This window comes from Oncorhynchus clarkii, chromosome 18 (assembly GCF_045791955.1).
Source record: "Oncorhynchus clarkii lewisi isolate Uvic-CL-2024 chromosome 18, UVic_Ocla_1.0, whole genome shotgun sequence".
Lineage (NCBI taxonomy): Eukaryota > Metazoa > Chordata > Actinopteri > Salmoniformes > Salmonidae > Oncorhynchus > Oncorhynchus clarkii.
Genome location: NC_092164.1, coordinates 32,592,916 through 32,737,094, shown reverse-complemented (window position 1 = coordinate 32,737,094; position 144,179 = coordinate 32,592,916). Strand labels below are relative to the sequence as shown.

The 144,179-nt window shown below is 41.5% G+C and overlaps 2 protein-coding genes across 4 annotated transcripts; both read left to right on the top strand.

Moving 5' to 3' along the window:
• Positions 1-36,799: 36,799 nt before the first annotated feature.
• LOC139373347 (low density lipoprotein receptor-related protein 12) lies at positions 36,800-73,892 on the top strand. Of its 2 annotated transcripts, XM_071113760.1 has the most exons (11): positions 36,800-38,055; positions 48,141-48,197; positions 56,720-56,855; positions 56,942-57,150; positions 61,633-61,835; positions 64,314-64,492; positions 68,545-68,775; positions 68,987-69,208; positions 70,046-70,515; positions 70,854-70,986; positions 71,882-73,892. In XM_071113760.1, the coding sequence occupies exons 4-11, from the start codon at positions 57,077-57,079 to the stop codon at positions 72,827-72,829; spliced, it is 2,460 nt and encodes an 819-aa protein (XP_070969861.1). In that variant the 5' UTR covers positions 36,800-38,055; positions 48,141-48,197; positions 56,720-56,855; positions 56,942-57,076; the 3' UTR covers positions 72,830-73,892. The 2 variants fall into 2 exon arrangements, with proteins under 2 accessions (XP_070969861.1, XP_070969860.1); XM_071113759.1 differs by lacking the exon at positions 56,942-57,150 and having other exon boundaries at positions 36,849-38,055.
• A 16,220-nt stretch (positions 73,893-90,112) lies between these two features.
• On the top strand, positions 90,113-125,989 carry LOC139373346 (vacuolar protein sorting 72 homolog a). 2 transcript variants are annotated; one of them, XM_071113757.1, is made up of 6 exons: positions 90,113-90,361; positions 103,947-104,099; positions 105,516-105,630; positions 110,425-110,601; positions 111,192-111,336; positions 123,061-125,989. In XM_071113757.1, exons 1-6 carry the CDS (start codon positions 90,245-90,247, stop codon positions 123,452-123,454), a joined length of 1,101 nt encoding a protein of 366 aa, XP_070969858.1. In that variant the 5' UTR covers positions 90,113-90,244; the 3' UTR covers positions 123,455-125,989. The 2 variants fall into 2 exon arrangements, with proteins under 2 accessions (XP_070969858.1, XP_070969859.1); XM_071113758.1 differs by lacking the exon at positions 90,113-90,361 and adding an exon at positions 93,320-93,520 and having other exon boundaries at positions 123,061-124,976.
• Positions 125,990-144,179: the final 18,190 nt, after the last annotated feature.

Here is a 144,179-nt window from a genome sequence, read left to right as displayed (position 1 = left end):
GTTTCTAATATGTCTAAATAAGGTATTGAAAAAATAAAGGTGGAATTCCACAAAAAAAATTATCCACAGGACCTTATCATCAATCAATATTTAGGCTATAAAGGATTTGCATTTCTAAACCACTAATTTTATGAGAAACATAGTTTTGTGTTTTCAATGCTGCATTTTACATGTACTTATACCCTCAGAGTGTTTTCACCACACTCTCAAAAACACCAATATTCAGGTTGATGAACCACTTTGGGTGTTTCAGAGTACTTCATTTCTGTTTTAAAACACTTACATTGGGTTTACATTCAAACAGCCTCCAAACACCAGATCTCAGCTTAGGTGCACTACTTTTCATGATTTCATTACACAATCATGGTGTTTTTGAAACTTGGTATTTTGAAAGTGTGTCAGTTTGCGACAAGATCTGCACCCACCAAAAAACTGTAGTCTTCTGATCTGGAAGCTTAAGGAAAATGCATGTCTTTTGGAACTTTTCTTGGTGATATCATGGTTTTTATTGTGATGTTAAAGCAGTTTGTATTTGGGTAGGAAATTAAGAAGAAGAAGAAGAAATGCCAGTTATTGTCCTTGTGAGACATTGATTGGAGACTGTCATTCTCTCTCTCTCTCTCTGCTTCTCCATTCCCTCTACCCTATTATTTGTCTGTGATAGGAATCACATACATGTATGAAATGCTCATATAATCTAATTGACAGTTTTGACTAGGACAAAAGTCTGACAGATAAATATTAGACAAGCAAAATTAAAGAATTGCTAGGTGAGTTAATTTGATCTCTCTCTCTCCTCCCACCCTCTCTCTCCTCTCTCTCTCTTTCACTCCCTCTTTCAATTCAAAGGGCTTTATTGGAATGGGAAACATATGTTTACTCTCTCTCTCTTTTTCATAATTTCCACATGCATACTTTAATTGTGTCTTTGAAATTCCATAGTGCCATATGTGCAAGGTTCAGGTCTTCTAATCTGCATAAATCTGAATCCACTGCCAATATTTCTATGCAGGAGATATATGCTCGCAGCGCCTGCCATGAAACAGCCATGGTACAGCAGAATTAAGTGGGACTACTTTTAATTGCTAATTTGTTGAATGAGAAAAGGCATCTGCACAGATGGCTGTCAAAATATGCGACTTGTCCGTAAAGATTGGCATCTCTGTGTTCATTTGCATGGTACTCTTCTCTGTGATGTTTCTCGATCCCCCCTCGAAACTGTCTGGGTAAAAGCTAAAAGACATCTGGAAATATGCATTCCCAAATAGCTGTTCCAACCAGCGGAGTCCACACCTGTCACTCAACCACTTAAATTTTACAGTAGAGGTGATGTTTATATCTCTCTCACATTGGAATCTATGGGGCTATGTTCAGCTGAGTAACACTAAATTAGTAAAACTAAATAACCATGTCATAATATGTCAACAGCAGATATAACTTGTCATACATAACCTGTCATAACACGGTCAAAACACTGTCGTGACACATATATTTAGACCTGTTGTGAAATATATTGCATTTTTTTATGAGTGGTTATGACACCTACATAAGAGTGTCATAACCCACAAAACCTACCACGGTAGTTATTTTATGGCTGGTTATGACATCAACATAAGAGTGTCAAAACCCACAAAACCTATCACACCAGGCAAAACATTCCATAACGCGATAATCTACTTGTCAAACATATTTTGTTATATTGTATAAGGATCCGCCCATTCAATTTTCGCCTAAAATGGCATACCGAAATCTAACTGCCTGTAGCTCAGGCCCTGAAGCAAGGCTATGCATATTCTTGGTACCATTTGAAAGGAAACAATTTGAATGTTGTGGAAATGTGAAAGGAATGTAGGAGAATTTAACACAATAGGTCAAGAACAATCGTTCTTTTGTATTTTTTTGTACCATCATCTTTGAAATGCAAGAGAAAGGCCATAATGTATTATTCCAGCCCAGGTGAAATGTATACTTTGGCCACTGGATGGCAGCAGTGTATGTGCAAATGTTATACTGATCCAGTGAACCATTGCATTTCTGTTCAAAATTTTGTGCCACATTTGTTTATTAGTAACTTTTCATGTTCAAAATTGTGCACTCTCCTCAAACAATAGCATGGTATACTTTCACTGTAATAGCTACTGTAAATTGGACAATGCAGTTAGATTAACAAGAATGTAAGCTTTCTGTCAATATCAGATATGTCTATGTCCTGGGAAATGTTCTTGTTACTTACAACCTCATGATAATCGCATTAGCCTACGTTAGCTCAACCGTCCCATGGAAGGGACACCGATCCCGAAGAAGCTGTCATTTTCTGAAATGGACCATATTGAATTATCATTGTAATTGCTCACACATTGATGTCAGACATGTACCTACCCCATTTCTCTGTTGCTGATGACTGGAATGAATGCGGGAGCAGATTTCAGGAGTAGGACAAGACCCTCTCTTTTTGACTGATGACTGACATAATGTCATGTACTGTACGTGATAGGCCTATCTGGCTTAAATAACGCTGATGATCATAACACTTCATTACAGTGCTTCTACACCTGCATTGCTTGCTGTTTGTGGTTTTAGGCTGGGTTTCTGTACAGCACTTTGAGATATCAGCTGATGTACGAAGGGCTATATAAATAAATTTGATTTGATTTGATTTGATTTGATAAAGTGTATTTTCTTAGTCCATGTAAAGTGACACAGGATGGTCATAGTGTTTCTTGACAGTGTCATAATGTGGAAAAATATGACTTTAAAGAATTCATTACAACAACAACGAAGGCTTTAAGAAACATATTTCAAACGAAAGAAAACTTATTGGAAAGGAAAACATACATTTGAATAAATGTGGGTTTTGACACTTATGTAGGTGTCATAATCAACCATAAAATAACATGTCACAACAGGTTTAAATATTTAGGTTGTGACAGGTTATGTCAGCTGTTATGACATTTATGACATGGTTATGACCATATCATAATGTGATATGACGCTAGGCGAGGTGTCAAGTAAAGTGTTACCACATTAATATTACTGCAGTGTTGTTTTTCCACAATGGTTTGTATCACTTTTTCCGTCATTGTCAGGTGTATAAAACACCATATGAAAATTACCATGTTATCTCTTTTTTTTGCATTCGCTATTACCTTACTAAGATAGATTGATAGTATAGTATACCCCTGTCAATATATCTATCTAACTAACCTGATTCACACTATATTTTCCCGTCATTTGAGAACAACAACCCCCTTCTGCATTATGTTCACTTAGGGCTCATCCAAGTCAAATTTCCATCCAAATCTGAGGGCAAATTGCAATCCTTTCACGCAGAACTCTCCACCAAAGCTCTGAGGTATGAATATGACAATATGTTGACATTTTAAAATGTCAGTGGTAAGGGTGCTTTGTAAAAAGCGGGAGAAGTACCACATTTCTTATAAGCAGTCCTGTATGAGTTGATGTTTAATGGGGCTTATTACACAATGATTTGTGCTGAACTATGAGAGACTGCACATGTTGGGTGTGATGTGTGTTTTAAATTCAGCGAAATTGTATCAGGACTAGCCTCGGCCACCCAGGCTTCGCTCAATGTGAGGTGAAAGCCTTTGACAGAAGCTATATCAGGCAGACATGATAAACTGTACTCTTGGAGGGAGTCTCATTCACTTGCCATGTTGCAAGTAAGGAGATTGTAGCTATCTACTTCAATCAGATTCCTCTTCTTTCTGAAGATCGTAGAATGACCAACGAGTTTACCAAAGATACATGAACAGGAGACAGTAAGCTATTCTTTCACAAAACCACTGCTATGTAATGTATAGATTTCTCCATTTTGACTTGATCTTTTTCCATTCTCCTCTTAGATACAAGAGCATGTTGACATTTGAGAACCGGTGATTGTGATGGTTGTCTTGTGAAAGTCTGTTTTCAACATTATCTGGAAACTTTGAGCACTGTAAATGTCCTCGCTGATGAGAGGGAGATAAGAACAAATAGTATTCTGCCTGTCTCTGTCAGGTGACTATTGTGACTCTTGAGATCTGTCAAGGATCTACAGATATACCCTTTATAAATCTCATCCTCTTATCTCTCAATTAATAAAAGGTCTCATTTGAAGGGGGAGACTGATAGTTTGCTAATGATGGTAGAACAGAGGCAAGAAACTTGACATTTTAGTCAATGCTGCCATCTAGTGTAATGGTAGCTACATTATTGTCATTCCGTTTCTCTAGGGGTCTCTGCAAGACACAATAAAGCACTATTGAATGAGCAAAGTAAACCATCGAAAAGCTTCCAATCCGGACTGGGAATTCTTAGATATGACATACGATATTTGTGTAAAACTGTAATTATTTGAAAGTCAAAGAGTTTACATTACTCATGGATAAAATAACTGCAGGTGAAGGTGTTGTGTATTGATATTCTAGTTTTGTCCCTTTAGGGCACCTGTAACCCCCCTTGCTTACTCCGTTAAAAGTAAGTACAAAAGTAATACAGTGTGCTATACAACAAAACTGGCGACGAGGAAGAAATGTTCTCACATTTGTGCTCATTATCTTTGGCAGAAAGTTAGAGTTAAATTTGTTATTTTAAAAGAAAACAAGGTTCTGGGAGTAAGGGACCGTCTGAAAAGTGTGGGAATGAAATATAAACCGAAAATGTCTGCATTGGTTGCAAATTTCGGAACATTTGATGAATCTGGGGAACAATGGAGTTCTTCCACAGAACGTTTTGAGTACTTTGTGTTGGCAAATGGAATTAATGCAGAAGTTGTTGTGCCAACATTTTTGACTGTTATGGGAGGAAAAACATTCAATGTACTGCTCAGCCTAGTAACACCTAAAAAACCTGGTGATAAATCATATGATGAAATTGTAGCTACCTTAAAAGGACATTATTCTCCCAAACCACTGATAATCGCAGAGAGATTCAGGTTTCATAAGAGAAATCAAGAGGAGGGGAATCAATCTCACAGTTTGTGGCTGTATTGAAACGGTTATCTGAACGCTGTGAATTTGGGCAATCAATGAGTGACACTATACGTGATAGGTTAGTGTGTGGCATGCGCAGCGATGCAATTCAGAAATGCCTTTTGGCTGAGAGTAACTTAGCATTGCAGAGAGCAATAGAAGTGAGTACGTCAATGGAAATGGCAAATAAAGACGCACAACAGCTAAGTGCATCGACACAAGTGCATAAGGTGTCTACGGAGTTTTAAAAAAAACAGGTAGGACGTGGCAAGCCATACTATCGCTGTGGAAAGCCAGATCACCAAGCAAAGGAGTGTTGGTGCAATTACTTAGACTGCTGAAAAAAGGGTCACATCGAACGTGCATGTAAAAACAAAAAGAGACAATCAAACAAAGTACTGAACAAAGGAAAAAAGACTTCGGGGAGTACAAAAAGAAAGTGCATAAAATGGAGCACACAGAGGATGAACAAAGTGATACCCTGTCTGAAGGGGAAGAATCTTTGCATGTTTTGTCCATTTCAGGCAATGGATACGGGTGACGCTGCTACAGGATGGAAACGCAGTACGGATGCAAGTGGACACTGGAGCAGCCATATCTTTGCTGTCTGAGGCTGTATACAAGGAGAAACTACATAACCTCACCCTAAAGCCCACAAAGATGACACTGAAAACATACACCTGTGAGATTGTTCCAGTGAGAGGAAGCATGATCGTTACAGAAGGTAAAGCTACCACTCTACATTGTGAAAGGCAACCATCCAGCATTGCTAGGACGCACATGGCTGGAAAAGAACAAACTAAACTGTCAGGAAGTTCACATGGTTGCAAAAGAGGACACAAACCTACAAAGGATATTGAGGAAAGACGCGGATGTGTTCAAAGGAGAACTTGGCAGTATGAAGGACATAACAGTTAAACTGACCGTGAAACCAGACAGCAAGCCAAAATGTTTTAAAGCTAAACCTGTCCCATACGCCATAAAACCAAAAGTTGAAATTGAGCTAAAGAGACTAGTGGAGAGTGGAGTATTGGATCCAGTGAATATTAGCTAAACAGACTAGTGGAGAGTGGAGTATTGGATCCAGTGAATGTTAGTGAAACAGACTAGTGGAGAGTGGAGTATTGGATCCAGTGAATGTTAGTGAAGCAGACTAGTGGAGAGTGGAGTATTGGATCCATTGAATATTAGTGAAGCAGACTAGTGGAGAGTAGAGTGTTGGATACAATGAATGTTAGTGAAACAGACTTGTCGAGAGTGGAGTATTGGATCCAGTGAATGTTAGCGAAGCATACTAGTGGAGAGTGGAGTATTGGATCCAGTGAATGTTAGTGAAGCAGACTAGTGGAGAGTGGAGTATTGGATCCAGTGAATATTAGTGAAACAGACTAGTGGAGAGTGGAGTATTGGATCCAGTGAATGTTAGTGAAACAGACTAGTCGAGAGTGAAGTGTTGGATCCAGTGAATGTTAGTGAAGCAGACTAGTGGAGAGTGGAGTATTGGATCCAGCTAATGTTAGTGAAGCAGACTAGTGGAGAGTGGAGTATTGGATCCAGTGAATGTTAGTGAAAAAGACTAGTGGAGAGTGGAGTATTGGATCCAGTGAATGTTAGTGAAAAAGACTAGTGGAGAGTGGAGTATTGGATCCAGTGAATATTAGTGAAACAGACTAGTGGAGAGTGGAGTATTGGATCCAGTGAATGTTAGCGAAGCATACTAGTGGAGAGTGGAGTATTGGATCCAGTGAATGTTAGTGAAGCAGACTAGTGGAGAGTGGAGTATTGGATCCAGTGAATATTAGTGAAACAGACTAGTGGAGAGGGGAGTGTTGGATCAAGTGAATGTTATTGAAACAGACTTGTCGAGAGTGGAGTATTGGATCCAGCTAATGTTAGTGAAGCAGACTAGTGGAGAGTGGAGTATTGGATCCAGTGAATGTTAGTGACACAGACTAGTGGAGAGTGGAGTATTGGATCCAGTGAATGTTAGTGAAACACACTAGTGGAGAGTGGAGTATTGGATCCAGTGAATATTAGTGAAACAGACTAGTGGAGAGTGGAGTATTGGATCCAGTGAATGTTAGTGAAACAGACTAGTGGAGAGTGGAGTATTGGATCCAGTGAATGTTAGTGAAACAGACTAGTGGAGAGTGGAGTATTGGATCCAGTGAATGTTAGTGAAACAGACTAGTGGAGAGTGGAGTATTGGATCCAGTGAATGTTAGTGAAACAGACTAGTGGAGAGTGGAGTATTCAATCCTGTGAATGTTACTGAAACAGACTAGTGGAGAGTGGAGTATTGGATCCAGTGAATGTTAGTGAAGCAGACTAGTGGAGAGTGGAGTATTGGATCCAGTGAATGTTAGTGAAACAGACTAGTGGAGAGTGGAGTTGTTAGAGGAATTCTAAATTCCTATATGTTTTGTAGCTAAAACCAAATTCGCACTCTCTCTATTTCATTAATGAGTTGTAAATTCATTAATTATGCATGAAATAGATCGAGACCAGTCTTAAAAGTCAGGTAATAGCGTTTAATTCAAGAGAGTACTGGTTTCATACACATTGGTCCACAGGTTATAAACTGAAAATGACGTCATCAGTTTCTCACACTCTCTCCGATCCACACAATAGCGCAGTGTCTTCAGGTCTGGAGATGTCTTCTACTCCCCTCATAAAACAAACATTCCAATCTGTCTAAAAGATAAACTTTTCTCCACTAATGGAACATCAAACAAACATTCTTATCTGTCTGAAAAGATATATGCCCTCCTTCTCCCTTTCCCACAAGGTACAGACAATTAATTTGTTTTACTTACATTTTCAGTAACAGCTTAATCAAGAACCCATACATTTCATACCATAACATAATAGTATTAAAATAGATGGTTCTAATTTAAATGTATACATAATTAATAATTTCAACCATAATTTCCTCCAACAATCCTCCCTTTGATCAAATATTATACATTCAAATCTACATCTAATTTTATCAAACATAAAAAATAAAAATATGAACAAACTTATAACTAACCTTATTAAAAAGGTTTATCAGATTTATCATACGAATAGACTTATAATTAACCTTATTATAAAGGTTTATCAGATTATCATATGAATAGACACATAACCAGCGTTTCCTAAATGTTCTATCTCTTCATGACACCAGTAGAGAGGCCCTATAGTTCTCGAGCCTTTCCTCCTCTCCTAAAGCCAAGGTCAGTCACTGTAAATCAGCATTCTAGACAGTCTGGAGATAGTTCGTCCCTGCCATCTGGAGATAGTTCATTCATTTGTACAAAGGAACAGACATCATTGTTACTAAACTCCTGACTATATTATATACAATTGGGAATGGGAGCAAGAGAGAATTCATATATGTACAGTACATAATGGCATTTGGACTAGTCAGTCCTGATTGAAATGTATACATAATTAGTCATCATTGATAAAAATTCCCTTAACAGGAGTATTGGATCCAGTGAATGTTAGTGAAACAGACTAGTGGAGAGTGGAGTATTGGATCCAGTGAATGTTAGTGAAGCAGACTAGTGGAGAGTGGAGTATTGGATCCAGTGAATGTTAGTGAAACAGACTAGTGGAGTATTGGATCCAGTGAATATTAGTGAAACAGACTAGTGGAGAGTGGAGTATTGGATCCAGTGAATGTTAGTGAAACAGACTAGTGGAGAGTGGAGTATTGGATCCAGGGAATGTTAGTGAAGCAGACTAGTGGAGAGTGGAGTATTGGATCCAGTGAATGTTAGTGAAACAGACTAGTGGAGTATTGGATCCAGTGAATATTAGTGAAACAGACTAGTGGAGAGTGGAGTATTGGATCCAGTGAATGTTAGTGAAACAGACTAGTGGAGAGTGGAGTATTGGATCCAGTGAATGTTAGTGAAGCAGACTAGTGGAGAGTGCAGTATTGGATCCAGTGAATGTTAGTGAAGCAGACTAGTGGAGAGTGGAGTATTGGATCCAGGGAATGTTAGTGAAGCAGACTAGTGGAGAGTGGAATATTGGATCCAGTGAATGGGCTACATTCAGTCATAAAAAAGATGGATCACTCAAGACTCTGTGGTGATTTCAAAGTCACCATTAACCCAGTCTTGACTGCTGAAAAATATCCACTACCCCTCATTGACGACCTCTTTTCTGGTTTAGCTGGAGGACAAAAATTCAGTAAGATAGGCCTGATATAAGTCTATCTACAGATGCATGTGGACCAAGAGTCACAAGAAATGTTGACCATAGTGACTCACAAAGGACTGTACAGGTACCGGAGGCTTCCTTTTGGAATCACCTCAGCTCCGACCTTGTTTTAGAGAGCTATGGACCAGATACTGAGCGGGCTCACTGGGGTCCAATGTTACCCCGATGACCTACTCATCACCGGCAAAGACGAGCAGGAGCACCTGAGAATCCTGAACACTACAGTACAGAGATTGGAGGAGTACGGTCTGAAGGTCCGGAATGACAAATGCAAGTTTTTCCCGGCCCTCTGTTGAGTACCTGGGCCACGTCATCGACAGTTCGGGCTCCACAAGGCGCCATCGAAGGTGAAGGCCGTTGCGGAAGATCCATCCCCACAGAACGTGAGTCCGCTGAGTTCATTCTTAGGACTACTCACATACTATGCAAAGTTTGTGCCAAACCTAGCTAACATGTTAAAGCCCCTGCATGAACTGTTGAACAAAACCAAATACTGGATGTGGATAGACAGATGTGAGGAGGCCTTCAAGAAAGTGAAAACAGCCTTAGCTCAGTCAGTCAACCCCAACTTGCCATTACAGTTGGCATGTGATGCATCGCCTTATGCCGTTGGTGTGGTTGTCTCACACATCATGCCATCAGGTGATGAAAGGCCAATTGTTTCCGCATCACAGACCTTAAGTAAAGCCGAGAGCAATTATGCACAGTGTGAAGCACTCACCATTGTGTTTGGAGTTAAGACATTTCATCAGTTTCTGTTTGGCCGACGATTCACACTGCTGACGGACCATAGACCCCTCACCTCCATCTTTGGTCCCCACACCGGCATTCCGTCGCTTGCAGCCAGCCGCATGCAGCGATGGGCGTTATTGTTGTCTGCTCACCAGTACGATATCAGGTGCAGAAGGTCTGAGCAGCACTGCAATGCAGACAGTCTTTCAAGGCTTCCCTTACCTGTCACACACACTGAGCACTTCCAGGCTGAAATCTTATACTTCAAGGAAGTGACGAACGCCCCAGTTACATCTGTCCAAGTGAAAAAGTTCACCCACACTGATCCAGTTATGTCTGAGGTCGTTGATATTGTCACTCGTGGAGAAGAAGGAGAGATGTTGGACAGCCTACAACCTTACCTAGTGAGGAGAAACGAGCTCACAGTTCAGTTTGGATGCTTGCTATGGGGTTTTCGAGTCATCATACCGCCGCCACTGAGAAAGCAGGTGCTTGAAGAACTCCATTCAGGGCACTGTGGCATGGTGTGAATGAAGGAGATTGCACACAGCTACTTTTGGTGGCCAGGTCTGGACGCAGCTATTGAAGACAAGGTCAAGTCATGTTCTGCATGCCAAAAGATGAGGAACATGCCTCAGCTAGCGCCACTACACCCATGGGACTTCCCAGAGGAACCTTGGCAGCGAGTCCACATAGACTATGCAGGCCCACTGGAGGATCGTATGTTCTTAGTCGTAGTTGACGCACACAGCAAATGGCAGGAGATCACAATGAAGAACAGCACCTCATTGGAGAGAACCATCGAAGAGCTACGGTCAATCTTCAGTCGCTTCGGCTTGCCAATGCAACTCGTTAGTTATAATTGCCCCCAACTGGTGTCTGAAGAGTTGCAGTTATTCGTGGAAGCAAATTGAATTGAACACATAAAGTCAGCGCCGTATCACCCTGCAACGAACGGCCTCGCTGAAAGGTTTGTCCAAACAATGAAGCAAGCTTTAAAATCATCACAAGGGAACGGCTCCCTCAATAACACCTAAACACCTTCCTGTTAACCTACAGAAACACTCACGCTACAATGAACAATGAAGCAAGCTTTAAAATCATCACAAGGGAATGGCTCCCTCAATAGCACCTAAACACCTTCCTGTTAACCTGCAGAAACACCCACACTACAACCAAAGTGGCACCCGCGTCAGCCATGGTGAAAAGACTGCTTTGCACGCGACTCGACCTCCTGAGACAGGTTGTACAGACACAACAGAGAGCACAGGTGGAGAGACGGAGCAAAGCAAGAGACAGAAGCTTCATAGCTGGAGAGAGAGTTCTTGCTCGAAAGTGGATACCAGCCACAGTGGTTGCACGAACAGGGCCTGTGTCCTACACAGTTCACACACCAGAAAACATAATCTGGAGGAGACACATGGATCAACTGTTGCCATGAACCAACCTCAGAGAAGACTCCTGTCAAGTGACAAACCAAGATCAGCTACTGGAGACCTACCATGACTACGAGCCATCACCTGAACATCCACTGCAGCAACCTACAAATGTGGAAAGTGCTCCAGACTCACCTGAACCAGCCAGAGTGCCTACTCAGGGTACTGTTGCACCCCAGTCTGGGCATACACCATCACCACTCAGACTCAAAGACAATGTGACTGTAAACTCACCTGAACGTCGTCATTACCCTGCAAGAGAAAGACGACCCCCTGACAGGTTGACTATTTAGTTCAGACTAACTTCCGACATTGGGGCAGAATACACCCCAGTTAAGTCTGGCAACTGAGGCAGTCTACCCTCTTTCCATAGTTTAGAAAATGAATATTCTGAAAACAATGGGCAAAACAGTGAATATTTACTTTTTCCTTATGAGTCATCAAAGGTAAAGGGGGAGGAATATGTTGTGTATTTATATTCTAGTTGTGTCCCTTTAGGGCACCTGTAACTGAATGTTCTTCCTGTGAAACGCATTACACAATGCCCACGTTAATTTCTACTCCCGTCTCATGTCCTGTCCTTATATTAGTTGTATAAGTAATACAGTGTGCTATACAACAGTAGGTATATGGAATTATGTTCTATCAGGGTGGCTTCTCAACTAAGGTGAACGTGTCCCGGTTTAAACAAAGATGGTTGCTGTTCTCTTTTGCGTTCTGTATCTGGACATGGTGTACTCAATCCCTCTCACCCCAGTACTTTCAGTGGTCTCCAAGACAACCAGCTATTTATTCCTGCTGTGGTGCTTGGTGAGAGATAGACCCTTAGAATATCACACATTTGGATGCAGGCTCATGACAAAGATATACTGTTATTATTGCAACATCTGCATCTGCTTTTTCAAAGCTGGAAGTTGCAGGGGCCCCAGAGAGGACTGCATTTGAGACTATATTGTATGTGACATTTATATACTATATTTATTGTAAAATGTTATTGATCTCTTAATGTGACAAATATTCCAATATTCTTCTAAAATAGACATGTGTGTCTTTAACTAGAAATACACACAAATTACATATAAATTACTTCAGAACAAAATATAGAATACAGCTTACTGATTTTTTTTTTAGAGAAGATTCGAATTTCAGTTCTCAAGCCTTAAAATGCAGTAGGATCACTATGAGAATCTTATTTCATGTCCATTGTAATTGATCCTACAGTTGTCCCATTCCAAAGGATTAAAAGGGAAAAACAATCAAACCCCTCCCCATATTTGTACAATAACTATTCTTCAGTAAGCATCATCTATATGTTAAATCAAACAGGCAAGTGGCATAACAAAAATGGATTCATTTTGGAAGAGTTGCTAAATCAAAAGACATCAAATCTATTCATTTCTACATAACACAACCATTAATTATTTATCCTACTACCAATGATCAAATAATGTAACTATACTGAAACAAATGCTTGATTATTTTCTTTGCTTGCATCATTTAATAGGTATTATGCAGCTTTCAAACCATTTTAGAAAACATTGCAATAAAAACAAGTCAAAGAAGGATAAGGTATGTTGGTGTTGTTGAAGTTGTTCTTTTTTTAGGCCACTGAATCTGCTTCTAATCTGTTGTATGTTCTTAAACAGTGGCTTTGATACAAGCTCCCCGCATTACATAAGGAAAACAAAGTCCCTTGCATTAGAATCATTATCTGCCACCAAATCAAATCCCAAATTAGATGGATATCCCAAAATCGAGAGAGGACGTTTGACTTTAGCATCACTGGTAAACTGAATACAATCCCTTGTGTTCATTCCCCTCCCTGATATTCAGCACTGGATTTAGAGAGAGCATCATCCTATGCAGAGGCGGACTTACCATTAGGCAGAAGAAGCAATTGCCTAAGGCCTCACATCCTCACCTCATGAGGTTGGCATAATTCATATTTTTTTTAAATATAATTTCTCAGCACTACAAACGACCCGCTATCGTGGTCATCGCTCTCATTCTGTCTTGGTTCAGCAGCAGCAAAATCTGCAGTAAGAGTCAAAGTTTCAAAGGAAATGGGTAGGGAGGGGAGTTTGCCTTTTCTCATAATAGTATAAACAGATGTCATTAACTAATAATGGACTTTCACCCTGACAGTTCCTGTGCATTGTTTCACACAATATGATCACAAACATGACTTTCATTGGAATTAAGTACCAGCAATGACCTGCTTTCAGAGCGGGGTAGAGAAAAGAAAAATAATGGAAGAAGATTTAATTTTAACAGAAAAATTACCAAAGTTATCGCATTTCTTTAGGAAAAACACAGGTGCTGTTGATAATTCTGCCATCATCGAGGCACCTTCCTCTAGCCATCATCATTGGTAGCTCCATGGTGAGGCACATCTTGGTTCCTCGAGCAAAAACCCTGTGCTACCCAGGGGCTATGGTGAAGGGTAAATCAGAGCTAATAAAACAGGATTTTATTGAGGTGATCAATACCCTGAAAGGCTCTGAAAAGCACCCGACTATCTTTGGTCCAGTGCCATCGCTGGGTCACGGCAAATAACGGTTCAACAAGCTCTTAGCTCTTCATATCTGGCTTAAAGATTTCTGCCACTGTTGGCATGACTTTTATTGACAACTTCAACACTTTTTGGAAACAAAATATGCTCTATAGAGATTATGGACTCCACCTAAACTATCTAGGAGCCTGCACCCTCTCTTCACACTTCAAGGCCGCGTTAAGATATTGACTCAGAGACATAACAAGACCCGCTCAGGTATTACACATTCAATCTTTTCTAAGGATTATCTTTGTACTGTTGACTGTACTGTCAGGTGTGTTGTCAGTTGTAATCGTGTACCCATTCATTTGAACTCGACTCTTAGACCTCTTAGACCTGCTATTGTTAGCTCAAAAGAGAAGCCCACTGTGGTCTGCTCGCCCAGTTCTTTTAGTTAAAATGTGAATTACATAAACTTGAATAACCCCTTGGTTTTCAAATCACGTAGAGGGCTTGGGCTGTTGCACAATAGCAACCACAGCCCATGTAAGTCAGTTTTTAACATTCCATCATTGGTAACTCTGCGAGTTCCCCATATTGACCGGCTGCGGCCTCAGGTCCTATCGTGCTAATCTTGGAAAAATAATTCACATTTCTACTCCTTCCTCTATTACTAATAGGGATAGACCAAATGGTTCAGTTCTATGCAATCTTATAGACATAACAACTATATCAATATCAATGTTACGTGCCTCTTAAGAGGAGGGAGAGTCAGGAGCAGGAGAGCAAGGAAGTCCCAGTAGCACAATCGTTTATTAGAAGTCCCAACTCAACAACAACAGGTGGAGGAACACGCCCAAACGAAGTCGACCACACACACAGGGAATAAAGGCAACACATGGAGGAGACACCTCTACTCCTAATTACAGTCCAAAACGGTACAACGACCATGAGAAAGAAAACGCTGTGGCGCAGACACGCACCCCTAACTTATCAACAACAGAAAATAATCCCTCACACAGAATAGCAGGCAGCGGAGGTTAATAAACTCACCGAAATTAACTAATAGGACACAGGTGTAAAGAAAAAACAGACAGACACAAACGAAAAGGAAAAATGGATCGGTGGCAGCTAGTAGGCCGGCGACGACGACCGCCGAGCACCGCCCGAACAGGGAGAGGAGCCACCTTCGGTGGAAGTCGTGACAATCAACCATAAGACAGGGCCTGCAACTGCCTATTCAATGTAGCTTGTTTAAGTTGGAGACTACATGTAAGGACTTGGGTTGATGCAGCTTACTTCCTAAATTGGATTACATCAAGATCTGGGCTATGCAGACAAATTTAGCAAGCTAGGTTGCAATGGAGCCTGCTTTGAATGGAATAGCTAACAAACATTTCTAGTGCTGTAGAAGCTGTTTATTGTGCTCTTGTCCGGGACAATAGTGACAATCTGAACTTCCAATGCAGCAATTGTTTGCTAGCAGAGGATTACAAGAATGAGGTGGCTATGGTGAGCAAAGAAATCTCAATTCTGCGCGAATTTATGAGGAAAATGCAAATTGGAACTTTCTCGTTCTCAACTCCTATGGCTGGACACCACTCGGGCCTGATGGATGTTTTCCCACCTTGTCATCTGTCCCTATCCGAATTACCTGTACTTCTTGGAACTTGCCTGCCAAGGAAGTCGTCTCCATCTGCTTCTCGTCCTCCATCCTGTATTGAAGTAGACGGAGAACAGCAAGAAGAAAGTTCCAATCAGTGCTGATCCCATGTCACAAGTCGTGGAGACCGAAGGCAGCGGCATGCTGCTAAATGAATGGGAGTGACTGCGAGAGTTTCTTAGCAGATTGACATGAGGAATAGCTTCGCTGCACGGTGCCTGATCTACCTGTGCCTTCATCACTGGGATTGAATGTGTCTGCGACAGCAGTGCTGACATAAACTACGTTGACTCCAGCAGCAGCTTTGTCGTCGAGTTCAGCTCCAATCCCTCTCTCTGGATCTGACGTGCTGTGGGAAGTCTGGACCTATCGCCGGGAGCAGCGGGAGTATGCTATCCTGCTTCTCATGTGCCCTTGAAAGGATCAACTAATTGTGTGAGGGGTAGGATTTGGCAGATATTCCCATTTCCTTCTCCAGCCGTTGAGGAGTTCAATGGTGAGAAATGTCTCAGACCCTAGACCAAAAACGTTGTGCTATGCAGGAGCACGAGTACATGACATCAATAAGCTGCTGACAAACAGTTTAAACCAGCATCAGGAAATTAAGTCTATATTGGTTCATGTGTGATTCAATGACATTATGAAGGCCAGCTCAGAACAGCTGAAGAAGGACTACTTGACACCAACAATCACCCCATAATATATGGCCCTCCCTAAATGGTGGCATTGAACGGTTCAGCAGACTTTGAGCCCTCCATAACCTCCATAACCTCCCTCCATAACAAGACTATTGCAGCACTGTGGCTGGATGGGATCCACCCAAATCATTGGATTCCTGGATCCTTTCACAGAATTATAAGGCTACGTTGAGACAATGACCTATCAATGACCCAAGCCCAGCTCAGTTTATGCCAAACGTTATGTTGCTGAGTTTTCATAATGCTTCAGCAAATGTATATTATCCCAGGGCCATTGGAATATACAATGTAAGTAACATATTGTATGTCCCTCTTACTGCCCTGAATGCCTCTGCTGATCTCACAGCTGTTGTGGAGGTGGAGGTGTTGCCATTTATATTCATAACCACATTCCTGTAAAGCTAAGAGAGGATCTCATGTTAAATAAGTAATAAGGCTACAGGTTCATCTGCCTCTCCTAAAGCCCATTCTGGTGCGAATCTGCTATAGACTCCCAAGTGCGAACAGTCAGTATCTGGATAACATATGTGAAATGCTTGATAATGTATGTGATATCAACAGAGAGGTATATTTTCTGGGTGATTTAAATATTGAATCTGCCCACTCAAGAGAAAGCTTCGAACTGTGACCAGTGCCTGCAACCGTGTTTAGGTTGTCAGTCAAGCTACCGGGGTAGTTACAAACAGCATTGAAAATTTGAATTCCTTAAAGTGTGTTTGGAAGAGGTGAAAAAAATATTGTTGTCTATCAACAATGACAAGCTATCGGAGTCTAACAACTTCAAATGAAAATTACTGAGGATAATAGTTGTAACGATTCTCATCCTCCTCTTCTGAGGAGGAGTAGTAAGAAGGATCGGAGGACCAATGCGCAGCGTGGTAAGTGTCCATATTGTATATATTATATGAACAAAAAACAACGAGAACGAAACAATCCTGAATGGTGAAATACAAAACATAGAACAGAAAATAATCACCCATGAAACACAGGTGAAAAAAGGCTACCTAAGTATGATTCTCAATCAGAGACAACTAACGACACCTGCCTCTGATTGAGAACCATACCAGGCCAAAAGCAAAATACAACATAGAAAAACAAACATAGACTGCCCATCCCAACTTACGCCCTGACCATACTAAAACAAAGACAAACAAAGGAACTAAGGTCAGAACGTGACAATAGTGGACGATATTGCCACACTTATTTGCTATATCTTCAATTTAGGCCCATTAGAAAGTGTTCCCTCAGACCTGGAGTGAAGCAAAAGTCATTCATTCCGCTACCTAAGAATAGTAAAGCCCCCTTTACTGGCTCAAATAGCCGACCAATCAGCCTATTACCAACCCTTAGTAAACTTTAAGAACAAATTGTGTTTGACCAGATACAATGCTATTTTACAGTAAACAAATTGAACACAGACGTTCAGTACGCTTATAGGGATGGACATTCAACAAGCACAGCACTTACAGAAATGATTTTGAGGGGCTGTTTTGTTAGACTAGTGCGGCGTTTGACATTATTGATCTGATGCTGGAAAAACATGTGTTATGGCTTTACAACCCCTGCTATATTGTGGATAAAGAGTTTCCTGTCTAACAGAACACAGAGGGTGATCTTTAATGGAAGCCTCTCCAACATAATCCAGGTAGAATCAGGAATTCCCCAGGGCAACTGTCTAGGCCCTTTTACTAAGGACATGCCACTGGCTTTGACTAAAGCGGATGACTCAACACTATACACGTCAGATACTATAGCGACTGAAATAACTGAAACACTTAACAAAGAGCTGCAGTTAGTTTCAAAATGGGTGGCAAGGAATATGTTAGTCCTAAATATTTCAAAAGCTAAAATCATTGTACTTGGGACAAATCATTCACTAAACCCTAAACCTCAACTAAATCTTGTAGTGAATAATGTGGAAATTGAGAAAGTAGCGGTGACTAAACTACTTGGAGTAAACTGTCATGGTCAAAACATATTGATACAACTGTAGCTAAGATGGGGAGAAGTCTGTCCGTAATAAAGCGCTGCTCTTCCTTCTTAGCAAAACTATCAACATGACAGGTCCTACAGGCCCTGGTTTTGTCACACCTGGACTACTGTTCAGACGTGTGGTCAGGTGCCACAAAGAGGGACTTTGGAAAATTGCAATTAGCAAGGAGCAGGGCAACACGGCTGGCCCTTGGGAGTACACAGAGATCTATTATTAATAATATGCATGTCAATCTCTCCTGGATCAATATGGAGGAGAGATTGACTTCATCACTACTTGTATTTGTGAGAGTTATTGACATGTTGAATGCACCAAGCTGTCTGTTTGAACTACTGGTGCACAGCTTGGACACCCATGCATACCCCACAAGACATGCCACCAGAGGTCTCATCACAGTTCCCAAGTCCAGAACAGACTATGGGAGGCGCACAGTACTACATAGAGCCATGACTACATGGAACTCTATTCCACATCAAGTAACTGATGCATGCAGTAAAATTTGATTTAGTAAACAAATAAAAATCTACCTTATGGAACAGCGGGGACTGTGAAGAGACACAAACACAGGCATAGAAACATGCATACACACATGATAACATGTGCTCTATACACAAAGGTACACATGTATTTTGTGTTGTTAATATGTGGTAATAGAGTAGTGGCCTGAGAGTACACACTTAATGTATTGAGAAATCTGTTGTGAATGTTTTGTAATGTTTAACATTTTTTATAACTGCCTTAATTTTGCTTGGCCCCAGGAAGAGTAGCTCCTGCCTTGGCAGCAGCTAATGGGGATTGTAGGTTTTGAACAAATAGAGTAAAACTCACGGACAACTAGCCAAAGCTCAAACCAGGTTTATTCACCCACTAGGTCAAACAGCTCCAGAAGACAAAGACATGTTTACACAAGCACCTATATTTATACCCTCCTTCTAGGCGGAGTCTCCTCATTGCACCTCTAGACAGCCAATACATCTCTGTTGCTAGGCAGGAACTTAAGTGATGACTGTTCCTTCTCATTTCATCTGACCTGACCTCGGCCCACATTTCTCACTCCTCCATAATCCACCGGCAATCCAACCTTATCAGTGACTGAAGCAAGACTGTTACTCTTTGCCTCTCTCCATAGGATACATGATATTTGACAATAACATGTTCTAACAGAAAGTCAACTTTCTGCACTCTCCCTTATCCACCCTCCATTGACCCCAATATATATATATAAATTGTACATGTAAAGCAGTGAACATGAATAACTATATTCCAAGCTAGAATCCAACAGTCCACCCTTTTAACAGTAACTCCATACTGGTCAAAATTACATAAACTTGGAAATTACTTAGAAATTCATAAAAACCTGATTAACATTCACAGTTGATTTGTATATTTACATCTCCGAGACATAAGGCCTCTGATTTATAATCACACTATGCACACTCTTATTCCCCCCTCTCGTCATATAACTGATAATGACACTTCAACTGGAGCTTTTATACTTTCTCCATTTCCTCCTTCGGGTTCCTAAGAGAGTGATAGCACTTGAAAAGCAAAAAGAAACACAAAACATAATTATATATGCAAAGAAAAACCAAAGTTTGAAAACATGATGATTCCCACTCTCTCTTAGCCTGACTATGCCTTCTGGATGCTGTTATGCTGGGGTCCACAGAAATGAAGGCCCTAAAAAAACCTCCTCATGCTTTCACCCACTCTTCCCTCGTTCGGCCACAGGTTACAAAAGGTGTTCCCACGCCACATAATCACTTCAGCCCCTATCTCCTTCATCCTCCTTGGCCTCCATACACGTGCGGTGGCCTTAATCAATTTTACCTCATCTTGAGGTAAATCATCATTGTACATACGTTTCAACATCAATGCCCTCAGCAATGCTACGAAGGTAACCCCTGCTACCACTAACATTGCCCATGATGCATACTTCAAGATACCCCTCATTTGCGCCGTAGTCCAGTTCCATGCTGTTACTATAGCATCCTTCCCCACTAATACTGCTCCTTCAGTTGCTGTCCCTACAGCGACTGCAGTGAGAATAGCTTTTGCATTGAGTCTGTCTCCTCCTCCTGACCTCCTATTGCCTTTGTGGTTTACTGATAGATCTAGGACGGAATCTTTCAGATACTCCCTACCTGTCTCCCAAATCCTACCCGATTTTCTAGCCACCAACATCTCCAATGACATCTTATGTTCTGCTACTGTCAGTATCTGTGCATAATGCTTCCCTATGCTCTAGTTACACATCTCTCATCCCAAGTCCAATCTACACCCCACCCCTTTGTGAACACGCTCGTTACAGTGTAAACTTTGGGTCCCAACGGTTGATAAGCAGCAACCTTCTGACACTTTCCTGTTACCATCACTCGGGTCCACTGCTGGCGTAGGAATGAGGGCGAGATTAGTGGTGTTGGAAGAGTATCCAACCTTACAAAAGTCTGAGTCACATGGTTCTTAATCACACTTTGCAGGAGATGTGCTGCTATTATTACATCAAACAACCCCTCACTGAACATTGACAATAGTGTCTCAAATGACAACACTATCTCTTCTACTCCCACCATGATCCAGGTATGCGTGTCGTTCAATTTATCCTCATAGTAGTCTCTATATTGTGCACGGTTAACTGTCCTTCCTCTACTTCAAGCTATCCCCTTTATCATTATACACTGAGGAGTGATATCATTCCCCAGGGACTCTATTATTACCCACTTCCTTAATTTATGAACCACACAGATCTCCGCACCAGTCACATTCCATTCTGCTTTCCCTATTCCCTGTAAAGTTAACGCCTTAGTTTTTGGGACTGTCTCAAACATAGGCCTCCTATGTACTTTGCCTCCGGCCTCAAATACATTTGCACATACACTACCTTTCAAAAGTTTTGGCTCACTTAGAAATGTCCTCCTTTTTTTATCCATTACAATAACATCAAATTGATCAGAAATGCAGTTTAGACATTGTTTATGTTTATGATATAGCTTTTTCTTTGAAACGTTTTTTTGCCTCTTCACCGTTGACGTGAGACAGGTGTTTTGCGGGTACTATTTAATGAAGCTGCCAGTTGAAGCTGCCAGTGAGGCATCTGTTTCTCAAACTAGACACTCTAATGTACTTGTCCTCTTGCTCAGTTGTGCACCGGGGCCTCCCACTCTTTCTATTCTGGTTAGAGCCAATTTGTGCTGTTCTGTGAAGGGAGTGGTAAACAGCGTTGTATGAGATCTTCCGTTTCTTGCAATTTCTCACATGGAATAGCCTTAATTTCTAAGAACAAGAATAGACTGACGAGTTTCATACGAAAGTTATTTGTTTCTTGCCATTCTGAGCCTATAGTCGAACCTACAAATGCTGATGCTCCAGAGACTCAACTAGTCTAAAGAAGGCCAGTTTTATTGCTTCTTTAATCAGCTCAACAGTTTTCAGCTGTGCTAACATAATGGCAAAGGGTTTTCTAATGATCAATTAGCCTTTAAAGATGATAAACTTGGATTAGCAACACAACATGCCATTGGAACACAGGAGTGTTGTTTGCTGATAATGGGGCTCTGTACGCCTATGGAGATATTCCATTTAAAAAATCAGCCGTTTCCCGCTACGATAGTCATTTACAACATTAACAATGTCTACACTGTATTTCTGATCAATTTGATATTCTTTTAATGGACACCATTTTTTGCTTTTCTTTCAAAAACAAGGACATTTCGAAGTGACCCCAAACATTTGAACAGTAGTGTACATCAAGGACTCCCTAACTGCAGGTTGTATCTGTCCTTCTTCTTCCCCCACCGGTGCAGGGTTCCTCTTTGCAAAAACCCTGCGCCCATGCATCGACTACCGGGGCCTCAATGGCATTACGGTGAAGAACCACTACCACTCATCACCTCAGCCTTCGAGTCGCTCCAGGGGCCACAATGTTCTCCAAGTTGGACCTGCCGGATACGGGAGGGGGACAAGTGGAAGACTGCCTTCAACATGGCCAGCGGTCATTACAAATGTCTGGTGATGCCATTTGGCCTCACCAACACCCCAGAAGTTTTCTAGGTCCTGGTCAATGACGTTCTCCACGACATGTTGAACCAGTTCGTCTTTGTCTACCTCAACGATATCCTCTTCCTCTCACTCAGCCCAAGAATACGTGCTCCACGTCCGACAGGTCCTCCAGCGCCTCCTGTAGAACCCACCTTTTGTGAAAGTGGAGAAAAACAAATTCCATCGCTCCACCATCCCCTTCCTTGTTTACATCATCGCTGCAGGGAATGTACAGATGGATCCCGGGAAGGTGAGAGAGGTGGTGGATTGGCCTATGTCAAAAGTGCACCTGTAACGTTTCCTGGGATTTTCCAACTTTTATCTCTGCTTTATCCGGGGCTATGGCACCCTGGCTTCCCCCTGTCTGCACTCACCTCTCCCAAGGTTCTGTTCACATGGTCCACAGCTGTTGACCGGCCATTCCGGGACCTCCGGCACCGCTTCACCACAGCTCCCATTTTGGTTCATCCTGACCCGTCTCGTAAGTTCGTGGTGGAGGACGATGCTTCGGATGTCGGAGTGGGGGCTTTCCAGTCCCAGCGTTCTGCCCTGGACCTCAAGTTACATCCCTGCGCCTTCTTCTCCCATTGCCTCAACGTCAAGGAGTGGAGACACTGGTTGAAGGGGGCGGAAAATCTGTTCATTGTGTGGACTGATCACAAGAACCTGGAATATCTCCGCACCACCAAGCGTCTCAATTCCAGGCAAGCTAGGTGGGCCCTGCTTTTCACCCGGTTTAACTTCTCCCTCTCCTAACGACCGGGATCCAAGAATATCAAGCCGGATGCGCTTTCACGCCGCTATAGCCCCACAGCTACACCCTCGGACCCCGAGACCACCCTTCCCACCTCGTGCCTGCCGATGGCACTCAGCTGGGGAATACGAAAGCAGGTCCATAAGGTGCAGCCAAATAACCGGATGTTAACCGGATGTTTGTTCCTGACACTGTCCGCTCTTCAGTCCTGGAGTGGACCCACTCCTCCAGGCTTGCCTGCCACCCGGACTCCCGTCGGACCCTGGCCTTTGTGCTGCACTGCTTTTGTTTGCCTACCATGGTCCTGGACGTCTCCGCATTCATCGCCGCCTGCAAGGCCTGTGCGCAGAGCACGGCTCCTCGGCAAGCTAAGGCTGATCTCCTTCAACCACTGCCTGGTCTCACATATACCTGGACTTTGTCACAGGTCTTCCCCTGTCTTCCCCTGACAGTAGTTTTCCTGGTTCTGGAAGGCACTCTGTACGCTCATTGGGTCGTCGGCCAGCTTGTCCTCTGGGTTCCACCCTCAGTCCAATGGCCAGTCGAAGCGAGCCAATCAAGACCTGGAAACGACTCTTCGCTGCCTTGTCTCCACCAACCCCACCACCTGGAACCAGCAACTCGTGTGGGTTGAATACACCAGCAACACATTCCCCTGCTCTGCCACTGGGCTCTCGCCTTTCGAGTGTTCTCTGGGTTATCAGCACCCGTAGCAAGAGGAAGAGGTCAGCATACCCTCAGCCCAGATGTTTGTCTGCCGCTGTCGCTGTACTTGGAAGAGAGCCCGGTCGACTCTTCTCAAGACCACCTGCAGGTATCGACCCCAAGCGGACCACCACCAGAACCTGGCACCCCGATATAGTCTCGGGTAAAGGGTATGGCTGTTCACTCGAGACCTGCCCCTCCAGTTGGAGTCTCGCAAACTTTCCCCCCGTTTTATAGGCCCTCGTCTTCTGTTGCCCCGTACCCTCCATATACATCCTGCTTTCCATGTGTCAAGGATTAAACCTATGTCTCACAGCCCTTTGACACCTGTTTCTAGGCCCACCTCTCTTCCCTGTCTCATCAATGGCCAACCGGCGTACACTTTGAGGTGCCTCCTGAAGTTTCGACCGTTGGGCAGGGGATTCCAGTACCTGGTTGACTGGGAGGGTTATGGCCCAGAGGAGAGGTGCTGGGTCCCCGCTAGGGACATCCTGGACCCAGGCCTCATCGCTGAGTTCCAATGCCGGCACCCCAGTCAACCAGGTATGCACCCAGGTAGGATGACAGGAGGGGGGGTACTGGCTCACCCTGATCTGTTCCACCTGTCTTTGTGCTTGTCTCCACCCCCCCCCCCCCCCCCCTCCCCCAGTGTCACCCATCCCCCTCATTATCCCCAGTGTTTCTATACCTGTGTTCTCTGTTTGTCTGTTGCCAGTTTGTTTTGTTTCGTCAAGCCTTCTAGCATTTTTTTCCCTTGTTCCTTTTGTCTCTAGTTCCTGTTTTCTAGCTTTCCCGTTTTTGACGCAAGCCTTTTCCTTTTGGACAAAAATGGCAAGAATATGGAGAGTTATGAAATTATGAAAACTGGATGTTTTGCAAATGTTGAACTTACAATATGGCTACAAATACTGGAAAAGCTAAATCAAAGTCCAAGTATATAGATTTGACGATATTCTTGCAGAAAAATGGAATGTCAATGTAAATGCATCCTTCACGATTTGCCCAAATGTACCTGGGTGACTTCACACTAAATGTTATGTAGCTTGCTCATACTTCAAGTTATGTCTGAAACTTTTCACATATGCTGCTGCCCTCTTGTGGACACGATCGGAATTACAACCAGAGTGATGGCTAAATAAGGGACCTTTCTGTTGCCTGAGCTACAGGCAGTTAGATTTGGGTATGTCATTTCAGGAAAACATTTTTTTTTAAATATAAAAAAATATCACTAAGAAGTACCAGGTTTCCATCCAACCTTTTTACGTGAGTAATGTAGCCTACATGTCTGATAAATATGACACCACATCATGGGAAAGCATTTAGTTTATTAGGTTACAGATTAAATAAGTTATGATGAACTTCACAGGGTCGTGAAAGTGCATGGTGATGAGGTTGATGCTCCTTTCGATAAATATCGAGGGTCTTATACTGGTGACATGATGATCGATGCTTGAATGCCATTTGACAAATAAAAATAATCTTGCACTTTTGTCCATAATATTCTCATCATGTAGTAGGCTCTACCTGCACTGTATCTGCAAGCCAATGCGCACATTCACTATACAACCACAACATTTTTTGTGACAAAACCATCAGTGAGTTGAAAATGAGAGTTGAAAATGTGATTGAAACCCATTTAATTTGTATTTTTTATTCGGTACATAGGAATTTAACCTCTTATGTACATGTACACTACCACAGACTTTTATCTGCAACAAGTCAATTTGATAAAAACACAACTCTGACGGGGAAATGTTCCAGGGTTTCCCTTAACTAGTAATTGCTGTAATTTAGCCGATTAAAATTTTTAAAGCATATAAATAAAATTGTAGCTGCCCAAATTGTCCAGGAGAGGCTGTCTCTCGTAGCCTGCACCTGGAATTCGCGCTTCAGCACCATTATTATAATTATTATTATTGTATATCATTGTTAAGCTTATTTATTAATTCTGTTGACATTTTCAATGACTAAATTAAATTTGATCTGTCTTTTTAATTGTGTGCTCAGTATTTAATTTAAGATAGGTTATAAGTAGGTCTGTTGTAAAATAAATAACATGAGCCTATTTCTGTCATTTGTTGGGTATGGTAGGTATTTGCCTTTGTTGGTAATTGCTTCAATATAGCCTGTTCATTAACTTTGTTAAGGTTTAAATCAGTTCGGAAGTGTTTAGTGTCATTCTGTTGAGCCGTTTTCTTTGGTCAAATTAAGTTCCAACTGTAATGCTGCGTTTGACGCAGTATAATAAATAACCTGCTCGCATTTTCCCTATTGTCACGACTTCTACCGAAGTCGTTGCCTCTCCCTGTTTGGGCGGTGGTCTACGTCACCGGTCTTCTAGCCATCATTGATCCATTTTTCATTTACCATTGGTTTTGTCTTGTCTTCCCACACACCTGTTTTCAATCCCATTCATTACCTGTTGTGTATTTAACCCTCTGTTTCCCCTCATGTCTTTGTCAGAGATTGTTTATTGTCAGTGTTGTGTTTATTGTATAGGTGCGTGACGGGTCCTCGTACCCATGTTTATTTATATTTTATTCTTATTAGTGTTATGGAGCATGCTACGTGGACATTCATTAAAAGACTCAATTTTACACGCCGTTTGACTCTCCTGCGCCTGACTGCCACCTATACACACGACTCTGACACCTATAAACAATGGCTTGACTTACTTTTGATATTACATGAATAAAGTTTAGAAACTTTTGTGAAGGTTTGTTGTGGCTATCATTAAGCTTTAGCTATTGCAAGCCTATGATATGAATGCAGGCTCTTTCCAAGTAATTCTGGCAGTTGATTTTGAGGTGAGGAAGAATGTTTCAGGGCTACCAGAGTTAATCCTATAATCTAACAATATAATGCTTATCTTTATTTGATTTATTTTTTATTTTACCTTTGTTTAACCAGGTAGGCAAGTTGAGAACAAGTTCTCATTTACAACTGCGACATGGCCAAGATAAATTTTATACAAAATATTCTGATAAATTATTGAAATAGCCTCATTCTGTTCCTAATACAGTATAAACTGTATGTATAGCATAAAGCAACACATGTTGGTATCGTAGCAAGCTTCTGGCATATCTCCCTGGGGCAAGGCCTGAGCTTCTCTTCCTTTACATAGGCTTATACAGTGCATTTGGAAAGTATTCAGACCCCTTAACTTTTTTCCCAAAAAGTTTACGTTACAGCCTTATTGTAATAATAAATAAAAAAAATCCCCTCATCAAGCTTCAAGCTACACAAGCTACGCCCATAATGACAAAGCAAAAACAGGTTTTTAGAAATGATGAAATTTATATAAGAATGCAGACCCTTCACTCAGTTTCTCCTATTATTCTCTGAACATTCTCTCAAGCTCTGTCAGGTTTGAGGGGGAGCATCGCTGCACAGCTATTTTCAGGTCTCTCCGGAGATGTTCGTTCGGGTTCTAGCTGGGCCACTCAAGGACATTCGGAGACTTGTCCGAAAGCCACTCCTGCATTCTCTTGGCTGTGTGCTTAGGGTCGTTGTCCAGTTGGAAGGGGAACCTTCGGCCCAGTCTGAGGTCCTGAGCAGGTTTTCATCAAGGATCTCTCTGTACTTTGCTCCGTTCATCTTTGCCTACATCCTGACAAGTCTCCCAGTATCTGCTGCTGAAACACATCCCCACCACCATGCTTTACCGTAGGGATGATGCCATGTTTCCTCCAGATGTTGGATTGGCATTCAGGCCAAGAGTTCAATCTTGGTTTCATCAGACCAGAGAATCTTGTTTCTCATGGTCTGAGAGTCCTTTAGGCGCCCTTTGGCAAACTCCAAGGGAGCTGTCATGTGCATTTTACTGAGGAGTGGCTTCCATCTGGCCACTCTACAATAAAGGCCTGATTGGTGGTGCTGCAGAGATGGTTGTCCTTCTGGAAGGTTCTCCCATCTCCACAGAGGAACTCTGGAGCTCTTTCAGAGTGACCATCGGGTTCTTGGTCACCTCCCTGACTAAGGCCGTTCTCCCCCGATTACTCAGTTTGGCCGGGTGGCCAGCTATAGGAAGAGTCTTGGTGGTCCCAAACTTCTTCCATTCAAGAAGGATGGAGGCCACTGTGTTCTTGGGGACCTTCAAGGCTACAGACATGTTTTGGGTCCCTTCCCCAGATCTGTGCCTCGACACAATCCTGTCTTGGAGCTATATGGACAATTCCTTCAACCTTATGGCTTGGTCTTTTCTCTGACATGCACTGTCAATTGTGGAACCTTATATAGACATGTGTGTACCTATCCAAATCATGCCCAATCAATTGAATTTACCACAGGTGGACTCCAATTAAGTTGTAAAAACATCTCAAGGATGATTAATTTCGAGTCTCATAGCAAAGGGACTGAATACTTATGTAAATAAGGTATTTCTGTTGTTAATTTTTAATACATATGCAAACATTTCTAAAAACCTGTTGTTTCTTTGTCATTATGGGGTATTGTGTGTAGATTGAGGGAAAACAGTTATTTTATCAATTTTAGAATAAGGTTGTAATGTAACAAAATGTGGAAAAAGGGAAGGGGTCTGAATACTTTCTGAATGCACTATATATATTTTTTATATTAATATCATTCGTTCGACACCTAAGTCTATAGGCCTATGCATGCAATGCACTGATGCATTTAGTGATAAAATCCCGGACATTTGATCCGTTAGGTGGACAATTACTGTTTTAGGAAAGTAGCCTAAAAAACTATTTTAAAAGTGGTCTATACGGTTTTGCAAATTCTACACGATGAAACACAAGGAATAGTGTTTTTGTAATTTGTTAAAAGCTGTTTTTAATCCTTAAGAGTCTATTTACCTACCCGTGCTTCAATCTAAGTAACATAATAAAAAAATCTCCATCAAAATCCTTGTTTAAGCTCGAGATTTCTGTTTTTTGCATGGGCTGTGTCTCAATCCACCACATCCAACAGGCCTTCCACATCTGCAGTGGAAGGTGGCCAAGCTACAGCAGTGTTTGTCAGATCATGAGACATCCCAAAAATCGGTCTTCTCACGGAAATGTCTGTAACATCCCAACGGTTTGGCCTACAAAAATAACATGACCACTCTATGGAAAGGGGAGACTTTCACAGAACTCGGTAACCCATACAAATAAATGGAAGTATGGGGGTAGTTTTGTGACAACAAAAATAAGGGGTTAAATACACTGCTCAAAAAAATTAAGGGAACACTTAAACAACACAATGTAACTCCAAGTCAATCACACTTCTGTGAAATCAAACTGTCCACCTAGGAAGCAACACTGATTGACAATAAATTTCACATGCTGTTGTGCAAATGGAATAGACAACAGGTAGAAATGATAGGCAATTAGCAAGACACCCCCAATAAAGGAGTGGTTCTGCAGGTGGTAACCACAGACCACTTCTCAGTACCTATGCTTCCTGGCTGATGTTTTGGTCACTTTTGAATGCTGGCGGTGCTTTCACTCTAGTGGTAGCATGAGACAGAGTCTACAACCCACACAAGTGGCTCAGGTAGTGCAGCTCATCCAGGATGGTACATTAATGCGAGCTGTGGCAAGAAGGTTTGCTGTGTCTGTCAGCGTTGTGTCCAGAGCATGGAGGCGCTACCAGGAGACAGGCCAGTGCATCAGGAGACGTGGAGGAGGCCGTAGGAGGGCAACAACCCAGCAGTAGGACCGCTACCTCCGCCTTTGTGCAAGGAGGAGCACTGCCAGAGCCCTGCAAAATGACCTCCAGCAGTCCACAAATGTGCATGTGTCTGCTCAAACGGTCAGAAACAGACTCCATGAGGGTGGTAATGAGAGCCCGATGTCCACAGGTGGTGGTTGTGCTTACAGCCCAACACCGTGCAGGACGTTTGGCATTTGCCAGAGAACACCAATATTGGCAAATTTGCCACTGGCACCCTGTGCTCTTCACAGATGAAAGCAGGTTCCCACTGAGCACATGACAGACGTGACAGAGTCTGGAGACGCCGTGGAGAACGTTCTGCTGCCTGCAACATCCTCCAGCATGACCGGTTTGGCGGTGGGTCAGTCATGGTGTGGGGTGGCATTTCCTCCATGTGCTCGCCAGAGGTAGCCTGACTGGGATTAGGTACCGAGATGAGATCCTCAGACCCCTTGTGAGACCATATGCTGGTGCGGTTGGCCCTGGGTTCCTCCTAATGGACTGGCCCGCCCGTTCCCCAGACCTGAATCCAATTGAGCACATCTGGGACATCATGTCTCACTCCATCCACCAACGCCACGTTGCACCACAGACTGTCCAGGAGTTGGCGGATGCTTTAGTCCAGGTCTGGGAGGAGATCCCTCAGGAGACCATCCGCCACCTCATCAGGAGCATGCCCAGGCATTGTAGGGAGGTCATACAGGCATGTGGAGGCCACACACACTACTGAGCCTCATTTTGACTTGTTTTAAGGACATTACATCAAGTTGGATCAGCCTGTAGTGTGGTTTTCCACTTTAATTTTGAGTGTGACTCCATATCCAGACCTCCATGGGTTGATAAATTTGATTTCCATTGATATTTTTTGTGTGATTTTGTTGTCAGCACATTCAACTATGCAAAGAAAAAAGTAGTTAATAAGAATATTTCATTCATTCAGATCTAGAATGTGTTATTTTAGTGTATGTCTTGAGCAGTGTATGTCTAAATATAGACACATTTAAAAAATATTTCCTGAGCTTTCTTATATCTCCTAGATATAGGACAGACACTTCAAAACCTTATTCCTGAAAAAGGAATAAGGTTATTCCTTATTTATGAATGTTCTACTCAATGAGTTTCTATGGGCTATAGTAATAAAGGTCAAATTGTTATATACTTTAAGGGGTCCGAAACCTCTAAATCAAATGGCTAAATGATCCATGGTATGACCATCTTAAAGCAATTCCATATAATAGCTTAGAACACCCCCACCCCAAACATCTAAAGAATAAGGTACAGACTATGGTTGAATATCTTCCTGGTATTTGACAAATGTTCCATCCTGAGGATAATCACTTTCCTTCCGGTTTCCTTCCCACCCACCCGGAAGTGTCCTTCTAAACTATATAAAGCATATAAATGTGTCTGGATTTGATTAGAGCTTTGATCATCATGAAAATTCAAGTATGATGCTACCTGAGTCTGATGAGCCATACATTAAATACCCTAGGCTAGCAAACATTACCTATGACAGAAAAACATAAAAGCCCATAGATGTAGCTATATTAAAAAATAATGTGACCACCAAAAGCCAGATGGAGATGTGTAAATTAGACTTGCATTCAGTCCTTATATCACTGTAGCATTTGCTGAAGCAAATGTAGGCACCACAATGGAAATGAGGCGACAAGTGAGTCGGTTAACCCTGAGCCTATGCAACTAGGCAGAGCTGGACTATCGCCTAAGGAACGTTCCCGCAGGCTGAGAGCCAACTGTGGTCTGTACAGTGGGGCTGCCCGTTCAGCCACCTGCCCCTTCAGGTGGAATCCCGCAAACTTTCCCCCCGTTTCATTGGCCCTTTTCCCATCTCTAGAGTCCTTAGTTCCGCTGCTGTTCGTCTTTTGTTACCCCGTACCCTCCGTATTCACCCTAGATTCCATGTGTCTTGGATTAAGCCCGTGTCTAACAGCCCTTTGTCTTCTGTTTCCAGGCCCAATTCTCCTCCCCGTGTCATCGATGGCTATCCGGCGTACACGGTGAGCCGCCTTCTGAGTATTCGACCGCGGGACAGTGGATTCCAGTACCTGGTTGACAGGGAGAACACCCCCACCCCAGAGGAGAAGTGCTGGGTTCCCGCTAGAGACATCCTGGACCCAGCCCTCATCGCCGACTTCCACCGGCACCCCGGTCAACCAGGTATGCACCCATCCTCCTGGTTTTGACCCTTGCCTGTCCTGACTCTGAGCCCACCTGCCTGACCACTCTGCCTGCCCGTTTTGGACTCTGCCCTGGCTATGAACGCTTGCCTATCCCTGACCTGTCTTTTGGCTGTCCACTGGATTATAATAAATATCAGAGCTCAAACCATCTGCCTCCTGTGTCTGCATCTGGGTCTCACCTTGTGTCGTGATAGTAATATGTCATGTTTCGTGTTTTGTGTGGACCACAGAAGAGTAACTGCTGCTTTTGCATCAGCTAATGGTGATCCTAATAAAATACCAAAATACCAAAAAATGTATTAAGGAACATGATAACGCCCTGATTTTAAGGGACGTTACCAGCAGCCTGGAAACATGCCATGGTGGTGCCAATTGTGAATACAGACCCATAGCGTTGACCTATGTACTGTGTAAAGTAATGGAAGGAATGGTCACAGACTGATTAGTACATACTGTATGTTTGCGAGTAAACGTCTCTTTTCCCTGTACCAGAGCAGATTTAGGTTATGACGGTGTACCATGGACTCAGTGCTAGCACTGGACTGTGATATAAAGAAGGTACTGGCCAACAAGGAGGGAGTGATGGCGGTGTTTCTGGACGTTGAAAAGGCATATGCTCTGGAAAGGGGCACTGCTGCTGAACTTGTATGCTGCTGGGGTGCGGGGTCGCCTGTTTAATTGGATCCAGGAATTCTTGAAGAACCGTGCGATCCAGGTCTGAGTTGGTGGGGCCTATTTTGAGTCAGTGGGGACAGAGAATGGGACATGGCAGGGAAGTGTAGTTAGTCCAATTTTGTTTAATATAATGATGAATGACATGTTCCAGGATGTCGGGCCTGGTTTTGGCCTCTCCCTGTTTGCCGATGATGGGGTGCTCTGGAAAAGAGGAAGGAATATTCCGTTTGTGGTCCAGAAGGTGCAGGAGGCATTGGGAAAGCTGTTGGACTGAAAATATAGGTGGGGGTTGAGACCAATATAAAAAAAAAAGAATGTGGAGCAAGGGCTTGAAATGTATGATACACTGCTGGAACGGGTCAAGACGTTCAAATTCCTGTGGGTTTGGTTGGAAGAGAAAATGTCCTGGAGCAGTGGTTCCCAAACATTTTATAGTCCCGTACGCCTTCAAACATTCAATCTCCAGCTGTGTACCCCTTCTAGCACCGGGTTCAGCGCACTCTCAAATGTTGACATTTATTAAACTTAAGAATGAGTGTGAGTTTTTGTCGCAACCCGGCTTGTGGGAAGTGACAAAGAGCTCTTATAGGACCAGGGCACAAATAATAAAATCATAATAATCAATAACTGTGCTCTTTATTTAGCCATCTTACATATAAAACCTTATTTGTTCATCAAAAATTGTGAATAACTCACCACAAAAATCATACAATGATGGAAAAACCTGTGTGTTGTCCTTGTTAATGCAGACAGAGAAGAGCTGATCATAGCCTCAATTTTGTCCCGCACGTTGAATATAGTTGCAGAGAGTCCCTGCAATCCTAGATTCAGATCATTCAGGAGAGAAAAACAGACAAGTGTAAATTATGGTCAGTAAAGAAAACGTTAACCTCGTCTCTCAATTTAAAAAAATGTGTACTTTGCCCCTTGATAACCAGCGCACTTCTGTGTGTTGTAAAATTGTTACATGGTTGCTGTCCATATCATTGCATAGTGCAGGAAATACACGAGAGTTCAGGGGCCTTGCTTTAACAAAGTTATTAACCATTTTTCACTGTAGTGTCCAAAACGTTGTTCAAGCTGTCAGGCATTCCCTTGGCAGCAAGAGCCTCTCGGTGGATGCTGCAGTGTACCCAAGTAGCATCGGGAGCAACTGCTTACACACGTGTTACCACTCCACTATGTCTCCCTGTCATGGTTTTTGCGCCATCAGTCCAGATACAGATACCAACACATCTTGATCACTAAAGTCCGTTTGATGTCACAAAGCTGTCCAGTATTGAAAAATATCCTCTCATGTTATCCTGGTTTTCTGAAGAGGATGTCTTCCTTAATTGACCCCCCATAAATGTAACAGACATATACCATGAGCTATATATCCTGCCATGTCACTGATGTGTCGTGAAACAGTGCAGGTGTAGTATTTCTGGTTGTAGCAGTACTCTACTAGTAGAGCTGGTATGTGTCTCTATTGACACGGACCTTACTTTTTTTCTTTTTTTTTTTACAATTTATCAATATTCTAGCAAACGGAATGAGCAGCAGCTAGTTTTGGCTACATATGACACCATTAGTGGAATTCTTGCGAAAGAGTAACAGTTAACGTGATTGGTTGTTCACGATTTGACTAGGCTACCTGTATTTGACATTGGGTTGTTATTTCGCAAAACACTACATGGTTTAATTTTATTTTTGACAGTGAAATGAGGCTACTCAGGCAAGAGAAAAAATGTACCCAAATGTATAGCCCCGTTGGAAAATATAAATGGACTGTTTGAAAATATGAATCACAGGCCTCCCGTCCTGTACTGCAGCGCCAGCTGTGCCATCAGAGTCCTGGGTTCGCGCCCAGGCTCTGTCGTAACCGGAAGCGACCGGGAGGTCTGTGGGGCGACGCACAATTGGCCTAGCGTCGCCCGGGTTAGGGAGGGCTTGGTCGGTAGGGGTGTCCTTGTCTCATCGCGCACCAGCGACTCCTGTGGCGGGCTGGGCGCAGTGTACGCTAGCCAAGGTGGCCAGGTGCACGGTGTTTCCTCCGGCGCATTGGTGCGGCTGGCTTCCGGGTTGGATGTGCGCTGTGTTAAAGAAGCAGCGGCTTGGTTGGTTGTGTATCGGAGGACGCATGACTTTCAACCTTCGTCTCTCCCGAGCCCGTACGGGAGTTGTAGCGATGAGACAAGATAGTAGCTACTACAACAATTGGATACCACGAAATTGGGGAGAAAAAGGGTTAAAAAAAAAAAATAATAATAATAATATGAATCACATTTTTATTTGGCGTACCCCTGACGGCATTGCCCCAGTCTAGGAATAGCCGTCCTAGAGGATGATCCGCGTTGATCCGCTTGGTGCTGGAATATGGCCAAATGGCATTTGGATCGGCGGCAGCTACAACACTGTGGATGTTGGATGTGGTGCTAAGGTTGTGTTGTGGGGCATTTCGAACTACCCCTATCCCTGTGTTGTTGGTTGTAATTGGGGAGGTTCGTTGAGGCTGAGACGAGCTATGTACGGGGAATGACTCAACTCCCCTCGCAAGGTGTCTGTAGGGAGAGGCGTGGGAATGGGGAGGTGAGGGAAATGGAGTGAGAAGTGACCCAAGTGCAGGAATGGTGGGAGGAGTTAAGAATGGGAGGTCTGGAAGTGGGGGTCCCTGTCTGCTGGCCATAAGTTCCTCAGTGGTTCTTTGATGAAGGTTCAGTCTTCTCTGCTGAAATGATAGCACTAGTTTCGGCGTTGGGATGGGTGGAAGAAATGGGTCCTAAAGGGTTTTGTGTTCAGACTCGGCTGCTAGACTGGTCAAAGGGAATTCAAAGGCATGACCAGACCTGATAAGGTGAGTCAGAAATGGTGTAAGGTAGTTTTCTGTGGATCCCAACTCATGTAGTGGTAGGGGAAATGAGGCAGCTCTGAAGAGGGAGGAGGTAGATGTGGTGGTCCCATTAGGGGGGATGGAATTTCGGAGCATCACAGTAGAGGGGTTGACCCAGGAGTGGTAACATCAGTGAGAGAGAGAGAGGAGCGGGGAAGGCAGTTTTTCTCTATCCAGAATTCTGTGAGGAAGGTCAGTAGGAATCAGGGGCCTCTTTTATAAATGTTGCGTATGCACAAAATATGCCCCAAAACATGCATGTGCCAGTTTTCACATAAAATTGGGAAATTATAAAAAATGCATTTGACCTGAGAATGTGCTTATCCTTATTGCATTGCAAGAGGCAAAACTAGGCCGTCATTGTAAATAAGAATTTGTTCTTAACTGACTTGCCTAGTTAAATAAAAAAATATAAAAAAAGTAGCCTATTTAGTAGACTTGTGCAGGAATATTCATATAGCTTAATATAATAGCAATCATTTGCTGTTAGTGAGAAGAGTGCATTCTAAAATAATTAGAAATAGGCATCTATTTCCTATTATTTCTTTAATTTCCACGATCCTTGTACAGTAAATGCCTCACCTTTTCTAACTGTGATGGTTTCATATTTGCAAAATAGCCTATAGGCCTACTGTAATGGTTGTCATCTGGAGATAGAGAGGAGGACCAAGGTGCAGCGTGGTAAGTGTTCATGTCTTTTTAATAAACAAACTGAACACTGGAACAAAACAATACAGTACCGTGTGGCCCAAACACTCACACAGAAACAAACACCCACAAACCAAAAGTGAAACCCAGGCTACCTAAGTATGATTCTCAATCAGGGACAACAATTGACAGCTGCCTCTGATTGAGAACCATACTAGGCCGAACTCAAAAACCAACATAGAAAAACAAAGAGACTGCCCACCCCAACTCACGCCCTGACCATACTAAAACAAAGACAAAAACAAAGGAACTAAGTTCAGAACGTGACACCTACAACATCGTTGTCTCTGATTGAGAACCATACTTAGGTAGCCTGTTCCCACCTGTGTTTGTGGGTAGTTGTTTTCTGTTTTTGTGTCTGCACGCATGTATAAACACCATGGGACCACGCAGCCGTCATAGCACTTAGGAAGGAGACGCATTCTGTCTCCTAGAGCTGAACATACTTTGGTGCGAAAAGTGCAAATCAATCCCAGAACAACAGCAAAGTACTTTGTGAAGATTCTGGAGGAAACAGGTACAAAAGCATCTACATCCACAGTAAAACGAGTCCTATATCAACATAACCTGAAAGGCCGACCAACATGGAAGAAGCCACTGCTCCAAAACCACCATAAAAAAAGCCAGACTACGGTTTGCAACTGCACACGGGGACAAATATAGTGGGGAAACACACAGATGGGAAATGTGAGGTCAGGAAATGTGAGGATTGTGGGGAGGTAGAGACTGTGAAGCATGTCATGTTATATTGTAGTTGGTATGCTAAGCATAGGAAGACATTTTCTGTGAGCTGGCTGAGTCGGGTGTAACCACATTTAAGCTTGTAACAATTGTGTACTCAAAACGACATGCAGAGAAAAATGGCAAGGAAGCTGTTGTCGTTTCCCTATTCCACCGGCCTGCACCTACGGGTGACGTTTTTAAAAAAATATTTAAATGTGTAATTCGCACTCCGACCTGAGAAAGGCAGCAATACAGCACAAGAAGACGAAGCAGAAGGGGACGATGATTATACTGATACCACCGATACCCCGGCTGTAACAACATTCAGCCGATTCATAGCTAGTTGTGGCTACAACGGGGTGTACTGTTACATACAGTTTAGGGCCCGGAGTTTTAGGGGGTTGATGCTTTATAACATTTTCAATGATGGTGAAACTCTAAATAAACATTTTAGACACCACTAGAAGAAGACAGTGAAGTGGCATTTCAAGGATACCTCTAAGAAATATTTTCGTTCCGTTCTGCCATTGCTTTGGAAACTAGCTTACGTTAGCATGCTAGCTTATAGCTAGCATTTGTGAGGTTGTGGAGGCGTAAACGAGAGAAGGGGGATTGCAAACGCTCTTTTGTTTTTTAGTTCACAGTTATCTTTCGGTTATATTGTATTTATTTTTCTAGTTTACATTCAGTGACATTTATGTGCGATTTCAATGTTGGTAATGAAACGTCATTTTGCTAACCCAGCTAGCTATCTTTGTTAACGATAGCTAACGTTTGCGTTGAACACTAACATTAGCTAGCTAGCTAACACAAAGGGGAATTCTAGTAGCTAACGTGAGCTAGTTAACGGTGGAGTTGACTGTATTGCTAGCAATGCCTTTGTATTTTCCTCTGTTCTGGAACAATGCATAACACAAAGGTTAATATCATACTAGGATATGGGGTGGCACGTATATCTACACATGTAATGTGACGATGGATTAATATTGGCTAGGAATAGATAGATAGCTTACATTAGAGTAATCGTTAGCTAGCAGTTAGCTAAACATTCAATGTCGCTATTTTGTTGTTATGCTAACTAACTAGCCAGCCAGTTACAACGCACTGTTGCGTTCAACGGTCTGATTGCAGTATTTTGTCAAGACGGCTATATTATTGTTTCTTCATTGTCATCTAGCTAGCAAGATAACTTTATAAGATCTGTATTGGCTGTATAATTGATTGTCAATCACTGTAGGTTGTCTGGCCAGACAGGAATTGGCAAACGTTAGTTAAAATAACTTTAAATCCGTAGTAATCTCATTTGTTGCTTTTGTTTTTGTCACTACCTAAATATTTTTGGGACACCAAAGAAGAGAGCTTGCCTAGTTACATTTTTGGGAACATTGTAACAAGTAATAAAGTAGTAACAAATATAATTAGGCCTAGTTCATTAGCTATAATGGCCTACTACACTTTGAGCTCAAATGGGATTTCATCTTCATCGTGGATCTCTCTACACATGGTCCTCCTCATATTCACTGGTAAGTATTTAATAGCTAAATATTTGTTACCACTCTCATACAATCTATACCACAGCAACTCAAACACACTCAAGCACACAGCAGGATATGGTCATTTCCATCTAAAAGGACCCATGAGCACTGACGTAGCTCAGTTGGTAGAGATAAGACAGGGTTGTGGGTTCGATTCCCATGGTGAACCAGAATGAAAATGTATGCTCTAGGTCGCGTGTGCTAAATGACTAAAATGTAACATGAAGTTTTTAGGAGCATATAACTTTTGGTGTCAAATAGAATCTAAGAGTGTATAATTTTGGGAGATTCACACAATGCTATATTTATTGTGATTCGATACTGGGATTTTCTTGCGATTTGATGTTCCAATCATATTGCTCACTACAGTGCATTCGGAAAGTATTCAGACCCCTTGACTTTTTCCACAATTTTTAACTTTACAGCCTTATTCTAAAATGGATTAACTATTTTTTCCCATCACCAATCTTCACAGAATACCACATAATGACAAAGCAAAAACAGGTTTTTAGACATTTTTGCAAATGTATTAAAATTAATAACAGAAATGTCATATTTGCATAAGTATTCAGACCCTTTGCTATGAGACTCATTGAGCTCAGGTGCATCATGTTTCCATTGATCATCCTTGAGATGTTTCTACAACTTGATTTGATTCCCCCTGTGATAAATTCAATTCATTGGACATGATTTGGAAAGGCACACACCTCTCTATATACAGTCCCACAGTTGACAGTGCATGTCAGAGCAAAAACCAACCCATGGGTTCGAAGGAATTGTCCGTAGAGCTCAGAGACAGAATTGTATCAATGCACAAATCTGGGGAAGGGTACCAAAACATGTCTGCAGCATTGACGGTCCCCAAGAACACAGTGGCCTCCATCATTCTTGAATGGAAGAAGTTAGGAACCACCAAGACTCTGGCTGCCTGGCCAAACTGAGCAATCGGTGGAGAAGGGCCTTAGTAAGGGAGGTGACCAAGAACCAGATAGTCACTCTGACAGCGTTCCTCTGTGGAGATGGGAGAAGCTTCCAGAAGGACAACCATCTCTGCAGCACTCCACCAATCAGGCCTTTGTTGTAGAGTGGCCAGACAGAAGCCACTCCTTAGTAAAAGGCACATGACAGCCTGCTTGGAGTTTGCTAAAAGGGCACCTAAAGGATTCAGACAGTGTTAAACAAGATTCTCTGTTCTGATGAAACCAAGATTGAACTCTTTGACATGAATGCTAATCGTCATGTCTGGAGGAAACCTGGCACCATCCCTACGGTGAAGCATGGTGGAGGCAGCATCATGCTGTGGGGATGTTTTTCAGCGGCTGGAACTGGGAGACTAGTCAGGATCGAGACAAGGATGAACAGAGCAAAGTTCAGAGAGAACCTTGATGAAAACCTGCTCCAGAGCGCTCAGGACCTCAGACTGGGGCAAAGGTTCACCTTCCAACAGTACAACAACCCTAAGAACACAGCCAAGACAACGCAGGTGTGGCTTTGGGACAAGTCTCTGAATGTCCTTGAGTGGCTCAACCAGAGCCTGGACTTGAATCCTATCGAACATCTCTGGAGAGACCTGAAAGTAGCTGTGCACCGATTCTCCCCATCCAACCTGACAGAGCTTGAGAGAATCTGCAGAGAAGAATGGGAGAAACTCCCCAAATACAGGTGTGCCAAGATTGTAGCGTCATATCCAATAAGCCTCAAGGCTGCAATCACTGCAAAAGGTGTTTCAACAAGGTACTGAGTAAAGGGTCTGAATCCTTATGTAAATGTGATATTTCTGTTTTTTTTTATAGATTTGCAAAAATGTCTAAACCTGTTTTTGCTTTGTCGTTATGGGGTATTGTGTGTAGATTGATGGAAAAAATAACATTTAATCAATTTTAGAATAAGGCTGTAACGTAACAAAATGTGGAAAGTCAAGGGGTCTGAATAATTTCCCGAATGCACTGTATATGTCTGCTGCAGAGACACAAGAAAATGAGTTTTGATCAGTCATGGAAATAAGTGCTGAAAACATGTTGGCACACTATTTAAAAAACTGTAGAATAAGTTATAGGATGAAAAATACCTGAATTTCGGCGCAGGTACAGCCGACTAGTGCTAGCTAACGCTACCTGGCATTTTCTTTTTTTACAAATCTATATTTGAGTCTTGGTATCGATAAAATCTTGTCCAAATTATATCGCCGTTTGTAACTGCCGATTACCTCCCCACCATCACTTTCCAAATCCCCACATATCTTAATGACATTTTGTTATTTCTCTCCGGCATGAGGGAGAATTATGAAAGTTCACAGAAGTAATAAGTATAGGTAGACCTACCGGTTAGTTTGTGTTTTTACTGATAACAATGTTGTCTATGAATCGGTAACAGTGACTGAAAAATCTGCAACAAAATTATTGCAATTGAATTGGCCACAATGGGGAAATCATAGTAATCCCAAACCACAGTTGCAGTAGAGTATTGTACAGTAGAGTACAAATGAGTAGGATACAGTATAATGTAATATACTGTACTGAACTCTACTTTTCTGTACTCTACTGAATTGTACTCTACTGTAACAGGGGTCGCATTAACACAGAATTCTGCGTATTTCAAATTAAAGATACAGATAAAACACTAAATAAATATATTTCTGTGTTGTGTAAGCACAAATCTAAAATGCTTCTTATTGTAATATCTGCTCGACTTTAAAAAAATGTTGTGCTTCAGTTGCACTTTTCCGCTCGGATGAGAAATCTGTGCTCTCGTTGTCAGACTAAGCAAATTCACGTATTCACGAACGGGCATTCTATCAGCAGACAGCACTCCGATGTGCTAATTTTCTGTGTGTACTTTTATCCGGTAAAATGCAAGATTAACTTCAAGCAAAGCATTAGGATATGTAGATGGTTACAATCATTCTATGATAAACATTATAAATGTGATGCACATGCTTCGTTTTGCAAAAAATACCTTGCTTTTTCATTGTAAGCTAATTTATTTGTGTGGCTGCTAGCCAAATAGCATTACACTTCTAACGGATGAAAATGGAGCTATTTTCTGCCAAATGTTTGGCATTAATTTATTTTGTGTGATGAAAATCTTTAGTTGCATGTCCATGATCACGGTTGACTTTTAATATAAAACACTGATTTTTTTTGATGGTCTGCTGTGCTAATGAGGTCGGCCCCCAAACAAGATCAAATTTGGTTGGTTCAGAACAGACTTAATATCTACCAATCTTAGACATGACTATGTTCAACAAGTTTGGACATCACAGTATAGCACAGTAGAATACAGCAGACTATGGACATCACAGTATAGCACAGTAGAATACAGCAGACTATGGACATCACTGTATAGCACAGTAGAATACAGCAGACTATGGACATCACAGTAGAATACAGCAGACTATGGACATCACAGTATAGCACAGTCGAATACAGCAGACTATGGACATCACTGTATAGCACAGTAGAATACAGCAGTATTCTACTGTGCTATACTGTGATGTCCAAACTTGTTTAACATAGTCACGTCTAAGATTGGTAGATATTAAGTCCGTTCTGAACCAACCAAATTTGATTCTGTTTGGGGTCTGACCTCATTAGAATAATAGCCTGTGTGTAGAATAATACCCAAACATGCAATGGAGGATATTACATTTTTCTACCTTTGTACATCACCATGAAGAGAATGACATTCATGGGTCTTTCTATAAATAATAGGGCCAATGTGTCACATTGGGATCAACATTTTAAATGGGGAAAAAAAAGATTTTCATGCAGTTCCACATGTGTACTTAGAAGAATAAAAGTGAATATGCAAATTGTCCCATAACTCCACCTATATAACAACATAGGGCTAGGATTTCAATGTTATACAATGGTATAATTCGTATAATTGTACATATATGGCCTAATATAGAACCCCCGCACCTCTCCCAGCATACAAAAAGTAGCCATGGTCACGTGTCATTCTGAAAATTCCTTCCTGGATCAGATGATGTGTGAAAATGTCACGGTGTAACTATTTTGCATAATTAAGAAAGAACCACCTTAATGAAAATATAGATTTAAGTTTTAAGTATCAAGGTAAGGTGACTCGGTTAGAAACATTCAATTTTGCAATTTCATACATCATTTGGAATTTGTGTGCCCATGAAAACTTTTTCACCTGTAACAACACAAGGAGATACAAAATGTTACGTAGTTACACTGCATTTATGGGATCTCTATACAAAAAAACTGTCCACCAGCTGTATCCAGGATTCTTACAGGGTTCAACTTCAATGTCAAATTTAACTGCTTAAAATGTATGACAATAATTTACACTGTCATAAATGCAAGGACAAAAAAGTCATGTTTTATGTCACACGATTTTGGACAATCCGTCAAGACAACCATGATAAAGGCTTAAACAGGTTTTAAATCAACTCTTGAATTTGGTTGAATATAGCTATGATCCCCCTTATATCTTCATGTAATGAATGACGTGAAGAAAAAAAAACGGCACATTGACTTGTCAACAGCTGAAACAAGTTGTCCAGTGTAGGAAATCCTCACTGGTACCCTAGTTAATAGAAAGGACCTCATAATTATGCATATCTGTATAGTACAGATCAAGGACCCATGATGTCATTATTTTACCATAAATATGTTACCGGGTGTTGATCCACTTCACTTTACTGAAGTTCAATAGCCAAAAATGTCCTGAACAAAATATAAACGCAAAATGAAACAATTTAAAAGATTTTACTGAGTTACCGTTCATATAAGGAAATCAGTCAATTTAAATAAATAAATTAGGCCCTAATCTATGTATTTCACCTAACTGGGAATACAGATATGCATCTTTTGATGCAGATATAAAAAAAGAAAGGTCATGATTAAAAAAAAACAGTATCTGGTGTGACCACCATTTGTCTAATGCAGCGCGACACATCTCCTTCGCATAAAGTTGATCAGGCTGTTGATTGTGGCCTGTGGAATGTTGTCCCACTCCTCTTCAATGGCTCTGTGAAGTTGCTGGATATTGTCGGGAACTGGAACACAACTGTCGTACACGTCAATCCAGAGCATCCCAAACATGCTCAGTGGGTGACGTCTGCAGAGTATGCCGGCCATAATAGAACTGGGAAATGTTCAGCTTCCAGAAATAGTGTACATTATCATACTGAAACAAGAGTTGATGGCAATGGATAAATGGCACGACAATGAGCCTAAGGATCTCGTGTTCGTTGTCCGTAGCTTATGCCTGCCCATACCATAACCAAACAGCCACCATGGGGCTCTCTGTTCACAACGTTGGCATCAGCAAACCGCTCACCCACACAACGCCATACACGTGGTCTGCAATTGTGAGGCCGGTTGAACGTACTACCACATTCTCTAAAACGACATTGGATGCGGCGTACGGTAAATAAATTAACATTACATTCTCTGGGAACAGCTCTGGTGGACTTTCCTGTAGTCAGCTTGCCAATTGCACACTCCCTCAACTTGAGACGTCTGTGGCATTATGTTGTGTGACAAAACTGCACATTTTAGTGGCCTTTTATTGTCCCCAGCACAATGTGCACCTGTGTAAGGATCATGCGGTTTAATCAACTTCTTGATATGCCACACCTGTCAGGTGATGGTGCTCACAAACAGGGATGTAAACAAATTTGTGCACAAAATTTGAAAGAAATAAGCATTTTGTGCATATAGAACATTTCTGGGATCTTTTATTTCAGCTCATGAAACATGGGACCAACACTTAACATGTTGCGTTTTATATTTGTGTTCAGTATACCGTCAATAAGCTACAATAAAATAACAAAGGCCAAGTCGTTTATTTTGTATTTACATCCCTGTTAGTGTGCATTTAATCCGTCCATCTGACAGATGTGTCATATCAAGAAGCTGATTAAACAGCATGATTTCCCTGAACAACAAAATAAAGGGAATATGATCCATCACATCTTCCAAAAACGTTTTCAACATGCATCTGTAAAATGATAGTCTAGTAACTAAAGCTTTGGTTGTCTGTAACACCTCCCTCTGCAACTGGATCCTGGACTTCCTGACTGGCCACCCCCAGGTGGTAAGGGTAGGCAACAACACATCTGCCACACTGATCCTCAACACTGGGGCCCCTCAGGGGTGTGTACTTAGTCCCGTCCCATGTAGTCCCTGTTCACCCACGACTGCATGGCCAAATACGACTCCAACATCATCATTAAGTTTGCTGACAAGACAACAATGGTAGGCCTGATCACCGACAACGATGAGACAGCATATAGGGAGGAGGTCAGAGAACTGGCAGTGTGGTGCCAGGACAACAACCTCTCCCTCAATGTGAGCAAGATAAAGGAGCTGATTGTGGACTACAGGAAAAGGCGGGCTGAACAGGCCCCAATTAACATCAATGGGGCTGTAGTGGAGCCAGTCGAGAGTTTCAAGTTCCTTGGTGTCCACATCACCAACTAAATATCATGGTCCAAGCACAACAAGACAGTCGTGAAGTGGGCACGACAACACCTTTTCCCCTTCAGGAGACCCATTTGGCATGGGTCCCCAGATCCTCAATTCTTTACAGCTGCATCATCGAGAGCATCCTGACCGGTTGCATCACCACCTGGTATGGCAATTGCTCGGCATCTGACCATAAGGCTCTACAGAGGTTAGTGCGTATGGCCCAGTACATGACTGGTGCTAAGCGTCCTGCCATCCAGGACCTATATAATAGGCGGTGTCAGAGGAAAGCCCATCAAATTGTCCAGTCACCCAAGTCGTAGACTGGTTTCTCTGCTACCACACGGCAGGCAGCACTGGAGCACCAAGTCTAGGACCAAAAGACTCCTTAACAACTTCTACCCCCAAGCCTTAGGACTGCTGAACAATTAATCAAAACTTGCTGTTTATCTATGCATTCGCTTCACCCCTACCTACATGAACAAATGACCTTAACTAACCTGTACCCCCGCACACTGACTCGGTACCGGTACACCCTGCATATAGCCTTGTTATTGTTATGTTATTGTGTCACTTTTGATTATTTTTTACTTTAGTTTATTTGGTAAATATTTTCTTACCTCTTCTTGGACTGTTGGGGCTTGTAAGTAAGCATTTCATGGTAAGGTCTACACTTGTATTCGGCGCATGTGACAAAGTTTTGGATTTGATTTGAAGGCACTTGATTCTATGTATCATGCAACTCTTAGGTTTATTACCAACCAAAAGCATCTGACACATCACTGTGATCTCTGTAGTTCTGTTGGCTGGTCTTCGTAGACTCTACACTTAAACATTGGTATACTATGGTCTATAACCTTTTTGGGAAAACAGATGCTTTATCCCTCTTAATAGATAAGGCCAGAAAAACAATAGCAGTTACGGTCTTACTTAGTTTTAATGGTTCCTAAAATCAGAACGGATCATGTCAAAAATGGTTTTAGTTACTCCTTCTCCTTGGGCTCGCAGTTCTCTCCAGACCAGCTTGAAACTCCAGGATCTTGGTTCTTTGGAGGAGGTTAAATGTCTGGTTCACTCACGTGACTGAGGAATGTGATTGTCATTAGGATGTTTATCTATGATGCTTCTATGTTTCTGTCATTTTAATGTACTGTATATGCTTATACATTTTATAGTGTGTCTGTCTTTAAGTTATGTCTGATCTTAGTCTTAAACATTGTTCCACCCTGTTGCTGTCTTGGTTGGACCAGGTCTATCTTGAAAAATAGATTTTTATCTTAATGAGACTAACCTGGGTAACAAAAAAAACCACTGCGTCGTTTGGAAGGGTACCTAAGCAAGCATTTCACGGTAAAGTCTGCGCACGTTGTATTTGGGCGCATGTGACATAATATTTGATTTGATTGTCATTGGATGGGTTACCTTTAAATATTAATCAGCAGCACCAGGGCTCTGTGGGGGTTGTCACCTTTCTAATTATGTTATTTCAGCCCATGTGAAAGGCAGCTATTAAATTTATATCCACATTTGTTAACTGGGTCGTTCCATGTCATTTCAGCAAGCCGTAACACCTGTCATCTCAGATTGTTCTGGAATCATTTCTGTATTTAGAAACATAAGATAAACATTCCAGAAACATTTTTTTGTTGAAATATCATTTGATCTTATGCTGATTGATAGCACCAAAATTGGCATTTTAATTTATAGGATTAATATAATATTCAATAATTATAGTACCTAACATCCAATTTGGACCGAACTTTTGTTTCTAACAATGAGTTAGACATGAGGAATCCAAAGGAGTGTTGAAAAGCCATCTACGGACTCCCCCACATCCCACCCCAGCAACAAGTGTATATGGTATCAGTTCTCTATGGCTGAAAAGTAGTATGAAGATATGGCTCGGAATATTGCTTCTTCATCCTATGAAATGTAATGTTTCTTCCCCCCTCAGAGAAATTAGTAATTGAAGTTGTTGGTTTTCTGCCCCATTTAAATAATCTCCACCATTGTTAAAGGGATAGTTCACCCAAATTACATAGCATGTGCTGCTGTCATACCAGGTCAATGGACTCTTTACAGGTTAAGAAAACCAATATGTAATTTGTGTGAATTATCACTTTTGACAAAAAGGGGGTGGGTTCTTTAAAGAATCACCTAATAGGAGGAACAGCACCATTATAGTGGTCAGAACCGGGTAATATCAGGATGTAGGATGGGACATAAACCCAACATCTTAATTTACTAATTTCTCTGAACTGGGGGAAAACAACATCACCAAATTTACTGAGAACACATGACATAGGATGAAGAACCGATACTCAGAGCCGCAGCTCCATACTACTTGTGAAACATAAAGAACTGATACTATATACTCGTTGTTGGGGTGGAGATTGGTGTGGAGGGTCCGTGGGTGGCTTTTGACCATTCAAATCAGATGTTAGGTACTATTATATCTGAATCCTATAAAATGGCCAAATTGGGTGCAATCAATTAGCTTAATTTCTCTGAGCCAAAATTATATTTCAACAAAATTATGTTGCAGGAATGCTAATCTTAACGGTTTCTAACAACAGAAGCGATTTCATAACAATCTGAGATGGGGGGTGTCAACCCTCTTTCTTGTGCTTTTTGAGGTGGAACTACCCAACTAACAAATGAATGCAATATGCATACTGAGGTGTTTCCCCCCCCCCCCCCACTACCATCCATAATGGGCATGTAGGCGTAGCGGCTAGCCTTAGTTCAAAGAGTTGATTGAGGCATGAGCGATGAAGTTTTCAGAATAATATGTCATAGGTTAGTACTTCTAATTAGTTTGTGTAGTCAAATGATTCAGTCCTACAAAAACCTTGTCTTATTTACGTTTAGTCAGTTCCTAGGCTACCCCAGGGAAGGAGCAGTGGTTCTGTAGTCAAACTAGTCGTTTAACAACATTGTTTCCTTTGTTAGGACATGTTGGAGGGTTTGTCTGAAGATTATTGATGCTCTGTTCTATTGCTCACTCACAGCACCACACACCCGACATTGCCTAAATGCCCTCAGCTCACAGCTTGGCTAATAACATGGCATAAGCCTAGGGCCAGGCAGCCAAGTACTTCAAGTCTTCCATTAGCCAAGTCTTCCATGAGCCGATATATTTCTATAGGCATGTAGAATTCATTCTTTCAGTCATACATTTTTTCTTCATTTTCTATGATACTCATAACCTGCAAGATTGTTAAGCCTAGTTAGTTTTTCACTTTCCACTATTTTCCACTCAGTTGTTGACCAATGTTTACATGTGACACTTTGGGCAAGTGTAATCGTCCTCTCTAACTGCCAGTTGTTCCCATACACATTAGCCTACACACTGTCTCAAAGCTTATCAAATTCTCCTGCTGCAAGACTACAGATGTAATTTCAGTTGCCTGTTAATCGACGTGTTGTTTGTAGCCTATGTCTAAAGTCAGTCTTGGGTTTCATTGATTCAATAGGTCAATATTTGCATTTGCCCTAGAACCAGTGGACTTGCCTCAGAAGGGCCAAAGTTATGAATAAGCCCCGTTTACACAAAAGATGAGTCCAAAGCTCATGATCACACAATCATTCATTAGAAAATAACATTTTTTTTGTTTGTTTCATCTTTTCTAGGAATTGCAGTTTGCTCCCAGCACAACGAGAACGTTTATGTATCGGGGATTTCTAATGGTAAGTTCATTTAGCCTAGATCACATGATTATCTCTGAGCTTGTAGGCTGTAGGCAGTAACTTACAACTCAGCCTTTGTTTTTGTCTGCGAATAACCAAACACTACAATTGTTGCCCACAGCAGACTTTCAGAATAGCCTTTTTGCATGAACAGAACAGAACAACCAGAGTTGGACTGCAGATTGAAGGAAAAGCTCCCAAAAAGTCAAGTGCTCAGCATATTTGGGAATTCCTTCAAGACTTGGAAAAGCATTCCTTGTGAAGCTGGTTGAGAGAATGCAAAGCTCTCAAGGCAAAGGGTGGCTACTTTGAAGAATCTAAAATATATTTTGATTTGTTTAACAAATTTTTTGGTTACTTTATGATTCCATTTGTGTTATTTCATAGTTTTGATGTCTTAACTATTATTATATAAAGTAAAAAATAGTAGAAATAAAGAAAAAGCCTTGAGTAGGTGTGTCCAAACTTTTGACTTGTACTGTATAGGCCCTCAGAAGCAAACAGCTTTTTCACTCATGAGACTCCCAGTTACACAACAAATGTTCCTTTTGTTCCATAAAGATTATTTTTATATCCAAAATACCTCCGTTTGTTTGTCGTGTTATGTTCAGAAATCCACAGGAAAGAGCGGTCACGACAACGCAGACGAAAATTCCAAATAGTTTCCATAATGTCCACAGAAACATGTCAAACGATTTTTATAATCAATCCTCAGGTTGTTTTTAAAATATATAATCGATAATATATCAACCGCAAATGTCTTTCACAGTAGGAGAGGGAAAAGCAATACCTATCCAAACTCTGTTGCGTGAGCAAAACTCATGTGACCACTTGACGCGATGTTATCGTTCTGGCTAATTTTTCAAAATAAAAGCCTGAAACTATGTCTGAAGACTGTTGACACCTTGAGGAAGCGATAGGAAAAGGAATCTGGTTCATATCTCTTTAAATCCAGCAAAGGGAGGCTATGGAACATGGAGATTTCAAAATAGAAGCCACTTCCTGTTTTGATTTTCCTCAGGGTTTCGCCTGCAATATCAGTTCTGTTATACTCACAGACAATATTTTGACAGTTTTGGAAACTTTAGAGTGTTTTCTATCCAATTCTAATAATAATATGCATATATTAGCAACTGAGACTGAGGAGCTGGCCGTTTACAATGGGCACCTTTTCATCCAAGCTACTCAATACTGCCCCTGCAGCTATAAAAAGTTAAACTACTAGCACACAGCTCAGACACCCATCCATACCCCACAAGACATGCCACCAGAGGTCTCTTCACGGCCACCTAGTCCAGAACAGACTATGGGAGGCGCACAGTACTACATAGAGCTTTGACTACATGGAACTCTATTCCACATCAGGTAACTGATGAAAGCAGTAGAATCAAATTTAAAAAGCAGGTAAAAATGCAACTTGGAACAGCGGGGAACAGCGGGGACTGTGAAGTAACACACGCATGATAACGCACTATACACACACATGTACACATGGATTTTGTGTTGTAGATATGTGGTTGTGGAGTATGCGCCTGAGGGCACGCACTTAGTGTGTTGTGAATTCTGTAATGTTTTTAAATGTGTATAACTGCATTAATTCTGCCGGACCCCAGGAAGAGTAGCTTCTGCCTTTACATCAGCTAATGGGGATCCATAGTAAATAGAAATACAAATCACTCGGAGTTCCAATTGTTTGCTTGCCGAGGATTATAGGATTGAAGTGGTTTCCTTGATCAAAGAAATTCCAAACCTACGTAAGAAACTGGGGGAAACGCAGATTGGAATGTTTACCTTTTCTACGCCGGTGGCTGGACGGTGTTCGCACTTTTTGGATGCATCTCTGCCTTGCTGTTTGTTGTTGTCCGACTGGCCCGTGTTGCCCAGAGTTCGCTCTCCAGGGGAGCCATCTTCTTCCTCTCCTCCCCCATCTGATAGTAGAGTCGAAGGAGCACAGCAGGAGGAGCATGCAAATCCAATGATGGTCGCATGTTACGAGCCATGGAAGCTGAAGACAGCGGCCTGCCGCAAAGCAGGCTACACTCCCTACGACAGGCCTGGAGCAGATCCAAACAACTGATAGTTTAGTCGCCCTAGAGCCTGATCTTCCTGCACCTTCGTCGCTGGGGGTACCTGTGTCCCGGCCGCCGTGACTACTCCTACCCCTATGATTTCGATGTCGGTGTCAGCAACCTTCCATCCCTGCTCTGGATCGAGCGGGCCTGCACCAGGCACCGGGAGCAACTGACTTAAGATATCCTGCCTCTCGCCCATCCTTAAAGGGTTCTCCGAATCCTGTGAAGCGTTGGAGTGGGAGAATTTCCTCGTCCTTCTCGCCAGCCATGATTTTGGCAGCTCCATAAGAAATATGACTGTTCCTGGTGCAAATAAACAACATTACTAAGCTGCTCCCGAATGTACTACGTCAGGACATGGACATCGATTCTACTGTAGTCCATGTGGGTTTTAATGACATTATGAAGTCAGCTCTGACCAGTTGAAACTGGATGTCAAAGAGCTGATGGATTCTCTGCTAGACACTAATAAAATACCCATCATATCTGGCCCTGTGCCCTCTTTGAATCGTGTCATTGAATGCTTTAGCCGGATTCTTTCTCTTCACAACTGGCTACGTGATTATTGCAGCTCATTATTGCAGCTTTTTGGTAAACAAAACACGTTTTATAAGGAAGATGGATAATAGATCATACCTTTTGATACAGTGGTAGCAATACATACATTTGACATTTTAGTCATTTAGCAGATGCTCTTATCCAGAGCCACTTACAGTAGTGAGTTCATGCATTTTCTGGTACTGGTCCCCCGTGGGAATCAAGCGCCAAGCTCTACCAACTGAGCCACATGGTTATAACATCAACAGAAAAGACAGAAATCCCAATGTATGTATTTCTACCACTGTTGCTGTTTATATTCAGAACTACATTCCTGTAAAGCTCAGAGGATCTCATGTTAAATTATGTTGGAAGTAATATGGCTACAAGTTCATCTGCCTCACCTGAAGCCCTTTCTTGTGGGAAGCTGCTATAGACCAAGTGCTAGCAGTCAGTATCTGGATAACGTGTGAAGTGCTTGATAAATGTATGTAATATCAACAGAGAGGTATATTTTCTGTGTGATTGTAATATTGACTGGCTTTCATCAAGCTGCCCACTCAAGAAGAAGCTTCAAACTGTAACCAGTGCCTGAAACCTGGTTCAGGTTATCAGTCAACCTACTGAACAGGGGTAGTTACAAACAGCACAGGAATGAAATCATCAACATGCATACAGTTGAAGTCGTACGTTTACATACGTTTACATACACTTAGGTTATCAGTCAACCTACCAGGGTATTAACAAACAGCACAGGAATGAAATCATCAACATGTATTGATCACATCTTTACTAATGCTGCAGAAATGTGCTTGACAGCAGTATCCAAATCCATCGGATGTGGTGATCACAATGTAGTAATAATATCTAGGAAAACCAAAGTCACACGAGGTCATACAAGAAGTTTGGTAGTGATTCCTATGTTGGTATAAACAATATTTGTATGCCTGTGGTGTGTAATGAGGAGCTACCACACGCTGCACTTGACACATTTATGAAATTGCTTAATCCAGTTACTAATAAGCATGCACCCATTTAAGAAAATGACGGTAAAGACTGTTAAATCCCAGTGGATTGATGAAGAATATACAAATTGTATGGTTGAGAGAGCTGAGGCAAATAAGTCTGGCTGCACAACTGATTGGCAAAAGTACTGCAAATTGAGAAATCGTGACTAAACTAAATAAGAAGAAGAAATTATACTATGAAAAAAAGCTCCTGGCTTTTTACAATTGGCTCAGAACAGGGCAGCACAGCTTGGCCTTGAATTTACACAGAGAGCTAAAAATTAATAATATGCATGTCAATCTCTTGTGGCTTGTGGAGGAGAGATTGACATCACTACTTGTTTTTTGTAAGAAGTGTTGACATGCTGAATGTACAGAGCTGTCTGTTTAAACTACTAGCACACAACTCAGACACCCAAATCCACATCGGGTAACAGATGCAAGCATTTGAATCAGATTTCTTCTTTTTTTTTAAATAAAAATACACCCTATGGAACAGCATGGACTGTGAAGAGAACATCTGTAATTTTAGTCCCATTCAAATCTGCCATGTCAGTCATTTTTACTTGGCAGGAAGGTTATTATCCCAGCCCTAAAAACCTACTGTTTTTCAGCAAACTTCCAGCTCTTCAGATAATAATTATCCTGTGCAAATTGTAACGCCTCTGTTTTTAGGGATATTACAGAGTTGAACAGGTGCTGCACCCAGTTTGGGTAAGAACATCTGGACAATTTGATGCTTAAAACAAAGTACTATGCATATAGCCTTCAGATTAGAGGTCGACCGATTAATCGGAATGGCCGATTTAATTAGGGCCGATTTCAAGTTTTCATAACAATCAGAAATCTGTATTTTTGGAGACCATTTTGGCTGATTTTTTTACCTTGTCAGCTCGGGGATTCAATCTTGCAACCTTACAGTTAACTAGTCCAACGCTCTCTAACCACCTGATTACATTGCATAAATAAGCAAGCATTCATTCAAACAGCATATTCGTGCGTTTTGCCAGCAGCTTGTCGCTGTGCTTCAAGCATTGAGCTGTTTAAGACTTCAAGCCTATCAACTCCCGAGATTAGGCTGGTGTAACCGATGTGAAATGGCTAGCTAGTTAGCAGGGTGCTCGCTAATAGCGTTTCAAACGTCACTCGCTCTGAGACTTGGAGTGGTTGTTTCCCTTGCCCTGCAAGGGCCACGGTTTTTGGAGCGATGGGTAGCGCTGCTTCGAGGGTGGCTGTTGTCGATGTGTTCCTGGTTCGAGCCCAGGTAGGGGCGAGGAGAGGGACGGAAGCTAATCTGTTACACTGGCAATACTAAAGTGCCTATAAGAACATCCAATAGTTAAAGGTATATGAAATACAAATCGTATAGAGAGAAATTGTCCTATAATTCCTATTTTAACTTCAACCTAAAACTTCTTACCTGGGAATATTGAACACTCCTGTTAAAAGGAACCACCAGCTTTCATATGTTCTCATGTTCTGAGCAAGGAACTTAAACTTTAGCTTTTTTACATGGCACATATTGCACTTTTACTTTCTTCTCCAACACTTTGTTTTTAATTTATTTAAACCAAATTGAACGTTTCATTTTATTTGAGGCTAAATTGATTTTATTGATGTATTATATTAAGTTCAAATAAGTGTTCATTCAGTTTTGTTGTTATTGTCATTATTACAAATACATTTTCTTTCTTAAATCTTCCAATTAATCGGTATTGGCTTTTTTTGGTCCTTCAGATTCATTGTTTTGTTATATATCAACTTTCCTAGTGCCATACTTCTCTTTTTAAAAGATGAAGTGGACGATATTGTGCCAATGAATTACTAAATTTCCGTACACGTCAGCATGTCTGGATAGGTTACAGTTCATGGTTCTTAATAATATGCATAATTATTTTGACTTTCTCTCAACTGTAGGCTAATATTAGGCTATCCTTAGATATTTGAATTATCTTCACGCCAGGAGAGCCAATGAATGAGGGAAAAAAAAGAATTGCAGCGGCAGTTTGGTAAAACCAATTCCGTCCGAATCGTCCACTAAAAAAATGGACATGCTGGGCTAATAACTACTGACATTCTCTAGTAGGATTAGTCCCATGCGAATAGGGCTTAAATCATGGAAAGGAAAGAGCAGGTGTTCCTAATGTTTTGTACATTCTGTGTAGAAAATCTATGGCAAGACTTGAAAATGGCTGTCTAGCAATTATCAACAACCAACTTGGCAGAGCTTGAAGAATAAAAAAATAAAATAATGGGCAAATATTGTACAATCCAGGTGTGCAAAAATCTTAGCTGTTTCTAACATTACCTATCTACTAATATAGATTGTTGACCACAAATTAAAATTAAATACATTTTATTCCCACTTTTAACACAACAAAATTTGGAAGAAGTCAAGGGGTGTGAATACATTCTGAAGGTCCTCAGATGTTATTATATTTTGCCCTAGTCTTTTCCGACCATGCCACAAAGTGTGATAGAAAATCAGTAGCTTACAGCAACCTAGCATGATGGACAATGTTTATTGGCAGGTGGAATCATGCCCAATTAGGTTGCAAGTTAAAAATGTTAGGCGGGATCAGGTCAGCCCAGTATTGTCCAATGAGGTTGCATAGTGGATCCAAGCACATCTGTTTAATTTACTCTCTTTGTGCACAGTGCAGGGTTCGAGAACAATGACATGATACACATACAGTTGAAGTCGGAAGTTTACATACACCTTAGCCAAACTCAGTTTTTCACAATTCCTGACATTTAATCCATGTAAAAATTCCCTGTCTTAGGTCAGTTAGGATCGGCACTTAATTTTAAGAATGTGAAATGTCAGAATAATAGAGACAATGATTTATTTCAGCTTTTATTTCTTTCATCATATTCCCAGTGGGTCATACGTTTACATACACTCAATTAGTATTTGGTAGCATTGCCTTTAAATTGTTTAACTTGGGTCAAATGTTTTGGGTAGCCTTCCAAAAGCTTCCCACAATAGGTTGGGTGAATTTTTGGCCCATTCCTCATGACAAAATTGGTGTAACTAAGTCATGTTTGTAGGCCTCCTTGCTTTTTCAGTTCTGCCCACAAATTTTCTATGGGATTGAGGTCAGGGCTTGTGATGGCCGCTCCAATACCTTGACTTTGTTGTCCTTAAGCCATTATGCTTGGGGTCATTGTCCATTTGGAAGACCCATTTGTGACCAAGCTTTAACTTCCTGTCTGATGTCTTGAGATGTTGCTTCAATATATCCACATAATTTTCCTATGGATATAGATACTTTTGTACCTGTTTCCTCCAGCATCTTCACAAGGTCCTTTGCTGTTGTTCTGGGATTGATTTGCACTTTTCGCACCAAAGTACATGAATCTCTAGGAGACAGAACGCGTCTCTTTCCTGGGCAGTATGACGGCTGCATCGTCCCATGGTGTTTATACTTGCGTACTATTGTTTGTACAGATTAACGTGGTACCTTCAGGCGTTTGGAAATTGGTCCCAGGGATGAACCAGACTTGTGGAGGTCTAAAAATAACATTCTGAGGTCTTGGCTGATTTATTTTGATTTTCCCATGATGTCAAGCAAAGAGGCACTGAGTTTGAAGGTAGGCCTTGAAATACATCCACAGATACACCTCCAATTGACTCAAATGATGTCTCACTGGTCACTGGTCACCCCCAAAGCCAATTCCTCCTTTGGTCGTTTTTCCTTCCAGTTCTCTGCTGCCAATGACTGGAACGAACTGCAAAAATCTCTGAAGCTGGAGACTCATATCTCCCTCACTAGCTTTAAGCACCAGCTGTCTTGGCAGCTCACAGATCACTGCACCTGTACATAGCCCATCTGTAAACAGCCCATCTACCTACCTCATCCCCATACTGTATTTATTTGTCTTGCTCCTTTGCACCCCAGTATCTCTACTTACACATTCATCTTCTGCACATCTACCATTCCAGTGTTTAATTGCTATATTGTAATTACTTCGCCAACATGGCCTATTTATTGCCTTAACTTACCTCATTTGCACTCACTGTGTATAGAGTTTTTGTTTTCTTTTGTTCTACTGTATTATTGACTGTATGTTTTGTTATTTCCATGTGCAACTCTGTGTTGTTGTATGTGGGGCGGCAGGGTAGCCTAGTGGTTAGAGCGTTGGACTAGTAACCGGAAGGTTGCGAGTTCAAACCCCCGAGCTGACAAGGTACAAATCTGTCGTTCTGCCCCTGAACAGGCAGTTAACCCACCGTTCCCAGGCCGTCATTGAAAATAAGAATTTGTTCTTAACTGACTTGCCTGGTTAAATAAAGGTAAAATAAAAAAAATAAAATAAAAATGTGTCGAATTGCTATGCTTTATCTTGGCCAGGTCGCAGTTGCAAATGAGAACTTGTTCTCAACTAGCCTACCTGGTTAAATAAAGGTGAAATAAAATAAATAAATGAGCCTATCAGAAGCTTCTAAAGCCATGACATAATTTTCTGGAATTTTCCAATCTGTTTAAAGGCACAGTCAACTTAGTGTATGTAAACTTCTGACCCACTGGAATTGTGATACAGTGAATTATAAGTGAAATAATCTGTCTGTAAACAATTGTTGGAAAGATTACTTGTGTCATGCACAAAGTAGATATCCTAACTGACTAGCCAACTCTTTAGTTTGTTAACAAGAAATATGTGGAGTGGTTGAAAAATAGTTTTATTGACTCCAACCTAAGTGTATGTAAACCTCCGACTTCAACTGTATGTAAGGTGGAACACAATCTTTGGTGAACCGTTTTGGCTTGAGAGCACTACTTTGAAAACTACCGGCCTGAAATTATCACTTTAAATGCTCATTTGTGTGTCTGCGTGGGTGTGTATGTGTGTGCGCACGCCTGTCTGTGTTTGTGTGTGTGTGTGTGTGTGTGTGTGTGTCCAGCCTGTGGAGATGTGGCAGAGCAGATCAGGGCATCCAGTGGAGTGATCACCAGCCCTGGCTGGCCCTTCCAGTACCCCTCCAGGATCAACTGCAGCTGGAACATCAGGGCTAACCCTGGGGAAATCATCACCATCAGGTAGAGCTCTACACCATCTCCTCTCCACAATCTATACCGCTTCTCTCCCTCTGCACTTTGAAACCTCTCTCCCTCTCCTCCTTCAGTAGCTCCCTGCCTCAGTCTGTACCCTCCTCAGCCTAGCTGGATGCATACATTGCCCACACGATAAGAGGGCCTAATTAATGCAGGGGCTGATTCCTCCTGGCCCAAGCTCGTAGGGGGCACTTGAGGTGGGGAAAATGCAGAGATGTTTTTTTCTGCAACCGCCAACTACAGAAACCTGCACTCAATCAGAAGATGGGGAAGAGAGGAGGTAGGGGGCCCATATGGGGGTTGGGTAACTGGGGGCCCTAAGCAAGGTGCAGAACACTTTAGTCGACCCTCTCAACCCGTCCCTAACATCCGTTCTATTAGCCAACGTGCAATCACTGGATAATAAACTGGATGAGCTCATTTCAAGACTGTCCTACCAACGGGACATTAAAAACTGTAGTATCTTATGTTTCACCGAGTCGTGGCTAATCGACGACACAGATAATATACAGTTGGCTGGGTTTTCCGTGCATCGGCAGGGCAGAACAGCTACGTTCGGACAAGGGGAGGGGGGTGTGTGTCTTTGTCAATAACAGCTGGTGCGCAATTTCTAATATTAAGGTAATCTTGAGGTATTGCTCGCCTGAGGTAGAGTACCTCATGATAAGCTGTAGACCACAATATCTACCAAGAGAGTTATCATCTATATTTTTCGTAGCCATCTATCTACCACAAAAAAACGATGCTAGCAATAAGACCACACTCAACGAGCTGTATAAGGCCATAAGCAAACAAGAAAATGCTCATCCAGAAGCGCCGTACCTAGAGGCTAGGGACATTTATGCAGGAAAACTTAAATTAAATCAGTTATACCAAATTTCTACCAGCATGTAACATGTGCAACCAGAGGGGAAAACCTCAAGACAACCTTTACTTCACACACACAAAGATGTGTACAGAGCTGTCCCTTGCCCTCCATTTGGAAAATCTGACCATAATTATATCCTCCTGTTTCCTGCTTACAAGCAAAAACTAAAGCAGGAAGTACCAGTGACTCGCTCAATATGGAAGTGGTTGGATGCTACGCTACAGGACTGTTTTGCTAGCACAGACTGGAATATGTTCTGTGATTATTCCAATGGCATTGAGGAGTTTACCACCTCAGTCACCAGATTCATCAATACAGTCATGGCCAAAAATATTGGCACCCTTGCTCTTTTTTCAAGTAACTCACAATTTTCCCTAAAAATAAGTTGAAATTGAACAAAGTATTTGGTCTCCACAATTCTTTATTTCACTGTTAATATTACAGAACCTTTGTTTTTTCAGAACTTAAAATATATCCATTTAAATTGACAAAAGTATTGACACTCTAGACTCAATATTTGGTACCACAGCCTTTGGTCAGAATAACTGCGATCAAACGCTTCCTATAACCATTGATGAGCTTCCTGCACCTCTGTACAGTCAGTTTGGCACACTCCTCTTGGGCAAACTGCTCCAGTTCTCCCAGATTAGAGGGGTGCCTTCTCCTATCTGCTGTTTTCAGATCTCTCCACAGGATTTAGATATGGACTCATTGATGACCACTTCAGAACAGTCCAGCATTTTGTCTTGAACCATTCCTTTGTGCTTGTTGAAGTGTGTTTGGGGTCATTGTCCAGCTGGAAGACCCATCACCTTCGACGGAGACCCAGCTTTCTGACACTGGGTCCGACATTGCGCTCCAAAATACCTTGGTATTCACCTGACTTCATGATGCCATGCACACGTTCAAGGCACACTGAGGCAGCAAAGCAACTCCTAAACATCACTCAACCTCCATGTTTGACTGTAGGGAAGGTGTTCTTTTCTTTGAAAGCTTCATTTTGTTTTCTGTAAACATAGAGATGGTGTGCTTTACCAAAAACCTCTAATTTGGTCTCATCTTTCTACAGAACATTCTCCCAGTAGGATTTTGGCATGTTCAGATGTGTTTTGGCAAATTACAATCGGACTTTCTTATGTCTTTCTCTCAGCAGTGGGGTCCTCCTGGGTCTCCTACCATATAACCTCCTTCATTGAGTTGGCGACGGATGGTGCGAGTTGAAACTCGTGTCTGAAGGTCAGCTTGAATCTGTGTGGCAGTTGATCGAGGTGCTTTCTCCACCATTCGAACAATCCTTCGCTGCAGTCTTCCATCAAGTTTTCTCTTGTTGCCACGTCCAGTGAGGTTGGCTACAGTGGCAAGGGCCTTAAACTTCTTGATAACATTACGTACAGGAGAAACCAGAACATCAAGGTCTCTGGAGATGAACTTGAGATTGTTGCCAAGCATGGACAATCTTGTGTCTGACCTACTCAGATAATTCTCTGGTTTTCTTTATTTTGTCCATGCTCAGTGTGGTACACACAGTGACACAAAACAGGACAATGAGTCTTTTTCTCTATTCAAACATGATAAATACAATATTTTTTTACTGCAGGCACCTTCCATTCACCACAGGTGAGTTCAATTCCAAAGTAAATGAGAATCACCTGCTTGAAATCTAATTATTTCTAACTACTTCTAGAAGGTGCCAATAATATTGTCAGGGCCATTTTAGGATTTCTTTGTGGAATTATCTAAGATTTAGTAAATTATTCCGATTTTTTGGTTTTGTTCAACTGCACACCAAAGACATGCATATGTGGATACCAAAATATGTTTTAATTTCAACCGTTTTCTGGAAGAAATGGTGCAATATTTGAAAAAAGTGCAAGAGTGCCAATATTTTTTTCCGCGACTGGTCGTGCATCGATGACGTCATCCCCACAGTGACCGTACGAATATACAGCGGGGCAAAAAAGTATTTAGTCAGCCACCATTTGTGCAAGTTCTCCCACTTAAAAATATGAGAGAGGCATGTCATTTTCATCATAGGTACACTACACTATGACAGACAAAATGAGAAAAAAAAATCCAGGGACCTTGATTTGCAGCAAAGCACCCCCACAACATGATACTGCCATGATACTGCCACAAGGTCCTTTGCTGTTGTTCTAGGATTGATTTGCACTTTTCGCAAAGTCGTTCATCTCTAGGAGACCTCGTGTCTCCTTCCTGAGTGGTATGATGGCTGCGCGGTTCCATGGTGTTTATACTTGCGTACTATTGTTTTTACAGATGAACGTGGTTCCTTCAGGCGTTTGGAAATTGCTCCCAAGGATAAATCCGACTTGTGGAGGTCTACCATTTTTTCTTCTGAGGTCTTGGCTGATTTCATTTGATTTTCCCATGATGTCAAGTAAAGAGTTTGAAGTTAGGCCTTGAAATATATCCACAGGTGCACCTCCAATTGACTCAAATGATGTCAATTAGCCAATTGACCCCAATGTTTTGTGTCATGCACAAAGTAGATGTCCTAACCGACTAGCCAAAACTATTGTTTGTTAACAAGATTTTTGTGGAGTGGTTGAAAAGCGACACTTTATTGACTTAAGTGTATGTGAACTTCCGACTTCAACTGTACGTACTGTGGGGACAACGTCATCGATGCACTTATTGATGAAGCCAGTGACGGTTGTGGTGTACTCCTCAATGCTATCTGAAGAGTCCTGGAACATATTCCAGTCTCTCCTAGCAAAACAGTCCTGTAGTAAAACAGTCCTGTAGGTTAGTATCTGCATCATCTGACCACTTCCGTATTGAGTGAGTCACTGGTACTTCCTGCTTCAGGACGATAGCGTTATGGTCAGATTTGCCAAATGGAGGGCGAGGGACAGCTTTGTACACATCTTTGTGTGTGTGAAGTAAAGGTTGTCTAGAGTTTTTTTCCCTCTGGTTGCACATGTTGCACATGCTGGTAGAAATGAGGTAAAATGTATTTAAGTTTCCCTGCATTAAAGTCCCTGGCCACTAGGAACGCCACCTCTGGATGAGCACCGATCAGAGTGCTGACAGTAACTTGCCTTTTCTTTATGGCAGTGCTGTGTCCATGGTTACCTGCACAGAAATAGACCCTGTTTAGTGGTTAAGAACAAACAGAAAATGCAATCTATCAATGACCATTAATGGGCAACAAGGGCTTGCATGCAAACAACACTTGATAAATCCACTAAATTAGCGAATGTGTTAGTAATAGGTTAGTAGTGTTTATACTTAAGTCATGGTTCTACACATTAGTAATATAAGTGGTTTTACTCTATTTTTTATGAAAGCAGTTCAGTTATTGGTTATGTCTCATCCATTGTATTCTAACCCTGGAGGAAAGTCAACTAGTCATATCAGGGAAATACATTGATCATCTTTATTGTTGGGAAACTTCTTTCAACTGTTTGCTTTTTTACAGCATGTACCCTATGAAAGTCGCTCATATCGGTGACATCCAATTTACAGACTTCGACAAGATGTGTGGTTTTCTTACCTACTTCAGTTGAATGCACTTATTGTAATTCGCTCTGGATAAGAGTGTCTCTAAAGCTAGAGTCCTTAATTAGTGGACCTGCCACGTCCTTTTGGGATATTTCAACAAGTTACGGCAAACAACGAACACGCGATCATCAATGCACGCGCAATAGAACAGCCGAATATGTACTGCACATTTTATTTTACCACGCTGCTTGACCGCCCACTCCATTGTTTCATCAACAAAACAATAACAAAGACGCTGGGGCGAACAGTGGTGCTATTTCCCAAAATGCGGATTCGATCTTTAACTTACTAAATTGTGAAATGTACAGTACATGAATGGTTTTTACTGTCGGGAAACCTCTTTTAACCCTTTGCCATTTCTCCCCGCAGTTTCCAGGACTTTGAGATCCAGAGCTCCCACCGTTGCGGCCTGGACTGGATCTCCATTAGCACCTACAAGAACCTGGACGGCTACCGGGCATGTGGCTCATCCATCCCAGCCCCTTACATTTCCTCCCAGGACCACGTGTGGATTAAGTTCCACTCAGACGACATCATGACTGGCAAGGGCTTCAGGCTGTCTTATATAACAGGTAGCACCACTCGCAGAGTCATGCTATTTATATCTGTATCAAGGGCTACTGTACGGTCAGATCAGAGATGACATGTGGACAGATGTCTACTGGTGGTGAGGATGTTCCTACCCCCAAGAGAAAAGAGAGAAAGCAGCTTTTAGTTTTTTTGTCCTCTTTCTATGCTTTTCTCTCTTGTCTCCAAGCATTGGATTTTCAAATGTGTAAAAAGACAAGAGGATCAGAGGCTCACGAACTGTGCACGTCTATAAATGAACGTATGAAGAAATTGATTCTGCTGATATAATGTTGATGGTGCACAGCTTGATCAATAAACACTATCATTGTACGTAATTTAACTAAATGATACCACAATCGCTTGATTGTCACTAATGGTAAAACATTTTTAAATGGTCCCACACTGCATTAAATGGTGGTATTTCCCCTAGGGCTGTTGCGGTGACCAGATTTCTGCTACAGCAGCGGTCGCGAGTCATGAAGGCAGTCAAATTCCATGTGACCATTTAGTCACGGTAATTAGGCTTCTCCAAGCTCTGATGCGGCTGCTGGTCATATAGTAGCCTACCAAACTTGCTACCTACCTGGTAGTCAGCACTATATTGTTCCTCTAATCACTCTGACATCAATGCAAATGTTTCAGAAAATTGAACCAAACACTTCATGAGAGCCCATGAGCTCATGTTGCGTAACATTTCTATAGGCTATGCAATTGCGTGAGAAAACAGAGTGATGGCCTCTACTAAAGAGGAGGATCCCATCAGCTTTCTAAAGGCTAGGCCTACTATATTTATTTCTCAACTTTCCTAATATTAAGCACATTGTTTATCTTTACAATAGGAGTATAGCCTACCTGGCTGGCATGAAAATAAACCACGGGGAAAAGCGTTCTCCATTCACTATTTAAGTCCATAGATGACATGTATTTTTCCCCGCTGTCCCTGTTTCGATACAGGTGCATGATAATGGTCCATTCTAAATCAAAACAAATTTCACACATATATTATTTAGTATATGTAAAGACATGATTAAATCAAGAATAGTCTGATGGGTGACAATATTAGCCTATCACTTGTGAATGATATAATATCACTTGTGAATGATGCCCAGCATAAGAAACTGCATTTTTTTGCAACTTTTTCAAATCATAATTGCACACCTCTTGTAGCCTAGCCCAAAGCCCTATATGTTTTAATAAGGTTAGTATCACACCTCATGTAGTCTAGCCCAAAGCCCTATATGTTTTAATAAGGTTAGTATCACACCTCATGTAGTCTAGCCCAAAGCCCTATACGTTTTAATAAGGTTAGTATCACACCTCATGTAGCCTAGCCCATAGTCCTATATGTTTTAATAAGGTTAGTATCACACCTCATGTAGCCTAGCCCATAGTCCTATATATTTTGATAAGGTTTGGATGGCCAAATAAGGTTAAAGTGGCCAAATAACTTCTTAAAATTAAGCCGCTCTACAAGGGGTGTAGAGCCTAACTGGCAGACCCAAGCAAGCAGTGTGTGAGTTTCAAGTTTTTTTTAACGGCCTAGGAACAGTGGGTTAACTGCCTGTTCAGGGGCAGAACGACAGATTTGTACCTTGTCAGCTCAGGGATTTGAACGTGAAACATTTTGGTTACTAGTCCAACGCTCTAACCACTAGGCTACCCTGCCATTCTAACCACTGGGCTACCCTTCGCATCCCACAACTGTACCAGACTGTTTGGAATATTTATTGCCGACGTGAAATTATAAGCATTATCAAGTGCTTGTCAAATTGTGAATGAAAGACTGATGTAATGTGTATGCAGCCTGCTCAAGAAACAAAGCAGAGCTCATGCCTTTCAAGCTACTTTTTTCAAATCATCATTAGAGTCACAGCATGCAGCCTTACAATGTATTAAAAGTCAAAACATATATTTCAACATTTGTAGAATTGAAGTTACACTAATAACTCTAAATTAAGCATATAGGAATAGGTATTTCTTTGTTAACCCCTCAACACAGAATAGCCGCGCACGCGTGCACTCCCTCAAATTGTTTGGAGAAAATGTCCTTTCTATTTTATTCAGCTTTGTTCAATTGTATTCTTCATACACTATAAAATAATGCCACGGAATCCTAAGCAAATCTTGTCTGCTAAATGAACTAGTGTAGCCCACAGCCATTTGGCATAGCCAGATCAGGACCTAAATAAGGACATTTTCTTCATATCATGCTTCTTTAGACCCATTTTAAAATTAATAATGGATTTATTGTGAAGATGTAGGCCATATTACATGTATTTATGATACTTTTTTTAAATGTACATGTTCCAAAGGTCTGTGTCAGTGGCAGGGATGTGTGGAAGCCAGGAGATGCAAAACGTGTTCATGTTAATTAACGGTCAATTACCTTGAGGCCGACAGATATTTGCTTGACAATCACCGGCTGACGGAACTTTCCTGACCGCCACAGTCCTAGTATTTCCTAATATTCCTAATTTCAGGAAAATCAGAGATGATCAGCTGCGACTTGGACCAGTTCCACTGCTCCAACGGAAAGTGCATCCCGGAGTCGTGGAAGTGCAACACCATGGACGAGTGTGGTGACAACTCTGACGAGGAGCTGTGCGTCCAGCCCAACCCCTCGGCAGCATTCTCCTTCCAGCCCTGTGCCTTCAACCAGGTATCTCATTTACATACAGTACCAGTCAAAAGTTTGGACACCTACTCATTCAAGGGTTTTTCTTTATATTTATTATTTGCTACATTGTAGAATAATAGTGAAGACATCAACTGTGAAATAACACATATGGAATCATTTAGTAACCAAAAAAGTGTTAAAACAAATCAAAATATATTTTAGATTTTAGTTTCTACAAAGTAGCCACCTTTTGCCTTGATGAAAGCTTTGCACACTCTTGGCATTCTCTCAACCAGCTTCACGAGGAATACTTTTCCAACAGTCTTGAAGGAGTTCCCACATATGCTGAACACTTGTTGGCTGCTTTTCCTTCACTCTGCGGTCCAACTCATCCCAAACCATCTCAATTCAAATCAAATCAAATGTATTTATATAGCCCTTCGTACATCAGCTGATATCTCAAAGTGCTGTACAGAAACCTAGCCTAAAACCCCATACAGCAAGCAATGCAGGTGTAGAAGCACGATGGCTAGGAAAAACTCCCTAGAAAGGCCAAAACCTAGGAAGAAACCTAGAGAGGAACCAGGCTATGTGGGGTGGCCAGTCCTCTTCTGGCTGTGCCGGGTGGAGATTATAACAGAACATGGCCAAGATGTTCAAATGTTCATAAATGACCAGCATGGTCCAATAATAATAAGGCAGAACAGTTGAAACTGGAGCAGCAGCACGGCCAGGTGGACTGGGGACAGCAAGGAGTCATCATGTCAGGTAGTCCTGAGGCATGGTCCTAGGGCTCAGGTCCTCCGAGAGAGAGAAAGAAAGAGAGAATTAGAGAGAGCACACTTAAATTCACACAGGACACCGAGTAGGACAGGAGAAGTACTCCAGATATAACAAACTGACCCTAGCCCCCCGACACATGAACTACTGCAGCATAAATACTGGAGGCTGAGACAGGAGGGGTCAGGAGACACTGTGGCCCCATCCGAGGACACCCCCGGACAGGGCCAAACAGGAAGGATATAACCCCACCCACTTTGCCAAAGCACAGCCCCCACACCACTAGAGGGATATCTTCAACCACCAACTTACCATCCTGAGACAAGGCTGAGTATAGCCCACAAAGATCTCCGCCACGGCACAACCCAAGGGGGGGGCGCCAACCAATTGGGTTGAGGTCGGGGGATTGTGGAGGCCAGGTCATCTGATGCAGCACTCCATCGCTCTCCTTGGTCAAATAGCCGTTACACAGCCTGGAGGTGTGTTTTTGGTCATTGTCCTGTTGAAATTATAGTCCCAAACCAGATGGGATGGCATATCGCTGCAGAATGCTGTGGTTGCCATGCTTTTCAAGTGTGCCTTGAATTCTAAATAAATCACAGACAGTGTCACCAGCAAGCACCATCACACCTCCTCCTCCAAGCCTCACGGTGGGAACCACACATGCAGAGATCATTTGTTCACCTACTTTGTGTCTCAGAAAGACACTACGGTTGGAACCAAAACTCTCAAATTTGAACTCATCAGTCCAAAGGACAGATTTCCACCGGTCTAATGTCCGTTGCTCATGTTTCTTGGCTCAAGCAAGTCTCTTCTTCTTATTGGTGTTCTGTAGTAGTGGTTTCTTTGTAGCAATTTGACCATGATTCACGCAGTGTCTGAACAGTTTATGTTGAGATGTGTCTGTTACTTGAACTCTGAAACATATATTTGAGCTGCAATTTCTGAGGCTGGTGACTCTAATGAACGTATCCTCTGCAGCAGAGGTAAATCTGGGTCTTCCTTTCCTGTGGCGTACCTCATGAGAGCCAGTTTAATCATAACACTTGATGGTTTTTGCGACTGCACTTGAAGAAACTCTGGATTGACTGACCTTCATGTCTTAAAGTAATGATAGGCTGTCATTTCTCTTTGCTTATTTTAGTTGTTCTTGCCATAAAATGGACTTGGTCTTTTACCTAACTTTTAACAAGCCACACCTGTTAATTGAAATGCAATCTAGGTGACTACCTCTTGAAGGGAATGCCAAGAGTGTGCAAAGCTGTCATCAAGGGTAAGGGTGGCTACTTTGAAGAATCTATAATCTAAAATATATTTTGATTTAGCACTTTTTGTTGGTTACTACATGATTCCATATGTGTTATTTTATAGTTTTGATGTCTTCACTATTATTCTACAATGTAGAAAATAGTCAAAATAAAGAAAAACACTGAAATGAGTAGGAGTGTCCAAACATTTGACTGGTACTGTAAGTATTCACACCCCTAAGTCAATACATGTTAGAATAATCTTCGGCAGCGATTACAGCTGCGACTCTTTCTGGGTAAGTCTCTAAGAGCTTTGTACACCTGGATTGTATAAATCTTCAAGCTCTGTCAAATTGGTTATTGGTCATTGCTAGACAGCCATTTTACAGTCTTTAATTATTTATTTATTGCCCTTTTACTTCCCAATTTTTGTGTCAAGTCGCACTGCTTCTTGACAAAATGCTTGCTTAACCCGGAAGCCAGCCGCACCAATGTGTCGGAGGAAACTGGTGACCTTGTCAGCATGCATTGCGCCCAGCCCGCCACAGGAGTTGATAGAGCGCAATGAGACAAGGACAACCCAGCCGGCCAAACCCTCCCCTAATCTGGATGATGCTGGGCCAATTGTGCGCAGCCTCATGGGTCTCCCGGTCGCGGCCGGCTGCGACACAGCCCTGGGATCGAACCAGGATCTGTAGTGACGCAGCTAACACTTCGATACAGTGCCTTAGACCGCTGAGCCATGCGGGAGGCCCTCAATGTTTTACCCTTGACATAGATTTTCAAGCCAATTTTAAATGTAATTTTGGTAAGCAACTCCTGTATATTTGGCCTGCTGAAAGGTGAATTTGTCTCCCAGTGTCTGTTGGAAAGCAGACTGAACCAGGTTTTCCTATAGGATTTTGTCTGCTTAACTCTATTCCATTTATTTTTATCCCCCCCAAAACTCCCTAGTCCTTGCCGATGACAAGCATACCCATAACATGATGCAGCCACCACCACCCTTAAAAATATGAAGAGTTGTACTCAGTGATGTGTTGTACTGGATTTGCCCCAAACATAACACTTTGTATTCCGGACAAAAAGTATATTTCTTTCACACATTTTTTGCATTTTTATTTTAATAGATGCATGTCATGGAATATTTTTTATTTGGTATAGGCTTTCTTCCTTTCACTCAGCCATTTAGGTTAGTATTGTGGAGTAACTCAGTTTGACATTTTTAACATTTAGCAGACACTCTTCTCAAGATTGACTTACAGGAGTGAGTGCATACATTTTTCATACTATTTTGTACTGGTCCCTTGTGGGAATCGAACCCGTAACACTGGCATTGAAAGCGCCATGCTCTACGAACTGAGCCCCATGGGACTTCTCCTATCACTGCCATTGAGCTCTGTAACCATGGCCTCATGGTGAAATTCCTGAGTTTCTGAAGAGGTAGGAAACCTCAGTTAGGAAGGACGCCTGTATCTTTGTAGTGACTGGGTATATTTAATGGGTAATTAATAACTTTACCATGCTCAAAATGATATTCAATGTCAGTATTTTTACTCATCTACCAATAGGTGATCTCCATGCACCTTATGTAATTTGTTAGGCACGTTTGTACTCCTGAACTTATTTAGGCTTGCTATATCAGAAGAGTTTAATACTAATTGACTCAAGCATTTTCAGCTTTTCATTTTAAATTAGTTCGTAGAAAATGTTTTTCCACATAATTCCACTTGACACAAAATCTAAATTTAGGCGATTTTAAATTAAGGCTGTAACACAACAAAATGTGGAAAAAGTCAAGGGGTGTGAATACTTTCTGTATGTATTATCCAATTTAATTTAATATAAAGTGAGTATGGGGTGTCTAGTGTACAGACAATCTTGCACAAGCTGTCCATTATTTTGCCCACTTGATAAAAGCAAGGACCACAATTGAAAATACGTTTATAGACTTTGTTTTCAATCCTCTACAATTTTTGTTGTACTCCCATGGCCAAGACAACTATATGTATTTTACATTTGTCAAATAAAATAATATTAATATTATTAATTAATACAATTATCATTCAGTTTCCCTGCCTTTCCCGCTACACCCGCGTCTACACCTGCCTGCACGAGTCGCTCAAATGCGATGGCAGCATCGACTGCCAGGACCTTGGTGACGAGATCGACTGTGACGTGCCTACCTGCGGCGAGTGGCTGCGGAACTTCTACGGCACCTTCAGCTCACCCAACTACCCTGACTTCTACCCACCAGGCAGCAACTGCACCTGGCTTATCGACACAGGCGACCACCGCAAGGTTGGATGTAGCTAGGACTGTTGATTTTTATTTTTTTTATCCTCAATGATTTTTTTGCATGTGTGTATTATTGTACAGTATTCACATGGCTGAGACAACTATGGGTTTGTCTGAAATGACACGCTATGGTAAACAATTTTTGACAAAGGCTCACCAGACGCAGACTATGTATTTAAAATCATTAATTAATTATTTAATTGACTGATTCCAGGTGATCCTGCGTTTCATGGACTTCAAGCTGGACGGGACGGGCTATGGGGACTACGTCAAGGTGTACGACGGCTTGGAAGAGAACCCTCGCCGTCTACTCCGCGTCCTCACAGCCTTCGACTCCCGTGCCCCCATGGCCGTGGTCTCGTCCTCGGGCCAGCTGCGCGTTCACTTCTACGCTGACAAGATCAATGCGGCAAGGGGCTTCAATGTCACCTACCAGGTAGGCGCATGAGTTCAACCCAAGTTTCTCCAAATCGATTAGTTGCTATTGGTTTGGTTGCTAGGGCCGATTGATTCAATTAATAGTTTTCCGTCGTTGCATACTAGCTTCTTATTTATTGCGCGGGAGAAAGGCTTTAAAAAAAAAATATCTAAACAAACAATCTTGTTTATTTAAAGTGACATTTAGCCTTATCTCTGCCACTGTATATAGCATATTAACAACGTTACGTTTTTCATAAACATAAAAAATCTCCTCGCCACAAGCTAGAACAAGCTCATTTTCATTTCACTGGTAGAATTAGGAAGATTCGACTTCCTGTCTATTCCTCTGCTCATAGTGTACCACAAGATCCAGCATTCATACCGAATGCACGACGGGACCAGAGCAGGAAGCACTGGCCAACACATAGCTGTAGTATTTCTGATGTGTCATCGTGTGTATATATCGGAATGAATCCGCTGAAAGACATCCAATGGCTCTATCGAAGAAGTACAACAATATCTACACGCACACAAATATATAGTGCGATTGGTATATCAGAGGCTTTGCGGAAATGCCACAAAGCAGGACTTACTTTCATTTTCTGATCTCGTCCGTATTGTTGTCAATGGGTGTATTGTGTATCGTTCGGCGCACGTGTATCGTTAAACGCACGAAACCCAGACCCACTTTCTTCGAGGCCAAATATGTGTAAAACGCATCTCACTGACCTAGAAGTGCTTCTGATATTTCCCTTTAAACTCTCCCTTGAAAAGTCTCGATTTCATTATTTTGGAATCATTATGGATGCCCTCGAATCAACTAATTAATGAAATCTACCTCATCTCCTGCCAGGTGGACGGTTTCTGTCTGCCCTGGGAGATCCCGTGTGGGGGCAACTGGGGCTGCTACACGGAGCAGCAGCGCTGCGACGGTTACTGGCACTGCCCCAATGGCCGCGACGAGGTCAACTGCAGCACCTGCCAGGAGGATGAGTTCCCCTGCTCCAGGAACGGCGCCTGCTACCCGCGCTCGGACCGCTGCAACTACCAGAACCGCTGCCCCAACGGCTCGGACGAGAAGAACTGCTTCTTCTGCCAGCCTGGCAACTTCCACTGCAAGAACAACCGCTGTGTGTTCGAGAGCTGGGTGTGCGACGCGCAGGACGACTGCGGCGACGGGAGCGACGAGGAGAGTTGTCCGGTCATCGTGCCCACACGGGTCATCACGGCGGCGGTTATAGGAAGTCTCATCTGTGGCCTGCTGCTGGTCATCGCTCTGGGCTGCACCTGCAAACTCTACTCCCTCCGGATGTTTGAGCGCAGGTAATAAACTCAGACCCCATGCTATTACTCCTGTTATTGCACAGTTGTTAAACAGTTATACAGTGCCCACATAAGTCATAAGACTTTGTTTCTGTCTGTGTGGTTTGCTATGACAGCTTTAGTATGTTTTACACCTACACCTAGATGATTGGTAATCCAGACTAGTTTTTAGGCTTTTGTAAATGCTTTCTTTGGATTCATATAGCTAGTTAGCTCTCTGATTTCTGTCTTTGATCTCCATCAAAGGACACTGAATTAACTTTTTTTTTGTACGTCTAACTGATCTGGTTGTGTTTGTTGCTTCCATTCCTTGGAATCCCTCTTAACTGTTTCCCCAGGTCATTTGAGACCCAGCTGTCCAGAGTTGAGGCTGAGCTCCTGAGGAGGGAGGCTCCTCCGTCGTATGGCCAGCTGATCGCCCAGGGCCTTATACCCCCGGTGGAGGACTTCCCTGTCTGCTCCGGCAACCAGGTAAGTCTACATCTAGATCACACTGCCCTCTCTTGTTCTCCTCAGAAGATGTGATCCTCTTGTCCGTACACGACTTAAGCTTACGTCTGTGTTAAGAGTGCACATTTCAAGTCCGGGCGTGAATGCCTATCTTTGTCATAGGATTGGAGACACCAAGAATCAACTGTGTAATGTCTAACAACCTGACTTCAGTAACCAAAGTTGAAGCGGTTTAACTGTGATTCATTAAGTGTAAGTTGACTGGGATTGTTTAGTTAAGCAGTAACTGCTGTATGGAGAACATTATGGCTGTTTACAGTATATGGCCGTTTATATATAGTAAGGTTTATTTGAGCATGTACACATTCACAGCTGAAAGCTGAATTACAGTGTACGGACAAAAAAGGGGGGAAAAAGATATTCGGGTGAAATTAAATAATTCATTTAAAGCCGTTTGGAACTGGAGTGGAGGGAGGAAGCATCGTTTGTCTCTGAGTGGAGGGAAGATCACGGTAGCAGCCAGGAGGGTCACAGTTAGTCAGCCAAACACGGACAGGTCCGGAGCCACGAATCAAGCTGTCCTGCCTGCTTCTCTGTATAGCCACTCCTCCAACAAGTTTGTTCAGCACCAACTTTTCTCTCCTCATAAAGCCTTTGTCATGGAAATCCCAACAAACAGTCCCGTTTGCCGCCAGCTTACAACTATGTGGGATAAACTGTCGTTTTTCCTGGTTTATGTTGGGAGACACATTTCCCAATGACCTTCAGATTCACATCTCAGGAATTTGTTTATTGTCATCTATAATAGATTGGATTTCTTACTGTAAAGGACTGTGTAAACTGTTGATTTAAAAAGGGCTTTATTATTTGATTGATGATACTAACAGTCTTGCTGTTCTCCCTGTGTGTTGTCCAGGCGTCTGTGTTGGAGAACCTGAGGTTGGCTGTTCGCTCCCAGTTGGGTTTCACCTCCATCCACCTGCCCACCTCCGGTCGCCACAGCAACATCTGGCAACGCCTCTTCAACTTCACACGCTCACGGCGCTCCGGCTCACTGGCCCTGGTGTCTGCTGACGGCGAGGACAACACCACCACCAGCAGTAACGGTGGCTGCTCGGCCCACGAACCCGACAGGGCTGGACCCAACCGTGGGTTGCTGCCCCTCGACTCGGATGACACAGATACAGAGAACGAGCGCCGGGATGTCCCTGGGGCCGTGGGGGGGCTTGTAGCCCCCCTCCCCGTAAAGACCCCTCCGGCAACTGCAGTGGAGGCCATCGTCTCGGTGTCGACAAACTCCACCACTCCCGCCCCTCTGCCCAGCCGTAGGGACAGCCACCGGGCTAGGGCCAGCCCGGCAGTGGTGGAGGCACACACCATGGAGACCCCAGGGGGAGAGGCAGCAGAGCCTCAGTGTACTGCGACCGGGAGGAGCCAGCTGAGCAGTGCCCTGAGCCGGGTCACCCGCAGCCTGCACTGGGTACGTTTCTCCCTGGGCCGCTCCGGAGGCTCCTCAGGTGGGGGAACCCAGAACCACAGCCCTCTGAGGCACCTAGAGCATGGAGCAGGGACCAGGGAGGACGAAGACGACGTGGAGCTGCTTATCCCTGTATCGGATGCTGCCTCGGACACTGACTCCACCAGCGAGACCTCCAGGCTTCTCAGCTTGGAGGTAGGTCTAGATCAGGCTGCCCCCCGCCTATCATCCCCAGCCTCTCTCAGGTCAGGCCGGGTGTCCCTGGGCCGGAACGGGCCCTGTGAACACTGTAGCATGGTTCACACCGCACAGATCCCAGACGCCTGTCTGGAGGCCACAGGCAAGACGGAGACCAATAGTGATGACGAGTTACTTCTGCTCTGCTAATAGCTCTAACCTAAATGACGTTACAGTTTGACTCAACTGACTGTCAAAATGGACCATCCCTGTAAAACTTTGCCATTTATTTTCTCTGGAAGAGGGCGGGGGTAAATGTAATTTTTATGCCCCGTTTTTGAAACGTCTGTAGTTCGTACTGTATTGCAGTCTTCTTGGTGTATTCATCAGATGGTACAATCTCTGCCCAACCTCCCCCTCTTCCCCTCCAAGTTCCAGTTCCAGACCTTTCCCTCGGGAGTTCCAACTCAGCCTGGGAACTGGGGAGTAGAACTACTGAACCTTGACTTTGTCTAGCCGAGCAGAAGTTGAATTGCCTCCATAGCAACAAGACACGTGCACCTGTGAGTGTGAGTTAGGCTTAGCTCAAGGCAAGCAGAGTGGGACTGAGGTGTATAGCAACGCAGCCACAGCACCTCTTCTTCTCACACTCATTTGGGATGAAGCAGAATAAACCAGCTGTCTTTTTATGTTCAAGAATAATGGTACGAGAGAGACCAAGTATAAAGTACGGACAATTAACAAACTCGAGCCTGTGAAAAGCTAGATGAGATTTAAAAATAGCTGTCAGCTTTATTTGATGTCAGTTGTTTCTTCTTCTTCGGTATAGGGAATGTGAGGGTGAGGGCTCTGAGTATCTGTGGCTTACCGTGTGATGGTATGTTTGTTTCATTTCAGTTCAATGGGAGGCTGTGTAACTCCTTTTCTATTGAAAGGTACTGATGTGTTCTCATGCGTGATCTTAGCAAGAGCAGTTTATTTATGAAAAGTAAATTGCAGAGAACCTCTTTCTGAAGACGAAACGTTGTATAACATCCACAGATGTTTGTTGTATTTATTGTTTTGTTACTGTTTTGGTAACCTCTGTGTTTTGGTACTGAGAATACTTGTGCCACTGTGTATTTATTTCATTTTCAGTAGTTATTACTTGAGAAGATGCATGTCAAATTGTCTTGTGCTATTGTTTTGTTAAAGTGATACATTGAAAAACAAGTATATAAGCATAACTGTTTTCTGCATGTAGAAAATCAGAATAAAGCATTCATCCTGCTAACTTGTTTGTTTCTTTGTTGGGATATGAGGTGAAATTTGTAAAACTCAAAGTCAATAGTAAATTCAGGACTAATGTTCGTACCTGTATTGCTGTCAATATTTGTTTTCTTTACTGAATCACCTGATGGTCGACAATATCACTTGACAACTAGCCTGCAGCTAGACACAAATGCATCAGGTAGCCTAGTGGTTAGAGCGTTGGGCCAGTAACCGAAAAGTTGCTAGATCGAATCCCCGATCTGACAAGGTACAAATCTCATTCTGCCCCTGAACAAGGCAGTTAACCCACTGTTCCTAGGCTGTCATTGTAAGAATTTGTTCTTAATTGGCTGGCCTAGTTAAATACAGGTTTAATAAAAAATGTGCATCCAAGTATACTGAAAAAAATGATTTAAACAAAATCAGTCAATTCAAATAAATTCATTCGGCCCTAATTTATGGATTTCACATTACTGGGAATACAGATATGCATCTGTTGGCCACAGACACCTTACAAAAAAAGGTAGGGGCGTGGATCAGAAAACCAGTCAGTATCTGGTGTGACCACCATTTGCCTTATGCAGTGCGACTCCTCTACTTTGCATAAAGTTGGGTAGGGTGTCTCTGGCAAAAGCTCTGGTGGACATTCCTGCAGTCAGCATGCCAATTGCACGCTACTGTGCCTCAACTTGAGACATCTGTGGCAGTGTTGTGTGACAAAACTGCACATTTTAGAGTGTGCTTTTATGGTCCCCAGGACAAGATGCACCTGCGTAATGATCATGCTGTTTAATCAGCTTCTTGATATGCCACACCTGTCAGGTGAATGGATTATCTTGGCAAAAGAGAAATGCTCACTAACAGGGATGTAAACTACTTTGTGCACAACATTTTTGAGAAATAAGCTTTTTGTGCGTTTGGAACATTTCTGGGACACTTTACATGTTGCGTTTATATTTTTGTTCAGTGTACAGTATATGTTAATGACAGCAGGCCTATAGTTAACTATTTTGGTTAGAGGCATTCGATTTTGAATTAGCATATGCCTACAATATGTTGGATTTGTGTGAGATCTGTTTTCACGGCGAAACATAATGAAATGTTACGTAGGTATAGTTACACTTATGGTGCATTTTCTGAGATCTCCAAGATCCATGATTCGTACAGGGTTTAAGTTCAATGTTCTAATTTAATTGTTAAATGCTACATAACACTAATGTAAGGAAATAAATGTAGTGTTTTATATCACATGATCTGTGAAGACTCCAAGCATTAACTCATGAATTATGAACAATTCATGAACTAGGGTGCAAAACATGTATTATATTACACGTAGTCTATTCTGTGTATGTTCAAGTGTTTAACATTGCCTTGGCTGAGAGGGTAGGCTACCGGCAGTGGTGTAGGCCAAGTGGAGGGTAAAAGTTGAAGTTATTTCTTGGACAATCAGATGAAGATATCCTGACTGGTTGAGTTCATGCCACATTAAAATGTACAGTTTATTATTAGGCCCTTAAGAAAAATCATGCACAATACTAAGACCTTCCCAAATGTCATAGCGTAATTAACATTCTGGTACAACCCTTATATTGTACGACAACAGGCTTGGGCAGTTGCCATGGTAATACCTAGCATTGGAGTATTCTGTAAATTAGCGTTTTGATGGTCATGATGCATGCAAACTGTGAGAAGATATCTACTCTCTAGTGGCAGGACTTTCCATTCCATGTCCACTTTCATAAGCAACATAAACAACAAAGTACATCACTGAAGGAACACGTTTATTTGGGCCTGTTCAATGTGAATTGTTCAATAGCAGAACTAGTTTGATGCGTCTTTTATTGGAAACATGCTGTTGTGGTGATGTTAGGCCAATCTATCTTAAAGCCAATTTATGCTTGATCCGAAAATGTGGTCGGAGGCGCCGTATTGGATGGTGTTACGCAATTGCAGAGCCTATGTTGGCATGCAGAAGCTCCGTACGGGAGGTCCAGTATAAGCACAAACTCGCTTCCTTGACAACTTCCTTCACAACAGCTCTGCTCAGCGAAGTGCAAGAAGTACAGTTGAAGTCAGAAGTTTACATACATCTTAGCCAAATATATTTAAACTCAGTTTTTCACAATTCCTGACATTTAATCCTAGTAATAACTCAGTTTTAGGTCAGTTAGGATCACCACTTTATTTTAAGATTGTGAAATGTCAGAATAATAGTAGAGAGAATTATTTATTTCAGCTTTTATTTCTTTCATCACATTCCCAGTGGGTCAGAAGTTTACATACACTCAATTAGTATTTGGTAACATTACCTTTAAATTGTTTAACTTGGATCAAACATTTTGGGTAGCTTTCCACAAGCTTCCCACAACAAATTGGGTGAATTTTGGCCCATTCCTCCTGACAGAGCTGGTTTAACCGAGTCAGATTTGTAGGCCTCCTTGCTCGCACACACTTTTTCAGTTCTGAACCCCTCGACAACATCCACTGAAAAGGAAGAGCGTGAAATTCCAAAATATTTGTAGAAAATATTTAACTTTCATACATTCACAAGTGCAATACACCAAATTAAATCTTAACTTGTTAATCTACCCATCGTGTCCGATTTCAAAATGGCTTTACAGCGAAAGCACACCATATGATTATGTTAGGTCAGAGCCTAGTCACAAAAAACATAGAGCCATTTTCCAGGCAAAGAGAAGGAGTCACAAAATGCAGAAATAGAGATCAAATTAATCACTAACCTTTGATGATCTTCATCAGATGGCACTCATAGGACTTCATCTTACACAATACATGTATGTTTTGTTCAATAAAATTCATATTTATATCCAAAAATCTCATTACATTGGTGCGTTATGTTCAGTAATGTTGTTCCTTGAAAACATCCAGCGAATTTGCAGAGAGCCACATCAATTTACAGAAATACTCATCATAAACTTTGAAAACGATTCAAGTGTTATGCACAGAATTAAAGATATAATTCTCTTTAATGCAACTGCTGTGTCAGATTTCAAAAAAGCTTTACGGAAAAAGCACACCATGCAATAATCTGAGTACAGTGTTCAGACACAAAACAAGCCATACAGAGATACCTGCCATGTTGTGAAGTCAGTAAAAGTCAGAAATAGCATTATAAATATTCACTTACCTTTGATGATCTTCATCAGAATGCACTCCCAGGAATCCCAGTTCCACAATAAATGTTTGTTTTGTTCGATAAAGTCCATAATTTATGTCCAAATGCCTCCTTTTGTTAGTGCGTTTAGTTCACCAATCGAAATTCACAAGGCGTGGGCAAGTCCAGGTGAAAGTTCAGACGAAAAGTCAAAAAAGTTATATTACAGTTTGTAGAAACATGTCAAACGATGTATAGAATCAATTTTTAGAATGTTTTTATCATAAATCTTCAATAGTATTCCAACCGGACAATTCCTTTGTCTTTAGAAATTAAAAGGAACGCAGCTCGCGCATGATTTAGCTCACGGCCTTCTGCCAGATCCCTTAGTCAAACAGCTCTTATTCGCTCCCCCTTCACAGTAGAAGCCTGAAACAAGGTTCTAAAGACTGAGGACATCTAGTGGAAGCCTTAGGAAGTGCAATATAACCCCATTTACACTATCTTGGAAAGGCAATGAGTTGAAAAACTACAAACCTCAGATTTCCCATTTCCTGGTTGGATGTGTCTCAGGTTTTTGCCTGCCATGTGAGTTCTGTTATACTCACAGACATCATTCAAACAGTTTTAGAAACTTCAGTGTTTACTATCCAAATCTACTAATAATATGCATGTCCTAGCATCTGGGCCTGAGTAGCAGGCAGTTTACTCTGGGCACGCTTTTCATCCGGACGTGAAAATACTGCCCCCTACCCCAAAGAAGATAACACATCTTCATTGCTTTAAAAGATAACTACTTTTTCTCTGTTACTAAACATGTCAAATTTCACATTTGTGTACTCAACCTGCATAACATGCAATTGTCAATAACCACACATTTCTTTCCCCTTTTTCTTCCCCTTTATTTTTTTGATTCACTCTCATCACTTGAGGCAATAAACATATTTTGAGTGTGTATTTATTTGTTTTTACTAAATGCAGTCTCTGTCCAACAATAATCTATTGTGGCTCTAGTTGTTTTCAGATAGAAAAACATTCAGTCCAGGTTCCTGTAGTGATGTCTCGGAGTCGTACATGATCTCCAGGTGTCTTGCACTTTAGTCATGTCGCTGTTTTTGTTTGTCTTTGTTTTTCCTTTGCGTGTTTGACTTTTGAGCACCTCAGGGTGTTAGCAAGTCCTGATGGGTAGGTTGGTTCTGATGTGACGTTCCATCAACATTTGTGCAGGTGAACATCTGTTCTGCTGCGGTAGATTATCAGACATTTTAGGAAATTCTCCTTTCCATTTGCCTTTTTCATCAGACCTTTGACAATTTTGACTGACCTCTCTGCTAAGCCATTGGACCTTGGATAGTTGGGGCAGGAGGTGTTGTGTAGGAATCCCCAGTCGTTAGTGAACGATCGGAATTCGGAACTTGAGAACATTGTCTGAGTACAGTTCAGACGTAACCCCATGTCTTGCGAAGACTGATTTCAGGTAAGTGATTACAGCTCTGCTGGAGGTAGTTGACAGTGTTGCTACTTCAGGGTAGTTTGAGAAGTAGTCGGTAACAACAATGTGACTTTTGCCATTGCAGTCAAAAAGGCAAACTCCAACTTTGTAGTGGGGTCGGTTGGGTACTGGATGAGGCATTAGCAGCGCTGCTTTGGCCTGTAGGTCAAACAAAGTTCACATAAGGCAGTGGTCTGGCCAATTCCTGGTTCATTCTTGGCCAGTACATTACTTCTCGTGCTCTTCGTTTGCATTTTTCCTCACCCAAGTGGCCCTTGTATTTTCTGTAGCATTTCTTTGCATAGTGTCATGAGAATGATAATCTTGTTGCCTTTGAACACTGTCATCCACAACGGTGAGCTCTGCACATCCAGTAATCCTGTATTCTCCTTGAACTGTTTTTCTTTGCGGGCCATCCTTTCACTATTGCTTCTTTCAACTCTGTCATTGTTTGGTCAGCTGCAGTCTCTCTTTTAATCTGCTCCATTCTCTCAGAAGACAGGAACTGATGCTATGATCATTTCGACTTAGGCCTGAATCTCAGTGTTTTTCTGTATGTCGGCTCTCTCTTTCTTATCAACTGCTCTAGAAAGAGTGTTGTGGCGAACATTAACTTTCCCAGGGTGTAGATCATCTTCACATCACACTTTTGCAGTCTGATCAACATTCTCTGGATTCTCATTGGACAATCATTCAGTGGCTTAGACATGATCAACACCAATGGTTTGTAGTTGGTTTTGTCGTGGAAGATTCAGAATTTGTTGGTAACATATGTAAGATGTTTTATATTCATCAAATGTGTGTAAATTACTTCTGAGAGAATGTTATTTTTGTATAATACTGTGGCAGGGTTTGCAGTATCTGTTCTATGTCAAGACTAAGTTGCATGGGCCGCAGAGAGGGGAGAGGTCAAAGTATCATCATGTGTAATCATATTTTTTTTGTGCCAGTTCACTCCCTAGTTTTCCCATCAGAGATGGCAGTGTCTGGAATCATTCTCCTCTCCGTGAGCTTGTCCAGGATTGGTTGTATTTAGAATTGGTTGTATCTAAATGACAATTTGATATATGCCTGTTGATATGGAGGGTTGGTTTATGGTTCTGGGGTTTGAGTAAGGAGACAAAGCTGAACGATTTATTATGTCTATGCTGTCTTATCCTGTGTGTGTGTCTTTACTATAAAGGACCTCATTTGAAATGTGGAAGGGGCTCTCAGAGAATTCATGGTTAGACACTGAATCGATCTGAGAGTCACAGGGTTGTGATAGAGCTCATATAATTAAAGATGGACTTTGATAACTAACTCTGACTTGTGTGTGTGGTTTGCTCCCATGATTTGGTAAATAGAGGAAATTTCCACGACAGTTTCTACTTTGAAGGCTTGTCGGTAGACGTATTGATGAAACCTTCCACACGTGTTTGTGCTCGCCAGTAGTCCTTTCTCGATTTGTGCATACCTTGTTTCTCTGACTGTCAAGGCTCTGGACGCATAAGCGACGAGTTGTCATGTGTTGTTATGCTGTTGCAGAAGAACTTCTCCCAGGCCAAACTGATGCGTCTGCAGAAATCCTTGTGCTTTTCTCTGGATCATAGAACCTGAGCACTGGCTCTTCTTTGATTGTCTTCAGGTTTTGGAAGCAGTTTTCCTGCTCATGGGCCCATTCCCAATCGTTTTTCTGTTCCAGAAGACGTGAGTGGAGTGGATGGTGCTGACAGTTGAGATATGAACTTTGCAAGGTAGGTGCCCATGAAGCGTTTCACATTGTCCTTATTCTTCGGGCGTTCCATATTGTTGATGGCTGATTTCCTCATGTCTCCCATGAAGAAAGTGTTTTCATACCAAACTCGCATTTATCCTTGTTTAGTTTCAGTTTGACTTTCTGTGTCAGGTCCAGCACACGCGAGAGTGAGACGTCGTGTTCTTTTTTTGTGGCCCCCCATGACGACAATGTTGACCGTCATGGTTTCTACTCCTGGAATGTGCTTGAAGATCATGTGGATTGTCTTGATGTTGCCGAGAGAATCCCATATGCTAGACAAAGAAATCTATACCTGCCCTCAGGTGTGTTGAACTCGTATAGCCTTGAGCTTGAATCATCTAGCTTAATTTGCCAGAATGCTGATGAGGCATCAAGCTTTCTGAACTACTTTGCTCCAGCAAACTGCTACATTATCTCTTCTCTGGTTGGCAACTTGAAATGCTCTCGCTTGATAGTATTGTTGAGATCTCTCGGGTCTAGACATATCCTGAGCTCGCCGTTCTTTTTCACCACAATAACCAGTGAGCTTACCCAATCTGTCAGTTCATCCATTTTTGTGATGAAGTCCATCTTTTCCATGAGTCCGAGTTCCTCCTTGAGCTTTTTCCTCAGTGCAAATAGTACTTTTCTGCATGCACAACTCGAGTAATTTTGTCATCAGTACATATTTTGCGTTCTTCAGGTAAACATCTGAGACCCTCAAACACGTCCACATACTCAGCCAGTAGTGATTCTTGGTCATTTTCAGTCTGTCACTACATACCCTCTTCACAAAATTTGCACACAATGCAAATAGTCCGGGTAACCATTTGGTTACCTGTTCAGGAGTCTTATGGCTTGGGTGTAAAAACTGTTGAGAAGCCTTTTTATCCTAGACTTGGCACTCCGGTACCGCTTGCCATGCCGTAGTAGAAAGAACAGTCTATGACTGGGGTGGCTGGGGTCTTTGACAATTTTTAGGGCAATTTATTTCGACACCTTCACTGCTTTATCCTAAGTTAAATCTTGCTCATGCAGCAGTACATTTATCAAGTATGCCACAGACTATCCTGTCTTTCACGAGTGAGTCTTTCAGATTTTCAAATTCACATGTTTTGCTCAGTGTGTTCAGCTCAGCGAAGTACTGGTCAAAACTGATCATGAAAGAAAAACTTGTATCTCTTAAACGTGATGTTCTGGCTTGGTACAAACTACTCCTCAAATTTAGCCATGAGCACAGTCAATGTCCAATGCATCCTCTTCAATAACATACAGAAAAATGGAAGCTTTCAATTTATCATATCTCCCCTGCTCCACTGGCTGCTAAGTAGATATTGAATCTCTACTTGAAATGTTTCCAATTGTTGGCTAAATTGCCTGTTAACTGCATAGGAGTAGAATAACTAAGCCTATCCATGACGGGAAACACTCGGGATCAGCTTGCTCGTAAACAGATTCCAATGCAGCCTCGTTCTCACTGCTGTCACTCTCGCTGCTGCTCAGTGCCATCGCTCTTGCTAGCTAGTATCTTCGACTACTCACGTCACTTGACTTGCCGTAGAATGTTACATTTTTGTAGCGGAAATTTGCGGAGATCATCCTTTTCTCTGTCTCTTCATAGCGACTATCAATCTGACACCATGTTATGTTTGTTCCTTGTTAAATGACAAACCGGACATAGGTTTAACTACTTTTTAATAAACAGATACTTCAGCTAGCAATATCCTTGTAGCCATGCAAGGCATACTTCAACTACCCCACCCTCGCATAGCATGCTGGGTTGCGTAGTCGTAATGTTATTAACACAGTGTACATTAAAAAAATCCAAGAATCCAAGTGAGCCTATAATTAAATCTTAAATATTAGTGCATTTTAGTCTCGTGAAACTACTGTTTGTTGAATTATTTTCTTCAAAAATATACATTTTTTTCGTCGCAAGGGCTCAATTATTGCCTCATTTCAGGGCTTTGTCTAGCTAAGATTCTTCAATCCTTGGAAAATGTACAACTTTGCTCTTTTTTATCTGAGAAATGTATTTTGAATGTAAACCAATCAGGGTTTAGGCCTGGGCATAGCACTATTAAAGGAACCTTTTAGTTAATTAATTTGACCATTTAAAAAAAAAAACACACAACTTAACGCCATACATGCACATTAATAAAATCATTGAGGATGACAAAGTCTAAGACTTATTTCCATTGTGGTCCTGTTGAGACAAGATCTAACACAGTATGGCAGTGATCACTTTAGTTATTAAAAAAAACAGTACACCCCTTAGAAGTCCTCGTCATAATATTTTTCTGCCTGTGCCATGTCCCATAGCAGTCTCTTTCTGATGTAAAGCAGAGGCAAACTGAACAAGTGGTGCATTTAATGCGACACAGAACACATCGACGCCTCCATGCTGTGCCCTTTTGGCCCTGAGGCACAGTCATGCCTGCAGTAATGAACTGTGGCATATGAACACCACTGGGGGCACAGGTAGAGCGGGCAGCTTGGCACCGGGGCCTCCCAGTCGGAGTCACTATCACTGTGAAAGAAAACATAAAAAAAATATTTGTATTGTATGAGCCTTTTATCATCACATAAAATAAACAGATATGTATTGTATAGAGCAGAGGGAAGAGTCACTAAGGTGAAGTGCTGTTCCATTCAACTCCGGCCATTGTTGTATATATATATACACACACACACACACACACACCCAAACAAACCAACACACACACACACACACACACAAACAAACTACACATTTCATTGCAAAAAATAAATAAATAAATACATTTTTATTTGCGATTACAAACAAGGAATTGTGGTCCAAACCATTACATACTGGCGTTTACCTCAGCTCATTGGCTATCTACCCAGCTAGATTTCAAGAAGATCAGTGGTCATTGGGCAGAAATATAGTCAATCAATGAAGCTTCGCTAAAATTATTGGTGCGTAAGGTAGTCATTTATCGTTGTCTTCAAATCAGCTCACTTCGGTCAATACTACCAGCAAAAATACCAATGAAGTTTGGCTGTGTTGCAAACATCCAGAGGAATGCACTGAAACCCACCATGACTAGATAAACGATTGTTTACAGGGGGGAATCACGCCGAATGCTCCGTAAAAAAATTGATAGAGATGGAATTCACGGCACAAACGGTTTACAAAATGTTTCGATTTAGGCTATAAAAATGGATTTTATCAAAGAAAACAGCACTTCATTTGATCAATGGGACACTCAGGAAGAGAAATAAGAGCAAGATATCAGAATGTAAGTCATAATTTTACCTTCAGATGTAAAATTACACTTGCATTTTCAAGAATGTTTAATGTAACGAAGTTGTATTTTTAGTTGTCACACTGAAATTTCCCCTGATGTTGGTCCCTGTACGGGGATCGCAGCCATAATAACTAGACACTAATAAAATACCCATCATATCTGGCCCTGTGCCCTCTGAATTGTGGCATTGAATGCTTTAGGAGGATTCACAACTGGCTTGATGATGATTATTATTGCAGCTCAATGTGTGTAACTTTAGTTGACAATTCCGATAGCGTTTGCAAACAACACGTTTTATAAGGAGGATGGGAGCCACCCAAATCATTTGAGTTTCTGGATCCTTTCACCTTTCACTAATAACATGAGCATATATACTTCTGCTAAGCTTCTTAGTAAAGCAGTGAAAACAAGCAAGCATCCTAGAAAAGTGCTTTAAATAGCCCATATTAACGTATGTAGCTTTAAGAAACAAGGTTCATGAAATTAATAACTTGCAAGTAATAGAAGACATTCATATTCTGACCATCTCTGAAACTCGTGTAGACAATACCTTTTGATGATACAAGGTTATAACATTTACAGGAAAGACAGAAATTCCAGTGGTGGAGGTGTTGCTGTTTTTATTCAGAACCACATTCCTGTAAAGATTAGAAAGGATCTCATGTTAAATGCTGTTGAAGTAACATGGCTACAAGTTCATCTGCCTCACCTAAAGCCCATTCATGTGGGAAGCTGCTATAGACCACCAAGTGCTACCAGTCAGTATCTGGATAACATGTGTGAAATGCTTGATAATGTATGTGATAGAGGTATATTTTCTGTGTGATTTAAATATTGACTGGCTTTCATCAAGCTGCCCACTCAAGAAAAAGCTTCAAACTGTAACCAGTGCCTGTAACCTGGTTCTGGTTACCAGTCAACCTGCCAGGGTAGAGTACAAACAGCATAGGAATGAAATCGTCAACATGTATTGATCACATCTTTACTAATGCTGCAGAAATTAGCTGTATCCAGATCCATCGGATTTAGTGATCACAATATAGTAGCCATATCTAGGAAAACAAAGTTCCGATAGCTTGGCCAAATATAGAGTATAAGAGGTCATACAATATATTTTGTAGTGATTCCTATGTTGTTGATGTAAATATGTGTTGGTCTGTGGAGTGTAATGAGCAGCAAACAGACATTCCACTTGACACCTTTATGAAACTGCTTATCCCAGTTACTAATAAGAATTCAGCCATTAAGAAAATGACTAAAAACAGTTAAATCCCTGTGCATGAGGAATTGAAAAGTTGTATGGTTGAGAGGGATGAAGCAAAAGTATGGCAAATAAGTCTGGCAGCCCAACTGATTGGCAAACATATTGCAAATTTAAGAAAATCATGTGACTAAGCTAAATAAAAATAAACTATTACTATGGAGAAAAAAAATGATCGTAAAAAGCTTTGGAGTACCTTCAATTAAATAGTGGAAAAAAGCCAACTCTGCTCCATCATTCCTTGAATCAGATGGCTCATTTATCACAAAACCCACGGATATTGTCAACTACTTTAATGACTTTTTTATTGACAAGATAAACTAAATTTAGGGATGACATTCCAGCAACAAACGCTAACACTACACAGCCAAGTATATCGGACCAAAAAAAGCTTTGTAAAATGGGACAAATCATTCACTAAACCCTAAACCTCAACTACATCTCGTAATGAATAATGTGGGAATCTAGTCTATTTCCATAATAAAGCGATGCCCTGCCTTCTAAACAACATTATAAACAAGGCAGGTCCTACAGGCCCTAGTTGTCACACCTTGACTACTGTGCAGTCGTGTGGTCAGGTGCCACAAAAAGGACTTTTGAACAGGGCAGCGCGGCTGGCCCTTGGATGTACACAGAGAGCTAATTTTAATAATACACATGTCAATCTGAAAGTGGAGGAGAAATTGACTTCATCACTACTTTTATTTATGAGAGGTATTGACATGTTGAATGCACCGAGCTGTCTGCCTGACTACTGGCACACAGCTCGGACACCCATGCATACCCCACAGCTCGAACACCCATGCATACCCCACAAGACATGCCACCAGAGGTCTCTTCACAGTCCAAGTCCAGAAAAGACTATGGGAGGTGCATAGTACTACACAGATCCATGACTACATGGAACTCTATTCCACATCAAGTAACTGACACAAGCAGTAAAATGAGAGACTTAAAAAAACAGATAAAAAACACCTTACGGAACAGCGGGGACTGTGAAGCAACAAACATTGGCATACACATATGTATACACACACACGATGTGGTAGTGGTGGAGTAGGGGCCTGAGGGAAAACAGTGCGTTGTGAAATCTGAAAAAGTATTGTAATGTTTTAAAAATGGTATAAACTGCCTTAATTTTGCTGGACCCCAGGAAAAGTAGCTGCTGCTTTGGCAAATACGTTTTCTTGCCACTGTACATACATTTCAACAAACAATCATCACATCAAACTTGCTCAGATTCATGCCTGAGCGGTAGATCTCGGCTTGCATTTTCACTCGGAAAGTGATCTTAACCCAGAAAATGTTGGTGACCAATGCCATAATCTATGCCTTTTACAGAGAATCCATCAGCTCTTTGACATCCAGTTTCAGCTGACTTCATTATGTCATTAAAACCCACATAGACTACAGTAGAATCAATGTCCATGTCCTGACGTAGTACATTCGGGAACAGCTTAGTAATGTCATTTACTTGAGCTCCGGGATAGGACATTGTTTTTGCACCAGGAACAGTCACGTTTCTTACCATGGAGCTGCCCAAAATCCCAGCTGGCAAGAAGGACAAGGAAATCCGCCTACTCCCACGCTTCACAGGATGGTGCAGGCCTCCGACAGATGGAGAAGCCCCGCTCGATCCAGAGCAGGGATGGAAGGTTGCCGGAGTCGAAATCATAGGGGTAGGAGTAGGCACAGCGGCCGAGAGACACAGGTACCCCCAGCAACGAAGGTGCAGGAAGGTCAGGCTCTAGGGCGGCTAAACTATTAGTTGTTTGGATCTGCTCCGAACTCTGGGCAACACCGGCCAGTCAGATAACGAGAAACGACAAGACAGATATGCATCCAACATGCGCGAATGCCGTCCAGCCACCGGCGTAGAAAATGTAAACATTCCACTCCGCGTTTTCCCCAGTTTTTTTTAAATAGGCTGGCGTGATCAAGGAAACCACCTCAAGCCTAAAATTCTCGGCAAGCAAACAATTGCCGCATTGGAACTTTGGGTGATCCAGTTTGTCCTCCGAAACAAAGCGTAGTAGATACAGCTCCTACAGTCCTGGAACCGTTAATTTACTTCTCCAGACATTGGAAAACTCATCTGGGACTAACTTCGTTAGCGTGATGGCTAACGCTAGCAGCTTAGTGGCTCTTTCAAGCAGACTTTAACCTGTCAGTTAAGCAGGATTCCAGGACAAGAAATAGAAAAAGGGACATGGTTTGTTAAAGAAGAATGGTAGAAAGTGTAAGCAGAGTGAGCTGAAGACAGGAGGAGAAATGGAAGTGAATGAGGGCGAAGTATTGGAGGTGGTAGGTATGGTGAAGTTCTCAGAGCCCGAGGCTTGCACCAAGGGTCAGGATAAAGCATCCCGGAGTCGCCTCTTCACTGTTGACGTTGAGACTATTGTTTTGCGGGTACAATTTAATGAAGCTGCCAGTTGTGGACTTGTGAGGCGTCTGTTTCTCAAACTGGACATTCTAATGTACTTGTCCACTTGCTCAAGTTGTGCACCGGCGCCTCCCACTCTTTCTATTCTGGTTAGAGCCAGTTTGCGCTGTTCTGTGAAGGGAGAAGTACACAGCGCTGTATGAGATCTTCAGTTTCTTGGCCATTTCTCGCATGGAACAGCCTTCCTTTCTCAGAACAGGAATAGACTGACACGTTTCAGAAGAAAGTTATTTGTTTCTGGACATTTTGAGCCTGTAATCGAACCCACAAATGCTGATGCTCCAGATACTCAACTAGTCTAAAGATGGCCAGTTTTATTGCTTCTTTAATCAGGACTACAGTTTTCAGCTGTGCTAACATAATTACAAAAGGGTTTTCTAATGATCAATTAGCCTTTTTAAAATGATAAACTTGGATTAGCTAACACAACGTGCCATTGGAACACAGGAGTGATGGTTGCTGATAATGGGCCTCTGTATGCCTATATAGATATTCAATAAAGAATCTGCCGTTTCCAGCTACAATATTCATTTACAACATTAACAATGTCTACACTGTATTTCTGATGAATTTGATGTTATTTTAATGGTAAAATATGATTTTCTTTTAAAAAACAAAGACATTTCTTAGTGACCCCAAACATTTGAATGGTAGTTTGCATAATTAGAAATAAGAGATTATCCTGATTTAAAATGGTGTCGTACTTGAAAAAAACCTAAATATACACATTGCGAGATATTTGGCGAAATATACCCGCATGCCTCTCCATAGGAAAACAATGGGGGGAGCTCAGCATTCCAAGGGCAAAAGGTATTTCAGGGCTAGCGATCGATGACAATGAGAGACACTGCCCAGCCTTACATATTTAGAAAAAATCGATGATCCTGAATAAAATATGGCTACCAGATTTATTATAAAAAATAGCACATTTTTAGTGTCTGCGTTTATATGTTAAGGGTGTGTTACTTTCGCAGATAATGTCACCTATCTAAATAATTAGTTTATTTAAAATAATTAACTTAAATGTATGGCATTTGTCAGTTTAATTTGTTATGGTTTAAATGGTTATAAGTGATAAAATGAACTAGAACATTTTATATTTTGCAATTCTGAGTAATTACTACTTTATTAAGGTATATTGTATATATTGTATATTAAATTGTAAATACAATTTTGTATATTGTATATACAATTTATTCAATAATACTGCAGTTGCTAAATAATTCCAATAGATGGCAGCATAAGACCACAGTGGTGTATCTCCCTGGATACACCACCTCTTGGCTAACGCAAGAGGAAGGACTGAAAATGCAAATTACTGTGAAGTAATATAATATTAATGTTTATTATTACCTGTTTTTATGCTCATGTTTTGAAATTATACTTCGTTACTATAACGATTATCTATAAGCCTAAACATTAATTCAGTCACCTCTGGCTGACAAAAACATACATTCATTGTCAAATTCATCAACCAGCATCGACCTGCTCTGCCTTCTCACAAAAGTAGCCAACTCAACAAGCCCCGCCAAAAGCCTGTGCCCCCAGCGGCAGCGCGCACTCTGACTTTTTGCGCAAGCAAGGGGCAAGCCAGTGTTCCTTTGTTAGGAAAGAGCCGAGGGCGATAGCCTGTTTTGGTTGTTTCTTAGAAAGAGCTCAGGGTTATCATATGTTGGTGGTTTTTCAGATGGTACATGCCAGATCTCTATGTTTGTTGTTGCTGAGAGAGACCTGATGGTTATGTTCTGTTAATTTGTTGCTCAGTCAGAGCTTATTTGATGTCCTGTGTTTCTGAGTTTTTTTTTTGTGTGAAATTGTAATATTCTGTTTCATTTGTTCCCAGGGGGGAAGGCACCTAGGTATTGCTTAGGCAAGAGGTCTGGGGGCATACATAACCCGTAGTATTTACTGTCTATACACACTAGGTAAGACCTGGGTGGACCACCCCCTGTATTTTGGTTAGTGCACCGGGTGGTGGGTAGGCAGGTAAGGTAGGAGAGGGGGCTTTGACATTTACGTTCTATGCTTTGGTTGGTTTTCCCTGAAAATTGTAAATTCTCTGCCTCTATCATCCTTACTTGCACATACAATCCCATACCTCTTTCACACCACGGGGAGTTGAGTTGACACAGAGGTGTACGTAACACCCCCCCCCCCCCCCTTGCTTACCTACATTGAAATGCTTGGAATGTTCATCCTGTGAAACCCAAGTTAATTTCTACTCATGTCTTGTCCTTATATTAGCTGTATAAGTAATAGTGTGCTATACAACAGCAAGAGTCAGTTTTTTTTCATAAACATCACTCCTACTGTCACTCATCTTTTTCCTGATCCTTGGTGCATTCCACAGTCTCCAATAACTTCACCACACCTACCACCTAACTTCACCCTCATTCACTTTAATTTCTCCTGACTTCAGCTCCCTCTGCTTACATTTTCTTCCATTCTTTAACAAACTTCCATTCTTTAACAAACTATTTCCCTTTTTTCTGCCATTTTTATCTGACTCAAGATCAACCTTTTCTTCCCTCTCTCTCTCTTAGACCGCCACTCTCTTTTCTCCTCCATTCCCCCGTTCTCCAAGTATTCATCGCCTTATGATAATACTGCACTACTCCTTCCGACTATCTTGTTCTTGCTTTCTCTAGGGACTCCATTTCCGCCGAGGCGTCCCGTATCGTCCTTGCCTAGGAACAAGCACAGCCTAGCTACGAGAGGTCTTTCTCTGTTTTTTCAAATCACCGTCCGGATCTCATTTTGAACTTGGTTTGAATATGATGACGATGTATTTCATGGACGTCACTAATCCATCTGACTGACATCTGATTGACCAATAAACGCAACTTTGAAAAACCCATCTTGACACTTGGTCCCACCTACTAGGCTCACTTGCCTCCCATTGGAAACGACAGGATGTGCTATATTTTAGTAGGACATATTTGATATCGACGTCATTAGCTGCTGCATGGTCTTTTGTGGTAGCTAACAACAAACAAGTTATATTTTTCAGCTAGCTAGCACGTTCCCTATTAATCTAGCTGAGCTAGATCAACATGAGTTTAGCATTTAGCAAAGAGCCCCGTAAAACGGCGGGGAACCGCATGTCTAAGTTGTTAGATGCTGAAGAAGAAGATGAATTCTACAAGACCACATACGGCGGATTCAACGACGTAAGTAGCTAATTTAGCTAGCTGTCTTGGCAGATAGCTAGCTATTGAGTCGCAGTAGTGATTGGGAAACGAAGTTTCAAGTAATAATGTAGCTAGCGAACATTACACAGTACCCAGATCACAGGATTTGGAAGAGGTGGCCAGCTCTCTAAATTCAGGGGGTTTCTACTTTAGCTGCAGTGTTTTAATATCAAGGGACAGAGGATAGAGTAGGGACGTAAAACGTTCAGCCTGCGCCTGGATAAGAACCCCAGGTTAAATTATGCTTAAAATATTTATTTTTTTACATCTCTAAGTGGGTAAATTGAGTGCGGAATATGTGATTATTTAAAATAAATAAAAAATCGGGGTTTTCTTCATTTACTATCATAACATTTTCATTTCTGATTTTAAACTATTTAAGGACAGCTTCCTAAGATTGTTTTGCCCCCCCCCCCCCCCCCCATTTTGCCATCAGAACAGTCTCAATTCGTTGGAGCATAGACAACAATGTGTCGAAAGTGTGGTACACAGGGATTCAGGCCCATATTGATTCCAGTGCTTTCTTTCCACAGTAGTGTCGAAGTTGGTTGGTGAACCATTTCTTGATACACATGTGAAACTATTGAGCAGTTGCAGTTCTTGACACAAACCAGTGCACCTGGCACCTACTACATAACCTGTTAAAACAAAGGCAATTTTAGGTTACCCTTATTTTACCAGGTAAATTGACTGACAACACATTCTCATTTACAGCAACGACCTGGGAAATAGTTACAGGGGAGAGGAATGAGACAATTGGAAGTTGGTGATAATTAGGTGGCCATGATGGTATGAGGGCCGGATTGAGAAATTAGAATTTGTTTTTAAAACAAGAAATGTATTAGTAAGAAGTAATGTGGTGTATTGCTCAATTTCATAAAAATGTGTGTGACCAGAGTCTTTTAATCAAAATATTCAGAGACAAAATGTTCAGCAGCTCCTTTAAGGGTGGAAGTTTACCGCGGTAACAGGGCCACTGGAGTCCTGTGGTATGTATCAATTTTTATTTGTCACATGCTGAATACAGCAGGTGTAGCCTTTACAGTGAAGTGTGTGTGTGAGAGATTTGGGATCTGACTAGGATGTCTAATTTGAGTGTGCTGCTTCAACTTATAAAGTTCAAACAAAACAATGTAAATAGCCAAGAAACACGAGGACAGTCTCACTTTGTAGACTTTCGAGTAAATTACACCAAATTTTAGGCCTATGCCAAGCGCCTCCAAAAACGAATCTGTCAAGCTCTTGGCTCATTGCACACAGCTCCCATGCCAGGCAGTGTTGCTGCGCTAAGTGGGATATGTATTTCTTTGTGAAATTAGCAGCTATGAAACAAAACAGCAGAAATACTTTGAAAACAGCTACTGCAGCATTTTTCTAACCAAAACTTCCACATGTGCTCATATTGACTTATGACTATTTTTATTCTCAAATGTAATGCTCTCACTGTAGAGCCCTGCAAACGGATCACCCGCCAATGTGGTGACCGTGGGTCGGTTAAAAATGGCGGGAAAAAGGGAGATGGTTTGTTAAGAATAATGGTAGAAAGTATAAGCAGAGTGAGCTGAAGACAGGAGGAGAAATGGAAGTGATTGAAGGCATTGGAGTATTGGAGGTGGTAGGTGGAGGTGGTAGGTATGGTGAAGTTCTCGGAGCCCGAGGCTTGCACCGAGGGTCAGGATAAAGATGAGTCTGACAGTAGGAGTGAAGTTTTTAGAAAAAGTGGACCCTTGCCTTTTGGCTGATCTATTTGTGGTTTCAGGTTGGGTGAAAACAGAATCGGGTACTGTGGAATCGGTGAGGGTAACCAGAAGTGGTCTTCTGTTAACTGTTTGCATTTCAGCTGGTCAGAGGGAGAAGGTGCTCTGCGTTAAACAAATGGGGGCAAGAAATCTGAATAGTTTCACTCTCAAAAAAAGGGCGCAGTTGAAATGAGTGATTACTGGGGTAGCAGTAAAAGTTGACCAACTGAAGGGGAAGATTCCCAGTGTTTGTGATGCTTGTCGTTTGGTGCAACGCAGACAGGGTGGCGTGAGTAGTGAAACAGAAGTCATTGCCTGTTCTTTTGAGTTTTGATGTTGTGTCTTCTTTGCCCGGCAAAGTGACATACAGGATAACTTATATATCCTAACGAGATTTTGTACTGAATACATTACGTTGTTACAGGTGTCAAGCTTATGGGCATGTGGCAGCAGTGTGTAGGAGGGTGAGAAGTGTGCAGAAGGGCATGAGACAAAAAGGAATATGAAGCATACGGGGAAGTAGTGGTAGGGGTGCCCATGGGGTTGGGGATCAGAAATGTCCCGTGCGAGAGAGGCAGGTTGAGGTTTCCAGGGTTAGAGTAGTGCAGAAGTTGTAATTTTCTGAGGCAGTGAATAAAGTAGAGGAAGATGGGTCAAGGGGGAGGGATCCTGAGAGGAGTGGTGTGAGTAGTAGATTTGTACCAGTACAGAGGGATAGGCCAACAAGTGATATGTTTCAGTAAGATTGGATTTTTGGCATTTATATCAATGGTTATCAACTGCACTGCAGGGATGGAACATAAATGGCAGAAAATTGAGGTTAGTGGTGGGAGCTGCAGAGGGGCATTTGGGTGTGCGAGACTTCACATCAGAAGAGGTACAGGGTGTTAAGGGATGTCCCATCCTTTCAGGTTGTTGGCATGAGGTAGGACTAAATAGATATAAATAGTGGAGTAGGGTGGTATTTTTATTTTTAGGGTAGTGTTAGATGGAATGGAATTTGTTTATTTATACATTTATTTTTCAAGCAAAGTATAACGGAGTTGTACTCCAGTCTAGTAGGTGGCGGTAATGCAACATATTGGATGCCAACCGCCATTAAATCTCACCGAAGAAGGTTCTGTAGTGCCGTCAAACCTGAAGAAGAAAAAGCATGTCGCACCATATTTACGTCATTAGCTGCCTGCATAGTATTTTGTGGTAGCTAAGGTTAACTAGAACTTGATTGTTAGCTTTCAACAAGCTAGCACGTTCCCTATTAATCAAACTGAGCTAGATCAACATGAGTTTAGCATTTAGCAAAGAGCCCCGTAAAACCGCGGGGAGCCGCATGTCTAAGTTGTTAGATGCTGAAGAGGAAGATGAATTCTACAAGACCACATACGGCGGATTCAACGACGTAAGTAGCTAATTTAGCGTCGCAGTAGTGATTGGGAAACGAAGTGTACCGTAATAATGTAGTTAGCGAACAGTACCCAGATCTCTTCCAAGTCCTGTGGTGGTCAGCTCTCTAAATTCAGGGGGTTTCTACTTTAGCTGCAATGTTTTAATATCAAGGGACAGATAATAGAGTAGGTACATCAAACGTTCAGCCTGCTGCTGCTGCTCTGACCCCCTGGTTAAATTGTGCATAGGATAATTTACATCTAAGTGATTCAATTTAGTGAGGAATATGTGATTATTGAAATCATCTGAGTTCTTTTTCATTTACTATAATCTTAAATTAAGATGATTAAATTATTTTTCAATTTCTGATTGTACAAAATTTAAGGACACCTTCCATTTTGCTGTCAGAACAGCCTCAATTCGTTGGAGTATAAATTACAAGGTGTTGAAAGTGTTCCACAGGGATGCTGGCCCATGTTTATTCCAGTGCTTTCCTCAGTAGTGTGAAGTTGGCTGATGGACCGTTCTTGATCCACATGGGAAACTGTTGTGCAGTTGCAGCTCTTGACACAAACCGGTGCACCTAGCACCTACTACATACTCTGTTCAAACAAAGGCACTTAAAATAACGGTAAACAATGTATTTCTATCAGATAAGTTGACTGACAACACTTTCTCAGTTACAGCAACGACCTGGGAAATAGAGGAGAGGAATGAGACAATTGGAAGCTGGGAATGATAATGTGGCCATAATGGTATGAGGGCTGGATTGGGAATTTAGCTTCCAATTGGAGTGGGTTGTGTGTGAGAGATTTGGCATCTGACTAGGATGTCTATGTTGAAGACTCAAACTGAAGTTGAAACAACAATGTAAATAGCCAAGAAGCATGAGGACAGTCTCACTTTGTAGACTTTCGAGTAAATTAGACCTTTTAGACCTTTTAACTTTTAGGCCTGTGCCAAGTGCCTCAAAATGAATTTCAGCACTTTACTCATTGCACACAGCTCCCATGCCAGGCAGTGTTGCTGCGCTAAGTGGGATATGTATTTCTTTGTGCAATTAGCAGCTATGAAACAAAACAGCAAAAAAAAACAGTTTCTGCAGCATTTCTCTAACCAAAACTCACACGTGCTCATACTTGACTTATCACTATTTGCAAATGTAATGCTCGCACCGTAGAGCCTTGCAAGTTGACCACATGCCAACGTGGCTGGTGAAATAGACATTCTTACCCACCAGTACCTAAATTGACCTGCATTTGGTGGGTGGCTGGTGTTAATTTTATGCCCTGTTTAGTGAACACAGAAAGTCAGGACACCTGTCTAACAATTCCATCTGAAAGACGGCACCCTACACAGGGAAATGTTGGGATTGGGATATATATTTTTTTAGACCAGAGGAAAGAGTGCTTCCTACTGGCCTGCCATCACCACTTACAGCAGCATCTGGTCTCCCATCTAGGGACTGACCAAGACCAACCCTGCTTAGCTTCAGAGGCAAGCCAGCAGTGGGATCCAGGGTGCTATGCTGCACTGAATGGCACATCCACAATCCTTGTCTTAAGGCTTAAATTCGGTCTCCATCCCTTCATCTACACGATTTGAAGTGGATTTACCAAGTGATATCAATAATGGATCATAGCTTTCACTTGGATTCACCTGGTCATATCTAAAGTGTCATCTAAAATAACCCTAATTTATAAGACAGTTCTTATTTGATTAATGGTGGTCGGACCCATCTATGTGAAGCTAGCCACAATAGTGGACTTTGCGGTTAGCCTTTAGAATTAAAGTAGACTTTTGGAATGTTATATAAAATCAGCAAAATACCATTTGTTAATTTGACACATCTGTTGAAATCACACTGGATGGATTATCAAATCAAATCAAATTTATTTATATAGCCCTTCGTACATCAGCTGATATCTCAAAGTGCTGTACAGAAACCCAGCCTAAAACCCCAAACAGCAAGCAATGCAGGTGTAGAAGCACGGTGGCTAGGAAAAACTCCCTAGAAAGGCCAAAACCTAGGAAGAAACCTAGAGAGGAACCAGGCTATGTGGGGTGGCCAGTCCTCTTTTGGCTGTGCCGGGTGGAGATTATAACAAAACATGGTCAAGATGTTCAAATGTTCATAAATGACCAGCATGGTCGAATTATAATAAGGCAGAATAGTTGAAACTGGAGCAGCAGCACAGTCAGGTGGACTGGGGACAGCAAGGAGTCATCATGTCAGGTATTCCTGGGGCATGGTCCTATGGCTCAGGTCAGTTGAAACTGGAGCAGCAGCACAGCCAGGTGGACTGGGGACAGCAAGGAGTCATCATGTCACTGTGGCATGGTCCTAGGGCTCAGGTCCTCTGAGAGAGAGAGAAAGAGAGAAGGAGAGAATTAGAGAACGCACACTTAGATTCACACAGGACACCGAATAGGACAGGAGAAGTACTCCAGATATAACAAACTGACCCTAGCCCCCCGACACATAAACTACTGCAGCATAAATACTGGAGGCTGAGACAGGAGGGGTCAGGAGACACTGTGGCCCCATCCGAGGACACCCCCGGACAGGGCCAAACAGGAAGGATATAACCCCACCCACTTTGCCAAAGCACAGCCCCCACAACACTAGAGGGATATCTTCAACCACCAACTTACCATCCTGAGACAAGGCTGAGTATAGCCCACAAAGACCTCCGCCACGGCACAACCCAAAGGGGGGGGGGGGGGGGGGGGGGGGGCGCCAACCCAGACAGGATGACCACATCAGTGACTCAACCCACTCAGGTGACGCACCCCCTCCAGGGACGGCATGAGAGAGCCCCAGTAAAGCCAGTGACTCAGCCCCTGTAATAGGGTTAGAGGCAGAGAATCCCAGTGGAAAGAGGGGAACCGGCCAGGCAGAGACAGCAAGGGCGGTTCGTTGCTCCAGAGCCTTTCCGTTCACCCTCCCACTCCTGGGCCAGACTACACTCAATCATATGACCCACTGAAGAGATGAGTCTTCAGTAGAGACTTAAAGGTTGAGACCGAGTTTGCGTCTCTGACATGGGTAGGCAGACCGTTCCATAAAAATGGAGCTCTATAGGAGAAAGCCCTGCCTCCAGCTGTTTGCTTAAAAATTCTAGGGACAATTAGGAGGCCTGCGTCTTGTGACCGTAGCGTACGTGTAGGTATGTACGGCAGGACCAAATCAGAGAGATAGGTAGGAGCAAGCCCATGTAATGCTTTGTAGGTTAGCAGTAAAACCTTGAAATCAGCCCTTGCTTTGACAGGAAGCCAGTGTAGAGAGGCTAGCACTGGAGTAATATGATCAAATTTTTTGGTTCTAGTCAGGATTCTAGCAGCCGTATTTAGCACTAACTGAAGTTTATTTAGTGCTTTATCCGGGTAGCCGGAAAGTAGAGCATTGCAGTAGTCTAACCTGGAAGTGACAAAAGCATGGATTAATTTTTCTGCATCATTTTTGGACAGAAAGTTTCTGATTTTTGCAATGTTACGTAGATGGAAAAAAGCTGTCCTTGAAATGGTCTTGATATGTTCTTCAAAAGAGAGATCAGGGTCCAGAGTAACGCCGAGGTCCTTCACAGTTTTATTTGAGACGACTGTACAACCATTAAGATTAATTGTCAGATTCAACAGAAGATCTCTTTGTTTCTTGGGACCTAGAACAAGCATCTCTGTTTTGTCCGAGTTTAAAAGTAGAAAGTTTGCAGCCATCCACTTCCTTATGTCTGAAACACATTCTTCTAGCAAGGGCAATTTTGGGGCTTCACCATGTTTAATTGAAATGTACAGCTGTGTGTCATCCGCATAGCAGTGAAAGTTAACATTATGTTTTCGAATGACATCCCCAAGAGGTAAAATATATAGTGAAAACAATAGTGGTCCTAAAACGGAACCTTGAGGAACACCGAAATTTACAGTTGATTTGTCAGAGGACAAACCATTCACAGAGACAAACTGATATCTTTCCGACAGATAAGATCTAAACCAGGCCAGAACTTGTCCGTGTAGACCAATTTGGGTTTCCAATCTCTCCAAAAGAATGTGGTGATCGATGGTATCAAAAGCAGCACTAAGGTCTAGGAGCACGAGGACAGATGCAGAGCCTCGGTCCGATGCCATTAAAATGTCATTTACCACCTTCACAAGTGCAGTCTCAGTGCTATGATGGGGTCTAAAACCAGACTTATACTTTTGAATTGCATTGGGTGCGTACTTATTTCACTGTACAGCCTTACCTATGGATTGTGGATCAATGACATGGGGTATCAGTCTACTCAGTGACACCCAGAGAACATTAGCGTCATAGCTCTTATTGCTGGACTCTGAAACAACTATGAATTGAGCCACATTTATTGTCAACCTATGTGTATTGAACATTATTCCAGCGTAAAAACAATACTGTGTGGATGTTTTGGAGTCTAACTCTAAATATATTTGGTATTGAGCAGACAGATACCCCATTTCATTGATCCACAATCCTTAGGTAAAGCTGTACAGTGCAATATGAATGTCAATAGGCTGACTTGGGAGGTGATTTCACACAGTCACAGCCCCGCGATACAAGCTACAACACTAATATTTGCGTAAACTCTAAACAACTGTGTTCTGTGGGTGTCACCGAGTAGACTCATACCCCATTTCATTGCTTCACATTCCAACCTTGTTTAACATTATCTAGTCTAAATATGGCATAATTCTACCAATTGTAACCTTTTGCATCACTTTCAAAGAGGTACTTTGCCTTCAAAATAAAACTTCAAATTCCGCTATTGTGCCTAATCCTTATTGTGGCTAACTTCATAGCACATAACCCGGTCTGGTCGAGCGTCACTAGACAGATGAAGCTAGCTGGCTGCTTATAACGTTAGCTCTGAAGTTCAATTTCAATAAGCGAACAACAAGTGGCTACCTAGCTAATACTTACTCACAAGGATTGCTAAGAATAGTGAAAATGACTGCAGTTTCTACTGGTCATTGTTTTCATGCTGGTTGTATTGGTGCTAGCTAGGTACCAAGCTAACTAGCTACCCCTGAAGTTGCGGTTGAACAAATAATGCTTCGTTACCAGCGCGGTATTGTATACACGTCTTGAGTGGCCGGTGGTTGCTTGTTTGCAGACTTTTTTGTACAGCTTTGACAATGCTACTGATAGTAGTGGTGGTGCTTGGCTTGCACGTGCAAACTCAGAACACACATCATTCTATAATGGAACTGTGTTTGTGTCAAATTAAAAGATAATGCGTCAAATAGTGTTATTTGACACACAAAGACCCAAACGGTGTTCCATAGTATGTCGTGAAGCTAAATAGCAGTGACGCTAGTTACACAGAAAAATAGCGTACTTGGTAACGTTAGTCGACCAGTCGCGAAAGCCAACATCACCCACGACAAACGGTTTATTGTCAAGGGAAATTAATTATATTATCTTGGCATTAATGGATTTTGCCTTTGAGTTGTATCGCATAAAAAAATGTACTCTTTGAAATGACTGCTGGACTTGTTGACTGCTTGATCCACACAGCAGACATTGTGGGCTAGGTTAGGAATGCTGTGTTGCACGTGTAGCGCTACATTTTACGTGGCGTCATTACCTCATGTACCTACGTTATATAGGTATACATGTCCGCTTTGACATATGTTTTGCATGTTAACATGTTTACATGTCTTACGTCGGCCACAGAGAATAAGAGCCCGCAGTCCCACTCTTCTCCTGAAAGCAGGCGAAGGTGTTTTGCTTGTCCGGAAAGCAAGATATCGGTTTCCACGACGTGGCTGGTTTTCCTTTTGTATTCCGGGATTGTCTGTAGTCCCTGCCACACATGTCTTGTGAAGAACAGCATAGCATAATCTGAGTTGTCCTTATGTTAGGTCCTGATCTGGCGATGCCATATGGCTGTGGGCTGCACTCATTTAGCAGACAAGATTTGCTTAGAATTGCGTGGCATTATTTTATAGTATGAAGAATACAATTTAACAAAGCTGATTTAAAATAGAAAGGATATTTTCTTCAAATAACTTTTGTGTTGAGTGCTTAACAAACATGTACTCTTATGCTTAATTTTAGTTATTTATGTAACTTTAGTTGTGATACGAACATTGGGCTTTATGTTTTGATTTTTAATACATTCTACGGCTGCATGAGGTGACTAATGATGATTTGAAAAAAGTTGCATAAAGTGTACACACTTCATCAGTTTCTCATTCACAATTTGACAAGCACTTGATAATGCCTTGAATTTCACGGCGGCATAATGTGTGGCCGTAATGCCCCCTAAAAAATCCATGCCTTTTGCAGACAGTGGCACTTTGGCAGAAAAAAATAATTTTAATTCCCTTCTCCCTGCATGCTGCGTGCTCAGAAGCATCTCAGTCACATGGCTCTCTGTCACGTGATTGGGTCTTTCTCACTGGCTACAAGTGAAGACCACTGCGGGGACGCAATTCTGAGGCGCATATTGAAGATATTGGAAGAACTGTCCACATTTATTTTTAGTCAGCCAACAAGATGAGTAGACCTAACGAACAGTAAAAGCACACGCCTATGTCAATCTACTATCCACCATAGTACAAAAGTTTTCTGGGACATTTGTGGGATGCAATAGATTGCAAATTAATACAACCACTAGCATCAAAAAAAAGTTTTTACACAATGAGGCTATGGATCAAGCAGTCAACAAGTCGAGACAACTCAAAGGCAAAATCCATTAAAACCAAGATATTGGAATTCATTGCCCTTAACAATCAACTGCTCTTTGTCATGGGTTATGTTGGCTTTCGCCGACTGGTTGAAGACCAGTACACACTACCAAGTGTGTTATTTTTCAGATGCTGCCCTACCGGAGTTACACAGTAATAGCTTCACGACATGAATACTATGGAACACAAACACCGGCCACGTACGATGTGTTTACAATACCGTGTTGGTGATAAAGCATAATTTGTTCAACCGCAACTTCTGGGTTAGCTAGCTTTAGCTTGGTACCTAGCCAGCACCAATACAACCAGCCTGAAAACAATGACCAGTAGAAACTGCAGTCATTTTCATTATTCTTAGCAATGATTTAGTAATCCTTGTGAGTAAGTATTAGCTATGTTTCCCCTTGTTGTTTGCCTATTGTAATTGAACTTCAGTTCATGAAAATAAATAGCTAGCCAGCTACTTAACCCTGTTGCCCAAAGCTAACATTATAAGCAGTCAGCTAGTTGTCATGTTGTCAAGCTAGCCACAATAAGGGTTAGGCACAATAGTGGCATTTGCGGTGTGCCTTCAAAATAAAAGTATGTCATTTGTATTTATTATGGATCCCCATTAGCTGCTTCCAAAGCAACAGCTACTCTTCGTGGGGTCCAGCGAAATTTAAGGCAGTTTATACAATTTTAAAAACATCACAATACATTCACAGATTTCCCAACACACTGTGTTCCCTCAGCCCGCTACTTGACCACTACCACATAACGTGTGTGTATGCATGTGTCTGTGCCCATGTTTGCGTTGCTTCACAGTCCCCGCTGTGTTTTTAAAAATTCTGTTTTTTTAATCCAATTTTACTGCTTGTGATTTGGAATAGAGCTCCATGTATTCATGGCTCTATGTAGTACTGTGTGCATCCCATAGTCTGTTCTGGACTTGGGGACTGTGAAGAGACCTCTTGTGGCATGTCTTGTGGGGTATGCATGGGTTTCCCAGCTGTGTGCCAGTAGTTTAGACAGACCGCTCGGTGCATTCAACATGTCAATACCTCTCATAAATACAAGTAGTGATGAAGTCGATCTCTCCTCCACTTTCAGCCAGGAGAGATTCACATGCATATTATTAATTTTAGGGCTAGCCCTTAGATGGACACAGAGCTAAGTCCCTCTTTGTGTCACCTGACCACATGACTGAACAGTAGTCAAGGTGTGACAACTAGAGCCTGTAGTACCTGCCTTGTTGATCGGGTTAGAAGGCAGAGCATCGCTTTTACTATAGACTTCTCCCCATCTTAACTACTACTGCATCAATATGTTTTGACCATGACAGTTTACAATCTAGGGTTACTCCAAGCAATTTAGTCATCTCAACTTGCTCAATTTCCACATTATTAATTACAAGTTTTAGTTGAGTTTTAGGGTTTAGTGAGTGTTTTGTTCCAAATACAATGCTTAGAGCTTAAAAAAATATTTAGTGCTAACCTATTCCTTGCCACCCACTCTGAAACTAACTGTAGCTCTTTGTTGATTTGTTGCAGTCATTTCAGTCTCTGTAGTAGCTGACGTGTTGAGTCATCCGCATACATAGACACTCTGGCTGTACTCAAAGTCAGTGGTATGTCATTAGTAAAAATGGAATAAAGCAAGGGACCTAAACAGCTACTCTGGGGGATTCCTGATTCTAACTGGATTAAATGTGAGAGGCATCCATTAAAGAACACTCTGTGTAATAAATAAAATCCAAAAATACCGATTTCCGATTGGTATATGAACTTGAAATCGGCCCTAATTAATCGGCCATTCCGATTCATCGGTTGAACTCTAAACTGAATGCCTCGACGCCTGCTGTAATATAGCAAGCCATGCCCATGTGACTCACTGTCTGTAGGAGCTATCTATTTTCATGAACAGGGTAGTGTACCTTTATAAACTGCCGTGTGTGTGATTATTTGTAATTCTTTTTGTCGAACAAACAGCTGACTGAATGACCACAGTGCAGCAGCACACAGGCCAGGAACCTCTAACCCTTGCAATTTGTCTGGTAAACTCATGGTTACGCACTCAGTGGCTGACTGGTATTGTGATACAGTAATTTCCATGGTAATATAGAATGTTCATTCAAATGATAACTGATTTAGCTCATATATTTTTTTGTAATGTGAATCAGGAAATCACAGCACATGTTTTAGCACATTTTACTCCCTGTTTTTCTGTTATGGACACTCTCGCAAATGGCAAATTCTACACAGGGACACTCAAAGTCGATCTTAAATTAATAATTATTTATTATCAGCGCCCTGGAGAGGTTCCAACCAACTCAATGCACCGAGTACACATGTTGATCAGGAGCTCTCCCAGGCCAGTCCAGTTCTCTTATATACTGCAGACAAGTTATATTTGCATGATTTAGCTTATTCGTCGTTCATAATTAATTTATCATTAATGTTTGCGTCATGCATGTGACAGACCAATACCTCGCGAGGCTTCTTCTCTCTAAGCTGAGACGTTGAAACTGAGATCTTTCATTCTCAAATCAAGCGTCTGGGTGTATTGCCTAATTGCAGATACTGATAGTGAGGATTCGTTCAATCAGTCACTTGCATGAACACCGAAATTGGTTATTAGAAAAGCACTAACATTTTCCATCACACCATCATTGACGTGAATGGGGAAGCCCGTTCTATTTCTATGACTGCAGATGCCGTCAGGAGAGGAGAACATTTCAAATAAATAAATGCTATTCGAAAGGTTTTTACGGTGACGTGGTCATTTTGCTGGCCAATTACATCATCCAAAATGCCATGACCGTCACAGCCCTACCTATTAAGATACTTTGTTGGTTTGTCCTTTATTTCAACAATTTTTTCTGGTTGTTTATCAACGTTAGCCAACTAACTCGTCCCCCCCCCCCCCCCATTGAGTCCTGCACGGCTTGTGTGCTTCATTATGCTTGTGTTCCTTGGAGTTTTAGCTTTTAAGAATAGCTAATAGCTCCAAACGTTCAAAAGTTAGACCCAAATTTGTAGGAACAAAACAGAAACTGCTCTTTGTCCCCACCGCGAATAGCAGATATCAAAGCTTACTCAAGTAAATGTGGTTCTATAACTAAGCTATGACCCCATTTTCAAATCAGGAAACTTTGTGTTTGTGAACCCTAATTTGGGAAATGCTGAAGTAGAGAATTTGTGTGTCCCCCACCATTTTAAAGTATATCGGGTTTGCCCAATTATTATTTAAAGAAATAAATAATAATAATTGTAATGGATCAGTTTTACAATCAAATTGGCCTGTATCTTTGACTCTTCACTGTGTAGTCTTATGAGTAGGTACATTGCTGGCTCACATTTTCACACAACACTAAAAGTATTATTCGAACAGAAATCCCCATTCAAGTCCATGTTCTGTGGGGGACGGTGTTGTAGGGGCTACTAGCATTGAGTTAGTGATATATTTCTCTCTTGAGCTTATTTCTACTAGCTGGCATGCATAAAGATGGCGGCTTCATTGCAGTTACTTGTTTGCTAACTTTGCCGTATTGTAGCTTGTCCTTTGGTTCTCTGTTTTTGAATTAGCAAAGTATGCATGGTCCCAATTCTAACTCCTGGACACCAGCAATTTTTATAAAGTAGACTGTGTTGCTTTATGGGTTTATTTGTTCCTTGTAAATAAAACATGTATTTGGCCATGCCCATTTGCTATCGACCATTATTAATATGTATGTTTGATTTGGACTCTCCCTCAAGGAATCAGGAGATGATGAGTACAGAGGGGAGCACTCAGACACAGAGGACGAGGTCGACAGTGACTTTGACATAGATGAGGGTGACGAGCCTGATAGTGACCAGGAGGATGATGCTCCTCGCAGGAAGAGTCGAGTTGTCACCAAAGCTTATAAGGTAACTTAATGAACTTGCATCCTCACTACTTCTACCAACAACCACAATGTGCACCCCTGGGGGACCGCAAACATAGGCGATCAACCACTAGACTACAACTCAGTTAATACTGGGTCATTCCATATTGAATTAATCACCCTTTTTGATTTGAAGAAAAAGTACCATGCACATTTACCCATGAGAGAACTGTTTTTATCAGGGCCACGTGTATGCCTAACAGATTTTGGCAAACACATTGAAAGAACATCATCTTGGCACAACTCGCGTATGACCATCCATTCAAGAGCAGAAGGTGCTCAAAGTTAACCCATATTGGACCCCCTACCATGCGACATTGATATCCTCATTAATATGCATAATTAGATTTTGGTATCGTTTTTAGAGCCAACCCCATTTAGTCGACTGGTTGATTGTTTGGTCGATATCCTATTGGTCGACTGAGATTTATTTTAGGTGAGCAGTAGCAACACAAAAAAAACGAAATATCATGGTGTACAACACACCTGTCTGATGCGCGCCTGACTGTGTGGACTGATCCGTTGTGGAGGCTGTGGGGATGGCACATATTCAGACATCTTCTCTTTTTACACATTTTGTTATGTTTGACTTATTCTAAAATTGTTTACATGTTTTTCTCATCAATCTACACACAATAATGACAAGGCGCAAACATTTTTTTTTTTAAACAAATGTATTAATAAAAAATGTAAAAAAAAATAACATTTACAGAAGTATTCAGACCCTTTACTCAGTAATTTGTTGAAGCACCTTTTGGCAGTGATTACAACCTCAAGTCTTCTTGGGTATGATGCTATTTGCAGATCCTCTCAAGCTCTGTCAGGTTGTCGCTGCACAACTATTTTCAGGTCTCTCCAGAGATGTTTGATCGGGTTCAAGTCCAGGCTCTGACTGGGCCACTCAAGGACATTCAGAGACTTGTCCCGAAGCCACACCTTCGTTGTCTTGGCTGTTTGCTTAGGGTCGTTGTCCTGTTGGAAGGTAAAACCTTCGCCCCAGTCTGAGGTCCTGAGCGCTAGTTTAGAAAGAATTCTAACATTGCCATTATAGGGTATAGTATTTAGATTGATGAGGAAAATGTTTTATGTAATCAATTTTAGAATAAGGCTGTAACGTATCAAAATGTGGAAAAAGTGAAAGGGTCTGAATATTTTCCGAATGCACTGTATATGGAAAAATACAGGTTTTACTATTTGGCTAAAAGAACAGACTCTTGGTCGACCAAGTTTTTTTTCGGTCCGGGACAGCCCTAATTGTTTTAGATAATGCCATTTATGAAAAGGGACATTTATCAAAGTATGAACTTCCAAGGTGTATGAATAAATCATGTGTGTTTTGCATGTGTTTTTCATACTGTATGCACATTTTTCACGCACATGTTGATTGTTTTATTCCAAGGAACCTCTGAAGGTGACCAAGCCTAAACCAAAGAGGCCTTCAGAGGAGCTGAAGAAGACGGAGAAAGCCAAAATGGAGAGGAGGGTGCCGCAGGAGTTTCAGGAGTTTGGAGAGAGTAAGGGGCCTCTATCTATACGGACTCTATTTTCAACAAAGTATCTTATTGCCCAAACGCAAGTGGGTTTACAGTATTGGCTGTGGTATTTTCATACCATAACGTAAGGATTGGCAATTTAACATTAGCAATCTTACGCTGAGGTGGGAGCGGTGGCAATATCTGAGATGTGTCCTTTCAAATGCCCATATGCCCAGAGAAAATTGCACATTTCATTGAATATCTCATGTTTAAACGGAATTCTCTGTAAACAAACATGGGCGTTGCAGATATGCATGGTGGAAAGAGTCAATTAAAATAACTACGTCTAGGCTATCTCGTTGGAAAGCCTTTTTCTGATGACCGCATGGTAGGAATGTAATTTTGAGACCAAATTCTGAATCATTTTGGGCAAACATTTTGAGACACAGTAGCGATGAGTAATTTCGCAACAATCGCAATTTAGTTTTTACTGTCAGAAGTTGCTTATTAAGCAAAAGTAGTCGTCAACTCCTAGTGCTGATACACCCACGCTCAGCCTTCCTCATAATAACTGGATTCAAATTCGGGTGTCACCACCTGCACCGTAGCTGGATCTACACAACCAATGTCTCAGAGATATTTATATATGGTATCATTTTTTATATATTTGTGTGTGTATATATAGTTGAAGTTGGAAGTTACATACACTTAGGTTGGAGTCATTAAAACACATTTTTCAGCCACTCCACAAGTTTCTTGTTAACAAACTATAGTTTTGGCAAGTGGGTTAGGACATTACTTTTGTGCATGACACAAGTAATATTACCAATAATTCTTTACAGACTTAACTTATAATTCACTGTATCACAATTCCAGTGGGTCAGAAGTTTACATACACTAATTTGACTGTACCGTTAAACAGCTTAAAACATTTCAGAAAATTATGTCATGCCTTTAGAAGCTTCAGATAGGCTATTGACACAATTTGAGTCAATTGGAGGTGTACCTGTGGATATATTTCAAGGCCTACCTTCAAACTCAGTGCCTCTTTGCTTGACATCATTGGAAAATCAAAAGAAATCAGCCAAGACCTCAGCAAAAAAATTGTAGACCTTCACAAGTCTGGTTCATCCTTGGGAGCAATTTCCAAACGCCTGAAGGTACCACGTTCATCTGTACAAACAATAGTACCCAAGTATAAACACCATGGAACCACCCAGCTGTCCAACCACTTAGGAAGGAGACACGTTGTCTCCTAGAGATGAACGACTTTGCGAAAAGTGCAAATCAATCCTAGAACAACAGCAAAGGACCTTGTGAAGATGCTGGAGGTAACGGGTACAAAAGTATCTATATCCACAGTAAAAACGAGTCCTATATCGACAACCTGAAAGGCCGCTCAGCAAGGAAGAAGCCACTGTTCCAAAACCGTCATAAAAAAAGCCAGACTATGGTTTGCAACTGCACATGGGGACAAAGATCATACTTTTTGGAGAAGTGTCCTCTGGTCTGAATAGAACTGTTTGGTCATAATGACCATCGTTGTGTTTGGAGGAAAAAGGGGGGTGCTTGCAAGCCGAAGATCACCATCCCAACCGTGAAGCACGGTTGTGGCAGCATCATGTTGTGGGGGTGCTTTGCTGCAGGAGGGACTGGTGCACTTCACGAAATAGATGGCATCATGACGAAGGAAAATTATGTGGATATATTGAAGCAAAATCTCAAGACATCCGTCAGGAAGTTAAAGCTTGGATACAAATGGGTCTTCAAAATGGACAATGACCCCAAGCGTACTTGTAAAGTTGTGGCAAAATGGTCACAACCAAGTCAAGGTATTGGAGTGATCATCACAAAGCCCTTCCTTCAATCCTATATAACATTTGTGGGCAGAACTGAGAAAGTGTGTGCGAGCATGGAGGCCTACAAACCTGACTGTTACACCAGCTGTCAGGAGAAATGGGCCACAATTCACCCAACGTGGGAAGCTTGTGGAAGGCTACCTGAAGCGTTTGAACCAAGTTAAACAATTTAAAGGCAATGCTACCAAATACTAATTGAGTGTATGTAAACTTCTGACCAACTGGAATGCGATGAAAGAAATACAAGCTGAAATAAATCATTCTCTCTCCTATTATTCTGACATTTCACATTCTTAAAATAAAGTGGTGATCCTAATTTACATAAAACAGAGAAATTTTACTCGGATTAAATGTCAGGAACTGTAAAACTGAGTTTAAATATATTTGGCTAATTTGTACTTAAACTTCTTACTTCAACTGTGTGTGTGTGTGTGTGTGTGTGTGTGTATATGAGTCGATTTATCACCAAAGCTTATAAGGTAACTTAATGAACTTGCATCCTCACTACTTCTACCCAACAACCACAATGTGCACCCCTGGGGGACCGCGAACATAGGCGATCAACCACTCGACTACAACTAAAAGTTGGGGGGGGGCCTCCCTCTCCTTTCTATTCTGGTTAGAGCCAGTTTGCCCTGTTCAGTGAAGGGAGTAGTACACAGCATTGTACGAGATCTTCAGTTTCTTGGCAATTTCTCACATTGAATAGCTTTCATTTCTCAGAACAAGAATAGACTGACAAGTTTCAGAAGAAAGTACTTTGTTTCGGGCCATTTTGAGCCTGTAATCAAAACCACAAATGCTAATGATTCTGATACTCAACCAGTCCATAGGCCAGTTTTATTGCTTCTTTAATCAGAACAACAGTTTTCAGCTGTGCAAACATAATTGCAAAATAGTTTTCTATTGATCAATTCTAGGGCATAAACTTGGATTAGCTAACACAGCGTGTTAATTGGAACACAGGAGTGATGGTTGCTGATAATGGGCATCTATACGCCTATGTAGATATTCCATAATAAATCAGCTGTTTCCAGCTAAAATAGTAATTTACAACATTAATGTCTACACTGTATTTCTGATCCATTTTATGTTATTTTAATGGACAAAAAAATTGCTTTTCTTTCAAAAACAAGGACATTTCTAAGTGACCTCATACTTTTGAGCGGTTGTGTGTGTGTGTGTGTGTGTGTGTGTGTGTGTATATATATCTCTGTGCATTCGGAAAGTATACCAACCCCTTGACTTTTCCGCATTTTATTACATTAACACCTTATTATAAAATTGATTTAAATATTTTCCTCATCAATCTACACACAATACACCATAATCACGAAGCAAAAACATTTTTTTCCCCCTACTTTTTGCAAATGTATTAAAATAAAAATTTGTCCGTAGAGCTCTGAGACAGAATTGTGTCGCGGCACAGATCTGGAGAAGGGTACCAAAACATTTCTTCAGAATTGAAGGTCCCAAAGAACAGTGGCCTCCATTCTTAAATGAAAGAAGTTTGGCACCGCCAACTCTCTTCCTAGAGCTGGCCGCCTGACCAAACTGAGCAATCATTGGAGAACGGCCTTGGTCAGGGAGGTGAACAAGAACCCGATGGTCACTGACAGTTCTCCAGAGTTCCTCTGTGGAAATGGGGGAACCTTCCAGAAGGACAATCATCTCTGCAGCACTCCACCAATCAGGCCTTTGTGGTAGAGTGGCCAGACGGATGCCACTCCTCAGTAAAAGGCACATGACAGCCCGCTTGGAGTTTGCCAAAAGGCACACAAAGGATTCTGACCATGAGAAACAATATTGTCTGGTCTGATGAAACCACAATTCAACTTGTTGACCTGAATGCCAAGCGTCACGTCTGGAGGAAACCTGGCACCATCTCTATGGTGAAGCATGGTAGTGGTAGCATCATGCTGTGGGGATGTTTTTCAGCGGCAGGGACTGGGAGACTAATCAGGATTGTGGGGAAAGATGAACGGAGCGAAGTACTGAAAGATTCTTAATGAATGCCTGCTCCAGAGCGCTCAGGACCTGACTGGGGCAACGGTTCACCTTCCAACAGGACAACAACCCTAAGCACACAGTCAAGACAACGCAGGAGTGGCTTCGGGACAAGCATCAATGTCCTTGAGTGGCCCAGCCAGAGCCCGGACTTGAACCTGACCAAATATCTCTGGAGAGACCTGAAAATAGCTTTGCAGCGATGCTCCCAATCCAACCTGACAGAGCTTGAGAGGGTCTGCAGAGAAAAATGGCAGGAACTCCCCAAATACAGATGTGCCAAACTTGTAGCGTCATACCCAAGAAGACTCGCGTCTGTAATCGCTGCCAAAGGTGCTTCCACAAAGTACTCAGTAAACGGTCTGAATACTTATGTAAATGTTATATTTCCATTTATTTTTTATTTTTACATACATTAGCAAAGATTTATTTTTTTTAACAGTTTTTAATTGTATTACCATATGGCCCAACGCCTAACAAACAGTCCAGTCCAACTTGTATTACAAAAGTATCCCTTTCTGAAAAATGTGCCAACATTACATTTGTGAAAATAGTTTATGTAAGAACACGTAGTATGAAAAGGTACAGGGCACACTCTGTTCAAATAACTTGCAACTGGGCAATGGGGATCACATAATTCCATCCAGGAGGGAACTACCAGTTAATTATACGCCTGAGCAACAGTCCAGGAAATCATTAACTTTGGCTTAATGCCCATTGAAACCCCATTTAACAACATTAAAAGGGAGATACCCACCCACAAGGTTACACATGCTGTCACAGAAGTGATTAATGGCAAAGATGGGAGGTGTGTCCTCTACCTTTTTTTTTTTTTTACTCTGATTTAGCCAATAGTGTAAAATCTAATGCAGACACGTATTGGGGAATTGACTAGTTTAGTAATGTTAAACTGTATTTTGAGTGGACCATCCCTGTAAGCCTTGTCACTAACTGGCAACTTCCCCAGCTCGGAAGTCTGTGCGCCAGTCGACCAGCGAGCATACGCGGAAGACCAACCTGCGACTGCAAGAAAGACAGGATGCCCCCCGACGGCGGAGGGGAGCCCACCACGACCGACCCCTGACCCAGGAAGAGTTGCTGGCTGAGGCCAAAATAACTGCTGAGGTCAACCTCCGATCCCTAGGTAAGACGAAAGGGGGAATCTAAATGGTGAAGAGTTGCCCTGTTAATTCCCAACAACGACGACGTGGTTCAAGTTAAATTAAGTTTACTGATTCATAACATCACTGTCCACATAGGCACAGTGAAACGGTAACTAGAAACTTCAAAAATACGAGGGAGTGCACACCATAATTGCAGGTGTTTAAACTACCTGAATCGTAATTACAGACATAGTGGCACTTGAATATACAAGTTAACAGCTCATGTTACCTGAATGGATTGCAATGAGTTCCTATTAGTCCCTATTACATGAGTTGATATTAATGAAGTTGGTGGGAAATAAACTGTCTAAACTCTATTTAGAATGGAGGTTTAAGGACAAAAGCAGGGAAGGAAAAATAGATGTCGCTCAGAATGAGACGGAGCGGAGATTTGTCCATGCACAAAGCCTTTTTATGGGTCTCTTGCCCATCCAGAATAATTGACAGAAAAAATACCTAGCGCTAAAAGATATGACACATGGCAGTGCATACTGAACAATGTGAGAAAATATGTCCAGAGCTTGGCCAGGGTCGTGTTAATTGACCATTTCTGTGTGTTCTTATTTTAAAGAGAACTACGAACGTCTTGAGGCTGACAAGAAAAAACAGGTCCATAAGAAGCGGCGATTTGAGGGCCCCACCATCCGCTACCACTCTGTCCTCATGCCCCTGGTGCCTCACTCCGTCTTAAAAGAAGAAAATGTGGACGTGGAAGGGTAAGGAGACACATTTTTAGGTGGAAGAGTTTTGTTTTGCTGAAAAAAATTGCTACATCTGCATTGAGTTTCAGAATTTTTTACAAGAATGTAGCAATGCTATTGGAAACGGTTTGTTAAAAGCCTTCTAGTATCTGGATAAATGCAGGGCCGGCAGCAAAATGAATCAGTTGGACAGGCATTTGATTTCCATAGACCGGCATGTTTTTTTCAAGGGTGTTGTCCAAAAGACAGGCAGTCATTGTCATGTGGTTAATCATAAAAATCAGAATAGAAAATTATACAAATCTGAACATTCTAATTCGACTAAGGCGAGAGCACCAGCCTCTGCCATATGGACACATTGATAGCCTACACTGTGATCCATTGGCGGCTAAAGAAATGAGCACATGGAACTCAGAGAAAGCCAATGCAGCAGTCTTCAACTAAATAAAATACATATGCCTAAAGCCGACAAATAAAAACACAACCTGATGAAAATGTTCCAATACCAACATGTTTCAAGCAGACCACCATAGTCCCTATGCCCAAGAATGCTAAGGTAACCTTCCTAAATGACTACCGGCCCGTGCACGTCTGTAGCCATGAAGTGCTTTGAAAGGCTGGTCATGGCTCACATCAACACCATCATCCCAGAAGGAACACCTACTTGAGAAAGCTGTTTATTGACTACAGCTCAGGTTTCAACGCCATAGTGCCCTCAAAGCTCATCACTAAGCTAATAACCCTGGGACTAAACACTTCCCTTTGCAAATGGATCCTGGACTTCCTGACAGGCCTCCCCCAGGTGGTAAGGGTAGGTAAGAACTCTCTGATCCTCAACACGGGGGCGTGTGCTCAGTCCCCTCCTGTACGCTCTGTTCACCCATGACTGCATGGCCAAGCACGATTCCAACACCATCATTAAGTTTGTCAACGACACAACATTGTTAGGTCTGATCACAGACAACGATGAGACGGCCTATAGGGAGGAGGTCAGAGACCTGGCCGTGTGGTGCCAGGTAAAATAGATGGTGTCATGAGGAAGGAAAATTATGTGGATATATTGAAGCAATAATGTTTGTAATATAAAACACACAAAAATACGAGCCTTAGGTCATTAATGTGGTTAAATCCGGAAACTATAATTTCAAATACAAAACGTTTATTCTTTCAGTGAAATACGGAATCGTTCCGTATTTTATCGAACGGGTGGCAACCTTAAGTCTAGTGCTGTTAGATGTCAGAATTATGTCATTCTGGCTAATTAATTACGGTCTTTGTTAGGAAGAAATGGTCTTCACACAGTTCGCAACGAGCCAGGCGGCCCAAACTGCTGCATACAGTGCCTTGCGAAAGTATTCAGCCCCCTTGAACTTTGCAACCTTTTGCCACATTTCAGGCTTCAAACATAAAGATATAAAACTGTATTTTTTTGTGAAGAATCAACAACAAGTGGGACACAATCATGAAGTGGAACGACATTTATTGGATATTTCAAACTTTTTTAACAGATCAAAAACGGAAAAATTGGGCGTGCAAAATTATTCAGCCCCCTTAAGTTAATACTTTGTAGCGCCACCTTTTGCTGCGATTACAGCTGTAAGTCGCTTGGGGTATGTCTATCAGTTTTGCACATCGAGAGACTGAAATTTTTCCCCATTCCTCCTTGCAAAACAGCTCGAGCTCAGTGAGGTTGGATGGAGAGCATTTGTGAACAGCAGTTTTCAGTTCTTTCCACAGATTCTCGATTGGATTCAGGTCTGGACTTTGACTTGGCCATTCTAACACCTGGATATGTTTATTTTTGAACCATTCCATTGTAGATTTTGCTTTATGTTTTGGATCATTGTCTTGTTGGAAGACAAATCTCTGTCCCAGTCTCAGGTCTTTTGCAGACTCCATCAGGTTTTCTTCCAGAATGGTCCTGTATTTGGCTCCATCCATCTTCTCATCAATTTTAACCATCTTCCCTGTCCCTGCTGAAGAAAAGCAGGCCCAAACCATGATGCTGCCACCACCATGTTTGACAGTGGGGATGGTGTGTTCAGCTGTGTTGCTTTTACGCCAAACATAACGTTTTGCATTGTTGCCAAAAAGTTCAATTTTGGTTTCATCTGACCAGAGCACCTTCTTCCACATGTTTGGTGTGTCTCCCAGGTGGCTTGTGGCAAACTTTAAACAACACTTTATGGATATCTTTAAGAAATGGCTTTCTTCTTGCCACTCTTCCATAAAGGCCAGATTTGTGCAATATACGACTGATTGTTGTCCTATGGACAGAGTCTCCCACCTCAGCTGTAGATCTCTGCAGTTCATCCAGAGTGATCATGGGCCTCTTGGCTGCATCTCTGATCAGTCTTCTCCTTGTATGAGCTGAAAGTTTAGAGGGACGGCCAGGTCTTGGTAGATTTGCAGTGGTCTGATACTCCTTCCATTTCAGTATTATCGCTTGCACAGTGCTCCTTGGGATGTTTAAAGCTTGGGAAATCTTTTTGTATCCAAATCCGGCTTTAAACTTCTTCACAACAGTATCTCGGACCTGCCTGGTGTGTTCCTTGTTCTTCATGATGCTCTCTGCGCTTTTGACGGACCTCTGAGACTATCACAGTGCAGGTGCATTTATACGGAGACTTGATTACACACTGGTGGATTGTATTTATCATCATTAGTCATTTAGGTCAACATTGGATCATTCAGAGATCCTCGCTGAACTTCTGGAGAGAGTTTGCTGCACTGAAAGTAAAGGGGCTGAATAATTTTGCACGCCCAATTTTTCAGTTTTGGATTTGTTAAAACAGTTTGAAATATCCAATAAATGTCGTTCCACTTCATGATTGTGTCGCACTTGTTGTTGATTCTTCACAAAAAAATACAGTTTTATATCTTTATGTTTGAAGCCTGAAATGTGGCAAAAGGTCGCAAAGTTCAAGGGGGCCGAATACTTTCGCAAGGCACTGTATACCCTGACTCTGCTTGCACTGAACGCAAGAGAAGTGACACAATTTCCCTAGTTAATATTGCCTGCTAACACTAATATCTTAACAAAATATGCAGGTTTAAAAAATATACTTGTCTATTGATTTTAAGAAAAGCATTGATGTTCATGGTTAGGTTCATTGGTACAACGATTGTGCTTTTTTCGCGAATGCACTTTGTTAAATCATCACCAGTTGGCGAAGTAGGCTGTGATTCGATGATAAATTAACAGGCACCGGATTGATTATATGCAACGCAGGAGCTAGGTATACTAGTAATATCAACCATGTGTAGTTAACTAGTGATTATGTTAAGATAGTTTTTTTTATTTTTTATATGATAAGTTTAATGCTAGCTAACAACTTACCTTTGGCTCCTTGCTGCACTCGGGTAACAGGGGGTCAGCCTGCCACGCAGTCTCTTCATAGATTGTAATGTAATCGGCGTCCAAAAATGACCGATTTAAAACTTGAAATCGTCCCTAATTAATCAGCCATGCCGATTTTAATCGGTCGACCTCCTTGTTTCCACTGGATATATGGGATCATCAGATCTTGATACATTTCTCTTTTACATCGAGGCCGGGGGAGAGTTGGAACATTTTTCAAGTACTGCGACTAACCATTATTATTCTCAAAGGATGTAAAAACAAAAAACCAGACTGGCTCAGTTTATTAGTGGTGGACTTTGAGTTAAGTCAGAGATCAGACATCCCAATTGGGCACTTTTCTACATATGCACACAGCAGGCCAGGTAGGCCTACTTCTATGCGTACACAGGCACATGCACTCCCTCTGTATGTTTCTAGAGAGAAGGATTAACGGTACATTTACTAGGCCTACTTGTGACATGATATATATACAAACAGCAAACAATTCACACAATGAATGAGCAGGAATTGGCGGCAGACAGCTAAGCTCTTTCTGGAGAGCTGAGTACACGTATTCTGGAGAAAGACGTGCCATATCTTCGCCACACATCCCTCCCCTTCTTGTTGCAACATTTTAAATTATACTCAAGACACATTATCTTCACACACATTTTAGATGCTTTTCACTGACAGCTGCAACTCAATCAGCTAGGACTATTGCCACACGCTGCCCAAATTGAGGGCTTCCCAAATAGGCATAGACCTACGCACTTGTGATTTTTAAACAATCCACTGCTATTTTTCTTTTCAAAATAATGATCCTCTTTGGCTAAGTCATGCTCCCTGGTGAAGTATTTTATTTAGATGGGTAATTTAAATAGTTTTGGCAAAACATCAATTTACTTTAGTGGAAGCCAGCATCTGAACTGTGCAATCGATTTCTTTCCAATTCGTAAGAAATAAAAACACATCTGAATATAATGACGAGATGCTCTCATGTGTCCGTCCTAACAAGGAGAGTCATTGTCCCAAAGGCGGGAAGGTAGGCTTCAAGTTTAGGTCTGCATAATATGTCAATATAACCACTTTGGGCTTATTCTATACAGATTTTGGCGAGAGTGAGCCCTCTCGCTTCGCCTCTTCCTCTCTGCTGAAACTATCACCTGAGAGAGCATCCGAGCGAGCCAATCAGCGCCCCTCTGTCTTACTATATGTAGCCCATGTAAATGATCCTGTCTGGCCAGAAATAGTATGACATGCCATACTCTTATTGTCCAGACAGCATCCGATACATGGTTTACACATACTGAGACAGAGGGGTGCATGCGGTACCTGTAAAACAAATCAACTCAATTATTTGGTTGACATTACTCCTCTCCTTTTCATTTGGCAAAGGTAATGTGTCAGCCTATTATGAAAATATTCAAAAAGCCCAATTACTAGGCTATTCACATTTTTATATATATATATATATATATATATATATATATATATATATATATATATATAATTTTGAATAGCCTAGTAATTGGGCTTTTTGAATATTTTTATAATAGGCTGACACATTACCTTTAAGCTAAAAGTAATATCACCACTGTGCGTATATATAATTTTGAATAGCCTAGTAATTGGGCTTTTTGAATATTTTCATAATAGGCTGACACATTACCTTTTAGCTAAAAGTAATATCACCACTGTGCGTTTCCATCTCCTCTCCTTTTCATTCCTTTCTCCAGTGCGCAGAGAGGGGGGTTGTTTGGGCTGAGATCCCACTGAGATCCCGCTAACGGGATCGATATGACAACAGCCAGTGAAAGTGCATAGAGCCAAATTCAAAACAACAGAAATCCCATAATTAAAATTCCTCAAACATACAAGTATTTTACACCATTTTAAAGATACACTTCTTCTTAATCCCACCACAGTGTCCGATTTCAAAAAGGCTTTACAGCGAAAGCAAACCAAACGATTGTTAGGTCAGAGCCACATTTTTTTCCAGCCAAAGAGAGGAGTCACAAAAAGCAGAAATATAGATCAAATTAATCACTAACCTTTGATCTTCATCAGATGACACTCATAGGACTTCATGTTACATGTATTGTATGTTTTGTTCGATAACGTTCATATTTATATCAAAAAATCTCAGTTTACATTGGCGCATTATGTTCAGTAGTTCCAAAACATCCGGTGATTTTGCAGAGTGCCACATCAGTTTACAGAAATACTCATAATAAACATTGATAAAAGATACAACTATTATGCACGGAATTATAGATACACTTCTCCTTAACTTGTTATGGCTGCAATCCTGATGTGTCATCAACAACCGCTGAATAGCATAGCGCTACATACAATAAATATTTATATTCACGAAATCACAAGTGCAATATAGGAAAACACAGCTTAGCCTTTTGTTAATCCACCTGTCGTGTCAGATTTTGAAATTCTGCTTTACAGCGAAAGCAATCCAAGCTTTTGTAAGTTTATCTATCGCACAATAAAACATTAAGTACACTTAGCATCAGGTAGCTTGGTCACGAAAGTCAGAAAAGCAATCAAATTAATCGTTTACCTTTGGTCTTCGGATGTTTTCACTCACGAGACTCCCAGTTACACAACAAATGTTCCTTTTGTTCCATAAAGATTATTTTTATATCCAAAATACCTCCGTTTGTTTGTCGAGTTATGTTCAGAAATCCACAGGAAAGAGCGGTCACGACAACGCAGACGAAAATTCCAAATAGTTTCCATAATGTCCACAGAAACATGTGAAACGTTTTTATAATCAATCCTCAGGTTGTTTTTAAAATATATAATCGATAATATATGAACCGCAAATGTATTTCACAGTAGGAGAGGGGAAAACAATGGCTGTCCAAATTCTGTTGCGCGAGCAAAACTCATGTGACCACTTGACGCGATGTTATCGCTCTGGCTCATTTTTCAAAATAAAGCCTGAAACTATGTCTGAAGACTGTTGGCACCTTGAGGAAGCGGTAGGAAAAGGAGTCTGGTTCATATCCCTTTAAATGGAGCAAAGGGAGGCTATGGAACATGGAGATTTCAAAATAGAAGCCACTTCCTGTTTTGATTTTCCTCAGGGTTTCGCCTGCAATATCAGTTCTGTTATACTCACAGACAATATTTTGTCAGTTTTGGAAACTTTAGTGTTTTCTATCCCATACTAATAATAATATGCATATATTAGCAACTGAGACTGAGGAGCTGGCCGTTTACAATGGGCACCTTTTCATCCAAGCTACTCAATACTGCCCCTGCAGCCATAAAAAGTTAATGCAACCGCTGTGTCAGATTTCAAAAAAACTTTGCGGAAAAAGCACCTTTTGCTATAATCTGAGTATGGCGCTCTGAGACCAAAACAACCCAAACAGATATCCGCCATGTTGTGTAGTCAACAGAAGTCAGAAATAGCATTATTAATATTCACTTACCTTTGATGATCTTGATCAGAATGCACTCCCAGGAATCCCAGTTCCACAATAAATGTTTGTTTTGTTCGATAATGTCTATTTATGTCCAAATACCTCCTTTTTGTTCGCGCGTTCAGCCCAGTAATCCAAATTCATGACGCGTGATCACTAGGAGCAGACAATGTCAAAAAGTTCCGTTACAGTCCGTAGAAACATGTGAAACGGTGTATAGAATCAATCTTTAGGATGTTTTTAACATAAATCTACAATAATGTTCCAACCGGAGAATTCCTTTTGTCTTCAGAAATACAATGGAACTCAAGCTAACTCTCATGTGAACGTGCGTCACCAGCTCATGGCTCTCTGGCAGACCTCTGACTCATTCCCCTCTCATTCACCCCCACTTCACAGTAGAAGCATCAAACAAGGTTCTGAAAACTGTTGACATCTAGTGGAATCCTTAGGAAGTGCTATTTGACCCCATAGACACTGTGTATTCGATAGGCCAAGAGTTGAAAAACTACAGAACTCAGATTTCCCACTTCCTGGTTGGATTTTTTTCTCAGGTTTTTGCCTGCCATATGAGTTCTATTATACTCACAGACATCATTCAAACATTTTATAAACGTCAGATTGTTTTCTATCCAAATCTACTAATATGCATATATTAGCAACTGGGCCTGAGTTGCAGACAGTTTACTCTGGGCACCTTATTCATCCAAGCTACTCAATACTGCCCCCAGCCCAAAGAAGTTAATAGAATATGTTTCCTTGTGAAAACATCTTACTATCGATGTTCCCGAACAGCTTTCACTTGGTTTCCCAAATCAAGCACTTGGTAGCGTTAGGAACAGGGTTGGAGAGCCCATGGCATACAGAGTTTGGGCGGAATATCATCTGTTGCACCGAGAAATAACCAGAGTAGCCTACCCAACATGAGTGAAACGAACCAGCAGGAAAGTGGCCTCCATTCGCTATTCGAGTGCATACAGATTACATGCATGTTTTTCTCTTTCCCCTCTTCCTGCCCATTTGATAATGGGCCATTCTAAATCGAAACTAATTGTATTTATTAGTAAAGACTAGATGAAATTGAGTCTGGTCTGATGGGTGAAAATATGATCACTTTATGAAAGAACAGCTTGCAGCCTGAGGGAAAGAACAGAACGCAAGCTTTTTTATTGCAACTTTCTCAAATGATCAACAGCCTATAGTCGCATCATGCAGCCCATATCTTTTGATTTCTAAGGCGTCTATGATTTGTATCATTCTCAACTAAAGTTGCCAAATAACTATAAATCTAGCATATAGGACCTGTTTCAAATTATCACCTTTACGCTCAACATAGCCACTTCAAATGGGCCTTCTCACGCCAGAATGGGAAAAATATCCTCCATTTTTATTCAGCAAAATGTAATTATATTATTCTTATTGTAAAATCATATAATATTAAATAATTGCACAATACATTATCTTGTCAGCTTGAAGAACAAGCTTACAGCCTATGGCATGGCAGATAACATACTGTAGGCCAACTTTTCTGTTCTTCTGAAATACATATCATGTTTCTTTAGACCTTCCTGAAATTAATACTGAATTTATTTGTGATGGTGTATTTTCAATTGATTTATTAGATACAGTGCCTTGCGAAAGTATTCGGGCCCCTTGAACTTTGCGACCTTTTGCCACATTTCAGGCTTCAAATATAAAGATATAAAACTGTATTTTTTTGTGAAGAATCAACAACAAGTGGGACACAATCATGAAGTGGAACGACATTTATTGGATATTTCAAACTTTTTTAACAAATCAAAAACTGAAAAATTGGGCGTGCAAAATTATTCAGCCCCTTTACTTTCAGTGCAGCAAACTCTCTCCAGAAGTTCAGTGAGGATCTCTGAATGATCCAATGTTGACCTAAATGACTAATGATGATAAATACAATCCACCTGTGTGTAATCAAGTCTCCGTATAAATGCACCTGCACTGTGATAGTCTCAGAGGTCCGTTAAAAGCGCAGAGAGCATCATGAAGAACAAGGAACACACCAGGCAGGTCCGAGATACTGTTGTGAAGAAGTTTAAAGCCGGATTTGGATACAAAAAGATTTCCCAAGCTTTAAACATCCCAAGGAGCACTATGCAAGCGATAATATTGAAATGGAAGGAGTATCAGACCACTGCAAATCTACCAAGACCTGGCCGTCCCTCTAAACATTCAGCTCATACAAGGAGAAGACTGATCAGAGATGCAGCCAAGAGGCCCATGATCACTCTGGATGAACTGCAGAGATCTACAGCTGAGGTGGGAGACTCTGTCCATAGGACAACAATCAGTCGTATATTGCACAAATCTGGCCTTTATGGAAGAGTGGCAAGAAGAAAGCCATTTCTTAAAGATATCCATAAAAAGTGTTGTTTAAAGTTTGCCACAAGCCACCTGGGAGACACACCAAATATGTGGAAGAAGGTGCTCTGGTCAGATGAAACCAAAATTGAACTTTTTGGCAACAATGCAAAACGTTATGTTTGGCGTAAAAGCAACACAGCTGAACACACCATCCCCACTGTCAAACATGGTGGTGGCAGCATCATGGTTTGGGCCTGCTTTTCTTCAGCAGGGACAGGGAAGATGGTTAAAATTTATGGGAAGATGGATGGAGCCAAATACAAGACCATTCTGGAAGAAAACCTGATGGAGTCTGCAAAAGACCTGAGACTGGGACGGAGATTTGTCTTCCAACAAGACAATGATCCAAAACATAAAGCAAAATCTACAATAGAATGGTTCAAAAATAAACATATCCAGTTGTTAGAATGGCCAAGTCAAAGTCCAGACCTGAATCCAATTGAAAATCTGTGGAAAGAACTGAAAACTGCTGTTCACAAATGCTCTCCATCCAACCTCACTGAGCTCTAGCTGTTTTGCAAGGAGGAATGCAAGTCTCTCGATGTGCAAAACTGATAGAGACATACCCCAAGCGACTTACAGCTGTAATCGCAGCAAAAGGTGGCGCTACAAAGTATTAACTTAAGGGTGCTGAATAATTTTGCACGCCCAATTTTTCAGTTTTTGATTTGTTAAAAAAGTTTGAAATATCCAATAAATGTCGTTCCACTTCATGATTGTGTCCCACTTGTTGTTGATTCTTCACAAAAAAATACAGTTTTATATCTTTATGTTTGAAGCCTGAAATGTGGCAAAAGGTCGCAAAGTTCAAGGGGGCTGAATACTTTCGCAAGGCACTGTATTGACTTGTATACGGCTTGTATGCATAGATGTGTTTATGTTCATTAACGGTCATTTACCGTGAGACCAGCAGTCTTTTTACATGACAATAACCGTCTGACCAAATTTTATGACTGCCACAGCCCTAACTGCATACCTTATTTCCATTTGATTTTGGAACACCATATTTAGTATGAAAAGCAACGTTGCTATCTTAAATCAAATAAACACTGGGGTGGCAGGAGGGGTAGCCTAGTGCATTGGACATGTAACCGAAAGGTTGCAAGATCGAATCCCAGAGCAGACAAGGTAAAAAATCTGTCGTTCTGCCCCTGAACAAGGCAGTTAACCCACTGTTCCTAGGCCGTCATTGAAAATAAGAATTGGTTCTTAACTGACTTGCCTAGTTAACTTCTCTAGGGAAGGGGGCAGCATTTGGAATTTTGGATGAAAAGAGTGCCCAAATTAAACCTCCTTCTCCTCAGGCCCAGAAGATAGGATATGCATATAACTGGTAGATTTGGATAGAAAACACTCTAAAGTTTCCAAAGCTGTTAACATAGTGTCTGTGAGTATAACAGAACTGGTTTGGCAGGCGAAAACCTGAGAAATCCATTCAGGAAGTAGGATTTTTTTGGATTGTTGTAGTTTTCTATTCAATGCCATTACAGTATCCGTTGACTTAGTACTCAAATTGCAGTTCCTATGCCTTCCACTAGATGTCAACAATCTTTAGAAATTGTTTCAGGCTTGTATTCTGAAAAAGGGAGTAAGAGCAGTCTGAATGAGTGGACCCTGCTGTGTCACAGAGCTTTTTCATGCGCGTGACCGAGAGAGTGCCTTTCTGGTTTACCTTTTATATTGACGACGGTATTGTCCAGTTGAAATATTATCGATTATTTAGGCTAAAAACAACCTGAGGATTGTTTATGAACATCGTTTGAAATGTTTCTACGAACTTTACGGATACTATTTGGATTTTTTTGTCTGCCTGTTGTGACTGCGTTTGAGCCTGTGGATTACTGAAGAAAATGCGCAAACAAAACGGAGGTTTTTGGATGTAAAGAGACTTTATCGAATAATAGGAACATTTATTGAATAAATGTCTTCTGAGTGCAACCATATGAGATCATCAAAGGTAAGTGATTAATTTTTATCTCTATTTCTGACTTGTGTAACTCTTCTACTTGGCTGGTTACTGTTTGTAATGATTTGTCTGCTGGGCTATGTTCTCAAATAAGTGTAAGGTATGCTTTCGCCGTAAAGCATTTTTGAAATCTGACACCGTGGTTGGATTCACAAGTAGGTTATCTTTAAACCTATGTAAAATAGTTGCATCTTTCTGAATTATTATTAGTATTTCTGTATTTGAATTTGGTGCTCTGCAATCTCACTGGATGTTGGCCCTAGAGGTTAAATAAAAAATATTTAAAAAAACACCCAGACAGGATGCAGCAGCCGTCTTACTGAAATCAAGTACTATTTGAATGTGAAATTAATATTGGATGCATTTTCTGTATAGTGTTTGTCTCCTTGTTATTTAAGCCCAAGTAGCCACTGTAGCCTAGGCTACTTTGCAATGGCCACAGTTTGGACCTGGAGTAGAGTACAGCATTGTTTACAATAAAGCTATTATTGCCCTTTGTCGGTAGTCTGTTTTATTACATATTTAACCTTTATTTAGCCAGGGAGTCTATGTACCACTAACTAAAGTGTTTGTATTTGTTTTTTTTAAAGGTTAGACCAGGACACACCACTGCTCGTTGCTCCTGTGGCAGCAAGTCCAATGCCTTCCCAGCAACCCTTGGGAGGTCTTTGCTCCCGCACTTACATCACCTTTAGTGACGAGGAGGCCTTTGAGGCTGCCTTCCCCCAGGCTGTGCGGACCGGCTCCCAACCCCCCACCCAGGAAGTCTGTCCTGTCACCCACAAGGCTGCATTATACAGAGACCCAGTTACAGACATCCCCTATGCCAACACACGAGCCTTTCGCATTATTCGCGAAGCCTACCGCAAATATGTGGCAGCTCATGGATTCCCCAACTCTGCTGGGGGTTTCTCTGTGGTTGATGCCTCAGGTTCCAGGAGTGCACGCCAGAAAATGGTCAAGCAGAGCACAGTTGCAAGGTAGAGGCTTATATTCTCTCATAAGTCTGTCCTCCTTTTATTTAGAGCCCCTCATCTGTTCAAAGATTTAAATCTGCAGTCTGGGATTAATCTTTCAGCGAAATGGCAGCCCCAGTACTTGTTTTGGTGTACAGCTGAAGCATAGGGCAATGGAAATTCTTGTTTGTAAACATTGGAGTAATAGAATTTACATTTAGGATAGAACAGGGCTTTCCAACCCTGTTCCTGGAGAGCTACTGTCCTGTAGGTATGTGAATAAAATTTTCAATAAATTTCCTTTAACATCCTGGGCCCTTTTTTGCCTGGAACTAAGTAGGCACAAGTGTCAAACTTAAGTTGGTTTGCAATTTCGTCATGGAAAAACAGGCACACTGGCATTTTACAGACCTAACACCAGGTTTGGCAATTTACCTGTGGGACCAGTGGCAATATTTAAGACTCACAAAAAGCAGGTGTTAACGGTAACGCAGTTGATAATGGATGGATTGTGAGAAGCACAGCCGATCCAGTCATGACGCACAGTGCTCATGGAAGGAGAGATGTGCCTTTTGTGCCGTTAAATCTCATATTTAGAAATGTAAATGAACACTCGGTTTCTTCCCCCCCCCCCCACCATTTCATTTAACTTGATTAAAAACTAAGCACAACCTACCCTCTCCTTAATAGCAGAATCTCATCAGTGTGTATTTTTATGCTAGTTCATTAGCCAAGTAGCCTATGAATAAAGGAGTTTTAAATGGTCTACTGAAACTGCTTTGAAATATTTGAGGTTTTTGCCCTCATGCTTTTTCATTATTCAAAATTCACATAGCTGCATTTCACTTGTTCAAGTAGGCTATCATCCTCATTTTCAAAGAGCGCCGCTCATCTGATTACCAAAGACATGCTCCTCCAAACTATTCAGTCCTCCATATCAACTGCTGATTTCTTTTGAGGATCTACAATTTACAGTTGTCCTAGGCTATAGCATTCACACTGATAAAGGGGCTATGTTTAACAATGCATTTCCATATTGAAGCAATGCTATTAGAAGTATGTGGACTGCAAACATGTTCAACATATTTAGCAAATATGGGGCAGACTATTTAACGAACTAACATTCGAATTGGTCTTGATGACAACGCAATACATAAGACTGTAAATACACAACTTGAAGCAAACACAGAGCGCCTTCTGAATGTATTCCCAACCCTTTACTTATCAACATTTTGTTGTTACCGCCTGGATTTGAAATGGATTAGAGATTTTGTCACTGATCGACACACACTACACAGTAATGTCAGTGGAATTGTGTTTGCAGAACATTTGACTAAATGAAAATCTGAAATGTCTTTAGTCAATAAGTATTCAACCTCTTTGTTATGGGAAGCCTAAATAAGTTCAGGGGTAACAATGTGCTTAACAAGTCACATGAGTTGCATGGAGTAGTGAATTTCAAGCACAGATTCAACCACAAAGACCAGGGAGCTTTTTCAATGCCTCAGTATTTGTGTTTAAAAACAATGATATTAAAATCAGATGGTGAATATCCCTTTGAGCACGGTGATGTTATTAATTAGGCTTTGGATCAATACACCCAGTCACTACAAAGATACCGGTGTCCTTCCTAACTCAGTTGCCGGAGAGTTAAGAAGAGGGACCTCGGAAAACTACAATTGGCACAGAACAGCATAGTCCGCATGGCTGGCCCTTAAATGTACACGGAGAGCTAGCATTAATTCTATGCTTGTAAATCTCTCGTGGCTCAAAGTGGAGGAGAGATTGACATCACTACTTGTTTTTTGTAAGAAGTGTTGACATGCTGAATGTACAGAGCTGTCTGTTTAAACTACTAGCACACAGCTCAGACACCCATCCATAACCCACAAGACATGCCACCCGAGGTCTCTTAATAACAAGTCCAGAACAGACTATGGGAGGCGCACATGGAACTCTATTCCACATCAGGTAACTGATGCAAGCAGTAGAATCAGATTTAATAAAACATGAAATTACAGCTTATGGAACAGCGAAGAGGCCCATGATAAGGGAAAGTGGGATACCTAGTCAGTTATACAACTGAATGCCTTCAACTGAAATGTGTCTTCTGCATTTAACCCAACCCCTCTGTATCGGAGAGGTGTGGGAGCTGCCATAATCGACATCCACGTCTTCAGCCCCCAGGGAACAGTGGGTTAACTCCCTTGCTCGGGGGTAGAACAACGGATTTGTACCTTGTCAGCTCGGGGATTCCATCCAGCAACCTTTCGGTTACGCCCTAACCACTAGGCTACCTGCTGCCCCACGCACTCTAAGACACGCACTCTTTACACACATACACATGGATTTTGTATTGTAGATATGTGGTGGTGGTCTAAGGGAACACACTGAATGTGTTGGGTACGGTGTTATGAAATGGAATGCCATGTATTTTTAACTATATGTAACCGTCTTATGTTGCTGGACCCCAGGAAGAGTGCTAATGGGGATCCATAATAAGTACAAACCTGAGACTGGGTTTGGTCATTTGTAAGTCTAAAATAAATGAATGATGATCATAGGAAGTTTCTGCATGAGTGCTTTGTAGATCAACCCAAGAAAATGCTGCTTGCATTGTGTTTTTGCTACAAAACACAATGGTGAGTTCTATAACCATCACCAGTAATAAAGCTAAGGGCACAATGGACAACAGCATCTAGTGGTTTAAGTGTTGCTGCTGCGGCATGCATTTAGAAGATATCCTCATAATCTCACGTAGACAAGTGACCTGGGGAATCTCCTTCCTTTTAACAACAGGCAGACATGCTTTGTTTCTGTAAAAGAAACCAACCTTCAACTTCCAACTTCTTCACCAGCTTAGTGACATGTTTTTTTTTAAATGAGTGTCATCAAGCCAGATACAAAGATTTTTGTAGGATGGGACTCACTCAATTTGTGTGCTAGCCGAACTAGTCATTACTTTTTTAATTTAAATCTGTGTTACGGGACTTAGAAAACAGCATGCGTTCTGTTTGCATTTACCACTAACTTTAGATCCAATAGTGACCTCTGGTGTGCTTGAAAGTCAGACTTCGAATGTAAAAAAAGCTTGTCCAATCAATGGAGCAATGAAATGCAACACTGTATCATCTGCATACAATTTACTAATTTTATTTTTACGTTATTACCTATGTCATTTATATAGATTGTAAACAGTAGTGGGCTGAGTATCGAACCTTGGGGCACCTTGTTATGTAACTCGAGGAACTCCGATTCGTCCCCAACTACCTTGATGGTCTGAGTTCTGTCATTTGAGCTAATTATGAAACCATCAGTACCCAACCCTATGAAGAACCGAATGACATGGTTTACAGCAGTGTTACTCACTATTTTTTGTAAGGAGGCCACTTTGGGTTGAAATATCATTCAGAGGGCCGCACAGCATTTTCATTTGTAGTACTTTTTCTTCCAATATTATTAATCGAGTGCAATAGAGCACATCGCAAATATATACCTCACAAATATATACCAGCGCACATTAAATAGGCTACATCATATGTATAAGACCCATATTAAGGGTTGCCTCAGTAGTTGGGTGGGTGAAAATGTCCCTTCTGCTCCTTGACTGAATTCATTCTAAATGTCTTGTTACTATCCTTGTGAGGCAGTCCAGGTCAGGTGTGCATTGGTCAGTCTGTTTCTCTGTTTTTGTTTCACAATGTTCATTGTTGAAAATGTTGCTGACAAAAAAATGTCACATTTTGCACACACTGCTTCAGAAGTGGATACTCTGTGTCTGACACAAGGCTTCAGAAATGGGTAACACCTGATCTTAGTTCACCTTGCAATGTGTCATTTGCCTGCAGCTCCACGCGCACGATTTGCTGCATCACGTTCTGTAAGTCACAGACTTTGAGTTTAGTCACAAGTGCGTCATGATGAATGATACAATGAAACGTAACTAATTCTGGAATATCCTCTTTCTCATCAGGCCTATGAGTCCCTTCTTCTTCCCTCGCGTGTTTGAGGCACTGTCAATGCACACAGATGTCAGATTAGACCAGTCAATATTATTATCAGCAACAAATGTAACAAGGGATTTCAGAATATCCTATCCTTGTGTTTGTCCCTGAAGGGGCATAAAACACACAAGTTCCTCTCTGAACGACACATTTTGAGGGAAGCAGACCCAAACACATAATTGGGCAATGTCACTTACATCAGCGCCTTCGTCAAGCGAAATACTAAAACACGGCGCCACGGATATGTCAGTAATCAGTTGCTTACCGATGTCCTCGCCAATGTCTTATATGCGTCTTGTTATGGTCGAGTCAGCGTTTTAGTCCCGTAACTTGATTTAAAATAGCTTTCTTGTTTGTGAAATCATATATTTCGGCTGAGGCCGGAAAAACATTTTGACAATATCCGCGTCTGTGAAGGCGTTCTTTCTCATGAGTATCCAAGCAATGTCATATGTCGTGTCTCTGACTTATCATTAAATGTGAAGACTGTTCTTTTATCAAATCAATTCTCTGTAATTATTATTACGTGATTAAACTAATCATGTAAATTAACTAGGAAGTCAGCTTACAACGGACAATGTTGGTTTACAGAGTCATAATTCTCCGAATATAACTGTAAAGTTATTTTAATATCTGATCAATTAGTCTTCTATTAATTAATTATTATTATTATTACCGTCAGTCTCATCTGAACGTCGTAAAATTATTGGTTATCTGCACAAACCCAGCCTTTACTTATGAATCAACCATACACAAATTGGCTACATTTTTAATTACTAACTAATTAAACAATGACAGAATATACAATACATAACATTTATACAGTAAATACTGTCCCTAGTGGTTTAAACAAAAACAGTTTGGTTATAACACGATAGATTCAAAGAGAAGAAAAGTGGGTTTTGGAAAGCAGACGAATGGAACATGGGTCTCTATCGGACCTGGGAAGCTATTCTCACATAAATGCATATGCACCTAATGATCGCTCATTCGAAAAAGCAATGCATTGTATTTACGTGAAGCTGGCTTCGATAGTTAAGCTGGTGATGTGAGGCTCTGGTTTGCCCAGTCGAGGTCACCATTGTCCTTTGTAGATTCTGCCGGGTCGTTGTGGAGTGAGATTCACGTGGTCTGAGAGGTTCATCTCACTCTGGAGATGCTTCCTCATCGGTCAGTGTTCTCTTACTAGATGTGTGCATATGTTCATCTGCAGTCTGATATGCTAGTTTAGTATGGACTTCTTCAGGTGATCAAACCATTTTACGTATGGAGCAAGAGCTCACGTTTTCTGGTCTGTAGAGTTGAAATTAGAATTAGCCCTTTTAAATCTGAGGACAAGTCCTCGTGGTATTTGGAACTGAGTTGACTTTTCGAGTCTTTTATTCAATAGTGGAAAAGGGGTTGGTTCAAAATGTCCAACCAATGTCTATTCACTTGGGCGTGGCTACTGACTTAGTCAAACTTTACGATGAAGGCCAATTCTCTAATTTTAAAGGTTAACATCACATTACATCATTTTGCTAATATTTTCATCTTTACTCACTCATTTTATACAAGAATTAGATGCAAGCCTCATAACTGAGGAACCTATATAAACAGGGTTAGGGTAATGTGCCTGTATTGTCTTTCATGAGGTCACAAACATGAAACAAAACGGACCGGGTCTTAGCTGGCTTCTCCACCGACCGTTTACACATTCTCCAAAATTAGGAATATTGTTCAATTCTCAAATTCTGGGATGTAGAAGAATTTGGCGCGATAGTTATTTTGTTCTACTGTAACCCTCTCTCTCCCATACGTCATGGTCAGGGAGACAAGAGTCTCTGCAGGAAATTTACTACGTGGTTGTAAAGTCATAAAACTGCCCCCCCCTCCTAATAGGGGGTTGTTCACATCTCTGGTAGCAAATTCTCTGAAAGGGCTAGCATCATGACAGTCCCCCTCTGGTGGTTCAATCTTGGTATTATTCGGCATGTTGCAACCGACCGCAAAAAATAAATGACCCAGAAATGTACTGGTTGGGGATCATCGCTGCTATTTCCCTCTGGTGGTCTACCCTGGGATGATTTCTGCAAGCTGCTGGCCCCTCCAAGGATGGGTCTGGGTTGGGTATCGCCGTTCAGGACCTGTTGTCTGGTTGTCCAGGCTTGTAGATCTGGGCAGTAACTTAGGCAGATGTTGGCAATGCACACACACTCACAAAATACATCATTACATTTCTTTCCCAAACGAGTGGCATGGTGGTACTAAGTGATGTGTGTATGGGAACTTTGTTTATGGCTCTATCACTTCCTAAGTGTCAAGGGAACTGAATCGAAAAGGAATGAAAGCATAAACAAAAGATATACAAAATATAGTTATCACTCCTAAATCCTCTAATTGGACTGTATTCTATATACGTCCATGGTCTTGGCTAAATAACTCTATCATGGCATTGTCTCTAATGTCATGTCTAGGGCGTTCCTAATTTGCGGTGTGTTGCTTTGGGCACTATCCTATAGTTTGACAGAAACCAAACTATTGGGAGTGCAGCTAGACAACTGCTTATCATGGTCGTCTCAAATAACTAATCTATGTAAAAAAAAAAAAGATATATTAAAACAGCATGCATGATCAGAAGGATAGCTAAATATTTACCAGGAAAAATGATTCAGTAAATAACACAAGTATTAATTGAGAGTCCGGTGAACTACTGTTCTGTGGTCTGAGGAAATGCATCATCAAGTGAAATTAGGAGGCTGCAGAATGCACAGAACAAAGCAACAAGGGTTATTTTAAGGTGGAGATATGGTTCTTCTGTTGCAGTCATGCGCAGTGTTCTTGGTTGGTCATCCATCCACAAGATAATTGAAAAAAACATGCTTATTTTATTTTATAATATACATCATTTAAAACGGCCAAGTTCTATTCACAACGGTATTCAGTTGGTAAGAGACAGACATTCCGTAAATACTAGGAATAGATTGTCCACCATCTATGCGTTATCCAGAGAGAAAAGAGAAATAGGCAAAAGAACATTTCTATTTAGAGCAATTAAGAAATGGAATAAATTAACTGAGCAAACCAGAAACCTTTCAATGTGTAAATTTCAACATTATTTTAAAACGATTTAAATATAATACATAGAAATGTTGTGGGACTACAGTTGATGAAGAATCAATATTTTTTAGATTGAGTATTTATTGGGTCATTATGTTAGTATATTATGTATGTTTGTAATAGTGTGTTATATGTGAAAATGTGTTTGTATTATAAATTGTATTTTAATGTTTAAGGACTCTTGGAAGATTAGTCCAAATGGTGACTAAAAGAGATCCAAATCAATCCTAAGTTCATAACTACATGATAAGTCTACAGCTGCAAGGCACCAGCTGCAAGGCAGTCTACAGGGATGACCTATGGACCTTTGTGGAGAAACTGGTGAGTACTGTAGCTGAAGAGTCAAAGGCCTCAAAGTAAAGTGTTCAACTTTACTAAGGCTGGTATTTTCCTTTGCCGGACTTCGGAGCAGAGGGTTCTACTTACCCCGGCCTGCTAACTTTAAACGCTGTGTCACCTGCGCGCTAGCGCAGCAACGCCTACCCCGCGGCTTCCCTGTTCCATCTATTGCTGTACACGGGACCCTATGATCACTTGGCTACATAGCTGATGCCTACTGGACTGTTCATTTATCACGGTACTCCACTTTGTTTACCTTTGTTTATCTGTTGGCCTTAGCCCCGAACTCAGGCCCTGTATGTAGTTAACCCCTCCCTCTCCGCACCTGCCCACCTGACTAGTATTACTGCTCTGGACGGTTCTGACCTAGAATACGTGGACAACTACAAATACCTAGGTAAACTCTCCTTCCAGACTCATATCAAACATCTCCAATCCCAAATCAAATCTAGAATCGTCTTTCTATTTCGCAACAAAGCCTCCTTCACTCACGCCGCCAAACTTACCCTAGTTAAACTGACTATCCTACCGATCCTCGACTTCGGCGATGTCATCAACAAAATAGCTTCCAATACTCTACTCAGCAAATTGGATGTAGTCTACCACAGTGCCATCCGTTTTGTTACCAAAGCCCCATATACCACCCACCACTGCGACCTGTATGCTCTAGTCGGCTGGCCCTCGCTACACATTCGTCGCCAGACCCACTGGCTCCAGGTCAACTATAAGTCGATGCTAGGTAAAGCTCCGCCTTATCTCAGCTCACTGGTCACGATAACAACACCCACCCATGGCACGCGCTCCACCAGGTATATCTCACTGGTCATCCCCAAAGCCAACACCTCCTTTTGACTGCCTTTCCTTCCAATTCTCTGCTGCCTGTGACTGGAACGAATTGCAAAAATCGTTGAAGCTGGAGACGTACATTTCCCTCACTAACTTTAAACAGCAGCTATCTGAGCAGCATCTGTACATAGTCCATCTGTAAATAGCCCACCCAATCGACCTACCTCATCCCCATAATGTTTTTATTTACTGCTGCTCTTTTGCACACCAGTATCACAACTTACACACCATAATCTGCTCATCATCATCTGCTCATCTATCACTCCACTGTTAATCTGCTAAATTGTAATTACTTTGCTACTATGGCCTATTTATTGCCTTACCACCTCATGCCATTTGCACACACTGTATATAGACTTACTTTTTTTTCTATTTTGTTATTGACTGTATGCTTGTGATAGGTGAGAATTGTCTGTTAATTGAATGATTAGAATATTCCGCCCTGAAACATAATTGTATGGAATTGATTAGAATGTATAAAATCATAATCAATAAATGTGTAGTCCTAGTCAGAATTAGGGTAAAACAATATGCCTTTATGGTATTTTAAACACAGACTGTCTGAGCTTGATGCCGACCTGACTAGAGATTTGGGAGAGAACGGAGAGTACGTCTCAAGGACAAAGTCACTATCTCTGTCGGCTGGGAAGAGACACAGAGTGTGTGCGTAGCAGGACATGTGTGTGCGTATGTTTGTGTGTATGTGTGTGCGTATGGTTGTGTGTATGTGTGGGCATGAGAAGTCAGTATAAAATGAATTGTTTGTATTCTTGACTTCAGAACGTTCCCGTGAATAAACATTTAACTGTGGTAGACTGGGCCTTTCGTCTGTTTCATTCAACCAGGATCTTACAAATTCCGGTTTGCAGACTGAGAGTAATATAATTTAATTGGGTGATGTACCTGGAGAACATAATTTGCATAATTCTCCTATCAGCTTGTTTATTCCATGTGTACCTCTGTGCTGTTGTTTCTGTCGCACTGCTTTGCTTTGTTTTATCTTGGCCAGGTCACAGTTGTAAATGAGAACTTGTTCTCAGCTAGCTTACCTAGTTTAATAAAGGTGAAATTAAATAATAAAAGTGATCCTAGCCTAAATTCTAGTTGGATGTTCTGTTGTACATGTGCGTTTATGCTTACACACTCGCACATGTCAAGGGAATAAAACCAAGTATCCTGGTAGACTACAACTTGTTCAGAATGAGTCTGACATAATCAGATAATTTTCAGGTCAATGCCTGGAGGTCAGTCAGAATTGGTATCGAGGGAGTCTAGAGTGGTCTTACTACAGGTCACTGTGTCTTCCACTATTGTAGTGGCAACAGGTATGAAGAAGTCTATTTCATAGCTATGTTATCCATGGAGGAGCTAACCTCACAATGGAAGTACTCTATAATCACTGGACCAGTTGTACGCGGTGTGATCATGATTCATGACTTCGAATAACTTTCTTTCTGATTGGAGGGTTCTATTTATTAGTGGCATGTGTGTTAACCATTGGAAGAGTGCTCTGGAGACTTCCTTCTCCGTGTTGCACTCTGAGTGACTCCTAACTACTCTGTCGCTGTTGTCAAGGGTAATTTGATTTGTTAGGTCTCTAACCTTTTTACTGACTGTAGCTGGACTGATTGTTGCTGGCATTGGTACTGGTAATCAAGGGGACCAGTTATCTTACCGATTTATTCTGAAATATTATCTTACCGGAACACACGATTAGAGCATTTTAGAAGTTGTATTGTAGTTGAACCTAAGGCATGACTATTTTTGCCATTGGACTTGTTCTACGACTAGTGTGGTACACCTCAGTAGTATCTTAGATGTATTCTAAGATTGTCCCTGTCTAGGGGCCTGTCTGCTCCTCACTGTTCTCATAGGGTAGTTTACAACTAGATTTGGATTTGTTTTCTGCTCTGGCGGTCTCATACAGTATTGCACGTTGTCTCGACCTCCCACCGGCATAATCATAGGTATGGGCTACTATTGCCCCCCTTTGTGGCTCGGGAACGCCCCACCAGCGGGGATTTTCTGCTTTATCAAATACTTGTGGGATGCAATAAAATGCAAATTAATTACTTAAAAATCATACAATGTGATTTTCTGGATTTTTGTTTTGGATTCCGTCTCTCACAGTTGACGTGTACCTATGATAAAAAATGACAGACCTCTACATGCTTTGTAAGTAGGAAACACTGCCGATTTTGCAGGTTATCAAATACTTGTTCTCCCCACTGTATATCTAATTCAAGTCTCGTCCTATCTTAGACTCCATAAATGTCGTGTCCCTGACTTATCATTAAATGTGAAGACTCTGTTATTTATCAAATCAATTCTCTAATTATTATTACGTGATTAAACTAATCATGTAAATTAAATTAACTTAGGAAGTCGTGACACCATGGAAAATGTTGGTTCAGTCATATTTTTTCTAATATAACTCTTAGTCTTCTATTAAATAATAATAATTATTACCTTCAGTCAGTCTCATCTGATGGTTCTGCATGAACCCAGCCTTTATTATGAATCATCCATACATAAATTGGCTCAATTATTTAATTACTAACTAATTTAACAATGACAGAATATACAATACATAATAACATTATACAGTAAATACTGTCCCTAGTGGACTAAACAAAAACATTTAGGTTATAACACATTAGAGAGAGAGAAAAAAGTGGGTTTTGGAAAGCAGACGAATGGAACATGGTTCTCTATCGGACCTGGGAAGCTATTCTCACATAAATACATATGATACTAACATTTGCTCATTCGGAAAAGCAATGCATTGTATTTACGTGAAGCTGGCTTCGATAGCTGAGCTGGTGATGTGAGGCTCTGGTTTACCCTGTCGAGGTCACCATTGTCTGAGAGTTTCATCTCACTCTGGAGATGCTTCCTCATCGATCAGTGTTCTCGTACTAGATGTGTGCATATGTTCAGCTGCAGTCTGATATATGCTAGTTTAGTATGCACTTCTTCTTCAGGTGATCAAACCATTTCACGTGTGGAGCAAGCTCTCACATTTCCTGGTCTGTAGAGTTGAAGTTAGAATTAGCCCAAATCCTCACGGTGTTTAGAACTGAGTTGAATTTTCGTCACGGAGTCTTTTATTCAAGAGTGGAAAAGGGGTTGGTTCATAATTTCCAACCAATGTCTATTCACTTGGGTGTGGCTACTGACTTAGTCAAACTAAGGCCAATTCTCAAATTTAAAAGGTTAATGACACATTCCAAAATTTCGCAAATAGTTTAATCTTTAATCATTCATTTTATACAAGAATTAGATGCAAGCCTCATAACAGAGGAACCTGTATAAACAGAGTTAGGGTAATGAGCCTGTATTGTCTTTCATCAGGTCACACAAAACGGACTGGGTCGTAGCTGGCTTCTCCACCGACCGTTTACATATTTTCCAAAATTAGGAATATTGTTCAATTCTCAAATTCTGGGATGTAGTAGAATTTGGCGGGAGAGTTCCTTTTGTTCTACTGTGACCCTCTCTCTCCCATACGTCATGGTCAGGGAGACGAGAGTCTCTGCAGGGAATTTACTACGTGGTTGTAAAGTCATAACCCCCCCCCCCCCTCCTATTAGGGGCTAAACCTTCCTAGGGACCCTACCGGTAGTATATACAGTTGGCCTCCTGAATAAACTCTGGCTTTCCATGTCTTTTAAATTGTCTTCAGCCTACAACTCTCATCTCCCTAAGAAGTCAGAATGAGTATTAACAGGTGTAGGAACTTTGCCTACCTTGTTTTTAGGTGCCAGCTGATTCCACTGATTCAGACTCACCAGTTCAACTATAAATCGTGGTGAATCCTGCCGACAACGCCGACTGTTTTTCTATCGCAAGGCCATCCGACTGTTAAATAGCCATCAGTAGCACAGAGATCCTGCTGTCTACATACAGACTTGAAATCATTGCCACTTTAATAAATGGAACACTAGTCACTTTTAATAATGCCACTTTAATAATGTTTACATGTCTTGCATTACAAATCTCACATGTATATACTGTATTCTACTGTATCTTAGTCTAAGCCGCTCTGACTTTGCTCATCCATACATTTATATATTCTTAATTCCTTTACTTAGATTTCTGTATTAGGTAATTGTTAGATATTACCCTGTCTTTCAAAGATAATTCGTAAAAATCCAAATAACTACACAGATCTTTCCGTAAAGGGTTTTAACACTGTTCACCATGCCTGTTCGATGAACCATTAATGAACATGCACCTGTGGAGCGTTTGTTAAGACACAGCTTACAGATGGTAGGCAATTAAGGTCACAGTTATGAAAACTTAGGACACTAAAGAGGCCTTTCTACTGACTCTAAAAAACACCAAAAGAAATATGCCCAGGGTCCCTGCTCATTTGCGTGAAAGTGCCTTAGGAATGCTACAAGGAGGCCAGGGCAATAAATTGCAATGTCCGTAATGTGAGACGCCTAAGACGGCGCTACAGGGAGACAGGATGGACATTTGATTGTCCTCGCAGTGGCAGACCGCATGTAGCAACACCTGCACAGGATCAGTACATCCGAACATCACACCTGCGGGACAGGTACAGGATGGCAACAACAACTGCCCGAGTTACACCAGGAACGCACAATCCCTTCATCTGTGCTCAGACTGTCCACAATAGGCTGAGAGAGGCTGGACTGAGGGCTTGTAGGCCTGTTGTAAGGCAGGTCCTCACCAGACATCACAGGCCTCAACGTCGCCTATGGGCACAAACCCACCGTCGCTGGACCAGAGAGGACTGGCAAAAAGTGCTCTTCACTGACGAGTCGCAGTTTTGTCTCACCAGGGGTGATGGTCGGATTCGGGTTTATCATTGAAGGAATGAGCGTTACACCGAGGCCTGTACCCTGGAGCGGGATCGATTTGGAGGTGGAGGGTCCATTATGGTCTGGGGCGGTGTGTCACAGCAGGCAACCTCAACGCTGTGCATTACAGGGAAGACATCCTCCTCCCTTATGTGGTAGCCTTCCTGCAGGCTCATCCTGACATGACCCTCCAGCATGACAATGCCACCAGCCACACTGCTCGTTCTGTGTGCGATTTTCCTGCAAGACAGGAATGTCAGTGTTCTGCCATGACCAGCGAAGAGCCCAGATCTCAATCACATTGAGCACGTCTGGGACCTGTTTACATTATTCCATTTCTGTTAGTCACTTGTCTGTGGAACTTCTTCAGTTTATGTCTGTTGTTGAATCTTGTTATGTTCATACAAATATTTACACATGTTAAGTTTGCTGAAAATAAACGCAATTCACCGTGAAAAGACGTTTATTTTTTTTGCTGAGTTTACTATAATGATTTTTTTAATTGGCAAGATTAGCGAACTTAGCGTTTGTTGATGGCATGTCATGCCTGACACTACACATCCAAGTATATCTGACCAAATTGTGAAAGGCAACCATTTTAATTTTGAATTTAGTAAAGTGACTGTGGAAGAGGTGAAAAACGTCTTGTCTATCAACAACGACAAGCCACTGGGGTCTGACCACTTGGACTTGCCACTCCTATTTGCCATATTTAAGCCTACTAGAAAGTGTGTGCCCTCAGGCTTGGAAGGAAGCAAAAGTAATTTCCGCTACCTAAGAATAGTAAAGCCCCCTTTTATTGTCTCAAAGAGCTGACCAATCACCCTGTTACTAACCCTTAGTAAACTATTGGAAAAAATAGTTTTGGCCAAATACAATGCTATTTTACAGTAAACGAATTAACGACAAACTTTCAGTATGCTTATTGGAAAGGCACAACAAGCACATCACTGACACAAATGACTGATTGGCTGAGAGAAACTGATGATGATAAATATATTTGGGTGGCTGGTTTGTTAGACTTCAGTGCAGCTTTTGACATTATTGATCATAGTTTGCAGGTAGAAAAACTTGTGTTATGGTTTAACACCCCCTGCTTTATTGTGGATAAAGAGTTAAATATCTAACAGAACACAGAGGGTGTTCTTGAATGGAAGAATCAGGAATTCCCCAGGGCAGGTGTCTTGGCCCCTTACTTTTTAAAATCTTCACTAATGACATGCCATTATCTTTTAATTAAGCCTATTCAGTCATGTGGTCAGGTGCTCAAAGGGACAGCACAGCTGACCTTTTTGGATGTACACTACTGGTCAAAGGTATTAGAACACCTACTCATTAAAGGGTTTTTCTTTATTTTTACAATTTTCTACATTGCAGAACAATAGTGAAGACACAAACTATGAAATAACACACCATTTCAATTTGATTGAGGTTGGGGGATTGTGGAGGCCAGGTCATCTGATGCAGCACTCCATCACTCTCCTTCTTGGTAAAATAGCCCTTACACAGCCTGGAGATGTGTTGGGTCATTGTCCTGTTGAAAAACAAATGGTAGTGGGACTAAGCCCAAACTAGATGGTATGGCGTATCACTGCAGAATGCTGTCGTAGCCATGCTGGTTAACTTCTTGACGCTACCAATCCCTGTAGCGGGATAATTTCCGTCTGCAACCGCTGAATAGCATAGCGCAACAGTCAAATAGTATTACTAGAAAATATTCATATTCATGAAATCACAAGTACAATATTTTGAAACACAGCTTAGACTTTTATTAATCACCCTGTCGTCTCAAATTTTGAAATTATTCTTTACAGCGAAAGCAATCCAAGCGTTTGTGTAAATTTATCGATAGCCTAGCATAGCATTATGTACACTTAGCATCAGGAAGCTTGGTCACGAAAATCAGAAAAGCAATCAAATTAACCGTTTACCTTTGATCTTCGGATGTTTTCACTCACGAGACTCCCAGTTGCACAACAAATGTTCCTTTTGTTCCATAAAGATTATTCTTATATCGTAGCGGTGACCCACATCCCGTCATTTCATGCAGACCACCTTTTCACAGGTGTCTGCTAGGTGGCCATGTTCAAACATGGCCCCTGTTCTCTATGAGGACGATGATAGATGGGATGGCTTTCAAGCCCCTGGGGTCCTCCCTCTGCTGGACAGTGACCCTCCAGGCCCCTGTCCAGAACCCATAATACATATATAACAACCATATGAACATACCTTTGTCTTATTTTATTGAGGCTTCCGAACCCAAAAGTCAGTGAACCATGTCCAAATGGCATTTATACTGACCAATGATATATATATCACTATGTTAACCTCTCTAGGGTATGTGGGACGTCCCATCTGGCCAACATCCAGTGAGATTGCAGAGCGCCAAATACAGAAATGCTCATTATAAAAATTCAGAAAACAAAACATATTTGTTCATCCAACCACGGTGTCAGATTTATAAAATGCTTTTTGGCGAAAGCATACCTAGCCCAGAACATACCTAGCCCAGAACATCGCCCAGTTGACAAATTATTACAAACAGTAACCAGCCAAGCAGAAGCGTTACAAAACTCAGAAATAGAGAAAATTAATCCCTTTGATGATCTTCATATGGTGGCAATCAGAAGACATTAATTTACTCAATAAATGTTCCTTTTGTTCGATAAAAAGTCTCTTTATATCCAAAAACCTCAGTTTTGTTCGCGTCTTCTTCAGTAATCCACAGGCTCAAACGCAGTCAAAACAGGCAGACAAAAAATCTAAATTGTATCCATAAAGTTCATAGAAACAAACAATGTTTATATTCAATCCTCAGGTTGTTTTTAGCCTAAATTATCCATAATATTTCAACCGGACAATAACGTTGTCAATATAAAAGGTAAACAAGAAATGCACTCTCTCTGGATTGCGCATGAAAAAGCTCTGCGACACGGTAGGGTCCACTCATTCAGACTGGCCTCATTTATAAGAACATCTAGTGGAAGCATAGGAACTGCACATTGAGTCCTAAGTCAATGGATACTGTAATTAAAAATGTGCTCCTGGTAACCAGTTCAGGTAACCAGCTGCACGGGTGTCCATTTGCAATGTCTTTCAATGGGCATTTACCATCATGAATTTGACATGCTCTAATATACTGCAGAAATGCCCAATTGACTGGCCCGTTGAACTCGGGATGGCCGAGCAGTGATAGTGGTTCCTCTCCATCGCTCGTTGGTGTTGATTTCTGCATGTCAATTTGGTGATGGTTTATCACTGTTTAAACTTTTTGATACAGTTTGATATGGCATTTATAACCCACATAGGCTTCAGATTGAAGTTAGGGGAGCAGGCAATGTATTCACCCTGTTTTCACTGTTAAGGGTTAATGCCACACGGTCAAGGTTAGGCTTGCACAGATCGGGAGGACCTTAGGAACATTCCTGTGGTTGAATTGTGTTTCTAACCCTAACGCCTCTGCCGCTGTCACCCAAAAGCACCTGAAATTTAGGCCAGGCTTAATTTTGGGCCACATTTTTTTGCACAGTTGCTACGGTCAGATCGAGCAAGCTACGATCAAGTAGGGCGTCTCTCAGCACGGCCTAGAGATTATGGTGATGCCATTGCAGGCTCTGTGTGTCTTTAAGCCCCACACTGTGTCACTCCATCCTAGCTGTGTGTGTGTGAGTTTTTTCTTGGACATCTGTTGGGAGAAATGGCTGATTTACAGTTCATAAGGGTTTCCTAATCACACATATGAAGTTTTAGAAAGATGTGACCTTTTTAATCCTTCGAAACAGCCCCTATGACCCCAATGTAAGGCACTTTCAGTTGGCACAGGAAGCTTAACGTGAACACATCCTCATTGGGTTAGTTTCTTACAGACTCCTGAGTTTTAAGTTTTTACGTTAAGAACTGACTGATTTACAGAGGGTTGAATGCAGTGTTTTTCACAAACTGCAGGTTGGGTATATCAAAACATTTTTAGGGTGAACTTAACCACTTCCGTTTGCTCCAGGAAGCTTAGCATCAACGCAGGTAGTCCTCATAGTGGCCTGATGGACTGTCATCGAAGACAGTTTGATATGACATTCATAACCCACATAGGCTTCAGGTTGAAGTTAGGGGAGCAGGCAATGTATTCCAATGGGGAGAGATGTCATTGTAAACTGTCAGACGAAAACACCCTGTTTTCACTGTTAAGGGTTAATGCCACACGGTCAAAGTTAGGCTTGCACAGATCGGGAGGACCTTAGGAACGTTCCTGTGGTTAAATTGTCCATCTAACCCTAACGGTTCTGCCGCTGTCACCCAAAAGCACCTGAAATTTAGACCAGACTTCATTTTGGCCTACTTTTTTGCACGGTCGCTGCGGTCAGGCAGAGCAAGTTTCGGTCAAGTGGGGCATCTCCTTGAACCCGGCACGGCCTAGAGACTATAGTGATGCCATTTTCCAACACTTTTAGTGTTGATTTCAGTCTGTCATTTTGGTGATGGTTCATCACTGTTTAAACAGCCAGCAAGTCAGAGTCCATCAGTAAATAACATATCATTCTGACACCAAACTGACACCAAACCCACTTTGTCCAACTCGTTTAGAAGCCAACTATCACATATTTCGGAGCAGGCCCAAAATTTTGACTGGATCTGTAACTTTTTTGAAAAAGAAAACCATCATCGTTTGTACATTGTACGATTTCTCGTAAATTACGATAGATAAATGGCTGTTTTTTTTTTCCTGACACCGTAGGTTCATGTACTTGACTTGAAGCGGTCAAATTAGCAATCTTTTAGTTTTTGACTTCTTACGGCTGAGATCCCGTTAACGGGATCGATATGACAACAGCCAGTGAAAGTGCAGGGCGCCAAATTCAAACAACAGAAATCTCATAATTAAAATTCCTCAAACATACAAGTATTTTACATCATTTTAAAGAAAAACTTGTTGTTAATCCCACCACAGTGTCCGATTTCAAAAAGGCTTTACGACAAAAGCACACCATCTGATTATGTTAGGTCAGTACCTAGTCACAGAAAAAAACAGCCATTTTTCCAGCCAAAGAGAGGAGTCACAAAAAGCAGAAATATAGATCAAATTAATGACTAACCTTTGATGATCTTCATTAGATGACACTCATAGGACTTCATGTTATACAATACATGTATGTTTTGTTCGATAAAGTTCATATTTATATTAAAAAATCTGTTTACATTGTCGCGAAAATCCAAATTCATACTCATGTCATAATGTTTTGTCAGCCATCTTTGCTGAAGAAAGTCACCAGGGACAGGTGGCTCGTGTCAAATTCGTCATTGGAACCACTCGATATGATTGGTCATATAGAAACCTTGGGACCCAAATGCATAATGAGTGCTCTAACTCCCCCTTGCGTTGGTCTGGAGAAATCAAACTTGATGGACATCAGAAATAGAGGAAGGCCAGGACTAAAAATAAACAAAATATAACTATTGTAAAATAGATTGTCTGTAAAATGTGTATAGTATGTATAAGCTGGAAGTAGAAGCCTAAGTGTTGTTATTGTGGTGGTAGGGTTTGCGGTGAATAATAAAGGAAGGTATATTCTAAAAACAAGTGTGTATGTATGTATATAGGTATGAATGTTTACACTACTGATCAAAAGTTTGGGTCATTTAGAAATGTCTTTGTTTTTGAAAGAAAATCACTTTTTTTTGTCCATTAAAATAACAAAATGTATCAGAAATACAGTGTAGACATTGTTAATGTTGTAAATGACTAGTAGCTGGAAACGGCTGATCTGTACTTCAAAGCACATATGGTGTGCATTATAAAGAAAGAGGAGGTGGGGAGAGAGATGTTGAAGACAGAAAAGGAAAGAGGTAAAACAGGAGCAGGGAAGACAGCATATGACTAATGAATTACAGTGCTACCCGAATATTCTCTCAGTTCATCACAATTACATATGGTCTCTAGCGGTGCCTCTTAACCAGCCTTGGGCTCCCAGTCGGCCCGAAGGTTATCTTAAGAGCGGGTGAGGTGGCGATGACGGGACTGGCTTCCTTTCTCACATCAAAACATACCTGCAGACGAGAGACAGATGGATAGAGAGAGAGCATGATTAAGCTTTTTTTTTTTTTTTTCTAACACGGTCAGTCATAATCATCAGGAGGTGAAATGCAAAACTGAACTTGGATCCTTAACTCTGGGACTACTACATCTATCTGTATTTCAATGTATAGCATCTCTTTAATAATACTTCCTGTATAATATAAGTATAATATCCCTTATAACAAATCATGATAACATTGGATGGATAGATAGATAGATAGATAGAAACATGTGCAGCGTGTGACAATAACAGGATCATATCAAGGATAGCATCACAAATGAATACATACAGTGCCTTGCGAAAGTATTCGGCCCCTTGAACTTTGCGACCTTTTGCCACATTTCAGGCTTCAAACATAAAGATATAAAACTGTATTTTTTTGTGAAGAATCAACAACAAGTGGGACACAATCATGAAGTGGAACGACATTTATTGGATATTTCAAACTTTTTGAACAAATCAAAAACTGAAAAATTGGGCGTGCAAAATTATTCAGCCCCTTTACTTTCAGTGCAGCAAACTCTCTCCAGAAGTTCAGTGAGGATCTCTGAATGATCCAATGTTGACCTAAATGACTAATGATGATAAATACAATCCACCTGTGTGTAATCAAGTCTCCGTATAAATGCACCTGCACTGTGATAGTCTCAGAGGTCCGTTAAAAGCGCAGAGAGCATCATGAAGAACAAGGAACACACCAGGCAGGTCCGAGATACTGTTGTGAAGAAGTTTAAAGCCCGATTTGGATACAAAAAGATTTCCCAAGCTTTAAACATCCCAAGGAGCACTGTGCAAGTGATAATCTTGAAATGGAAGGAGTATCAGACCACTGCAAATCTACCAAGACCTGGCCGTCCCTCTAAACTTTCAGCTCATACAAGGAGAAGACTGATCAGAGATGCAGCCAAGAGGCCCATGATCACTCTGGATGAACTGCAGAGATCTACAGCTGAGGTGGGAGACTCTGTCCATCGGACAACAATCAGTCGTATTTTGTACAAATCTGGTCTTTATGGAAGAGTGGCAAGAAGAAAGCCATTTCTTAAAGATATCCATAAAAAGTGTTGTTTAAAGTTTGCCACAAGCCACCTGGGAGACACACCAAACATGTGGAAGAAGGTGCTCTGGTCAGATGAAACCAAAATTGAACTTTTTGGCAACAATGCAAAACGTTATGTTTGGCGTAAAAGCAACACAGCTGAACACACCATCCCCACTGTCAAACATGGTGGTGGCAGCATCATGGTTTGGGCCTGCTTTTCTTCAGCAGGGACAGGGAAGATGGTTAAAATTGATGGGAAGATGGATGGAGCCAAATACAGGAGCATTCTGGAAGAAAACCTGATGGAGTCTGCAAAAGACCTGAGACTGGGACGGAGATTTGTCTTCCAACAAGACAATGATCCAAAACATAAAGCAAAATCTACAATGGAATGGTTCAAAAATAAACATATCCAGGTGTTAGAATGGCCAAGTCAAAGTCCAGACCTGAATCCAATCGAGAATCTGTGGAAAGAACTGAAAACTGCTGTTCACAAATGCTCTCCATCCAACCTCACTGAGCT

Coding starts and splice junctions, on each gene's coding strand:
- LOC139373347 (XM_071113759.1), top strand. CDS start 37,974: ATGGCCTACTACACTTTGAGCTCAAATGGGATTTCATCTTCATCGTGG. Junction 70,516..70,853: donor CTCCGGATGTTTGAGCGCAG/GTAATAAACTCA, acceptor CTGTTTCCCCAG/GTCATTTGAGACCCAGCTGT. Junction 70,987..71,881: donor CTGTCTGCTCCGGCAACCAG/GTAAGTCTACAT, acceptor TGTGTTGTCCAG/GCGTCTGTGTTGGAGAACCT.
- LOC139373346 (XM_071113757.1), top strand. CDS start 90,245: ATGAGTTTAGCATTTAGCAAAGAGCCCCGTAAAACGGCGGGGAACCGC. Junction 90,362..103,946: donor CATACGGCGGATTCAACGAC/GTAAGTAGCTAA, acceptor CTCTCCCTCAAG/GAATCAGGAGATGATGAGTA. Junction 105,631..110,424: donor GTTTCAGGAGTTTGGAGAGA/GTAAGGGGCCTC, acceptor CAACTTCCCCAG/CTCGGAAGTCTGTGCGCCAG.